Genomic DNA, 144,179 nt, shown 5'->3' on the forward strand with positions numbered 1-144,179 from the left:
CTAATCCACACCCCTTACTCCATAAGCTTTTCTGTCTGTTCCCTTCTTTTAGCCTCCTCTTCACACCTTTCCTCTTCCCGGTCCTTAGCTATATTAAAACTACTTCTCCTTTACAGCCAGTCTCCCAGTCTTCCCCCAGTGTCTGCTGCCTCCTGGTATTCACACCTTGTATAATCACCTCCCACACTGTACAGAGTGATAGAACACTGTAAAAATAATGGTACGTGACTTCCAAGATCAGGTTGCAAAGACATTGTGGCTTCTGTCTTTGTCAGTTCTTCTCTCTCTCTTAAATCTCTTGTTCTGGAGGAAGCCATGTCATGAGAAACCCTATAATAAGATCCATCTAGCAAGGAACCGAAGCTTCCTTCCTTCCACTCACACGTGAGCGAGCTCGGGAACAGACCCTCCAGACACAGGCAATCTTCAGGTGACTGTAGCTCTGGCTGACCCACAGCTAAGCTACTCCTGGATTTCTTCCCCAGAAACTATGAGATAATAAATGTTTGTTGTTTTAAGTCAGTAAGTTTTGGGTCACTTGTTATATAGCAGCAGAAAATTAATGCAGGCAAACTACATGTTGGGTTAAATCAGGTCAACTCCTCACAGAATCACCTCCATGTGCTATGCATGGATGTTCTGCCCCAACTTATATCAGAGATGGTTACAAGAAACAGCCATGTAAAATGTGCCACCAATTTTGCTGCACACTTGCTATTAAGCATACTGCTTACTGCTTCGTTAACTTTGTGTTTCTCTTTGTAAGGGGCCATATGAGAAAAACTTTAAAAGTTTAGTACAAGATTTGCCTTTATTCAAATATTCATACCTCAATCCCTACAGTTGCAAGTTTGCTAGGGAAGCAAAAGTCTCCATTTATAATATTAGCCCTCCCTCCTTGGCATTTCTCCCACATTCACCCTAGGGTCTATTCCTTCCTATCCCATAGAAGCTTTGCTGCTCTACCTCTCACTGGTTGACAGATGATCAATACACTGGGAATACAATGCAAACTGATTGCAAAGTATAATTGCAAATATTGCAGTGAAAGGGGGCAGAATTTCATAAAGTCCATGAAAGTGAAGTTGAAGAACTACTGACATCATGTGCAAAGGTTTGACAAATATGTATTTGGGAGCATTAGAGCAGTTAACAACTGAAGAGGGGAAAACAGCAAGGACGATGATACCATGAAGACTTTGAAAGAGATCAGTCTGAATATCAAAGGAATAAGAGAGGCTCTTGAGAAAATTGATAAAGTGCTCAAAGAGTTTTTGCAAAAATAACCCTTTTGATGATCGTGCTGCAAAAGTCAAACATGAATTTGAGAATGATATTTCATTCTATCATATACGTTTGTTGGGAAAATTCCACCGAAAAGGTCAGCCCATGCTTCACACTGTTCATTCAAAGAGCAGGTGGCTAGTTGCGTGTGCAACTTCAGTTCTGTTAAGTGTACAATAAAATAAACTTATTTTAATACTTTTTGTTTCACTTTTCAAGACGCAGTCTAGCAAAGCTCCTTTATAAATATTCACTGTGAAATTTCTGTCCCGTCTTTTAGAGCAATTTAAACAAGTCTTTTTCTACTTTCAAGAATACCAAGGTATCGAAGGCCAATGTCAGCAGAAGGAAAAAAAGTACACTTGCCCTGAATAACTGGCCTGTGACCCCCTTTCTGATTATCTCAACTTTGCAACTCCCATACTTGACCTTTTGCCTGGACTTCCAGGAAGCTAATTACAATTCTGCTCACAATTCCAGTATGGGGTTTTTCCCCACACCACCAAGCAATTCTCAGATATTAGCTGGGTGTCCCACTGTTCAACTGAATTCTGACACTGTCTACCTGGAGATCACTTCAGATCCCTCAGGCTAAGGGCTCAGTCCTATATAACTGCTCCCTGCTTCAGATGCCAATTGAAAATCCAGGTTATCAACTTGTGCTTCTGACTGACCGGCTAAAGATTGGAGGTTCCAGTGGCCCCACCCCTGGGTTCAATTAATTTGCCACAATGGCTCACAGAACTCAGAGAAATACTTTACTTACTAGGTTATTATAAAAGAATATAACTAAGGAACAGCCAGAAGGAAGAGATGCCCAGGGCAAGATACATGGGAAGGGCTGTGGAGCTTCCATGTCCTCTCTGGGTGTGCCATTCTCCCAGCACCTCCACCTGTTCACCAACTTGAAGTTCTACAAACCCCCACCTTTGGGGGTTTTTATTAAAGGCTCCAGTGCATAGGTATGATTGCTTAAATCATTGGCCATTAGTGATTAATGCAACCTCTAGCACCTACACACGCCCCCAGAGGTCACTGGGGGTAGGACCAAAATTTCCAGCCTTCTAATTGCATGGTTGGTTTCCCAGAACCAGCCCCCATCCTTAGATGCAGTCCCAAAGTCACCTCATTAACATAGTAAAGATCCTCTTTGCTATGGGGGAGGATCTGAGACCTCCCCAGCCTACATCAGCCTACCACAAACTAGATTCTCTTCTATCAAGAGACGCTCGGTTTGGGAATGTACTTTTTCACTTCTCCCAAGCTCCACTTTCCCTTTTAACTACATAATTAGATTTTTTTTTTAATCTATGGCCTCTTTCTAATCAGCCTCCTGCCTTGGCATTTGCCCACAGAGCTTATAAGCAATACGAAGCACTGGGCTAGGTTAGGCCTTCACACAAATGCAATTGCACTTTTATTGCTGCCATAATTTTGAGTTGCTGAGTAATGAGATTGATTTCTCAAAGAAGTGAAAGGCAAATATGTGGCCACTCAGCAGCCAACTCTTATTTCTTTGTAATTTGGTGCTACCAAGGGCTAGGTTTTGTTTTTCCTCATTTCTGGTCATGGAAACCTCAACAGTTAAGAATTTCTGGGTAGCATTCTACAAGCTACGCGTAGCCCTGTTTATTCTTTTGAAATTTTACATGGAGGGGCAGGACTTCCTGAAAGGTGTATAAGGAGCTTGGCACACTCCCTCTCCAGCAAAACCACTATTTAACTGGTGAAAATTATTTTTTAAAAAATCAATTACCATCTCTAGAAATTGTCCTGAGGACATACAGCAAAGGGAGAAGTATTCTTTGAAGAAAATTTACTAAATTTCAGTAAGAATGATGACAGGCTTTGGCATTTTAGCCACAACTCCTTCCTTGTCCCCTACCCCATACCCCCATTATTATAGGAGCTCTACTCCAAGTCAGTGTGGCCAAAAGGAAGACAGCTTCCTCTCCCATCAGCTCCCAGTCTGGAGCTACTGCTTCATCTTGGCAGGGGTAAGCTACCAGCCTTTCCCATCCCCCTCCCAGCCTCAGGTTGCAGAAGTCCCCTTTGGGTTGATGCTGCAGAGAGTACCAGTCTCCCTTCCCTCATTCTACCCTCACCCCTAGGGCCGAAGCTCCACTCTAGGCACAGTAGGCCAAGATTACTGGAATCTCAACTGCTCCATTTCATTTCTCTTGTGAGGAAGAGGATCCATGTTACTAGAGATAAGGGACATTTTATAACGAAAAAAAATCTCAACTCATGAGAAAGATATAACAATTATGAATATACATGCATCTAATAACGGGGACCCAAAATACATGCAGCAAAAGCTGAGACAACTGAAGGAAAAAATAGACAATTCAACAATAATCTTTGGAGACCTCAATACTTTTCTTTCAATAATGGATAGAACAACTAGAAAGATACTCAATTAAAAAAAAAAAAAAAAAAAGTAGGAGACCTTGACAACACTATAAACCAACTAGGCCTAAAAGACATTGATTGAACACACCACATAATGGAAATAGAATATACTTCTCACACACACGTGGAACATTCTCCAGCTATCATACTGGACCACAGAATAAACTTCCATAATGAATCAATAGCAGAAATCAATAACAGAAGGAAATTTGAGAACTTCACAAATATATGTAAATTAAACAACATATTCCTAAATAACTAATGGGACAAAGAAGAAATCACAAGGAAAACTAGGAAATACCTTGAAAAGGAAAATGAACACACAAAATGCCAAAATGCATAGAATGTAGCTAAAGTAGCACTCAGAGGAAAATTGATAGCTATAAACATATACTCAAAACTATAATAAAGTACTCAAATCAATAACCTAGTCTTCCACCTTAAGAAACTAGAAAAATAATGGGGCACCTGGGTGACTCAGTCAGTTAAGTGTCTAATTCTTGGTTTCATATCAAGTCATGATCTCATGGTTCATAGGTTCCAGCCCCATGTCAGGCTCCATGCTGGCAGCACAGAACCTGCTTGGGATTCTCTGTCTCCTTCTCTCTCTGCCCCTCTCCTGCTTGCACTCTCCCTCTCTCTCTCAAAAATGAATAAGTAGGCATTTAAAAAGAAAGAAAGAAACTAGAAAAATAAGAATAAACTAACCCAAAGGAAGCTGAAGAAAGGGAATAATAAAGACTAAGTGTGAAAGGTAAAAGAGAATAGGAAAAAACATAGAGAAAATGAAAAAAAATTGTTCTTTGAAAAGACTAATAAAATTGACAAAACTTTAGCTAGAGTGACCAAATGAAAAAAAGAGAGAAGACAAAATACCAAAATACTATATGGGGCGCCTGGGTGGCTCAGTAAGTTAAGAGTCTAACTCTTGATTTTGGCTCAGGTCATGATCTCACAGTTCGTGAGTTCAAGCCCCACATGGGGCTCTGCACTGACAGTGAAGAGCCTGCTTGGAATTTTCACTCCTGTCTGTCCACTTTCCCTGTCCCTCCCCTGCTCTCATGCTCTCTCTCTCTCTCTCAAAATAAACTTTAAAAAAGAAGAATATAAAGTACTAAAATACTAAAACCAGGATATCACTACTGACCTTATGGAAATAAAAATAATTATAAAGGAGACCTGTTAATAACTGCATGCCAACAAATCAGATAAATTAGAAGAAATGGGAAATCCCTGGAAAGATGAAAATTATCAGAATTGACCCAAGAAGAAATAGAAAATCTGTAACAAGTAAGAGACTGAGTTAGTAATATTAAAACTCCCCAAAAGGAAAGCCCATGCCCAGATGGCTTCACTGTGAACTCTACCAAATACCCAAAAGAGAATCAACACCAAATTTTGAAATTTTCCAAAACCAGAAAAATAAAACTTACCAACTCATTTTACAAGGCCAGTATTATCCTGATACCAAAACAAAACAAAACAAAACAAAAACATCACATAAAGAAAAAAAACCCTGCAGACCTCTTATGAATATACTTGCACAAATATTTCACAAAATACTAGCAAAATGATTCCAGCAACATATGAAAAGGATTATATACCATGACCAAGTGAAATTTATCCCAAGAATGTACATTGTTTTAATATCTGAAAATCATTTCATTTAATAAACCATATTAATAGAATAAAGAACAAAAAATTATTTCAAAAGATGCAGGAAAAGCATTTGATGGAGTCCAATTTCCTTTCATAATAAAAACATTCGAGAAATTGTGGATAGAAAAAATAAAAGAAATTGTGGAGAGAAGGAAACTTCTTCCACTTGATAAGCCACCTAAGAAAAACCCACAATTAGCACACATTTAATGGCGAACATCTGACTGCTTTTCTCGTAATATTAGGAATAAGACCGGGATGTCCTGTCTTGTTACTTCTATTCAATATAGAAGGGGCTTCTAAGGTTTTAGTCAATATGATTAGGCAAGAAAAGGAAATAAAAGTCATCCACATTGAAAAGGAAGAAGTCAAACTGTCTCTATTTTGGATGCCATGGCTTTGTATCTAGAAAATCCTAAGGAATCCACTAAAAAAAAACTTTTAGAATTAATAAAGTTCAGCACTGCATGATCAATTTATCAAAATAAGTTGTATTTATGTACACTGGCAATAAACAATTTGAAAAATGAATTTAAGGAAATAATTCCCTTTAGAACAGCATGAAAAACATAAAATAAGAATAAATTTAACAAAAGTTCAGGACTTACACATTGAAACTATAAAATATTGTTGAAATAAATTTAGAAAGATCTAAATAAATGGAAAGACATCCTATGTTAATGGACTGGAAGGCTTAATACTGTTAAGATGGTAATACTTGCCAAATCATCTACAGATTTAACAAAATTCCTATCAAAATCCCAACTTCCTTTTTTGAAGAAATGGAAAAGCTGATTTTCAAATTTATGAAGATGTCCAAGGGATTCAGAATAGCTAAAACAATCTTGAAAAAGAATAAATTTGGAAGAATTCACACTTCTTGATTTCACAACTTGCCACAAAATTACACTATAATCAAGTCAGTGTGGTGCTGGCATAAGGATAGCCATATAGCTCAATGGAATTGAACTGAGATACTAGAAATAAACCCTTATATTTATGGCCAATTGACTTTCAATAAAAGTGCCAAGACAATTCAATGGAAAAAGAACAATCTTTCAATAAATGGAGCTAGGACAACAGGATATCCACATGCATATAATGAATTTGAACCCCTACCTCAAGTATACACAAAAATTACTTCAAACTGGATCATAGGCTTAAATATGAGTGCTAACTTATAAAACTCTTAGACTAAAACATAGGATAAAATCTGTGACTTTAAGTTAAATAATGGTTTCTAAATCCCATAACAAAAGTAAAGCAACAAAAGAATAAAAAGATAAATTGGACTATACCAATATTAAAAACTTTTGTGCTGCAAATGATACCACCAAGAAAGTGAAAAGATAGCCCACAGAATAAAGTAAACTATTTGCAAATCATATGCCTAGTAAGAGATGTGTATTCAGAATATTTTTTCAAGGGAGGAGTTAAGATGGCAGAACAGCATGGAAGCTTTTTGTGTGTCTTGTGTCCATGAAATATAGCCAGACCAACACTAAACCATCCTACACACCTAGAAAACTGACTGGAGGATTAACACAACAATCTGCACAACCTGAACCACAGAATTCAGCAGGTACACGGCATGGAGAGCTGAACTTGGGGAGGGAGAAGCTGTGAAAGGTAGGGAACTGCTTTTGCAGGCAGAGAGAGGATGGAGACTGGGGAAGGGGGGAGAATACGGGAAAAGCACCCCTCCCCAAAAGCAGCTGGAGAGAAAGTGGAAAATTGGAAACAGCGCACAGACTAAACTAAAAAGGAAGAAAGGAGAAAGGAGAGGGTTTAAATTCCATTGAGACTGTAAACAAGGGGAGCACAAAGGCTGTACCTCCACAGCTCAATACCTGGTGGTGCTCTGGTGGGAAGGGGGAATCCCCAGGAACAGAGTGGAATCTGGGAGGTTCTTGGGCCACACGGGGAAAAGTGGTTCCACTGCTGGAAGGACATTTGGTACAGACTGTTGAATCCACCTGGTACCAGCAGACCCCAGAAGGCAGCCACATTCACTGGTGCTGGGGCAAGGTCATTAAGGGTGAAGCTTGGTGCCAGATGTGTGTTGTGATTTTCCATAATCCCTGAAACGCTGCTGCTACACTGTCTCAAACATTTTCTGGGGCGGGCTGGCTCCTGGCCGCAGTCTCGGGGCACCGGAAACAACAGGGTCCAGCGGGCATTCCTGGGTGCAGCTGATATTCAGCCATTGCTCATTCAGCCATTGCTCGGTGAGACCCTCCCACAAAGGGGCAGAACAGGTCAAAGCCGCAGTCCTTCAGAAGTAAGGGGCCAGGGCAAACAACCACATCTGAGACAAAACTTGGGAGAGAGGTACTTCCTGGGGCCTGGTCACAGAGAGTGAAAAACCTGAGAGTGGACAAGAGCTGAAGACAGAGGATGGGTGCACAATTGCTGATCCAGGAGAACAGACTAGGTAGCTGGGTGGTGCCATTTTCACTGCTCCCGCGCATGTGCATACGCACCTACGAGCACTGCAACAATCCACCCCTGTAGGCTAGCAGCGCCATCTAGTGGAGAGCAGAGCTGTTACACTAAGCCCCGCCCAACTGGGCCAACTTCGCTCTTCAAGAACACAAGTCTCACCACCGGCTTAATTTATGGACCATAAAGAGCTACATAGACTGACTTCTAGGGGAAAACGAAGCAATTTCAGTCCTACTTCAATCTGTTAGCAGGTTCATCTATTAAATATTCTTTCTCTTTTTTTGTTGTTTTTTTCTTTTTCCTTTTTCCTTTTACAATTCTTTTTCCTGAATACAGAGAGACAAAATGCATTTTTATTTTTAATTTTTATCAAAAATATCTTTCTTTAATTTTTATTACTGTATTTTTTACTTTTGTGTAATTTTTTCAAATTCTACTTTACTTCCATGATTTTATTTTAGCCTATTTTATACTGTATTCACTTTTTCAAATTTTCAAACGATTTTTTCTTTTTTATCTTTTTACTCTTTTTAGTTTCTTTTCTTTTTTCTTAAATACATAAAATGAAAAAATTCATATTTATTTTAATTTTTATTAAAAATATTTTTCTTCAATTTTTTCTACTATATTCTTTACTTTTGTGTATATTTTTTCAAATTCTAGTTTACCCCCATCATCTCATTTTAGTCTACTAAATGAATTTAGTCTACTAAATGAATTGAGAATTTTTCAAATTCTCAAACGATTTCCTTTATTTTTCTAACCCCCCTTTTTTTTCTAATCTGTCAAACCACTTTCAACACCCAGACTAAAACACACCTAGAAATAGCATCATCTATTCGATTTGTGTGTGTGTGTTTAATTTTTAATTTTAATATTTTTTATTTTAATTTTTTTAGTTTCAATTTTTCTACCTCATTAATTCCTTTTCTCCCTTCAAAATGATAAAATGAAGGAATTCACCCCAAAAGAAAGAGCATGAAGAAACGACAGCCAGGGATTTACCCAACATAGATACAAGGAAGATAGAATCACGATAGAACTTAGAATCACGATAATAAGAATACTAGCTGGAGTCGAAAATAGATTAGAATCCCTTTCTGCAGAGATGAAAGAAGTAAAAAATAGCCAGAATGAAATTTAAAATTCTATAACTGAGCTGCAATCACGCATGGATGCAGCGGTGGCAAGGATTGACGAGGCAGAACAGAGAATCAGCGATATAGAGGACAAACTTATAGAGAATAATGAAGCAGAAAAAAAGAGGGAGATTAAGGCAAAAGAGCACAATTTAAGAATTAGAGAAATCAGTGACTCATTAAAAAGGAACAACATCATAATCATAGGGGTCCCAAAAGAGGAAGAGGGAGAAATAGGGGTAGAAGGGTTATGTGAGCAAATCATAGCAGAAATTTTCCTAACCTGGGGAAAGACACAGACATCAAAATCCAGGAAGCACAGAGGACCCCCATTAGATTTAACAAAAACAGACCATCAACAAGGCATATCATAGTCAAATTCACAAAATACTCAGGCAAGGAGAGAATCATGAAAGGAGCAAGGGAAAAAGAAGTCCCTAACCTAAAAGGGAAGACAGATCAGGTTTGCAGCAGACCTATCCACAGAAACATGGCAGGCCAGAAAGGAGTGGCAGGATATATTCAGTGTGCTGAATCAGAAAAATCTGCAACCAAGAATTCTTTATCCAGCAAGGCTGTCATTCAAAATAGAAGGAGAGATAAAAAGTTTCCCAGACAAACAAAAATTAAAGGAGTTTGTGACCACTAAACCAGCCCTGCAAGAAATTTTAAGGGGGACTTTCTGAGGGGAAAAAAGATGAAAAAGTATATAATATATATATATATATATATATATATATATATATATATATATAAACAAAAGATTAGAAAGCACCAGAGAACACCACTAGAAACTCCAACTCTACAAGCATCATAATGGCAATAAATTCATATCTTTCAGTACTCACTCTAAATGTCAGTGGAGTCAATGCTCCAATCAAAAGACATAGGATAACAGAATGGATAAGAAAACAAGATCCATCTATATGCTGTTTACAAGAGACCCACTTTAGACCTAAAGACACCTTCAGATTGAAAATAAGGGGATGGAGAACCATCTATCATGCTAATGGTCAACAAAAGAAATCCAGAGTAGTCATACGTATATCAGACAATCTAGACTTTAAAATAAAGACTGTAACAAGAGATGAAGAAGGGCATTATAGCATAATTAAGGGGTCTACCTGCCAGGAAGACATAACAATTGTAAATACTTATGTGCCAAATGTGGCAGAACCCAAATATATAAATCAATTAATCACAAACATAAAGAAACTCATTGATAGTAATACCATAATAGTAAAAGACATCAACACCCCACTCACAGCAATGGACAGATCATCTAATTAAAAAAATCAATAAGGAAACAATGGCTTTGAATGACACACTGGACCAGATGGACTTAACAGATATATTCAGAACATGCCATCCTAAAGCAGCAGAATATACATTCTTCTCTAGTGCACATGGAACGTTCTCCAGAATAGACCATATACTGGGACACAAATCAGCTCTAAGTTAGTACAAAAAGATCAAGATCATACCGTGCATATTTTGAGACCACAGCGCTATGAAACTCGAAATCAACCACAAGAAAAAATTTGGAAAGGTAGCAAATACTTGGAGACTGAAGAACATCCTACTAAAGAATGAATGGGCTAACCAAACAGTTAAAGAGGAAATTAAAAAGTATATAGAAGTCAATGAAAATGATAACACCACAATCCAAAACTTGTGGGACGCAGGAAAGGCGGTCATAAGAGGAAAGTGTATAGCAATCCAGGCCTTCCTAAAGAAGGAGGAAAGATCCCAGATACACATTCTAGCTTACGCCTTAAGGAGCTGGAAGAAGAACAGCAAATAAAACCCAAGACCAGCAAGAGACAGGAAATAATAATGTTTAGAGCAGAAATTAATGCTATCAAAACAAAACAAAAAAAAAAAAAAAAAACAGTAGAACAGATCAATGAAACCAGAAGCTGGTTCTTTGAAAGAATTAACAAAATTGATAAACCACTAGCCAGTTTGATCAAAAAGAAAAAGGAAAGAACCCAAATAAATAAAATCAAGAATGAAAATGGAGAGATCACAACCAACACAACAGAAATAAAAACAATAATAAGAGTATATTATGAGCAATTATATGCCAATAAAATGGGCAATCTGGAAGAAATGGACAAATTCCTAGAAACATATACACTACCAAAACCGAAACAGGAAGAAATAGAAAATTTGAACAGACCCATAACCAGTAAGGAAATCCAATTAGTAATAAAAATGTGCCAAAAAACAAAGAGTCCAGGGCCAGATGGCTTTCCAGGGGAATTCTACCAAACATTTAAGGAAGACTTAACACCTATTTTCTTGAAGCTGTTCCAAAAAATAGAAATGGAAGGAAAACTTCCAAACTCTTTCTATGAAGCCAGCATTACCTTGATTCCAAAACCAGAGACCCCACTAAAAAGGAGAACTATAGACCAATTTCCCTGATGAACATGGATGCAAAAATCCTCAACAAGATATTAGCCAACCAGATCCAATAATACATTAAAAAAATTATTCACCACAACCAAGTGGGATTTATACCTGGGATGCAGGGCTGGTTCAATATCCACAAAACAATCGATGTGATTCATCACATCAGTAACAGAAAGGACAAGAACTATATGATCCTCTCAATAGATGCAAAAAAAAGCATTTCACAAAATACAGCATCGTTTCTTGGTAAAAACCCGCAAGAAAGTAGGGATAGAAGGATCATACCTTGAGATCGTAAAAGCCATATATGAACGACCCAAAGCTAATATCATCCTCAATGGGGAAAAACTGAGAACTTTCCCCCTAAGGTCAGGAACAAGACAGGGATGTCCACTCTTGCCACTGTTATTCAACATAGTATTGGAAGTCTTAGCCTCTGCAATCAGACAACACAAAGAAATAAAAGGCATCCCAATCGGCCAGGAGGAGGTCAAACTTTCACTTTTCGCAGATGACATGATACTCTATATGGAAAACCCAAAAGATTCCACCAAAAAACTGCTAGAATTGATTCATGAATTTAGCAAAGTTGCAGGATATAAAATCAATGCACAGAAATCAGTTGCATCCCTATACACCAACAATGAAGCAACAGAAAAAGAAATCAAGGAATAGATCCCATTTACAGTTGCACCAAAAACCATAAAATACCTAGGAATAAATGTAACCAAAGAGGTGAAAAATCTACACACTGAAAATGATAGAAAGCTTATGAAAAAAATTGAAGAAGACACAAAAAAATGGAAAAAGATTCCATGCTCCTGGATAGGAAGAACACATATTGTTAAAATGTAGATACTACCCAAAGCAATCTACATATTCAATGCAATCCCTATCAAAATAACACCAGCATTCTTCACAGAGCTAGACCAAATAATCCTAAAATTTGTATGGAACCAGGAAAGACCCTGAGTAGCCAAAGCAATCTTGAAAAAGAAAACCAAAGCAGGAGGCATCACAATCCCAGACTTCAAGCTATACTACAAAGCTGTAATCATCAAGACAGTATGGTACTGGCACAGGAACAGACACTCAGATCAATGGAACAGAATAGAGAACCCAGAAATGGACCCACAAACGTATGGCCAACTAATCTTTGACAAAGCAGGAAAGAATATCCAATGGAATAAAGACAGTCTCTTCAGCAAGTGGGGCTGGGAAAACTGGACAGCGACATGCAGAAGAATGAACTTGGACTACTTTCTTAAACCATACACAAAAATAAACTCAAAATGGATGAAAGACCTAAATGTAAGATGGGAAGCCATCAAAATCCTCGAGGAGAAAGCAGGCAAAAACCTCTTTGACCTTGCCCGCAGCAACTTCTTAGTCAACACATCTCTGGAGGCAAGGGAAACAAAAGCAAAAATGACCTATTGGGACCTCATCAAATTAAACACTTCTGCACAGTGAAGGAAACAATCAGCAAAACTAAAAGGCAACCGACAGAATGGGAGAAGATATTTGCAAATGACATATCAGATAAAGGATTAGTATCCAAAATCTATAAAGAACTCAAACTCAACACTGAGAAAACAAATAATCCAGTGAAGAAATGGGTGAAAGACATGAATAGACACTTCTCCAAGGAAGACATCCAGATGGCCAACCGACACATGAGAAAATGCTCAACATCACTCATCATCAGGGAAATACAAATCAAAACCACAATGAGATACCACTTTACACCTATCAGAATGGTTAACATTAACAACTCTGGCAACAACAGATGTTGGCGAGGATGCGGAGAAAGAGGATCTCTTTTGCATTGTTGGTGGGAATGCAAGCTGGTGCAGCCACTCTGGAAAACAGTATGGAGGTTCCTCAAAAAGTAAAAATAGAACTACCCTACAACCCAGCAATTGCACTACTAGGCATTTATCTACGGGATACAGGTGTGCTGTTTTGAAGGGACACATGCACCCCCATGTTTATAGCAGCACTATCAACAATAGCTAAAGTATGGAAAGAGCCCAAATGTCCATCGATGAATAAATGGATAAAGAAAATGTGGTATATATATACATACACACACACACACACACACACACACACACACACACACATATATATATATATATATATATATATATATATATATATATACAATGGAGTATTACTCGGCAATCAAAAAGAATGAAATCTTGCCATTTGCAACTACATGGGTGGAACTGGAGGGTATTATGCTAAGTGAAATTAGTCAGAGAAAGACAAAAATCATATGATTTCACTCATATGAGGACTTTAAGAGACAAAACAGATGAACATAAGGGAAGGGAAACAAAAATCATATAAAAACAGGGAGGGGGACAAAACAGAAGAGACTCATAAATACAGAGAACAAACTGAGGGTTGCTGGAGGGGTTGTGGGAGGGGGGAGGGGCTAAATGGGTAAGGGGCACTAAGGAATCTACTCCTGAAATCATTGTTGCACTATATGCTAATTTGGATGTAAATTTTTAAAAATAAAAAATTAAATAAAAAAAAGAATATTATTTTCAAATTCCTTCAGCCCAACAATAGAAAAAAACTCACATTTTTAAATGGGCAAGGGATCCAAATACACATTTCTCCAAGGAAGATACACAAATAGCCAATGAGTGCATAAAAAGACATTTAACATTATTAGTGACTAGGGAAATGCAAATCAAAACCACAACGAGATACCACTTCACACACACTAGGATGGCCATAATTAAAAAGACAAGCAATAACAAACGTTGGCAAGGATGTGGGGAATTAGAACCCTCATACACTGATGGTGGGATTTTAAAATGGTGCACCCACTTTGGAAAACAGTTTGGCTGTTCCTCAAATGTTAAATATAATGTTTCCATGTGACTCAGCAATTCTACTCCTAGACATACACCCAAGAGAAATGAAAACATGCATCCACACAAATATTTTACAGAAATCTTCATGGCAGCATTAGTCATAATAGCCCAAAAGTGGAGACAATCGTAATGTTTATCAACTGATGAATGGATAAATAAAAACTGATATATCTATACAATGAAATATTATTCCACAGTCAGAACAAGTAATGTACTGATAAATGCTACTACATGTGTGTGCGTGAAAGAAGCCAGTCACAGAGACCACATATTTATATAAAATATCCATTTTTGTAAAATGTCCAGAAATGTCCAGAATAGGGTAATCTGTATTTAGAGAAAGTATATTAGTGCTAGCCCAGGGCTGGAGTTAGGGGTAGGAGGAAACGGGGAGTGACTGCTAATGGGCATTAAGTTTATTTGAGGGACACAAAAAAAATCTCTAAAATTAGATGGTGGTAATAGTTATGACTCAATAAACCTGTTTTAAAATTATCATGGTTCATGGATAGGAAGACGCAATTTTGTTATCAGTTCTTCCCAACCTGAGCTATAGATTCAACACAATCCTAGTCAAAGTCCAAGCAAGTTATTTTGTGCCTTTCAATAAATTCATTCTGAAGTTTCTATGGAGAAGCAAAAGACAAAGGACAGCCAACATAGTATTGAAGGAGAAGAACAAAGTCAGAGAATGACACTACTTGCCTTAAAGACTTACTATATAAAGCTACAGTAATCAAGACTACGTGGTATTGGTGAGAGAATAGATAGACTAATAGAACAAAATAGAGAGACCAGAAATAGATCTACGCAAAAATAGCCAACTGATCTGTGACAAAAGAGCAAAGGCAGTTCAGTGGAGAAAGGACAGTCTTTTCAACAAATGGTGCTGGAAAAACTGGATATCCACATGCAAAAAAAAAAAAAATTTAGACACAGACTTAAATCGTTTGCAAAAATTGACTCAAAATGGATCATAGACATAAAAGTAAAGCACAAAACTACAAAACTCCTAGAAGATAGCAGGAGAAAACCCAGGTGTCCTTGCACTTGGAGATGACCTTTTAGATATAACACCAAAAGCATGCTCCATGAAGGAAAAAAAAAATGTATCACTGAGACTTCATTAAAATTAAAGATTTCTGCTGTACAAAAGACACTGTTAAGAGAATGAAAACACAAGCCAAATTTTGCGAAATATATACCTGATAAGTGATTTGTATCTGAAATATTCAAAGAACTCTTAAAATTCAACAATAAGTAAACAAACTACCCAATTTAAAAATGGATGAAAGACCTGAACAAACCTCACCAGATAAGCATATGAAAAGATGCTCAATATCACATGTCATTAGGGAATTGCAAATTGAAACAAGATACCAGGGCACACCTATTACAATGGGAAAAATCCAAAATACTGACAACACTAAATAATGACAAGGATGTAGAGCAATAGAAATGCTCATTGATGGTAGGAATGTAAAATGGCACAGCCACTTTGGAAGACAGTTTAGTAGTCTCTTTCCAGACTAAAGACACTCTTAACCTATGATCCAACAATTGTACTCCTTGGTGTTTACTCAAATGGGTTGAAAATGTATGCACACACAAATGTTTATAGGATCTTTATTCATAATTGCTGAAACAATAAAGATGCCTTTCAACAGGTGAATGGATAAACAAACTATGGTACAGCCAAACAATGGAATATTATTCAATGATAAAAAGAAATGAGATATGGGGTACCTGGCTGCCTCAGTTGATAGAACATGCGACTCTTTTTTTTTTTTTAGAACATGTGACTCTGGATCTTGCAATCGTAAGTTTGAGCCCCATGTTGGGTATAGAGATTACTTAAAACTAACGTCTTAAAAAAAGAAAAGAAAAGAGATATTAAGACATGAAAAAACATGGAAGGACCTTAATTCATGTTGCTAAGTGAAAGAAGCCAGTCTTTAAAAGTCTACATACTATCTGGTTCCAACTAAATGATATTCTGGAGAAGGCAAAACTATGGAGATAGTAAAAAGATCACGGGTTGCCAGGAGTTTGAGGAGAGGAAGGGATGAATAGGTAGAGCACAGGGGATTTTTAGGGCAGTGAAACTATTCTGTATGAAGCTATAATGGTGGATACATGCCATTATACATTTGTTGGAACCTGCAGACTAAACACAAAGAGTGAATCTTGATACAAATTATGGGCTTTAGTTTAAAATAATGTATAAATAATGGGTCATCAATTGTAACAAATGTATTGAACTAATGCAATACATTAATAATAGGGGAAACTGGAGATGGGGAAAGGGGATATACAGGAACTCTGTACTTTCTGCTCAATTTTTCTATAAACCAAATTAGTTCTAAAAAATAAAGTATATTAATTTTTTTTTAAAGTTACCCAGTTACTTGTGTGCAGTCCTGTTGCACATCACCAAGCACACAAAGATTCTTTATTCTTCAGAGCTAGCATTTGCTCATGTCACTTTCCATAAGGAAATAAGTAAATATATTATTTTTAAAAAATAAACTGTCATGTCATATTTGGTGCATCCAAAAAATACATATAACCAACATGTGAGTTATATACCATGTTAATCAGGTGACTACCCACTTAAAAATTAGAATATCATCAGTATTGTTGCATCCACAAATATGCTCCTCCCATATCCCATCTCCTTCCTTCCCTCAAAGAGAATAACCCTTTTCCTGCTCTGTGTTTGCCTTTCCTTTGCATCTTAAGAGACAGCAACTCTGGTTTTTGGAAGGCCGCTCTGGAGCCTCACTGCCTAGGTCACTGTTATTGTGACAGGCAGATTCTAAAATGTCACCCCCACCCAGTGGTGTCACCAGTGTCACCAGTGTCACTGGTGTCACCAGTGATTCTGGCCAGCTGGTATCTATGCCTTGTGTAATCTCCTTCCCTTGAGTGAGAACTGGATGTAAAAACTCGATTCTCTTCTGAAGGTTATGTAGTGATGGGATATCACTTCCAAGATTGGATTGCAGAAAGATTATAGCAGCTGTCTTGCTCACTCTTTCTTTTTCTCTTGAGCGCCCTCATAGAAGCCAAGAGCCATGTTTTAAGCTGTCCTCATGGAAAGGTCTACATGGCAAGAAACTGAAAGAGAACTTCAGTCCAACGAGACCAAGGACCTGAATCCTGCCAACAGGCCCATGAATGTGCTTGGAAATGGATCCTCCTCTAACTGAGCCTTGAGATAAGTTTCAGTTCTGGCAGACACCTTGACTGTAGCCTTATGAAAAACCCTGAGCCAGAGGACCTAGCCAAGCCACACCTAGATTTCTGACCCACAGAACACGTGAGATAAATTTTATTGCTTTAAGCTCAATTCAGGAATCATTTGGTATGCAACAATAAGCAAATGATATGGGCACCATATTAGCTGTGTGGTCTTGGGCTAATAACTTCTGTGCCTCAGTTTCACAGCTATGAAATAGGGATAATAATAATGATATATCCTGTGATATCTGGAGAGGATAATAGAAGTTAATACATAAAAGGATTAAAATAGTAAGTGCTCTGGGGCACCTGGGTGGCGCAGTTGGTTAAGCGTCCGACTTCAGCCAGGTCACGATCTCGCGGTCCGTGAGTTCGAGCCCCGCGTCAGGCTCTGGGCTGATGGCTCGGAGCCTGGAGCCTGTTTCCGATTCTGTGTCTCCCTCTCTCTCTGCCCCTCCCCCGTTCATGCTCTGTCTCTCTCTGTCCCAAAAATAAATAAAAAACGTTGAAAAAAAAAAATAGTAAGTGCTCAGTAAATGTTAGCTATCTCTTTTTGTTACATGATGTATGTATAGATTCTTCATCAAATATGTGTCCAAGACCCAATTTTTCCTCACTGAAGCACAATTACACACTGCTGATGCTGGAATACTAGAAAAGGAGCTATGAGTCTGCATTAGGTATGGCTGTTTATAGGAAGTCTTTTTTTTTTTTTTTTTTTTGGAGGTAGGGAGCTTTAGAACTGGCTTTAGAAACCAATCCCTCACTGACTCACTGACAAGATGCAACTTATTGGAGTTTGTCTAAACTGACTATATTTAATGTTCAGAGGGCTCCTGTGTCAAGAACTTGGTGAGTCTGCTAAGACATTTATGTTGCAGAGAGGGAGCCCATATTCCTGTTCAACCTCTTGTTTTCCTGACTGACAAACACAGGTCATTGTAACTTCTTATGGGCTAGATCAACCATTCTTCTGGGGGCATTTCTAGGTCATCTCAGAACAGAGATGACAAAAGCAATACACAGGGATCTGAGTGCAGACATGCAGAAGTTGAACAAGATATAGAGATGTGTATTTCCAAAACTTAATGATTTACTTATTCTTCAGTCATTGATTTATCCCTACTGATTTATGCCAGGCACTGTGCTAGTTCATTGGGTTCAATACCAAATTTAGGGGCATTGGTTAGGATTTGGGGATTCATACAGATCACTTAAGTGTAGGGGTCTAGAGTCCTATCTACTTGGGTTAACTATTCTTTCTTTCCCCAAGATTGGGTTTCCATTACTCCATTTTCCTGTATTTCTGCCTCTGTTAAGCTGGGATTCCTGGAAACCCACTCTCTCTTAGAATGGTGTTTCTAGGCTAGCTTGATGGTATGAGTCACATGGGTGCTTACCAAGTGCAGGTCCCCAGGTCTCATTCGAGACCTTTTGAATCCATGTCTCCTAGGGGAGAGTCTGAAATCTACTTTAACAAGCACCTCCAGGTAATTTTTATCATCAGTGAAATTTGGGAAACATTGTCTAAGAAAAGTTTACTTTCATCTTTCTGGGCTAGTGAATAACTGCCTGTGGCAGACATCACTAATTGATCACAGAGATTTTTTCATACTGAACCTGGCTAAGGCCTCAGAACCCTTAACAAACACTTGAGGCAGCTGCTATTCATCAGGTAGAATTACACTGGAGATGAAATGTAATTGCCAGCCCTGCCCTAGTTTATATGTATTCATGTGCTGTTGACATTTTCCTGATCTGTTGATGATAGAAATGCAAGAAGTGCAGGTGCAGAGACTAGGGAAGAACCCAGCTCCATCTGAGACTTTGTGCTCATGACTGGTTGACACCTCCACAAATACATGTCTTCAGAGAGAGGTCAAAGGTCCTTACCATGGGCATTTTCCTCCTGTTTCTCCAGATAATAGGCCCACCTGGCCATAGGGTATGGTAGACACATGGTGCTGTGAGTATATCTACTTGCTGTCCTGAGAGGAGAGTAGGAAAATGTGAGGTGGGGGAAGGTTTTGGAGGCTTTTAAAAACTTTTGTAAGTCTTGATCAAAATAGAGTCCTTTGAATGGAGCTTAGCTGCCTGTGATGGTGCAGGTCCATACAACTTCTCTGATTTCTGGGAATCACAGTGTCTCTATTGATGATGGAACTAGGCCAGACCAGGACCAGGTAACAGAATAAGAGCTTCTGCCCTCAAAAGACACTGAGGTTAGTGGAGGGGACAAATAAGCAGGAAATTATAATGTTGCAGAATGGGATGCCCATTAGGAACCACAGGGAACCATGAGGGCAGAAAGCACAGAGAGACTAACTCTGTCCTTGAGTGGGGAGCAGGGGAAGACAAAAGAAGTGTGGATACAAAAGAAGTGATCCTAACAGACTCTATTAGAGAAGTAGGAGTTTTCCCCACAGGGTAGCTGGGGAATGAGAAATGTGTTCCAGCAAAACATCTGCACAGAGGCCTATAACCACTCATTTCTGGGAGTCAGTAGAAAGAAGCAACATGGCTGCAGGGCCATGTGTACTTGGCTAGGGGAAAGAGTGGGGAGAGCAGGGTATGGCTACCCATGGGGCTGGAAAAAGTAGCTGACCTATCCAAGAGAAAAGACTTTATGGTAATGCCATTTATGTCTTCCTACTTGAACACCTGCAACCTATCAAGTCATTCTAGAGGAACGTGCCAGTGCATAAATCTACACAGATGGAGCCTCCATTGAGCCTTTGTTGCCTCCCTCTTAAATATGAATGGCAACAAAATTCACCATGTGTTTGAGGAACCACTCTATTGTGGGAGGAAAGACTAACATAAGCAAACAGGAAAAAATATCACAGGAAATAGCAACAATAGAGAAAGGGGGAAAATAACAATCCTATTAACTGATATTCTCAGAGATATGGGGGGGAATATTGTTTCCTTAAACAAGAATATATAATTATTTAAAGAAGAAATAATAAAAAGGGGATCTTAAAATTTTTAAATGTAACATAAATAAATAATTCAATGAAATGACTGTAAGAATAAATTAAGAGAACCTCCAAAGACAAGCACAGAACTCCAAACAATGGAAAATTGGAGAAAATGTAAGAAGTGATAACGTCTTGGAATGCAATCTGGTGCAGCCACTCTGGAAAACAGTGTGGCAGTTCCTCAAAAAACTAAAAATAATACTGCCCTACGACCCAGCAATTGCACTACTAGGCATTTATCCACGGGATACAGGTGTGCTGTTTTGAAGGGACACATGCACCCCCATGTTTATAGCAGCACTATCAACAATAGCCAAAGTATGGAAAGAGCCCAAATGTCCATCGATGAATAAATGGATAAAGAAAATGTGGTATATACATACAATGGAGTATTACTCGGCAATCAAAAAGAATGAAATCTTGCCATTTGCAACTATGTGGATGGAACTGGAGGGTATTATGCTAAGTGAAATTAGTCAGTCAGAGAAAAACTAAAATCATATGACTTCACTCATATGATGACTTTAAGAGACAGAACAGATGAACATAAGGGAAGGGAAACAAAAATCATATAAAAACAGGGAGGGGGACAAAACAGAAGAGACTCATAAATATGGAGAACAAACTGAGAGTTATTGGAGAGGTTGTGGGAGGGGGATGGGCTAAATGGGTAAGGGGCACTAAGGAATCTACTCCTGAAATCATTGTTTCACTATATGCTAACTAATTTGGATGTAAATTTTAAAAAATAAAAAAATTAAATTAAAGAATTAATTAATTAATTAAAAAGAAAAAAAAAGAAAACAATTATAGAACCTGAAAAAAAAAAGTGATAATGCCTAGGAGGAGAGCCAATATATGAATAGCAGAAGTTACAGAAAGAGAGAAACCAAGAGGGGAAGCTATTGAAGCAATAAATCCAGACATGAGTTTCCAGATCAAAAGGGCCACCAAGTTCCAGAACAAAGAATGAAAAACATCCCTCACTCACTGATATTCAACCAATCAGGAGGAAGAACAACATAAGTCTTCCCAACATCAGCACAGCAGGCTAGAAACAATGGTGAGATATGTTCAAAATCCTGAGGGGCAGGGAGATGGATGATTTCATTCTACACGTTTATATTCAGCCCAACGATTGATCAAGTATGAGGATAGAATAGAAAATCATCTCACACATACAAGATCTCAACAATATTGCCTCCCCTATGAACCCTTACTCAGAAAGCTACTGAAGGATGCTCTCCACAGAGACAAGGGAGTAAATCAAGAAAGATGAAGCCCAGGATCCAGAATTTAATACAGGAGAAAGCCAAAGAAATTCCCAATTCGATGATGAAGGGAAGTTCCAGGATGAAAGATGAATAGCAGAACAAGTTGGAGTGGGCAGACCAAGAAAAGAATTAAACCAATATGTAATTTTATATATGTCAACATATTTAAGAGAAAATCATAATTCTGCCAGAGAGCTCAAGGATGAAGTCCTGATAGATACATAGAAAACAAAGTAAATGACAATTCAGGGCAATTACAACCCAAGAGAACCAACAAAGTTGTATGAGAAAGAAAATATAATCATGGTACACTGTGTATCTCAGGCTGAGAATAATATCATAATAACATAAATACTGAATACTAATATTACACAAAAAATGATGATATAATCATTTTGGGAGGATGGAAGGAAATGTGTTTGTGGGAGATAAGAGAGCTAAATTGTCTTACATAAAAAGAAGTTAATAAATGATAAATATTTTTAAAAAACAGTAGAGTAAACATGCTATTTAGAATTATGGAGTTAATACTGAAAGAAAATAGCTAAAAGAGTTGCCCGGGAGAGAAAGAATCTGGAGAAAGGAAGAGTTCTTCCTTCACTCCAAAGCCTTACATAGATATCTATTCTTTTAAATTAAGTTCATGAAATTTAGATATGGACACCATGTTAGATGACAGCATTGAATGAAAGTGGCATCTCTTAGTCATAATAATGGTATTATGTTTATATAGGAGAACACCTTTAGTTCTCAGAAGATCCAGGACAGAGTATTTAGAGATAAAGCAGTACAATGTCTGCTTTTAAATCCTTCAAAAAGAAAATAAGATGATAGATTGATAAGAAAATAAAGAAATGTGTGGGAGCCTGGGTGGCTCAGTTGGTTGAGATGCCAACTCCTGATTTCTGCTCAGATCATGATCTTACTGTCATGGGATCGAGACCCATGTCGGGCTCCATGCTGAGCGAGGAGCCTGCTTAAGATTCTTTCTCTTTCCCTCTGCCCCTCTCCCCCACTTTCTCTCTCTCTCTCTCTCTCTCTCTCTCTCTCTCTCTCTCTGCCTCCAAAATAAATTTGAAAGAAAAAGAAAAGAAATGTGACAAAATGTAATTAGTGAATCTAGATAAAAGATATATAGATGTTCATTGTACTTTTCTTTCAACGTTTGTGTCATTTTAAAAAACTATCTCAAAATAAAATGTTTAGGGGAAAACTAGGTATCTGTGTTATTCTGATGAAAATTAAAAATTAAAAAAAAAACCCAGGCCCAATGCCTGATATATATAGGCATGGTAGCTATCATTACTATCCTATCATCATCATCATTTCTCACCAAGTGATTCAATTTAGTAGGTAAGATAGAGATTGACCACTGATCATTATACCTAATAATTATAAGAAAAAAAAATTACACGAAGACAATTTTCACTCAACTGTCCTATCCACCCAGCTTCCAGGGCCTAGGGCCTGAGTGTAGCCCTGAAAACATAATCAGACATGCTCCTCCTTCATTTATAATGCTCATGGGCACAGCTAGGGGATAGTACTGGTCACATCTCATTTGCAATGGTACAGAGAATGGCCAGTGGCCTGGTTAAAGAAATATAAAGGAAGCAGAATCACAAATCCTGAAAGGAGAAGTAGTTCAAGGTGCCTCTTAGGTGTGTAACTTGGAGGATTTGAGTGAGTCATGGGGGTGTTGTCTAGACCAAGTGTGGCCCCCTTGACCTTTACAGATATTGCACCAGAGTTTTGTAGGGGTCGCCACTGACTTCCCGCCCCCAAAGGCCATCCCAAGGCCTGGAACCTGTTGTTTTATAACTATTCATTCCTAAATGTGCTACATTCACATCTGGTCCTGCTTCATGTTACCATTTTCTATCCATCTAAGAAGAGTTGATGGTCGTGCCAGAGCCTAACCTACCAACTTCATGACTTAGCTCTTAATAATCTCCATAGGACTGCAGATTTAGAAGTATCTGTGTACCTCCCCAACCTGGGACGCTCACAGATGCTTCAAGAAACTCCTACAGAGATGATCTCAGAGGAACTCATCTTCATACGTCTCTGAAGTATCAGGTCATTTCTCTTTTTTAAGTTTATTTATTTATTTTGGAGAGAGAGAATGTGTGAGTTGGGGAGGGCAGAGAGAGAAAGAGAGAGAGAGAATCCTAATCAGGCTCCACGCTGTCAGCACAGAGCCCGATGCAGGACTCAAATCCACAAACCATGAGATCATGACCTGAGCCAAAGTCTGATGCCCAACCAACTGAGCCACCCAGGTGCCCCAGTACCAGGTCATTTCTCATCAGTGTTTTCTGCCTCTAGGCTGAGTCCTTAGCTTTAGAGTAACATATCAGTGTGTGTATGTGTGTGTGTGTGTGTGTGTGTGTGTGTACACAGATATACATGCAGGTGTATATACAGTCAACTCTCATTACACATGATTCCATGTTTGTGATTTCACCTGCTTGATAAAATTTATCTGTGACCCCGAAATCAATATTCTCTCAGTCATTGTGGGTAAGCCCGGAGCAGCAAAAACTTTGAGTGACCTGATGTACACATTCCCGGCTGAAGTGGAACCAGACCATGCTCTGCCGTTTTATTTCAGCTCTCGTACTGTAAACAAGTGTCCTTTTCACAGTATGTTTAGTTCCACTCTTTTTTTTTTTTTTTTTTGCATCTGTGTGCTTTTTGTTGGTGATTTCGCTGTTTAAACTGGCCCTTGAGGGTAGCACTGAAGAGCTGTCTAGTTCCTAAGCACAGGGAGGCTGGGATGAGCCTTAGGGAGAAAACATGTGTGGTAGATGAGCTTCATTCCTATGAGTTATGGTGCATTGGCCATGAGTTCAACGTTAGTGAATCACCAAATACATTAGATACGGTGTCTTTAAGCAGAAACATGCATAAAACAAGTTTATACATTGATCAGTTGACAGAAATGTTGTGACCTGAGGCTCACAGGGAATTAACCCTGCATTTGCCCTAGAAGCAGTGATTCAGTATTCACTAATTCAGAACTGGTGGCGACTCTGTAGGACACAACGACCATAAATAAAGAGAATCAACTGTATATGTGTGTTTGTGTGCATCTCTTTATGTAAGTTTCTATCTTTCCAATGGCTTTTTGAAAAAGCAATAGTGACAGTTCCTCCTTTGTTGATTTATGTTTTCAAAACAACCATCAAAAATGGACTTCCCCCAACGCAACAAAGTAAAATCTTAGGGTGTGGCTGAAAAGGGGTAGGAATGATGTAGAACAAGGGTGGAGTACTCATCCGGCTGACTGACTGAGGCAGAGTCATTTGGGCCTCCTCAGCTCTGAGCTGCACCTCTGAGAAACCAAAGCTCCAGTTCACAGTCATGGCACCCTACTGGGGTCTTTCATTCTGGCCCCTGAAGTGACCCAGCTCTGGAGGCGGGGGCCCTACAGACTGAGGGTGAAGATGGCTTCCCATGAGAAGAAAGGATGAAGGTGAGAGCCCTCCCAGCCCTTCTGGCCTCAGCCATGGAGGTCTCACAGAATGTACAAATAAACAAATAACTCTGGAGACTTCATCTCAAGCCCTGATCACCACTGCTAAGTATGATTATTTGTACTATACCTGGTACATAGTAGACAGTCAACAATTATGAACAAATAATCATCTTAACGTAAATAGTCATTCTTTCCCCCCTTGAAAATATGATTCTGAAAGATCTGGCCCATTTCTAATGATGGTTTTATTATTCTTAAGGACATTTTCTTTTCTTCGCATCAGGAAACACATCTTCAATTCTGCAAGAAACGTGATTTGATTCAGTGACCTTGATTTATTGAAATTGCTTGAGGAGAACATCAGTGCCATAAACAGCAGCATGTGCAGCGAGCAGCTGAGATGGGGTCCTGTCTCAATTGGCTCACTCTGGCACCCCTATTCTCACAGCTGGCACCCCAAGTGACACAGTTAGCTGGCACCCCAGTCAACACAGCTAAAACTGAGTTTACACAGCTGGCTGTTAATCTAGTTCCCACAGCTGGCCCAGTCTTCACACCTGGCGGGCACCCCAATGCACACAGCTGGCACTCAGGTCCATACAACTGGCTGGCACTTCAATCCTCACAGCTGACTGGTAATATAGTCCACACAGCTGGCACCCCAGCCCATGCAGATGGTGACCCAGTCCACACAGCTGGCTAGAGGCCAGGTCCTCACAGCTGGCACCCACTCTACACAACTGGTGTCCCCAGAATGGCTGTTACACCAGCTGGGAAGCTTTGCTCCTTGTTCCTTGCTCTTTATCATGGAGTCCATAACAGCTTCTGAACACACCTCAAATGACAATTCTGTTCTCACTAAACAAGACAAGCTTCAATTAGACTGGAAGGGAGTTGGGTAAGATACCTAGTAGACATGTCTAGCCTGAAGAGTTTAAGATACAACCACAAGGAATCTCTTTCTTTGAAGATTCCCATAAAGGAAAAACACAGGTTTCCCAGATGAAAGTTCTACTCAGGGGCTCCTTGGAACCCCTTTGACCTGGGTTGGGAAGGCTGTGGGTCCCTTCAAGGTGTCAGTGAGAATCCAGGCACAGCAAAGTCAAAAGCATGGTCCAGGCGTATATCAAAAACAAGAGCCCTGTGAAGTCAGGCTCTGACCCTCATGAAGATAGAGTGACAATGGTGTGGGGACTCCACATTGTCCAAAAACCCACTAGGCAAGCCTAGCAAAGATGAATACTGGAGTCAAATTGCAGGTTGAGAGGAGCATCACGGGAATCCAGGATGCTGGACCAGACAATGCACAATGGATTCAGCAGAATGTCAGAAACAGTGTTCTTCTGGGATGGAACATACTTTGAAGGGCACACGTGCACCCATACCTAACTCTGTGGTCTTAAGTTGGTCTCTGATTACTTTGAAAGAGACACTTAGATGCAGCATCTATTGGAAACAGTTGGGGAGAGAGATCTAGCAAGTGTACTCCCAAACCCAAGCCAGGGATGTCCCTAAGAGAATTTCCAGGGAGGGCAGCTCACTTGAGCTCATGGGTTTTGGTAATTTATGGCCCAGTGGCACTGCCACTCATTATCTGTGCTACCTTGGGCATCCATCTTCCCCTCAACCTTAGTTTTTTCATCTTGAAAATTGAGATGATGATGCTTCTCTTAAAGAAGCTCCTTCTACTGTTGCCTCAGCCTGAGATACCCCAATTTCAATTCTCTCTCTCAGGCATCTGAAAGTGAGATGGAGAGCCCGCATGAGTGGCTGTGGATATTCTCCACTTGGTCCTCCAGATCCACTCTCCATCCTTCTCTGCCTTGTTCTGTGTCCTGGGAGGCTGACCTCTGTCTGCAGATCTCATCAACTGTCTTCCCCAATCTCCTGTATTCCAATCCTATTTGACCAACATGAGGCACCAGCAGGAGATTGAAGAGGAGAGGGAGAAACAGGTAGGGGGATCTGATCCCACAGCTCCCTTTCTTTCAGGCTGTAGTTTGGCAGTGGCTGAATTTCTCCACCTGAGACCATGATTCTTGTCAGGCAGCCCTTCTCCCATTGCTACAGCCCTTTCCAGGTTCAGTAACACCACTCCCTCCCCTTAATCCTTCTCATCTACCAGCAGAAATGGTTTCCTACATTGTCATGTGCTTCAACGTCCCTTGTTGGTTTACCTTGAACCTTGCCCTAGCAAATGATACCTTCCTTAAACGTTCTTTGACACCCCTTTTGAGCACGTCATCTGTGTCTTGAGGGACCCCTGACAATATAGGGAGCCAACCAGAAAGGCCCAAAGTTGTAATGACTTGAGCTAACAACTTGGGGGCAGTTAGAATGGTCCTTGCAAAAGTGAGACCATGTGACTGTAGAGAGCACCAAAGGGACACAGCCTGATGATTTTCCAAGACCCACAGGGCCTAAGTGTGCATCCCACACAAGAACGCATGAGTTTTCTTGGCTGAGCTCACTTGAGTGGGCTTCTGATTCTTGTGCTCATTGACCTCTGATTGAAACATGGGCTTATCTTTATCCCCCTTCAGGAGAAATCCTACTGGTGAAAGGGTCTGTCAGTCCTTAGATACCAAGTGCTGGAGAGGCAGGTTCTGCTTCTGATCTCAAGCACACTGTTTCCTCAGTACCCAGCCTAGTACCTGGGCACTCAATACATCATATTTAATGAATAAAAACAAATCTCCAGACAAATGCATTTGTTGGTTGTACAGGCACAATATCATTAAAGAAAAGATGCTCCACTGAGAAGAATGGCTGGGCGTTTTGCTAATTAGCTGAATACACACCAGAGTCACTTTTCTCTTCCATCCAATGATTTCCAACTACCTTTGATTTATCAATGTTCTAAGAAGCCTGATGCCCATGGCCAACCAGGAATTCCTTCCCAGCCTCAAAAGGGTACTAGAGGAGAAGGAGCTTGTTTCTGGGTACACAAAATCTGAGCATTTTGCTTTCTGGTTTCCAAATACAAAGAGAAAAAATAAAATGTGAGAGAAAGAAATTTTGGCTGTATGTAGAGAATAAATATTTCTAAAACTATAGCTTCTCAGACTTGGAAGGAATGCTCAAGGTTGACATGTCTAATCTCCCACAATGGTAAAACAGCCTTCTGTAAAGGCTGGAGACCTCTCTTGGCCAGCTCAAGTGGTTCTGCGCCTCCTCCAAGGTCTCTGTCTCCCACCAAAGGCCTGGCAGTCCAAAGGAGGCAGGCAGATGTGTAGAGCTGCTGACACCATGGTGGTAGTGTCCTCACTCTGGGCTCCACAGGACACAGGCAGCACATAGAAGTGCCAGGGACAGGGGTCGGGGTGGACAGTTATGGTCAAGCTCTTCCAATGGCCCCGTGAGCATGGGATCTCCAGGCCAGGGGCTTTGGCCATGCAGACCCAGTCATGGATGTCTGCCCACAGCAGGGTCCTCCTTACAGAATCCAAGGGCTCACCAAACATTGCCACATCTGTTCTCTTGGCTTACAGTAGGTGGGTACCACCTCTGGAAACTGGGCTGGTGTTGCTGCTGCCAAGAACACATCATCTCCACCAGCACATCCACCCAGACTAAGCCTACAGGCCAGGCCCATCACACGGGAGGCCACTACTGCTGAGAACTGCTCTCTCAGAAGTGTGTGCTGTATTACATTACCTCCATTTTACAGATAAGGAAACTGAGGCCCCAAAGGGGTTAATTAACCTGTCCATGGCTAGGAAGAGGGGGAACAAAGATGTGAATCAAAGTTGGCTCAGAAGCACATGATCTTCCAGGAGTGACAGGTGTTTTAACAGAGAGTGAGGGAGGAAGGGGGGATGGAGAGACCAAATCTGCCTGGAGGACAAGAGAGACCTTGAGGAAAACATGGGCTGAGACTTTAGGTTTAGGCAGAGGTTCTCCTGGTGTCAGGGACACAGCATTCCAGTCAGGGGCACAAGAAACACAGGACATCCAGCTGGGCCAGAGAAACTGCAGTCACTCAATAAATGCTAGCCCCCACAATGGCAGCACCCATTCTGCATGGGACCCTGTGCCAGGCACTCTAAATTCATTGAGCAAGTGTTTATCAAGTACATTCTAGTGCCACACTCTGTTCTAGGAGTTGGGCATATAGCCTTCAACAAGACAGATGAAATTCCCTGCCCTGAAAGAGCTTACACCCTGGTGAAAAAGGCAAATAATAATTTAATCTGCAGTATGTTAGGTGAAAAAAGCTCTGCAGCAAAATAAAGCAAGGAAAGGAAATTAAGCAGGGAGTTCTGGAAGAATAAGATGTCCAGGGAAGTCTTCATAAGAAGGATATTTGAAGGAATGAGAGAGAGTGAGCCATTTGGATATGAGCATTCGAGGCAAAGGAAGCAGCATGTGCATTGACCCTGAGGCAGAGACATTCTGGGTGTTTGGGGAGCATCTAAGAGCCAGTTGAGGGAGTGGGAAGAAAGTAACGGCATTGAATGGACTCTAGTCACCTTACTGGGGACCTTTCTCAGTCTATTCATCTGTATAAGAAGGGGTGCACCCTCCCCAGGCACCCAGTGACCAGAACACTCCTTGCCTATGGTTTCCACTGCCCTCTCCCCAAGGGTCTATGTCTTGTTCTGTCTCAGTAAAGGGGATCTTAAGAAAAAGTCAAGGGGAAGCTGGCTGGGAAGCCAGAGCAGGGCAGCACAGGGAAAGGGCAGGACAGACAGAGAAGTGAGGGGGTAGAGTGTGATTTGGGGAGATTGGGGCATCAGACAATCCCGTGTTGTCTGGACAGGACCCACAGGCCAGGAGAAAGAAGTGAAAAAGAGTGTAGGAAGGAGGCCTAGCCAGCTTCTCAGTCCCCAAGGTGCCATCTCAGCCAGAGCAGAAGTCCTACTGGGAAAGCCAGTATCAGGAGGGGTTTATCCATGTAAAGTGAACACTCTTCCCCTCCTTAGGCCAAGACAGAAGATGGGAGCACAGACCCAAGAGAGTCTTTCAGAAACTCCAACTGAGCCCCCAAAACTCTGATTACACCTGCCTTTGTTCTACCCATGTCTATCCCGGGTCCCTCCCCGGCCTGTTCCCAAGCCACCAGGCCCCTCTCCCACCACCAGTGTGGGGCCTGGTTCACTAGACACAGCCCCACAGCCAGCCCTGGGATTGGAGAACAGACTGTCATTTCCAGCACCTGACCCTGTGGCTCTTAGAAGTGCCCCCGAGGGATGGAGCATTTCTAGAAGGGGAGGATGTCCCAACAAAGTGTGGGGTGGCGCGGTTTGAGTTATGCCCCGCTGTTTCCCCTCACTCCCCTTAGTCTCCTAACAGAGAAACTAAGAGACCCATGTCCTGCACAGAGAGGGGAGACATCTGGAGAAACAGGAAAGACAGACCATAAAGGTGGAAAACTAGCATGATAGATAGAATAAGAAAGAGCAAAGTGGGGACAGAAACCAAGGCAGGGGGTAGGAGGGACCCTGAGACAGAGAGAACGGAGCAGAAAATTGGTCCAGAGAGAGTGAGTGATGCAGAGATGGGGGAGATGGAAAATACAGAGACAGAGATAGGGACAGACAAACAGAGGGAAGGACAGAAGAAAAGTGGTAAGAAAGCAGTGAAACAGGGACAAGGACAGAGAGATGAAGAGGACAGACAAATTCAGCAGGAGAACCAATGACAGCTGTCCCTGCCATGGGGACACTTCATCTTTCTGTAGGGGCCACAGAAGACATAGGAGAAGTTTTCCCCACCCAGGGCTGCCAGCAGGTCCTCCAGAGAAAAATTCTCACCTAAAACTGGGGGGCTTTGGCCTCGCCCCAAATCCAGGTAGATCCCATCACCTGCCTCTCCCAAACCTTGCCCCAAGCACTCACACAGGCTCTGGGCTCACCACGTAGTGGGGCAGGGCAGTGGGGGCAGTCCACCCTGGCACAGTCGACATGGGCACGTGCTATCTGTATGGAATCTCCAAGCAGTAATGAAGCCAACAAAAAGTCTGTCTCTTTATGTCGCTATCAGGTATTGACAATCCTAAACATTGAAGTAATAAAATACCCTTCCCTCCAAAATTCTTGGTTGGTAAAAATGCTAATAATGGTTGTGGCTACTGTTGAGTTTAATATATATGATTAATATACATACTATATATTCAAATTAGCTATTTTTTAATGCTAATTTTTGAGAGACAGAGAGAGACAGCATGAGCAGGGGAGGGGCAGGGAGTGGGAGACACAGAATCAGAAGCAGGCTCCAGGCTCTGAGCTATTAGCACAGAGCCCGACATGGGGCTCGAACCCACGAGCCACAAGGCCATGACCTGAACCGAAGTCAGACACCTAACCAACTGAGCCACCCATGGGCCCCCAAATTAGCTCTTTTTTTTATTGTTTATCCTTTAGTGAACATCGTATTCTTCATGGAAGTTAACCCTGAGTCCCTTTGATCACACAGGTGGCCCCCGCACTTAGGACCTCAGCTACCTGTGTTCATTTCCAGAGTGTTCCAAGATTCTGGATCATTCAAGCTCACTTCAGGTGCACTTTATGTCTCCACTTCCCATGATACCATATAGACATGTTTAGACAGAAGCTTCTAAATAAACAACCACAGCACAGTGAAGGTAAAGATACTTTGAAAAACAAAGAAACTGAGCTTGAGTTACTTCCATTCTGTCCTTCTATGCACCCACTTGGAATTTTTATTTGTGTATAAATTTTTAAAACAGTGAAACAGAATGCAAACTGCAATGTGTACTATCTTTCATTTGGAAAAGTGCAAATTTTAGCTGCACTGAACTATCTTGCTGAGTTTAGATACTATCTTTAACATCAAAAAACAGAAATTATAATGTTATCATTTATTATTGCAACAGACCAATAAGTAGATATAAGCTTTTCCCCTTTTTTCGAGACATACTTTAATGTAACTAAAAAGCATTAATCTATTAGTTTCTAAAACTTTTGTACTGTAATGTTTTATTTATTTTTACTTTTTACTGGCATGATGATATATATGAAGTTCAATACCAGATAACATTTTACTGAGTTTCTTTTCTAGCCATTATTAGTATTGGTCTTGTTTCATGATTAGTACTGAAAATAATTTTATTGAATAGTGGAGGAGACTGTTTAAAGATTGATCTACTCCAGATGTCAGAATGCACCATTGGCCCTGACCAAACTTCAGTGGATTGGACCGACCTCCCCTGCACACCCCACCTGCATCCTCTCCCCTTCCCAGGTGCCCCCTCCACTTCCACTCTGCTACAGGCCTCCTTCCCTTAAGCTCCCTGGGCTCCAGGGCAGAGGAGTGGGAGCTCAGGAGGAGGTCTCCACCTTGCTTACCTCGGTTACCATCTCGAATGGGAATGCCTTCTGGGGGCTTGGCATTCTGCCCCTCCTCCCTGTGGCCACACCTGATCTCAAGGTCACACCTCTACTTCCTCAACTGGCCCTGGCTCAGGGTCTTCCTCTCTGCTCTGCCTCAGCCAGTCCAACCTCAACATGCCCATGTGGGCTCAACAATTCCCGTGACTTTCCAGCAACCTGGCAATCAGAAATCTTGGGAAGGTCTGCCTTCCATGGGATGCATCTCAGTGAATGGTGCCCCATTCACCCAGAAGCTCAAGACAAAACTCACATTCTCCCCCACATCTAATCCAGCAGCAAGGCCTGGTGGCTCTACTTTCAAATGCACCGCCAAAGCCAGCCCATCCATTCCATCTCCCCCAATGCCTCCCAGCCTGGTCACAACCCTCAATTCCTGCATTGCCTGGATTCCCTTCTTCCACTCTTGCCCCTTCCAGTCTATTCTCTGTATGGCAATGAGGGTGACCTTTAAAAACATTTATCAGATGAGGTCACTCCCCTGCTTAAAACCCACCAATAGTTTCTCATTACACTTAGAATAATTTCCAAGGGGGCGCCTGGGTGGCTCAGTTAGTTAAGCATCTGACTCTTTATTTCAGGTCAAGTCATGATCTCACAGTTCAGGGGAACCATCAGCATGAAACCTGCTTGGGATTCTCTCTCTCCTCTCTCTCTGCCTCTCCCTGCTCGCACACTCTCTCTGTCTCAAAATAAACAAATAAACCTTAAAAAAAAAAAAAAAAAAAAGAATGTCTAAGTTCCAAACATTGACCAATAAGGGCCAACCTGACCTCTCTGCCTATTTTCTCTAGATTTCTACAGGTATCCCTGCTACTTGCTTTGTTTCTGCTACACTAGCCTTCTTGCTCTTCCTTAAGCATCCCAAGCTTTTCCCACCTCAGGACCTTTGCACTCACTGTTTCCTCTTTCTGGAATGTTCTTCCCACAAATTTTGGTACGGTTGGCTTCATCTCATCTTGCAGGTCTTCATTCAAATGTTACCTGCATAAACCCCTTTCCTGACCACCCTGCCTAAAATGTACCCCATGCCCCCCTACTCTTTATCCCTCAACTTTGTTTTGTCACTTTTCATACTATCTGAACTATGGATTTTTTTTAAGCCTGTACAATTGTTTAATCTGACTCCTCTAGTTGAAAGCAAGGACTTTGTTTTATAGGCTAGGCCAACAGCCTATAAATAGTACCTGAAGCATAATAGAGGCTCAACAAAACTGTCCAATATCTTGAAATCTTAAATTCCAACATCTCAGAATCTGGCCATAGCCTTTGATTTTTCCAACTCTCTCCTACCCACTTCTGCCCTTACATGCACTCCTCCAAAGTTCCATTTTCAACCAACAGACTACAATTTGGTAGTTTCAAAAGTTAGACACCTGGGACTCATCATTGACCTCTCCCCACTTCACACCCTCTACTTCCAAACCTATTTCCACATCTGCCAATTCTACCCCATCCACAACATTTGAATTAATTTGCTTCTCTCCATGTCCACTTTACCACCGGGGCCCAAGGCAGCACTATCTCCAGGCTGGAAACCAGTAGCCCCCTAACTGGTCTCCATCCCTCCACGTTCTCTGTCCCAGCAATCTTTCTTTCCACTGATTCCAGGAAGAGCTTCTAAAGTGGAAATTTCATACAATGCTCCACTCTCAAATATTCAGTGTCTTTCCATAGTTCACAGAATGGAGACAAAATTCTTGAATAAAGTCTACACTGCTCTACAATGGCCTGGCCTTCAACAACCTGTCTCACTTTTTCTCCTGCCATCCTCCCTTTTACTCATTGAAGTCCAGCCACGCTAGCTTCCCTTCCATTCCTAAATATATCTTGCTCGTTTTAATTTAATCATTTAATATGTATTTGTGGAGGCAAACCTATACACTAAACACAGGTGGATCTACAGTGGTAAACAAAGGAGACAAAATCTCTGCCCTCATGGAGCTTATGTTGTAGTAAGAGAAAACAGATCATGAACAAATCATCATATGTTACAAAAGTAGGACTAAACAGTGTTGTGAAAAAGCATTAAATAGGGAAAGGGGATAACCAATGTCCAGGGATACTTTGCTAGCCAGAATGCTAGGGAAGCCCTCTCTGAAGAAGTCATCTTTGAGCAAAGAGTGAACCATCCAGTAATCTGGAGAAAAGAGCTTTCTAGGCAGAGAGAAGAACACATGCAAAAACCAGAGGCAGGAAGGTGCTGAAGATGTGTATCTGAAGAACAACAAGAAACCTGAGGCATTTGCAAGAGTCTAGAACCCTTTTCCCATCCCAAACTTTTCCTATTTCAATTCCCAAATGCCCTTCAGATGTCCAATCAAAGTTCATTTCCTCAAGCTGTTTTTCTGACCCCAAGCCTAAATTGAATCCACTAACCTAAACATTCATTGTTCCTTGTTCTCTTCCTCAATAGCCTTAAGCACCATTTACCATGTACATGTGGTAAATTGTTTAATTAATGTCTGTCTACGAGATTACCCAGCTCTCACTTAACATCATGCTACCCTGTGCTTTGGTCATTCTCCCCTGGCCACAGCAGAAGAGATGTTGCCATTTCTTGCTCTCTGATTGACCACTTTCTATCTCCTCCCTGCTGGTTAAAACATACTATTTTCAAACATGGTTCAATATAATTGATCTGACTATAACTCTCTTCACCGTAATCACATCATCCTGAGACTACTGCCTCATTCCCTTGATTGGACTTGGATGTTTTGTCATCACTCAGGGTAGGTCTCTACCTTCTCAAGATGCTGATTTATTCTGTCAAATGTTGAGTCTTCCTACTTTCACTCTAGGAGATTCTTCTGAATTTAGTAGCCTCCTTATTTGCCCTTATTTGGAAATTACTTCCAGAACTCTGCTGGCCACCTTCCATGTTTTATCTTACCAGACCATTTTTTTGACCCGTCATATTTAAGTGGGTTGGAGAGTGGACACCTGATCAAAGGTCAGAATCACCTTAGATCCAGAAGCAGCCACTGCTTTCAAGCCACATGGAGCCCAGCCCACTCTTCCTCCTGTCCTTGGATTGCCTTGAGAGTTTCCATCTCTCTATCTTCATTCTTAAAATCCATGAATAAGTCAGAAATTGTGTGGCCAGGCTTTAAAAAAAACTGAATTAATTTAATCTCCTTTCTTGAGACCATGTACCAAGAAAAACAGTTTACAAATTAGTAACTAAGGGAAATTTTGAAAACAAAACAAAAACATTGGGTGGGACAATGGCAAACCAAGGCCAAATGGGATAGAAAATTATAGGGAAAAAGAGGAAGCAGACACTATGTGGAGGTAGCTGATACATATCAGTGGCAGAGCAGAAGGATTCTGATGCTAAAGGAAGAATCCAGAACTACCTTAGATCCAAAAGCAGTCATTGTATCCCACCCTTCTGGAGCCCAGCCCAGCTACTTCTGTTCTTAGATTATCTTGAGAGTTCCCATCGCTTCATGTCTTAAAATAACCACCTCTGCTTAAACCAACTGAAGGAAGTCCTTGTTCATGCACTCAACAATATTTATCAAATGTCTACCACATGCAAGATACTGTTTTAGGTATTAGGGATATAGCAATGAACAACCCAGTCAAGATTCCTGCTCTTGTGGTACTTGCGTTTTAGTGAAGAAAGACATAGCAAAAACAAACAAATATGTAATACATTAGATGGCTCTTAAATGCTAGAAGGAAAAATAAAATTTTGTAAGCAAAGGGGTCAAGACAGTGAAAATGCTTCCACTTCTGGAACCATGGCCAGCAAGATACACTGTGGGGATCTTCTACTTGAAAACAATTATATGTTGCACAACACATAGTTTTTGCCACATTACTGAGCTCTTGGGAGATGGAATAAATCTCCAAAAGGTGGAAGAAGAAGGCCATGAACTATAAGCAATAGTGAGGCATGGGGTTGCAGTGAAAGAGCAATCTAGGGACTGAGTCTTGAGCCAGTGGCACAGCACAGTAGGAGAGCTGAGCCTGAGACTTGGATTTAGCCAAGAATATTGAAAGAGGCTAAAAAGATTTGTGGCTAATGGTAACCTCTGGTGCCCTGTACAAGTAAGTGTAAATCTTCTCTGGAGGAAAATATCCTCAACTCATTGATTATTGGCTAAGATCTACCACATGTAAGCTCACATTCAAAGAACACCAAGCACACAAGGAAACAAAGCACTATGAGTAAAAACAGGAACAACAAACACCAGAGTTAACCCCTCTGGGCAACGAGAGAAGTGCCGACAGAATAGATGGTTCCTGAGCTGTGCTGTGCAAACCAGCAGGAAAATGGGACGGAAAATCAAAGGAGATGAGAAGGTCAAGGCTGGCTTCTAGCAACCACAAAGGGACTTGACTTAAGTAGAGGGTAATTGATATCCAAACCCCAAGGTTCCCAGACTTAACAGCCTGCGTGCTAACTGCTGAGCTCTTAACCGACTTGTTGCTGACTTAGGTGGAGTGTGAACTCCGGGATTCGTCAAGCTCCCACTCTCCCATCTCACCTCTGCTGCTTGGGCCCCGAGAACTCCAGAGCTGCTGAAGTGGCTTGAAAATATAATGGAGTCAGGCTCTGCGGTTGAAATTAACAGCCAGCCCAGGCCCCACCCCTCCTTATCCTTTGTGATCCGGCCAGGGAAAACTCTGCTCGAAAGACCTGTGTAATTGATAAAGTGATGTCATGTGGGGAGACTGCTATCTGGGGAGAGGACTCATTTTATTATTTCATGGCTCTTACCAGCACCTCAGAGTAAAGGCAGAGGAGACCGGCTGTGAAGCAGCAAACACAATCTAAGCTACTCCCCGAAGGATCGACAAAGCAAAGGACCAGCCTCGAAATTTTCAGCAAATATTTGCAGTTGATAAAAACATCTGGCACTTGCTCTTACACAGACTGAGGAAAAGGGAAACAGAAGCAGGCCCAGGTTGAGCACCATGTGCGCGCTGGGCGCTTGGTCATCACTACACTGCATATTCTGCACACGTTTTGTCACTTAATTCCGGCCACCATGCCCCAAACTCTATGCCAAGGGCAGCATTATCCTCATCCTGCAGATGTGGCCCCTAAGTGAAGGGTTACCAGTAATAGGGGAGGTAAACAATGCAGGTACTGGGCTAAGACACGGTGTAGTGTCGTTAATTCACACAGCAGTTCCATCAGTTAAGTGCTATGATCTGCATTTTACAGATGAGGAAACAGGCACAAAGAGGCTTGCCTGCAGTCACACAGGGACAGAACGTGACTCAAGGAGACTCAGCATAGTACAAAGATTCCACGGCTCCTAAAGAGCAGAGTTTGGGGGTGCCTGGGTGGCTCAGTCGGTTAAGAGTCCAACTTCGGCTCAGGTCAGGATCTCACAGTTTGTGAGTTCGAGCCCTGCATCAGGCTCTGTGCTGACAGCTCGGAGCCTGGAGCCTGCTTCAGATTCTGTGTCTCCCTCTCTCTGCCCCTCCCCTGCTTGCTCTCTCTCTCTCTCTCTCTCTGTCTCTCCCAAAAATAAACCCAGACAGCTCTGGACTCTGAAACTCATGCCATTTCCCTGCATTGTGCCACTTCCTGCCATTTGTCCCTGCCCATCTGTGTTTTCCCACAACCTGACTCCCAAAAGGGCCAACACATGTGATGGCCAAGCATGTGGGCCAGTGCACATCAGAGCTCTTGAGCCCAGCATCCAGCAGGCCTGAATTCCATCTCCTGCTGCGGCTACAGGAGGGCAAGGGAGTCTGTGGCATCCCCAAGGAGCTGGAGAGAGCTCACTCTCCCAGGACCAGCAAGATGGTGCCCTGTGTCCCTATAGTTGCCCTCATCTTAGCTCCTTTGTATCCCCAAGCAGCACCCAGAACAACTCTCCAAGGCAAGAGAAGACTTTCTCAGGCTTCAGGAAATGACTTAGCAGAGCACACCTGACCTGTGGCCCTATGACTCATGGGAGGGGGGTATCCCAGGTGTACTGCTTGCTTGTTGTTCTTGGATGAATGGCTTCATCTCCAAGGTTAGCGTCTTTTTCTTTAATGAGGAAAACAGTCCCTATCTCCTAGATGTTCAGGTGGGATTATAAGGCCAGCCCCGAGCTCTTTACCTGGAATGTAGAAGGCATTCACAAGGTCTGTTATCCACCTCTTCCTCTCCCCATTTATCTCTCAAATTAGATTTGTTTTTCGCATGCCTCAGAAGGCTGCTGTGAACATGACAGGACATAATCCAGTCTGGCAAGATGTATGCACTCGGTAAATGTTCATTAAAATCCAACACCCTACGATGACTGACTTCATGTTGTTACCATAGGGCCTCAGCCTGTGCACAGTGAGCTGGAGCCACTCAGAGGAGAGGCTGGCCCATTCTGTGCGGCCCGCCTCACCCAGGCCTGTGATCTTGGGTCCTGGCTGGGCTTTGCTCTTTCACCACAGAGGCTCTAAAAGGGAAGGACTCACATGCACACTGAAGCCAGAGTGATCTTTCTAGAAGGCAAAGCTAAGCATGCCCTTCCCCCAAGCTAAAAACTCTTGGATGGCTCCCCATGGCCCTCAGCATCCAGTTCAAATCCTTGAACATATTTGACAAGGCTTTGTGAACTGATCTATGTCCGTTCCAGCCTTGCCTCTGTCACTCTATCCCTCCTCTGAAACTTCAAATAGGTCCTCAAGGGCTGTGTTCTTCCCCTTCTCAGACACCCCCAGAGCATCCCAAGTGTCTCTGTTTGTGACACCCATTTCATGTACCAGGCCTGTTTTATGTCTGTCTACATCATAAAAACATAGGCTCCAACCTGCCTGGCTCCAACAGGTTGTGATCTGTGCCTCCTTATTGATCACAACCTGTTGGCGCTCCTGGATGACTAAGTGTCCGACTCTGGATCTAAGCTCAGGTCACAGTCTCACGGTTCATGAGATTGAGCCCTGCGCTGTCAGCACAGAGCCTGCCCGGAATTCTCTCTCTCCCTCTCTCTCTGACCCTCCCTTGCTCTCTCTCTCTCTCTCTCTCTCTCTCTCAAAATAAATAAATAAACATTTAAAAAGTTAAGAACATAGGCTGCATGAGAGCAGAAGAGTCGAGTCCATGCCTGCTGTGCCCGTTGTTATATTCCCAGTACCCAGCACATAGTACCAATTGAGCATATTACCTTTACAAGCAGAAAAACATGTCATTATTCCTTAGATGGTAGAAGTGAATGAGAAATGTCACTTTCTGTATGTACCATCTTGCTCAGTCCAGTCAGCCAATGCAGAATTCTGGGCCTTACTTCCGCAGACGTAGCAATTCTGAACCCAGCCTGGTCTCATGACATGGGGAGGGCAGGGAGGCGGGGAGAGGAAAAGTGGGAGGGGTAAATACAGACGATGTTCCCAGAAGGCTTAGACAGCAGCTGTCTCCAGGGCCAGAGAGCACGTGGCACATATACATGCACATGAGTTCACTTACATGCACCCAGGTAACTCCTTGCCTGCATGTGAGAGTGCATACGTCTCAATGTAACATCTCTACTACAAGGGTGCATCTCTGCGTGTGCACATTTATAGGAGCAGCTCAACTGTTTTAAATCCCTCTTCAACATTTCCATCCTTTCCCTAAAGACTCTTCTCCATGGGTCCACCAATTGGCTCTTTCTTCTCTCCACTAGCCCCATTAACATCCCTCTCCCCGACTGTTCAGGGTAATCAGGTCTGTTCCCAGACTCACACGCCCCACTCAATCTCTTTGCTGAGCGAGACAAAAGTCCTGTGGTTAATCAGACCCACCCTCTTTAGAGGGCAGTTTAGCTCTAATCTGTTTTACTTGATGATAATACCAGAGGTCTCACCCAGTCCCCAACCCAAGTCATTCATCAAAGCAGCTCTACCACGCACATCTATCATGTGGTCCAAGAATCTTTCATTCCAGCTGCTCAGAGGATAACATGAAACACAACACCTCCTTTTTACAGTTATAAACCCATACATAAAATCAAGGTGGGGTTCTCTCTCACCCAGCAGTGCTACAGGTAATGAGGATCATGTGGGTCTGGGCAGGAAATTCATGCTGGGTGAGCACCTATGTCTGCCCTGCCTATTTCCTGACGATTTATGACACTGCTTAATTTCATCCTCCCAACATTATTCCTGGGTTTACATAAAGAGACTGGGGGTCGGAAAAGACAAGTAACTTGTCCACGATCCAGTGAGGGAAGGGCAGGACCAGGACCAGGACTCTCCAGCCCATACTCTTTCCACTACACCAGGATGCCTCCTCTCAGGATTTGGAAACACACTGAGGTCAACATTGTGATGAGGGGTCTGCAATGTGCATGTGCACAAAATAGGCAAGTCCTATTTGGAGAGGTAAAGTCTTAGGTTTGATCAATAAGAAGGCACAGATTACAACCTGTTGGAGCCAGGCAGGACCTCAGGCCATTTTGTCTAACCACCTCAGTTTATAGGTAGGGAAATGGAGGTCCAGAAAAAAATAATGACTTGCCCATGGCCACACAGTAAACTAGTGCCAACTCAGACTAGATCTCAGGCCGGGTAACAGCTTGGCCAAGGTTTCGACCACATCCACCTGCTGTCCTGCAAATAATTTACATCGTATTCTGATGTTGCTTTGCATAAAAGCCTCCAGTGTCTTCCAGAACTTGAGATCAAAAATTTGTCTGTCCCATCCAGGAAAACCTGCTGAAAGAGCTCTTCCCTGGCAGACCCCACATATCATATGCTGCCTCCTAAGAACATCCCTCAAGGACCGGAAGCCCCACCTGAAAAGCCACATCTGCTGCAGCCTCTGGATGGCCCAGCCGCTGAAGGTCACGGCTGATGCCACAGCTGCTAAGTCTTTGCCAGCATCCTGAGATGCGGGTACCACGTTTGGCTTTCCATTGGAAAAGGCTGGCATGTTGCCCACGCTCAAAGTCAAATCTTTTCCACCTTCATGGGGCAGATCTAAGGCTTGCTCATGGGAGGGTTGGTGATAAGACGGAGGTTTCTACTCTCACAGGCCAACTTTGGAACCAGCCCAGACCTCTCCATCTCTGGTGCAGTGCAGCACCCCTGAAAACCCAAGACTGAGTGCAGAGAGATATGCCTTTGGCTCAATATGTAAAAACTCTCCAGCAATAAATTTAAGCAATTCCATTTGGGGCTCTCACAATTTCCTCCACTCAGGCAAACTGCTTTTTATTTCAAACGTTCCTGAAGGAAATTGGCCAATTGCTTACTTCAACTGTCGATGCCATTATGCTGAGCCTGATGGCAAGACACAAATGCAACCTGGGAATTTCTCTGCACTGGATCTTCACAAAACTGGCCACTACAACAGGGGTCTGGCCCAGAAGGGCTGTGGGGTGTTGACCCTCTAGGAACTTCTCAGCACTCCCACAGAAGAGAACAAGGTGGCTGGGGCCAAGGCAGGGCTCTGAACGACTAGGAAGGAGAGAGTTTAACATTCAGCCTGGCCCTTTAGATTGACTTTACTGTCTTCAATCCAAGGGGGTGAGGTCAACTCCAGCCACTTTGAGATGGTGTCGGCAGTCGAGGAGACTGACTGGAGGAGGTAGAAGGCAGCATTAGTGCCCAAGGAGTCTGATATGATCAACAGCAGCTCAATTTACTGAGCGCTTCCATATGCCAGATGCTGTGCTAGGCATTTTACGTGCACAACTGCAGTAAATCCAAACTCCTTACCATGTTCTCTGGAACAGTGCCTGGTACCTGGTAAGTAGTATACAAGTGTTGACGAATGTCGTGGTCGTTAACAAGGGGCTCCTAATGAACCCCCAAGCCCACCCTCACTGGCTTGGGATAGACAAGCTGATTCTACAACTTCCTGTCACCTTAGCATCAGAGATGGAGTTGGTGGGAGGCACTGATCACTTGAACTGTGCTCAGTTTGGGCAAGGACCTGATTGGTCAGTTGTGTGTCCCCTGGCTTCCTAACCCTGACAGATGATGCATTAGGAGCATGTGTCTCCCTAGGAGCCCACACAGGCTGGCTCAGAAATGGTGCATGTGGGTCTGGTCACCTGCATGCATAGGGTTGCCTCCTCCACCTTCACCCCACAGCAAGAAAGGTTTCACCAGACACATCAAGAAAAAGGAAAAGGAGGAGTTTACTTTTTACGGCCAAAGTAGAGTTGTGGCAAGCAACTCCTGACTCCAGCATTGCCATGACAATCTTGGCTAAGAGCTGAGGTTTGTGAAGCTGAGTGGCTGTCTCAGGTGAACAAGGTCTGGCAAGGCTTCTCCAGGCCAGGGAGAAGGGAGCCACCAAGGGCTTCATGAATTAGTCACTCCCCTCCACAGGGTTGGCCTGAGGACCTAAAGGCAGGTCTCTTGGTGACCAATCCCTTTTGAAATGTGCTGTATATAGGGCTTCTGAGTCCCACTACCCCCACCCCCAGCCCAGAGGGCACCCACTGTTCCCTTCTCTCCATAGCCTTCAAGCTTTCAGAACAGGTCTTGGGCCCCTCCAATACCACTGTGACACCCCCCCCCCAATGCCAAAGCTGGATCAGTATCACAAGTATTACCGAGCATCTACTATTTTCTGGCACTAGCCAACATAACTAGGGACACAGTGATTTTAAAAAAGGGGGGGGGGGTGTGCCTGGGTGCCCCAGGAAGCAGAGCTTAAGGCCAAAACAAACACCAGTGACTCCATCAGTGTAAGCATCCAAGGAGAGAGTAGAGAAGAGAAAATGAACAGGGGGTGGGCCAATCAACTCTAGCCCAAAGCATTAAAGACATGGAGACAATGGTGGCTATGCAATGATAATGGAGAAAACTGTATTCACAGAATGCCTCTCAGGGAGAATATTCTCTGTGCTTAGCGATTTTGATAGATTTTGATACGCCAGTTGTGAGGTGGAGCCTCAAGGCACCTGTTTAAGATATAATAGGTGCCTTAGTGTCTTCAAAGGAGTCTGGGTCTGGTTAGCTGTGGCACTTTGGTGATGCTGGGTGGGGCTTCCCTGCTCAGGACAGGAGGGAGCAGAGCCACTCCTCCCCCACCCAGACCCCTGCCTCGTTATAGATTCTGAACAAGCACGGGAAGGGTGTTGATTTGAAGAGTACCATTTTTCACCCCACCTGGAGTACTCACAGTCTGACTCCATTATGGAGAGCTCCACCAACACTAGGAAACAAAGTGGCTATAAGGCAGATATATGAAAAGTAACGAGCTTTCCACTCCCTGGGGAGTGAGGTGGCCTGGAGCTGAACTAGGCCTTCTCAGATAGGCCATGCGGCCCACAATGCTTCAGATTTTAGCCTTGCCCAGCGGCAAAGCATGTAGGGTCTGCTCTGGGCCAAGGAGGCACCAACACCGAAGGAACCAACAGCAGTGACCAGAATTGCTGGACTTTCCAGCAAGGTGGCCTGCAGTCCAGCTCACAAAGCATCTACACTGTCTTCTCCATCCAGGGCACAGAGTGTGTAAAGTAAGGACTCCTCTGCCCCTGAGTTGCTCAGAATGATCGGGGAACGCAGCTATGCAAACAGAAAATTAACACAGCCATTAAGAGCTCTGGCCAGAGCACAGAGAAGCCCTTTTTGGAAGGCCAGGTAGTCTCAGGGAAAGCTTCTCAGAGGAGTCAAGGCTGTGGTAGAGGGAAGGGCACAGGGGAGGTGAGGGAAGGAGTGTCTGAGTGAGGATAAATCAGTCCCAAACAAAAGCAACGGGATGAGCAAGGAACAGGGGCATGAAATACCACAAACATACAAGGAACAAGTCATTCTGATGGAGCACAAATCCGTACCAGTGAGTGACAGAAGATGATTCTGCCAAGACAGGAAAGGCTGGGAAGACAGCAAGACTGGGCAGGGTCTTGGATGCTGTATGTTAGCTGAAGTTTTATTGTGAAAGATGATGGAGGCCACGGAAGGATTTTCAAGTTGGGAATGACACAGTCCCATTTCTGAATTTCTTGACCCTAATGCCCTGTTCCTTTTTTCCACATGCCTGCACCCTGGTTATTCTTCAGGGCTTCCCCGAAACCTCACCTCCCTCAGCATGTCCTCAGGACTTAACAGAAAGCTCACTGTTTTCCATTTGACCTTCACCCCAGTCACAGTGGACCCATTTTTGGACCTGGGCCCCTCACCAGACTGTAAAGATCCTAAAAGTCAGAGCTTTGTCATAATGATTCCTTGTGCCACCCGGAGAAATGCAAAACATTGCATAAATGTCTACTGCACTCACTACTATTAAGACGACTGTTATTTCTATCAGCATTATTTGCATTATTGGAGTTATTTAAATACTGAGTAATCACTTAGCTGTAAGGATGCAGTCTCTGCCAGTGAGCCTCATTAAAGTTGACTAACCTGAATGGAAAGAGTTCAGGATTTTTAGTCTGAGGAGGTGAATTAAAATCCTGGTTCTACCACTAACGGAATGAGGAGACCCCACATCACAAAATGTCTGTTGAAGGAGAACAGAGGGTTAAGAACGCTCTGGGAGTCAGATTTCCCAGGAGTAACACGTGGTAAAACCTGGCCCCTTATTCCAGCTGGTCAAGAGGATGTTTACACATCAGAGGCACTTTGGGCAGCCAGTCCCCAACCCCAGTGAAGTGGGACAGACTCTACCCCAGCACCTTACACACACTGTGTGTCTGCTCCAGTACACCCCTTTAGAGGTCCCAAAGCATGTAAAATGGATGCTATGGAAGACTAGCTGTGAGTTCCCAGAGATTAGGCTAAGACAGGTCAGGTCAGAAGTGTCCACAGGATCAGGAGAGGCCCAGACATCAAGGGGTCCCTGTGACCTGTGTCTTCTTCAGCCTCCCAGAGACTAAGCCCCTGGGAAAACCAAGACTTCACAGTGGAAGTGCTGACTCGTGAACCCTACAGGAGGAGGTACGGGATTGCTGATCAGTCATGCCTGCAGCTCCTAATCATCATCACAGGGCAGACCTGCCTGCAAGGATGGAAACTGTCTACAAACACCAACACAATCCTATGAAGCATCATCTGGCCACAGTCTGTGTCTACCTCCATTGACCATCAAAGTGGACACAGCTGAGCTGGCTGACCCACCAGTGACCTGCCCTCCTTCACCCTTCCAAAGATGTTAAGCCATCAGAATCTGAGGCTTATTCTAGTAGAAGAGGGTACCCATTACCCCATTAAGATGAAAACAAGTGCATGCAATATGGACTCAGGGTAAGGAGCATAGTAAGAGACAGAGAAGTCATGGCCATTCACATGACCCAGGGCCATGAGGAACATACCCACTCATGGCTCCTCCTCTTCACCATCATCTCCAGGCCTCCTTAATGAACACTTACTTAATTACAAGGGGCCTTATCAGACTGCCTATGAATTTGAGTACCATTCACATTTAATCTTTGCGTTGTTTTTTAGGTGAAGGGTCTCAGGAGAAGTCTAATTCTTTTTCTGAATTGAAGTGGTCCTGATTTGGTGTCTGATTCTCATACCTTCCCTGGTCTGGTTAATATTTTGGGGCTCAAGTTTGGCACAATGACCCAACTGCAAAGGAACCTGATGAACTGATCGGTGCCAACCTGGAGGGTGAGAGATTACGGGCCAGTATATGGAACATCTTTCTAAGCATCAGAAATTCCTGAAGAAAGAGCATGCTGACTCACAGATAGTGAGCTCCCTGTCGCTGGAAAGATCCAAGCAGAAGCTGGAAAACTACCTGGTGAAGAAGTTGTGGAGGAAAGGCATGAATCTGTAAAGGTCTGTGTCTCTTACAGCCTCTCTACTTAGAAAGGCTCCTCCTGCTGAAGTTATGCATGCCCTTGCCACTTTGAGGATCTATTTCCTTGGCAGAAAAAAAAAAACTGTGCCAAACGGCAGCAGAAGTCTGCCTTCTCTCTGTTTTCTTTTGCATGATGCCTCCCCAGAGACAGGCAACACCTCCCTTGTTCTTCCTGCTCTAAACACAACTAGAGTTTAGTCCAAGGAAAGGAGTTGTTTTTTTAAAGGCTTGTTATACTCCAAGAAATAAATAAAGATGATGTGAGTAAGCAGAAGAGGCAGGGATCCAGGTAATCTGCAGCTGTCCCCCAGGATTTTACTTCCTAGGGAGCTACCTCGTGGGATCACCCTAGGCTGTCCCTAAAGATGCACTGACCCACTCCTTTCAGTGGGTCCTGTGTCCCTGCCCTCTAACAAAGATAGGCCGACTGCTAAACAGAGAGTCTTTCCTGACAGAGAAAAGCAAGGATTCAGCCTGGATACCAGCTACCCAGCTTCCAACTCAGAAGTTACTGACTACATCCCATCACCAAAAGGGATTTAGACAATTTCAGAATGTGTGCAACTTTCAAAAGTTAGTTAGATTTATTATCTCCTCCCAGTTGCTGTTAGGAATTAGCAGTAAAACCCTTAAAATTTAAATGCCCTACTTGTTTTAAAGGACAGGAAGACTGTGTCCCACCAGAAGGCCAATCTTAGTGCAGAGAATCCCAAGGAATAGAGTGGCAGCTTAAAGACAAATGCTATGGAACGAATTCCAGGGCTCAAGACTCAGATGCCTAGCTGCAGCAGTTGAGAGGAGTGAACTCACAGACACCTGCTGGTGCATCCAGCAAGCTCTTCTTATCTTTGGACTGTTCCCTGGTACACTACAGTTGCCCTCGCGCAGCCAGGCCTGCGCTATGTGGCTCCACCCCCTGGCCATAAGTGATTGGATCATAGGAGGACACATGACTAAGATGGACCAATCCATTTTCCATTCAAAAATGTGACCTGGAGGACAGAGCGGCAAGCTGAGAGCTGAGTCAAGCTAGTAGCCATGCTCTTCAGTCAACCATGTGGTGGCATCACTTAGGAACGAAATGCAAATTCTTACGGCTGTTGGGGGAGAGAGGTTGGGTCCAGCAAGTCCACGAGCGGTGGTTCTACCATCTAAAGTTAGAGAAGCTTTGCCCCAGAGGGAAGGAAGTCTATGAATTCAAGTAGATTGTTCAATGTTTCTGTGACTTCTGTGAGACACTGGAATATACTTCTGGTAAATCAAATATATTTTGCCTTATACTACTTTGAATTGGTTTCTGTCACTTGCAAACAAGAGCACCTTAACTAATATGGCTGGTTGAGCCTGGGATGACAGAAGCAGACCTTCATTCCCCAAATCCTCACCACCGCCTCCCAATGCTGGCCCACAAAGGAAGGCATCCTTTCCCATCCCACCTCCTGTTCCTTCAGTGGGAATCCCCCTAATCCCACGTTCCTCACCTTTCTACCTGCAGTTCTTTGGATTTGCCATTTTGTGAACTTGTTTTTCAAGTCACTCACCGTCCCCCCCCCCCATCCTTTATTTACTATCTCAACTTAGAATCTAACATGTTACTATAACACCTTGAATTCTCTTCCTTTAGTCAATGCTATAAACGCTCCACCCAAATTGTCCCTCTATTCTCCAAAGCAGAGGCATCCCCCACTTCTTCCCAGGAATGCATTTCTTTTAGGAAATTGGAAGCTTCTTACAGTAGCACCCAGGGTCACACAAATAGTAAGGGACACATTCAGATACCAGACCAAGTCTGCCTGCCTGCAAAACTCGTGTTCATTCCACTGTATCACTGCTTTTCATCTGCAAACTGTCTCCTTAATCCTCCTTCCTTCCCCTGAGTGAGGAGCAGTAGCTGAACTGAGAGCCTCCCTTTCCCTCCCCCAACCTGAAGACTGTGCTCTGCAAAGCAACAGATTCTGCTCTTTATTTCTCTACCCTCCTTTATGTATACATGCACACCCATATGTATACAAGCACACACACATGTACACAAGTGTGTGCACATATGTGTGTTAGCAAAAATTTCAATTCCAGACAGCTGTTTGAAAGTCCATTTGTTTGCAAGTCCAAAGAACCTACTGAAGGTTAAGCTTATAATCCCCAGGTACATTTTCCACCAAATAGAAGAGTGAGTTGGTGCTTCGCATAATCTTCTGTTTTGCTCTGATAGGTGTTCTTTTTCCAAAATATCCCTAGTTCTCCCACTTTGAAAATCTGCTGAGACAGACAAACCCCTCCTTCAAGATTTCTCTGAGAGAAGTCCTTAGCAGCTACAGTACCAATATCACTTTGACCTTGTGTAGATGGTAGGGACCCTGAACCTGTGGAATCTTCATGGCTCACAACAGCTGTAGCACTTCTGCAATGGCCATGTTCTCAGACTCCTCAAGCATCTCCTGGGCTCACATAAGGCTATGGGGTATCCATTAATGATAGCAATTAATGATATTGCTCCTGTCTAGCCATATACCCAAAAATTTTCCTACTTTTTTGATTTTTCAATTGCTTCTCATCATATTTTGCTGACTCTTGTCAATGGCATGGGCACAGAATTTTTTACATGTTTCCTGATTCACTCTTGGTCCTTTACAATAACTCATTGTCAAAAAATTGTATCCCATTTTCACTTGCAACATCCATTTTCTCACCACTTCCAATTTCTGAAATTATTATGCCACTTTGGTTTCCATCGTAACCATATGTCTCTTCTAACTAGCATTTCCAACACGCTCGCTCCCTGTGTCTCCACTTATTGGTCATGATGATAACAACGTTTATAAAACACCTTCAGTCTGAGCACAAACACAGCAAACGTGCCCTAATAAATCAAGCGACAGCTATGCCAACCACAGCCGCCACCTGTTGGTGGCAGGAAGAATTGACATGCTTTTGCTGTGGAGCAGAAGTCGGCAAATTTTATTTGTAAATAAAGTTTTATTGGAACAAAACCATGCCTATTGTATATGTCAGCTCTCAAACTACAACAGCAGCATTGAATAGTTGTGACAGACATCATGTGGTCCTCAAAGCCTGAAGTAGTTATGATCTGGCCCTTTGCAGAAAATGTTTGCCCACGCCTGCTCTGAAGCATTTATGGAAATTAATAGCTTTAAAGTTTGTAAGTAGTGGAATAAACAGCTTGAGACCATGCATGACTCAGATAAATGACTCTCATGAAGCTCATTTGCATGACAGCTTTTGAGAGAATTCATCCTAAGGATGGAAGGGACCAAACTCAACTGGCCTGACCCAGTCAGAAAATTTTAGTCAATGCATAGAAGAAAATTTCTCATTACTGTATAGGGGCTATCACTCCAACCCATCCTTAGCTAATTTCCATAGATTCACGTCTGGATCTAGGAGGAAAGAGGGCTTACTTATATCAGACAGCTATAGTCTAAATGATGCTGCATAACAAACCATCTTAAAACTCAGTGGCACACAGCCATAAGCGTTCATTCCTCTCTCTAGCTTCTGCAGGTTGAGAAGGAAGGTTCTGCCTCAAGCCACAGGTCTGCTGTGTCTGGCTCTGCCCCCCATGACCCTCATTCTTCCAGGACAGCAGTCTACCCAAGAAGGGCTGTTCTTCCCCTTTTCACATTCGTCTCCTATCGATGGCAGATGCCTAAGAAGGCAAGTCCAATGGCACAAGCACATCCCAAGCCTGTGCTTGTTTTACATCTTCCAGCATCCCATTAGCCAAAGCACGTCACATGGCCAAGACCAACATTAATGGCTGGGAAATACACTCCTTTCATATAGGTTCAGGAGAAGGAAATTAATATTTGCTGAATGATAAGATACTTAAGTAAAGACTGAAAAGACTGTTTCATCAAGCTGTATAGAATTTTGGGATGTCTCCAAGACAGTGCCACACAAAAGAGAGAAAAGCTTCCTCCTTTTCTCTCCACCTTCACCACACGTATCATTCTGCTTGGGCACTTAGAACTACGTCCCTTGAGAGATAGCAGCAGTAATCCAGTGAAGCAACAATGAGGCAGTGGTGGGGCCTGGGGGACACTGCTGGACCTGGCAAAACAGCAGAGGAGCTCAGTCGGTTATACGGGAGTGCAGAGGGAGAGGCTGCAGTAGCCCAGCAGAGCAACACTGGAAGATTCCAGCACCTGCAGAGCAGCCGAGGTGTCTACAGGGGTCAGCCATGCCCAGTGGAGCAGCAGCACCCCCTAGAGGAGAACATGGTACTCAGTGAAACAGCAGCATACTTGTCCAGACCATTCAAACACATGTGAGGATTCTCAGGAAATCATGAGATTTTTCTTTTCTTTTTTTTTTTTTAAAGAGAGAGAGAGCAGGGTAAATGGACAAAAGGAGAGGGAGAGAATCCTAAGTAGGCTCCACACTCAACGTGGAGCCTGACACAAGGCTCAATCCAGGAGCCTGGGATCATGACCTGAGCCCAAATCAAGAGTTGGACGTTCAACCAGCTGAGCCACCCGGGCACCCCAGGAAATCATGAGCTTTTTCATAGGAGACTAAGGTGGGGATGCAAGGCAGTGAAATCTCTGAGTCAGCTCACTAATACCCACAGACTGATGGATCCTGGAAAAATGCAAATTGGGATCTCTGACTCCAAATAGCAGGCTCATCAGAGCAGAGATTCCCTTAAACACACATACATGCACGCGTGTCCACACACACACACACATACACAACACAAACACCCTTAGGTCCCACCCATTAGAAAGAAGCAGAGCATTAGACTCTCATAAGATTTCCTTCCTTCCTTCTATAGACTCATCAAACAGATTCCTACCAATTCTAACCAAGACAGGTCAGTGAACTGTAACCAATCCTGCACCCAGGGACTAAGCAGCCTCAATTCTGGAGTCTCTGGAGAAGTGCTTTGAAATGCCTCTTTGTAGGGGAAGCTCCTCCCTGCTCTCCATCTGTCCAGCCCCACCAGGCCCTGTAGCTGGTGATCATTAAGCAGTAAGTGCAGTCTTTTTTTTTTTTTTTTTTTTTTTTTTTTTCAACGTTTATTTATTTTTGGGACAGAGAGAGACAGAGCATGAACGGGGGAGGGGCAGAGAGAGAGGGAGGCACAGAATCGGAAACAGGCTCCAGGCTCTGAGCCATCAGCCCAGAGCCTGACGCGGGGCTCGAACTCACAGACCGCGAGATCGTGACCTGGCTGAAGTCGGACGCTTAACCGACTGCGCCACCCAGGCGCCCCAGTAAGTGCAGTCTTAATGGTGGCTAACGGTGGGCTTAAATACTCAATACTCGAAGGAACCCCAGAGGTTGACTCACTTACATGTATTGAGTGGTCCTGCAGACCCATGGAACGGCTCCTCTTAATGAGATCGACCAAACATTGAACTTGAGCCCAAGAAATGGCTGAGAAGAGGACGCGAGCCCTGCTAAGGCCCTATGTAAGAGGCCAGTGTGAGAGCACAGCCTCTTTGGCTATTTTCTCTGAGGGGTCTGTTGCAAGGGCCACCCTGCAGGGATTGAATAGCTAAGGTGTTGTTGTAGTTAATAGTTAAGGCTGCCTTGACCTCCACCTCTGCTCCACCTCCATCACCATTCCCACAACAACACCCTGTAGTTCATGTTCACCCAGAACTTCCAGGCCTCAGAATCCATTCTGCCTGCTCACACCACCTGCCCTCCAGCTCTCTCCCACCTGTCTCCTAACACCCTGACTTTCCTCTAACATTCTCTATTCTCACAATGACCACATGTTTCTCCCCAAGTGTGCAAGCCAGAGACCTAGTAGTCATTTGAAACACCTTCCTCAGGGGCGCCTGGGTGGCGCAGTCGGTTAAGCGTCCGACTTCAGCCAGGTCATGATCTCGCGGTCCGTGGGTTCGAGCCCCGTGTCGGGCTCTGGGCTGATGGCTCAGAGCCTGGAGCCTGTTTCCGATTCTGTGTCTCCCTCTCTCTCTGCCCCTCCCCCGTTCATGCTCTGTCTCTCTCTGTCCCAAAAATAAATAAACGTTGAAAAAAAAAATTTAAAAAAAAAAAAAAGAAACACCTTCCTCTCCCTGGATCACCTATATCAATCCATTCCAGGTCCTACTGACTTCCTCCTAAATGTCTCTTTAATCTGCCCACCCCTCTCCATTTTCTTTGTCTGACTTCCTATCATCTCTTGCTTGGATTGCTTCAGTGGACCCCATGGCAAGGACCCTGTAGTATCAATCTTTGTATCTCAAATGCTGCACCCAGGTCTGGCCCAAGATAAGAACTCAGAAAATGCTGGCTGAATGAATGGATAAAAGGGCCAAAACATATTTATGAGTAATTGTTCTCAGCCAGTATTGGCTGAATGTACTTGGACTAGTCACTTCTATGCTTTGAGCCTGTTCCCCCACCTGCTAAACGGGACACCTGCTAAATCCCAACAGGATTGTTGTAAAGATGATAGGAAATAATGCTAAAAGAATTATGTTCTGCTGCTAATAATAACCTGAGGAACAATGACCTAACCCAAGTGGTATTTTTTCTTTCTTTTCCTGTAAGAAGCCTGGAAGCTGCTGTTCCTAGCATTGGTCCAGAGGCTCAGGCACATCTAGGCCAAGATTTCTATGATATTCTTGGCCTTTACCTTATGATTAACTTATGTTTACAGAAGGGCTGTGATACCTCCAGCATCAGCCCACATTCCAAGTAGAAAGGGGGAAACACCAAGGGCAAAGAGCAAAAAGGGTGCATGCCAGCTGAGGTGGCTCCTTTTAAAGAGCTCCGCACATCTAATTTGATTAAAAAGTAAAGCTTTGGAGTGGATATCAAATATATCCTTGAATGACTGTCAGTCAATGTTCTTGGATGCAAGTATTGGAAATATCACTGGCCATATTTATTTTTAAAAAAGAATTTCTTGGAATAATATTGAAGGCTCACAAATTACTAGGAGACTGAGGGCTGGAAAATAAGCAAGAACCAAGGACTCTCCCGAGGGCCAAGCATAGGAAATGATCTATCCAGGAGGCTATGGCCACTACAGCAGGACACAATTGACTATCCACAGCTCCTATTGCCACTAGGCTACCACATGGTTGCCACTAGGTAACCATCATGGCTACCACAAATGAATTCCCAACCATGGTTCCCTTTTCCTTTCTTCCTTTCTTTCTTCCTTTCTTTCTTCCTCCCTTTCTTTCTTTCTTTCCCCTTCCTTCCTTCCTTCCTTCCTTCCTTCCTTCCTTCCTTTTCTCCTTCCTTTCTTTTACCATTTGCTCCAGAGTCAAACTCCTGGGCAGAGCCCAGTACGTCAGTAGGGATCTTGGCAAGGATTGAGTGACTTGAGAACTTAATAAAGGAGCTATTTATAAAGAGATGGGTAGGGTATGGGGAAACCACAAGAATGTCAGCATTCTGGGGTTTGTAACAGCAAGGTGCTGTGATTGACCTGAAGAGGCAAGAAAGAGAGTGGTTACTGAAGCCCGGGATATCACATTAACTCTAGGCCATTAGGTCCAGCTTTCTCTTTGCTAAACTAGTGCATCAGTACTTCTCAAAATGTGCTTCCCCCAGAGCAGCAGCACCCGTGAACTTGTCGGAAATGCAAACACTTAGGGCCCACCCCAGACCTCCTGAGACAGAAACTCTGGGGGTGGGTCAAGCAATCTGTGACTTTCAAAGCTCTTTAGGTGATTCTGATCCTAAAGTTTGAGAACCACTGTAGCATACCAAAGGTTGGCAAACTTTGTCTGTAAGGGACCGGATAGTAAATATTTTAGGCCTTGAAGGCCATACAGTTCCTTTCTTAACTACTCAACTCTGCCTCTGTGATGTAAATGCACTCTAGACAACACATAAGCACAGCTGTGTTCCAATAAAACTTTACTCACAGAAACTGCAATTTGAATTTCATATAATGTTCATGTATCACTCAATATTATTCTGCTTTTCAATTTTTTCAACCATTAAAAAATGTAAAAACCATTCTTAGCACCAGAGTTACATACAAACACACAGTGAGCTGGATGTGACCCACAGGCGCAGTTTGAGGACCCCTGGAGTAGACCGTTAACACCACCCACGGTGCTCAAAGCTGGAACTTTCCATTCTGAATCCCAGGGGAACACACCCACGGCAATGAATTGCAAGAAACTTGCCAACCTTATTCTCTTCCCTCCCTCTATCTCTTGCCAGTGGTCCCCAGTGGCTGAACTGCTTCCTGGGACACAGAGTAGGGTGGAAAGGTGGGAAGTAGATCTGCGGAGGTGGGGGTGGCATCTGGAAGATTCTATCACACACACTCAAGTCAGGAGCGAGAGAGAGGAGGGAGACTGCTCTCCTTCAATTCCCTAGAGGGGGCTCTGGCTCGGAAAGGAAGGGAATGGGATATTGCAAAAATATAATGCATCAACTATCCGCTACAATGGTATGTTTTCATCAAACGGGAATCTGTTGTCTTAGCGTCGTGTTGATACTGCCCAAATTTCACTCAGATTGGATCTAAAATACTCGGCAGCCACCACTTGAGTTAAGGTAGAAAGATAGGGGGCGCCTGGGTGCCTCTGTCTGTTGAGGGTCCAACTCTTGATTTCAGCTCCAGTCATGATCTCTCGGTTCGTGACTTCGAGCCCCACGTCCAGCTCTGCACTGACAGCGTGGAGGTTGCTTCGCATTCACTCTCTCTCCCTCTCTCTGTTCCTCCCCTGCTTGTACTCGCGCTCTCGTTCTCTCTCTCTCTCTCTCTCTCTCAACATAAATATATAAACTTAAAAAAAAAAGATAAAAAGATAGCCCAACCATGTGCCCAGGAAGGGTTCACAGAACACACATCTTCCCACAGAGAACCCCAGGGCCGTCAGCACTGCTGGCTAAGCAGACTCAGAACACTAAAGCATGGGTGTGCATGCATCCAACCTTCCACGTTGCCCAACCTCAGCCCAAGGGGCAGAACAGGGTTCGGCACAGGCAGCCAGGCACCTGGACAGTCTACACTGAAATCAACCATGTGCTTTCACACCAGGCCAGGGCGGCAGGGGGCTGTGCTCCTTCACGGCAGTTCGTTTTGGAGCATTAACCAGCCCTCGAAGCTCCTTTTAGTCCAAGGCCACAGTTGTAAACAACCTGTGGACACCTGTACATCATCAACTTTGTCCGTCTTAAAGGTCCCCCCAGACAGCATAGCACAAACAACACTACACATGCTCGTACACAAATCCAGACATGTGTATCTTTCCTTCAGAGAGAATTGTGCTGCAGAAAACACCATGAGCTATCTACTGAGAAAGCCCAGAGGCCTGTGTGGGAGGCAGGTCACAGACTGGGTGAGAGGAGGAAGCTTGAAACCAGACATAAATGGAGTGGAGGCAGGCAGGTTTATCCTTAAGTTGTTTTATGCCTCAAACAATAACTATTGACATCTCAGAAGTTAGGAAATGTGGAAGCAAGCATGTTACACTATCCACTTAATGGAGTTGCTATCTGGAAATGAGTTCTGAGAGAAAGAGAAAGAGGGGCAGAGGAGATAGACTAAGAAGGATCTCTCTGTAATGAAGACAGCCCCAATGCTAGAGACACCCAGATCTGAGTCCCCACTGCACTGATTAGCTGTGTGGCCTTGGGTAAGCTACCTCACCTCTCTGAGCTGTTTCCCAGGCTATAAGTAGGGTTACTGTGCAAGTTCAATGCGATGACCAATAAGAGTACTTGGCGTGGAGTAGGCATTCAGCAAATGCCATTTCTTTTTCTCCCCCTTCCTGTGGAGGGAAAGAAAGAGACATGAAACTCCTTCTCCAGGAAACACTGAGCCTTATCTGCCACACTCAGTCACCACATCCTGGCCGTTCTACCATAATTTCATTTCTGTTTCTAACTTGATCCACCCTGGAATGCTGGATCTGCTTTTGTCCCTGCTATTTTGGGTTCCCTGCCTAATATTTAGCTCCAATACTGGAATTTCATTTTCTGTCTGTGAGCCCCTTTTGCTGACTCTATGTCCTGACTCAAGTCCCCCTGCCTTTTTCCTGTTTGCTTCTCCCTCCCTCTCTTATTCCTTCTATCCTTCCTTCCTTCCTTTCCTCCTTCCCTCCCTCCTGACTTTGATAGCTATAGAGAATCCACAGCATGTCCAGTGCCACGTTAAGCATGCAGCCTAATGGGTTGTCCCAGAAACAAGACAAATGTGGTCTCTGATCTCAAGGGCCTTCAGTCAAGTAGGAGAGACATACAACGAACAAATATATAACAGGATGTTTAAATGAAAGTGTTAGCCAGGGCACCAAGAGACAATAGCTCTCATATTTCAAAGAAGGTGCTAGACTATATGTAGAATTTACAAAGGAGGTTGTCAAAGCCAGTTGCACATCAAGTGTATGTACAGGTCAAAAGATGGATTTGGGGCAAGTATTTCAGCAAAGAATTTCTTGGGATGAGCTGTGCAGTGAATCCCATGCCCTCCCGGGGAGGTGGGGGGGGTGGGGGGCTGTGGTAATCACTGCTCCTATTCACCAGTGTTTGGTTTTTCTCTATGTCTGGGCACCAGAGATCTTGTACCCTATCTACTCACCTTGAAATTAGAGATGACTATGGTGCCAATGAATTTCATGGCAGTGTGCAGCCCTCCAGCCCCCTCTTCCTTCACCGTGGCAATTGTAGAAGAATTTTTTCTTCTTATTAAATTCTATTGAAGCTCTTCAACTCATCAATGTTGATGCCAAGAGCTCAAAAGAGAAAATATTGACAATATCTGAATGCATATCTAACACCTAGTTAAGTTAACAATTATTTTCTCAAATGAAGCAAGAGTTAAGTTCACTAAAAATGCTTTTTTTCCCATGTAACATTTTTAAAATTGTGATGAAATATACATAACATAAAATTTTCCGTTCAAACCATTTGTAAGTGTTCAGTTCAGTGGCATTAAGTACGTTCACACTGCTGTGCAACTGTCCCCACCAACCATCTCTAGAACTTTTTTGTAGATGCATTTTTGATATAGAGATGCATGGAATGTCAAGTCAACACTTAGAGGACAACTGCCCACAAAGGGTTTCTGGAGCCACAGGGGACTGAGAACCAGAAATGAACTTGCGTGGTATTAAGCACTTTGGTTGGATGCTGTTAACTCAGTATAACCTAGCCTAGGCTGATGAATGCATAGATGCTACATCCTACCCCAGGGTGATAGGAGAGTGGCTTTGAGAGACCACTTGGAAAGCTGAAATGGGACCCCTATAGTCTCACTTGAGAAATCCAAATGTCAAGAGGCTGGCTGCAGCAGCCTGTAGCACAGAGGAGAGGGCTACAGTTTGGGAAGTAACTTTCTTTGAGAGTATATCAGAGCACAGGAATGACAAAGGTTTAACCAGACTCTGAAGTAAGTCAAGTGTAAGAGTAAGCCAGTGTGGAGGTCATGTAGGTCCTGTCAAAAAGAGAAAACAGTGACTGCTGGGTACCCAGGAAAAAGCAAATAGCCAAAATAAAGATGCATGTGCTCTAGACTGGCAACTGCAGGTGAAAGGTCCCCAAGGATGAGTTAGGCATCTCAAACACCCCACAAAAGCACCCAGCAGAGAAAGAGTTCACTTTTAACATCTGCCAAGTCCAAAGAGTGTTGAAGCTGGTCACCACCATGAAAAACAGTCAAGTGAGAATTCCCTGCTTCCCTTACCTCTTCTGGTACTCCTCCCCCCATCCTGGAGGTGTTATAAATATGGCTAGCAGGATGGCAGGGGAGTAGATGTACCTGGTGAAGAAAGGAGATGATACCAACCGTATATGCCCCTTTCCCCACAGCTTCCAGACTGCAGCAGTCCCCAGGGGAGGAGGGAAGATGATGTGCCTTTAAGGAAGATGGCAGTCAGTGTTCCATATTTTAATTACTAAGTTAGAAATAGAGTTGAAAGTTAAAGAATGCATAGGACTTTTTATTGCTTTGTAACAACCATAGCTTTTAGGGCACCTGGGTGGCTCAGTCAGTTGAGCATCCAATTCTTTTTTTTTTTTTTTAACGTTTATTTATTTTTGAGACAGAGACAGACAGAGCATGAGTGGGGGAGGGGCAGAGAGAGAAGGAGACACAGAATATGAAGCAGGCTCCAGGTTCTGAGCTGTCAGCACAGAGCCTGACGCGGGGCTCGAACTCACAAACTGCGAGATCATGACCGGAGCCGAAGTCGGACACTCAACCGACTGAGCCACCCAGGCGACCCTGGTTGAGCATCCAATTCTTGATTTCGGCTCAGGTCATGATCTCAGGATCATGGGATCAGGCCCCACATCAGGCCCTTCACTGAGCATGGAGTCTACTTAAGATTCTCTCTCTCCCGGGGCGCCTGGGTGACGCAGTCGGTTAAGCGTCTGACTTCAGCCAGGTCACGATCTCGCGGTCCGTGAGTTCGAGCCCCGCGTCGGGCTCTGGGCTGATGGCTCAGAGCCTGGAGCCTGTTTCCGATTCTGTGTCTCCCTCTCTCTCTGCCCCTCCCCCATTCATGCTCTGTCTCTCTCTGTCCCAAAAATAAATAAAAAACGTTGAAAAAAAAAAAAGATTCTCTCTCTCTCCCTCTGCCCCTCTCCCCTTCTTGAGTACTCTCTCTCTCTCTCTTTCTAAAATAAAAAAAATTTTTTTTAATTAAAAAAAAGAACAACCGTGGCTGCCAAGGGCCCAGCTGAGTTTTCTTCCAAGGGCAGAAGAACTAGCCACCACAGAATGGTTTAGACTGGGACAGCGGGAGACAAAAATAAAGTTGCTTTATGATTCCATCCCACAAGTCGTGCGTATCCAACATAATGATACAAATAAATCTACACATATTTTCCAAGATCAGCAAAGTCAGGTAAAAGATTTGATGGGAGTGTTATAGCTAAAGAAACTATTTGTGAGTAAAAATAGGAACTGGTCAGCCACAGTCACAGAACAAGAAGAGAACCACCAGAATGTCCATGCTAGCCCCGAGGGTTCAGATCACAGTATTCCATGGCCTTGATCTTTCAGTTTCCAATGGCCTATTTGTGGCAAAGGCAGAGTTTGATTCTTCAGGATGGCTTAACTTTACACTATTCAGCTTTCAAATCACATAATTAAATCATGTTATTTGAATTCCTCATGTGCCGGGCGTGATGGAAATGGTCATTTGACTTTCTGCATCCGTTCCCATCTCCTTCTACTGGCCATTCCTATTACCAGAAAGGTTGGGAAAAAATTTTTTTAACTTAAATTTCCCAGACTCCCTTGAAGGCTGGGTTCTGGGTAAAAAATAGGCTTCAGCAATCAGGTGTACTTAAGGGAGATACATATTTGTAGATGAAAGTAAAGAAGACACCAAGACACCATCGTCCTACTGACAAACAAGGGAATTGAGACACCAGTTGGCCTTTGTCAGACTATGTCTCAGTGTCAGGAAAAGTGGTGGCCGCAGCAGGCAGATACCGAGTCCTGGGTCATAGAGCTCTGTGCTCTTGGACTCAGTGATTTCAGGGTCAACCACCTGAGCTCCCAGAATCTAGGTTTATCAAAGGTAATAGCTCTTCTGACAGATCCCTGCTATAAGAAGTCACTCCTAGAGGCCGTGCTTAGAGTCTCTCCTCCAACCCTTCCAACAACTTGAGAAGCACCTAATTCCTCATAATAAATAAATCTCTTTCTTCTTAAAATATCCAGAGTTTCTATTTCCAGCACCGATCCCTGGCTTATGCACCTTCTGAATGTAATCTCACTTCTCATTTGGCATGGCCGCAAAGGGAAAGGGGTCTTGTCAGAACACCAGACTAACAATTCCCCTGAGTAGTAACGTTTCTCAGTGAGACCTAGTGTCATACAACAGAGTCTTATACAGTTCATTGACATAAGTCAGAATTCTTTTTCTTTAATTACTTTAATGTTTACTTATTTTTGAGAGAGAGAGACAGAGTGTGAGCAGGGCAGGGGCAGAGAGAGAGGGAGACACAGAATTTGAAGCAGGCTCCAGGCTCTGGGCTGTCAGCACAGAGCACAACACGGGACTCAAACTCATGAACCATGAGATCATCACCTGAGCTGAAGTCAGACACTTAACTGAGTCACCCAGGAGCCCTGCCATAAATCAGCATTCTTAAGTTTGGGTAATTCCAGGGCATGGACTAAACTGTGTTTCTGTATGTAAGATTTGGCCCAAGTCTGGACAGAGGTGAATTCACCAAGGCACATGCCACTTTGTAAGGTCTTGGGGGAACAGGACACTTAGCTTTCTCTGGTGGCACCTCAACTTGGTTCACACCTCAACATCCAAACATCCCAGAAGTCCTTGGTCCCTTCCATGTCTCCATATTGCCATTCCACTCCTGGTAAGACCGGCCCTACCAGGCTCTACTGCCCGTAGCAGATCTGGACCTGACCATGTTCTCCATCCTTCGTCCGCCTTCTCCTACTGTTGCTGTTTCCTCCTGTAACAAAATCACCACACAGCACAACAGCCCAGTTAGTGGCTCATCAGAAAATCCTATCCTTTTGGTTGGAAAAGCCCAGCTCTTGGGCATTTCCACCCAGGCATAACACAGCCAAGAAACAAAGCAAGTTGTGCTTCCCTCAACCACAACAGGGCGTCATGTATCAAAGTCAGTGAGCTAGCAGAGACCACCCCGACAATTTTCTCTTAACTGTTGCATTGCTGTTTTCCATTTGAGCTCCCTGAACAGTAGATAATTTTGAAAACAGAAACCGTCCCATTTGTCTTTACATTCCTAATACCCAGCTCTGAACCATGCAGAGAGCAGATGATGCTTCGTGACAGTTTGTTGAATGAATCAATGAATGACACTTCTATTTCTCTGCCTCTTTTCTTCCCACTCTCCTCTTGCACTTTACATACCAGCCACACAGGACAGCTTTCATTTCCTGCTCTCTCCCACCCTCTGTCTTTACATACTCTACACACATACCCACCTGCAAGTCACTGCTGACATCTCCCTTTCTCCAGGAACCTTCCCTGCCTTCTCAGACTAGTTTCTCCCTTTAGACATTCTCCTAGCTCCCTGTACTTCCTTCCTCACCGCACTCATCATCCCTGAGTGTAACTATTTGTCCCAGTGTCCGTCTTCCCCACTGTACAGTAAGCTGCAAGCAGGCAGTAGACCAGACGCTCTGTAAATACTTGTTGAATGGATCATAAATTTCTCTTTCAAATGCACGCTTTGAGAGTTAAAACCTTTCTCTCAAGTACCCTCAGCCAGATTCTCTAATGATAGAGCATAGAAGAATCTCTGCCCTTCTAGAAGATAGCCCACCTTGTCGCTGACCTGCTACTAGGTTTGTCATGCTTAACTCACCTGCCAGGTACCACTGATCCCTTGGGTACAGATATTTGTGCTGTCTTTTATGCTGTGCTGAAGACAGCAGTTTGCTTTGACTCTTTCTCTATTTCCCTTTTATTGTGCCATTTTTAGCCTATTTCATTCCTGTTTATTATGTTTTCTCCTGTTTTCCTCTTTTCTTTATTACTATTTAAGAAGAAATTCCACTGTAAGAAGGGATAGCTCTAAGCAGCTGACGTGTCCTAAATCATGAACACTAAATGTCACTCCTTGTCTCCTCCCAGCCCTCCCTAGCAGCTCATATTACAGAGCCATTACCCGTGTCCAAAGGAGATTTCCTGGTCCAGTCCTGGGAGAGTCCCTAGACTATAAAGACTTTTCAATAGGATAGTTAAAAGTTTCCCCTACACACGTCACTACATCTGATCACAAAGTTTAGAAGGCCAGGATTCTCCGGCCCAAGAACGTGAACAAGTGCAGCCTCCAACTACTACTCTATTGTCTGTGTAACCATCTGTGTTTCCCCACAGCCAGGCTCGGGAGCTTTCATCTCTAAAGTGTCAGAAAATCTCTAAAAAGTGGATAAATTAACATGAATTAATGAATGAGCAAATGAGTGAGGGAATGAATAGATAGATGCATGGATGGTAGACAGACAAATTAATGGGCAATTGAATAAATAAAGGAAATGAATGGATCAGTGAGTAAGTAAATGGATGAATAAATGGACAAGATGGGCAAAGATATGGATGGATGGATGGTTGGATGGATGAGTGGATGGATGGATGAGAAAGTGAATAAATGAATTAGCATATCAATGGTTAAATGAGTGAGCAGATGAATGAGAATGAAAGAGTAAATAATAAATGAGTCTGAGCCCTATAACTCAGGCATAAACCAGGAATGAGTTCCTAGCAGGAGCCATAAACCAGGCAGTTCCAGAAAATGGAACTGGGTACTAAAAATACAATAAAGAAATTAAAAACAAACAAACAAAAAAATATCCCAGTGTCAATACAGCTCTCATTGATCAGTGTCCGGAATCAATATTCTCATAAACAAGTCTCCTGCATGGCCTCTCAGCCCCACCCACTGACTGTCACCGGAGCTGTGGACGTTCCTGAAAAAAGGACTGAGAGATATAATGTGTGGGTGTTGAGAGGCTGTACACTTGATCAGGACCATGGTTCTTTACTTTAGTCGTGCTTTAGAGTCACAACTGGGGAGCTTTCAAAAAATGATAATGCCTGATCCTCACCTCCAAAGATTCTGATTTACCTGAATAGGGGGCAGAAGGAAAAAGGGAGGCAGACTGCTTTGTTTGTTTGTTTGTTTGTTTCAAGCTCCAACAAGATTCTAATGTGTGGCCAGGGATGACAACCACTGGTTCCCCGGTAAATGGAATTTTGATGTGAGCACTTAAAGAAACTCATTTTGATGCCACTGACATCTTCATGTCAAACAAAAAATTAGCCTTCATGCTGTTTTTTTAAAACCAAGCAAGACGTGAAACTTACATCTACACTCTCAAGACTTCTTTCCTTGCCCACCCTGCTCACACCCTCTGGGAGGAGCAGATACACTAAATGAGTCTTCCTTCCTCACCCAACACTTTTGGTTTTATAGGCGTGGATGTTCCAAGGTAGAGCTCAGATGAGATAAGAATCAGGAATGGAGCACAATTCCAGAAATGAGGAAGACAGGGTCAAAGAGACTCAAAGATGTCTGGTCATTAAAAATATATTTTTACATTTTGATGTACCCATTTTGACATAGTAGCATCATGACCAACACAAAATGTCTCCTCTGTCAAGATGTCTTGCTTAGGAGACAAGATGGCAGATGGGGTTTTTCCATGCAAGGAAACAGCAAAATCCCCAGCCAAAGGACAGGCAGGAAATCTGGTGGAAAGCAAGCCAACCACTCAGAAAATAAACACTGTTCTTGGTGCCTGGGAACCAGAGGTGTAGGGAGGTGCCTCTCTGCTTCAAAGAAGGGGCTTATGCTTGGGCCATTGGACAATTTCAACACTATAATTTCTGTTTCTTTCCTGTCTGGGCTGCCTTCATTTTTAGGAAAGTTCTTTCTGAAAGGCCATTCTACTATTTCCACCATGCCAAAGAAATGAAAGTAAAAGTATGGAGGAAAATGAGAACACAGAAAATCTCAAGATCTCTTGGGATGAACAGTAAGATCGCTGCAAGGTAGGAGTGGATCATGGGAAATTGCTCACCTAGCCCCAGGTACTAGTCCCAGGGAAAGATAAAGGAGTGGGGAGGGGAGGAATCTTGGAACTTGAAATTATCGGGATGTAAATTCAGGACCAATAAAAGGAAGGGCTCCTTCACACAGCAGGGAACAAGCTTACAGAACTCATCATCCCACGAGGAGATACAGCTGGAAAAATAAACAGGATCCCCAAACTTGCAGATATATATTGATTGGGTTATTGAAAGAGTGACATTGACATCTAGGGGAACAATCCTGTTCTTCTCTAATTTGCTTTTTAACATCCTGGACTAAGACAAGATCCTGGACTGTAGGCACCATGGAAATGACCTAGTGTGGTGATCCAATGATCTCACGTTTGACCTGGTGTTAGCAATTGCCTAGGAAACTAATTTCCTTTTTTCCTTCATCCTCCTGAAAAGTGCCAGTGACAGATTCCATCTGTTAAACACCTTCTATTTTCCAGAAACTATTACTTTACACCCACTGTTTAAATTTAAATCAAGCATCCCAAAGCACTTATTGAGTACTTTCTTGTGCTCACCACTCTACAAGGTACAATGGGTGGTAGAGGATGAAAAAGCTACATCTAGGTCTTTAAGGAGTCTATGATACCTGTGAGAAGGCAGAATAAATATGCATAATATATTACACAAATGACAGACAAAACCACTAGAAATGATTGATAGATACAGGAAACTACTAAGTATTTGAAGTGCGTAAGATAAGGAACCAGTGGGGGTGGTGGATTAGCCATTGTGTGTTTAACGGAGTTATAGCAAAGTAGTTCAGAGGAAGGTCATGGCTCCACGCTGGCTGATTTCAAATCCCAGCCCTTCCATTTACTGGCTGTGGAATTTGGGTGAGTTACTCAATCTGTCGGAACCCAGTTTCTTTATCTGTGAAATATGGATAACAATACCTTCCTCTGGGCACCTTGATGGCTCATTCAGTTAAGCGTCTGACCCTTGATTTCGGCTCAGGTCATGATCTCACAGTTCATAAACTTGAACCCTGCATTGGGCTCCGTGTGCTTACAGCAGGGAGCCTGCTTAAGGTTCTCTCTCTCCCTCTCTCTCTTTCTCTCTCTCTCTCTCTCTCTCTCTCTCTCTGCCCCTCCCCCCTCTCTTTCTCTGTCTCTCTCTCTCTCTCTCTCTCTCTCTCCTAAAATAAATAAATAAACTTAAAAAAACAAATAGCTTCCTCATGAAGTTGTTGCAGGATTAAATGAATCAATGCACCTGAATCCCTTAGAACAATGTCTGGACATAGTAGGTGCTCAGTAAATGTCGATTATCACTGTTTTTATCTCTAGTAAGGGCCACCACAAACAGAGTGGTGGCAGAAGTCAGGCCAAGGACTTCCTCAGCTGTCAGTTGTGGTCAAGATGAAACTCAGATTTCTTAAATAGCCTGTGAAATGCCAGATGCTGTGCCCCTGACCTACTCCTACATCTCCCCTGATACCCTCTCCCCTGCTCACCATGCCTGGGGCACACTGCCCTTCTCTGTCCCCTGCTCCTTGAGCCCAATGCCTTTCCACCCCTTTTCCACCTCCAGGTTTCACACACGACTTCCTTCAGCTGGGAGCCTCTCCTCCCCCCCCCCCAACCCCGCCATTCCTCACACGGCTGGCTCCCCTCATCCCACAAGTCTAGCTTAAATGTCACTTCCTCAGAAAGTCTTTCTGTTGCCATCTGTATCTGTCAGGGTGCTGGCGGGAAACAATGGCACGCTTGCATGAGGATAATTCAAGGAGGTTTGATAAAAGAACTATTTATAAAAAGCATGGAGCAAGACAAAGGGAGACCACAGGGACAGAGTAGAAACAACCCTAGGCTGGAAGGATGAAGGAGTAGGACAGTGGCCACAGCTGACCCAGGGTGATCCTGCACAGAGAATCTAGGAGAGGAAATACTCCAACCTCATCCCCCTCTCTGTCTCCTGCTAGAGATGCTCTTTGGCTAACCCTGCTGGAATACCTACTAGATACTGGGCACACCATCCCACCTGAAGCAGGTTTTCCTCACTGCCCTCAAAGTTAGAACCTTAATCTTTTTCTTAATCATAGTTAGAACAATTCATATTCATTCATTGTACTATTTTTCCTTCAGTTTAGACCAGGCAAAACTGAAGAGACTCAGTTATGCCCCAGAAACCCCAATCTCACCCATTTGTATCTAAATGAAGTCTGCATGATAGGGACATAGGAGGAGATGTGAACTCTCTCCAGATCGTGGAGCTCTGGAATAAATCCTCCTGACTGCCTTTCTTCTCCCTTTCTCCTTTCACACATCCCTGGCAAATTATGTCAGAAAAATCACGGTTAAGAATTGGGTGGGCCATTGGCAAGTTGTAAGGTCACATTATGGAAAAACATGGGCAAAGGTCTCAATTTATATTTATTTAAGATCCATCTCTCATGATTGCCATGAGCTCTAGTATCACATTGGCTTTGCTTACCACTGGGTATCCACTTGGAGACATCACGCTAGGGACACAGTATGTAACAGGTAAATGTTTGAATAAAATTGCTGCTACCCAAGAAGTGATGGCAAAAGATCCAAACTGTATTGTCCAAAGATGTGCAGCCATCCCAAGCTTGACCCAGACCAGTAGCCAAGAATATCAGTATACAAAAGATCCAATCAAGTGGACAGTGCCCCCATACAGGTAGAGACTTAACCTGGAGTGGTAGGATCCTGGTTCCATAGGCAGGGGGAGGGACAGTAAGACCAGGCAAGGCAGACCTCAGCTGGAGGTCAAACCCTGGGAAAACAGCATGTTTATGAGAAGAAGCAAGGCAGACTTTCTATCATAGCAATCAACAAACCAGCCTTCCTCCATTCTCCACACCAGAGCCAGTGTGATTTTTCTAAATTATAAATCTGAGCATGCCATTCCCCCACTGAAACACTCCCACTCACTTTCTCAACAAACATTTATTGCATGCCTGTGATATGCAAGCCCAACCTTCTTAACACAGTATATAAGTCCCTGCATTTCTCGCCCCTGCCTACCTCTCCAGCCACATCTCACACATCCACCTCCAATATGAGTGCACACGCCCATACACACACTCCCTCTCTCTCTACTCAGCTTTCTAATACACCATCCCCTCTTCTACTTCAGTATCCTCTCACATACAGTTCCCTCAACTGGAATGCTCTTTATTTATAATACCCTTTCACCTGGCTAAATTTTGCTTATTCTTTGAGTCTCAGCTTAGACCTTGTTTCCTCTGGGAATTCATCTTCCAAGGCAGAGTTAAGAGCTTCTCCTTTGGAGTTTTGGGTTATCTCAGCACTCTGGACCTTCCTCATCAGAACATTTGCCACTCTGTCATGGCTGTCTGTGTAAGTGTCATCTCCCACCTAGACCATGACTTTGTGAAGGTGGAACAGAGTCTGTCTTGTCCAGAATGGTACCCCCATCACCTAGCATAGTGCCTGGTACAAAATAAGCATTAAAAAGTATTGCTGAATAATTGAATAGATGGATGCATAGATGGGTGGATCGGGTGGGTAGATGGCATGTGGTTGATGCTAAGAGAAAGATGTATTCAAGCCAGTTTAGCAGAAACTCATCAAAGCATACTAAATACTGGGCCAAAGAGGAGCAGAAAGCACTTTTCACTCCAGGCCCAGCCATGGGGTCAGACGCTCTAAAGGGACACTGCTGAGATCCATCAGGTGAGGTTTCTATCACCTGCAAGTGAGCGAGGTCAGGGAAGACCAGGCCAATTTTACTCAGGAAACACCTCTCGAAAGAAGTGACTAGTGGCACTTGAAGGAAGTGATGCACAGGGGTAATAATACTGTCACAGCCTGTGCTGCAGAGCATTTATTTTAAGTCAGGCTCTCTGCTAAGAGCTTTATGTATTCGATTTCATGTAAGTGACAGAGACAGGATGTGAACCCAGAGAGTGTGATTCAAGGGCTACACACTTAATGAATACACTACAAAGCTTGGGCGGAGAAGAAATAGGAACATGTCTGAAGCAGGGAGAGCCAACAAAGACAAAGATGGCAATAACAAGCCTTGGACAAGATCTAGCAGAGAGTTAGCCCTCACAGGTGTAGAGAAGCAGAGGGTAGAAGACAAGAGAAACACTGATGCATAAGACTGAGTATCAGGCTAAGAGGACTTTAGAGTTGAGCCCATAAGCAACAGGATGTCGGATAGAATCGTAACTACCTGGTGCTTGAAACATAACTTTTGTGTGTGTGGTAGTGAGAGGCAGTGGGCTGCCCCATTCAGCCCTGTGATTCTGTTTTTACTCTCAATGTAAACTAAAGTACTAACTCAGTCTTGGCTCCTGCCCCAGACCCAAAAGTGGCTTCTGTTTCCATTTGTCAACTGTAGTGGAACAAAAGTCACCTACATTTGGTTAACTGCCTTGCTACTGCGTGGAGGGGTCTGTGGATCTCAAAGTCATGGGCCCAGTCTGCTTTCAGAGTCACTTACCTCCAGTCTCTCCAGGATACTAAAGGGTAATCTTAATTTAAGTGACCTGATTAAAAACAAACAATTTCTGTGACGACTTGCATGAAAATAGGCCACTAGCAGAGAGATCTTGGTGACAAATAAAAAGTCAAATGGCTGAAGAGCTTCAATAAACAACAGGTCCACCACTGTGAGCCTGATTTTCCCCTGTGGTTTGGCAGGCAACCAAGAGTGCCAACTCTCCTCCCAGGAGTGCCTCCTTGGCCAAGTGGAAACAGCCCACAGAGAAAGGGCAGAGCTTCCTGGAGATAAGTGGGAACATGAAAGAGAACACCCAAACCTTCCTCTGAGCTCCCTGTTAGAGTGGAGAGGACCAGCCCTTGCTCCAATACACAAGCCAGAAACTTGGGACACCCTCCTCTTCCTCACCCATCACACCCATCACTTGCCAAGTCCTGTCTATTCTAGCTCCTTATCATCTCTCAGAGCACCCACTCTTTTCCATCTGGACTACCATCTCTCCACTGGTTACTACCAAACAGCTTCCTACCCATATACTCTTAGACTGTGAGCTTCAGCCACAGTGTGTGGCTTTCACATGACTCCAGAGCACCCTCTATGCTCTATCCTTGAAACAGGGAGACCACATGTGCACTGGGCATCTGGACAACGGGGGCAGATGGAGCAGTGGTAGACGTCAGTGATGTCACATGTGACTTTGGAGCCTTGCATCCATTTCCTAGAGCTACTGGAACAAATTACCACAAACTTGGTGGCTTAAAACAATAGGCACTTATTTATAATAGCAAATAACATAACAATAGAAATGCATATCACAGTTCTGGAGGCCAGAAGTCACAGATCAAGGTGGTGGCAGGACCACGGACTTTCCAAAATCTGGAGAAGAGAGGCCTTCCTTACCCTTCCAGCCTCGGGGGGGGGGGGGGGGGTCTGTCAGCATTCCCTAGCTTGTGGCTGCATCTGTCTCTTCACAAGTCTTCACAAGGCTTCTCTTCTTCTCTCTCCATGTCTTCTCTTCTGTCTCTTATAAGGACATTTGTCATTGGATTTATGGCCTGTCCAGATAATCCAGGATGATCTCATCTTAAGATCCTTAATTACATCTGCAAAGATACTTTTTGCAAATAAGGTCACATTCACAGCTTCCAGGATTAGAACATGAGCGTATCTTTTGGGGACCTGGCCAGAGAAGGGCATGACAGTGGTAACTCTAGCACAGAAGAAATGCTGTAGACTGAACGTTTATGTCACCTCAATATGTTGAAACTTAATCCCCAGTGTGGTGGTATTTGGATTGGAGGGCCTTTGGGAAATAATTAGGTCACAAGGTGGAGCCCTCATGAATGGGATTAGTGCCCTTATAAAAGCAACCCCAGAGAGCTCCCTCACTCCTTCTGCCATGTGAGGACACAGTGAGAAGATAGCCATGTATGAACCAGGAAACAAGTTCTAACCAGATACCAAATCTGCTGGTGACTTGATCTTAGGATTTCCAGCCTCCAGAACTGTGAGAGATAAATTTCTGTTGATAACAAGACACCCAGTCTATGGAAATTTGTTATAGCAACCCAAATAGATGAAGACAAGGACCTTTCTGGATATATGAGCAGCAGAGAGGGTATGGCAGTATGACCCAGGGAGGTGACAGGAAGGGCAAAGGTATCAACCAATTTGTCCTTTAAAATGTACCCCAGTTTTGCACTGAAGCCCTGACCCCTCAGGGACCTTGGAAGGGAGCAGAGTGGATCAGAACCTACAGCCCAAGCCTGTCCCTGCTTCCTCTGGAATTGGGTTCCTGTGACACAGCCTGCCAGTCATCAGCCCTTGTCCTAAGGGCTCTGAGGCCCTGCGTCCTTAAGCCTACCTTTATGACCTTAAGGAAAGGAATGGTCAGAGGAGAAAGACCATAATCTTGAGAGTCTGCAGACTGGGTTTGAATCCTGGCTCGGACACTTCATAGTCGCTTCAGCTTCCTTTGCCATTGAAAAAGATAATGACAATTACCTCTCCGGGCTGATAGGGCATATGAAGTATGAGCACTGTGCCTGGCACATAATGGGGACTCTAAAAATGGTTAGTCTCCCCACCACCTTTAAAGATCACCCATTCCTTCTGTTGTTATCCAGGAAGGATGGTCCCACACCTCCCCAACCCTGCAGGCATCCCATCTGATGGGGAGGCTTAAAAAGATAGATAATCGATGAGAAAAGGGAGCTATAACAGACTCTCCATTTAAGCAGCACCAAGCAACCTTGGGAGAAACTCCTCCTTTGTTCTTTAGAATCAGACAATGCTTCAGCCCCTGCCATCCTGCATTAAGCATTGTTTCAACTCTCTGTCTTTCTTTATCTAATAAACAGGGCTACTGGGTGAAAGCCTGCACTCCCTTGGTACCTTAGCATGCTTTTCACTTCCCTCCTGGTTGTTATATAGGATATGGTTTCATTCACCTAATTCACATTTGCTGGACCAAGACAGAGCTGTTCAGGTCATACTCTTGGTGTCGAAAACGTCAAGCAAAAGCTCATATCCTTCAGGTATGACAGGAGCCAAAGATCCCAAGATCCCATAAGATACTTGTGAGCAAAGAGACAGAAAACGACCAGTGAGAACAAACATCACCAAATTGGGAATGAAGTCCTCTGGCATCCTAACACAACTTTACCAGCCCCATTCACTGCTATGCACTGGGAAATGTCACAGCATGGGAAGATGGCTGATATTAGAAAAGAGTGTGCAATGCTTGGCAGTGACTATAAAATGTTGCCTGGGGTGGGGGGCGGGGCAAGGGGGGCCAGCGTTCTGTGTCAGTCTTGGGGAGGATCATCCTTCCTTGGATTCAAAGCTTCACACTGCTTGCTTCCATGCAACTGGCTCTTTGGGCCCCCTCCAAGTCATCAAATTTCCCAAGTTACTGCAAGCTAGAGAGTTTTTGTCATCATTAAGCTACCCAAGTGCCCCACAATTCACAGTGACTGAAAGATATCCTGGTCTAGCTGACACAATACACCTTTATTAAAGAACACTCTAGGGGCGCCTGGGTGGCGCAGTCGGTTAAGCGTCCGACTTCAGCCAGGTCACGATCTCGCGGTCTGTGAGTTCGAGCCCCGCGTCGGGCTCTGGGCTGATGGCTCAGAGCCTGGAGCCTGTTTCCGATTCTGTGTCTCCCTCTCTCTCTGCCCCTCCCCCGTTCATGCTCTGTCTCTCTCTGTCCCAAAAATAAATAAACGTTGGAAAAAAAAAAAAAATTAAAAAAAAAAACACTCTAATCCAGAGCAGTGGTTCTCAAGTGAGGGCAATTTTGGTGACTTCTGTAGACGTTCTTGGTTTTCACAACAGGGGAGGTACTACTGGATCTAATGTGTAGAGGCCAGGGATGCTGCTAAATAACCTACATTACATAGGACAACCCCTCACCACAAAGAACTATCCAGCCCGATATCTGTAACCTGAGACAGTAGTCTGGACCCTTCGCCCAGAACCATGCAGAAATGCTTTTCTGAGTCGGACCCAACTCGCTCCAACAGCATGGGTCATGCCCTGGCAAGGCAAGCTTGTTGGGTGAGCTGGTTTCCCTACCAGCGCTGGGCCCACCCCACTCTCCCCACCCCCTGCAGTCCCACCCCCTCTGGGACAGCACTCATGTGGCTCAGATGAAAGACTGGTGCCGCAGGCCCCCATGCCAGCTCGCCACTTGATTGCTTTTAATTAATTCTGCTTGATTACAGCACATGGGAGTCGCATCGGAGAGATAAGACAGGCTCTTTATATTCTGTCTTCATTAAAAAGTTTGGATCTGGAAGCTTTTTCAAAGAGCTATGTGTCTCCTTTACTTTTGTGTCATTTTTAATTGAGGAGGGCACAGGGAGATAGTTGAGCTGTGCTGAGCAGAGATTTTGCAAACGAAAGAGAAAAAGTCTGCGACCCCTTTGGCGGAAAAGCAGCTAGGATTGGGATCGGGGTGACACAGTCAAGACACAGCCAGTCCACCATGGCTAAGAGAGGCATGGAAAGAGAAGCATCCCCAGTGGTGTGTTAGCCCAGATCTATGTGACAACATGGCTCAGATTCTCTGCAAGTTGCCGAGGACTCTAGGGAAGGAGTTGGGAAATTGCACAGTGGTGATAAGAGAAAAGGAACAAGGAGACTGGCTCACCACCAATTATCTGCACCCATCTTCTCTAGAGAGAAGACCATCCCCTCCCCAGGGAAACCTTGCCCAACTTCCCCATGCAGATTTAATCACTCCTGCCTCTGTATCCCTACAATACAGACTCATCTCTCCAGAAAAGCATCATGTTGTATTAGTTATCTATTAATTGCTGAGTAACAAATCAGGAAACGTTTGTTATCTCACCATTTCTGTGCATCAGGAATCTATACATCGTTTAGCTCAGTGCTTCTGCTTCACAGTATCTCAGGATGCCGTAATCAAGAGGAGTAGGACCCATTTCCAAGTTAACTCAAACAGCTGTTGGTAAGCCCCAGAAGATCCACTTCTGAGCTCATTCGTGAATGTGGCTGTTGATAAGTCTCAGGTCCTCACTGGCTATTGGCCAGTGATATTAGCTCCTTGCTATGTGAGCCTATCCATAGAGGAGCTCACAACATGGCAGCAGGCTTCCCTTAGAGCAAGTGAGCCAAGATAGAGAGGGCAGCCCAAGATGGAACCAGAGCCTTTTTGTAACCAGATTATATATTCCATCACTTTTCCTATATTTATTAAAAGTGAGTCACTAGGTCTAGCCCACGCATAAGGAGAAGGAAGTACATGTGGGCTTGAATACCAGGAGGCAGGGACCACTCAAGGCCATCTTAGAGGCTGCCTACCACATTTGTTGCACTGTAATAATCTGCCCCTTTTTCTAGGAAATTGCTCCTTGAAGCAGGGACCCCTGTTGACTTACTTATAGTCTCCAACACCTCATTCAGTGTCTAGGACGGGCCAGGTACCCAAAAGGTGTTTGGTAGAATGAACAAATGTATAAATGCACGCATGAATGAATGAATTACAGATAAATGAAATAATCTTTTCTTATACCTTATTTACACTCATCAAATCAGTCCTTGGAAAAGAAAACTTGTTTGTCTCCAAAACTATTGCAGCAGGAGCAGATATATCCAGGTCATCTAAAAACCCAGTTACTTAAATACAAATTTGAAATAACAGAGTGCAATCATATGTTATTCCATTTAACATAGGACCATTACCATCCTCTTTTGTTATGGTTTAGTCTGAGCCCACTCTTAAATATTTTCTCCCTGGGGACTAACGACTGATCGTAAATCAATAATGTTGAAAAGACAGAGCTTTCCATTATTTTAAGCTGCTATCTGGGTGACACTAAACAGTACAGAAATGATCAGGAGGGAAGCAGCTGTGTCCAGACCTAGTTAGTTTTCATGCAAGATCAATTAGCAGAGGAGCTAAAAACTCAGAAGCAGAAGTTTGAATGGGTCCAGGAGAGGCTGCATGCAGCCTGAAGACCTAGCACATCAACTGGGCTGAGGCCAAGGACAGAAGGTAAGCCCAGCTAAGCTGATTGAAATAAATCAACCCATGCCAGAGGTGGTCCAGGATCTAGAGAAGGGCTAGCAAGTAATCAACAGATGAACAGTTGTCCAAGCGAGTTCAGTACAAGAAGGTTTAGGAGACAGTGCGTTTTAAAAGTGAGTGAGGGGCGCCTGGGTGGCGCAGTCGGTTAAGCGTCCGACTTCAGCCAGGTCACGATCTCGCGGTCCGTGAGTTCGAGCCCCGCGTCAGGCTCTGGGCTGATGGCTCAGAGCCTGGAGCCTGTTTCTGATTCTGTGTCTAACCTCTCTCTCTGCCCCTCCCCCGTTCATGCTCTGTCTCTCTCTGTCCCAAAAATAAATAAACGTTGAAAATTTTAAAAAAATAAAAGTGAGTGAACAGGCAAATGCCAAGAAGGAAGGGAGTTTAGGGTTTCAGACTCTGGGCTCAGAAACAGAGAGTCCTAACCCATAAGGAAGATCTGAACCAGATAAGGTCCTAGCATTAGTAGGACTAAGATACAAAGCCAGAACATAAAGTGGGGAGGGAGGGACATGCAAAAGAAGACTCAGATACCAGAGGCACAAAGTAGGACTTCAGTTTCAGGGTTAAGCAGAGAGTTTGTCTCCAAGATTGGACTGAGTCCTTGAGATACTAAATGCTAAATGAGAGCTCCTTAAATTCTTCCTTCCCAAGAAATGAATTGGGCCCAGGGACTGGAGGGGATAGGAAGAGAGATACTGGGTTCTAGGAAGGATTAAAGAACCTGTACCTTCCTAACTGCCTGGTTCCTCACCTTCTGGAGGAAGGGCACTGCTCTACAGTGCTCAAATTCAGGACCAACATATTGGGACACAGTTCCACTGAATGGGGCTCCAACAAAGTCAAGCAAATATGGGTGTGGCCATTTTATGGATGTTCTCTCTTCTCCCAAAAGATTGAGGAAGAGGTGCTCAAAGAGAACTTCCTCATGGGAAGAAAGCCTTCGTCTGTGAATTAGGTGAACTCAGCTTTAAGAATTGAAGTAAATCAGGGACACCTGGGTGGCTCAGTCAGTTGAGCATTCAACCTCAGCTCAGGTCATGATCTCACAGTTTGTGGGTCCAAGCCCCATGTTGGGCTCTGTGCTGACAGCTCAGAGCCTGAAGCCTGCTTCGGATTCTGTGTCTCCAACTCTCTGCCCCTCCCCCACTCACATGCTGTCTCTGTCTCAAAAATAAACATTAAAAAAAATTTTTTTAAAGAATTGAGGTAAATCCTGTCTCAGTCCTTCTTCTGGTTCCACTCACCGACACTGAAGCTTTAGACTAATGTTTCATACCACTGAATTAGTAAGAGCTGAGATTGGGGTCCAAGCTTTAGAGTAGAAGAAGATGAACCAGATCAGACATTTCAGGACATTGATACCAATATAGCTAAGGTGAAGGTAGCCTCTCATGGCTAAGGCTAGCTGGCTCATGCACCTTACCAGGTTTGGAGCCAAGGCCCCCAGTGGTACAGCATTCTTGTGTGTAGAACACCTTTGGATTGTCCTGGGTTCATAGCCTATCACCATCACATTAGCATATAACAGCCACAATGCAACATTACTTCCAGGAGTCAATGAGCCCAAACTTCATGCTCAGGAATCAAGCTGAGACACAAGGGTGGGAGGCCAGGTGGGGAGTTGAGCCAGCCATTGCAGTTCAGGCTGGAGAGACCTGCACAAACAGTTTGTGGAGAAGACCAATGGTGTAGAACCTGGAGTGGCCATAATTTGGTGTAGAAAAAGGCGACGGCTTTTAAAAGATGGGAGAAACCACATATTGAATCCATCCTGTGGGAACTACTTCCGAGGAGTTAATTAGGATAAATCGTTCAGTGCGGGTTATTTATTTATTTATTTAACAACCCTTTATTGATGCCTGCCTGCGATGTGGCAGGCACTGTGGGGAATACAAACATGTTCCAGGTATGGTCTCTGGCCTCAAAGGAGCTTGTAATCTGGCGGGGAGACAGATGCCTACACAGTTAACACAAGGGAGGAAGGAAGGAGGGGAAGGGGGTGAGCCTGCAACTCATCAGCCTCCCAATTCCAATTAGAACCCTTGGGCTCAGATGCCGGGGACCAATTTAGAATTCCAACTCGGTAGCACAGTTGATAAGACAAAGCTCTCCCAGGTCTGGGGGTAGGGGAACACCCTGATTTACAATAGAGCTTGAAGGCAAAGTACCATGTGGTCCCAGTCTGAAATCTGATTGTTCCTCGTAGATTTCTAAGTCATGTTGTCTGGTTTTGTGTAGTGTGGCAAGGTCTCACCTCAGGCAAGAGAAGCTGTGGGTAAATTTAATTATTGAGCTGCTTTAAACACTGGATGTGGGGTAGGCATGCAGGAATAGGGAGCAAGGAAAAGGCTATTCATCTATTCATTCAAAAATTATTTCTTGTTTTGTGATATGAAAATGAGTTCTGGACACGGGTGGTGATGGTCCCATGGCAATGTAAATGCACTTAGTACCACTGAGCCATACACTTAAAACATGGTTCAAATGGCAAATTTTATGTTATATGTGTTTTACCACAATTTTTAAAATTGAAAAAAGATTCTTAATTAATATGTGTCAAGGGGCACCTGGGTGGCTCAGTCTGTTAAGCATCCAACTTCAGCTCAGGTCATGATCTTACAGTTTGTGAGTTCGAGCCCCATGTAGGGCTCTGTGCTGACAGCTCAGAGCCTAGAGCCTGCTTCAGACTCTCTCTCTCTCTCTCTCTCTCTCTCTCTCTCTCTCTCTCTCTCTTTCTCTCTCTCTCAAAAAGTAAATAAACATTTAAAAATTTTAATTAATGTGTCAAGCACTATGTTATATGCTGTCTCTGATGAAAATACAAATGACACAGAATCCCTTCCCTTAAGAAGCTCACAATCAGAGGTGGAAAGTCAAGAACTAGGTAAATCTCAGCTCAGACATCACCTCTCCCAGGATGCCTTCCCTGATTCTCCCACCCTGGGTTAGGTCTGCTTCTGGTTCTCCCTCAATAGTCTGTGCTGGTTTGTTTTATAATTATCTTCATTTATTCAGCAAACCTTTATTAAGCTAGTCATTAGGGATATAAAACCAAATGAGGCTTTCCATGTAAAGAAAGAAACAAACATGCAGATGAATCAGCACAAACACACACAACACACACACACTCACACACAACCATTACTGCACTTTTCTAATCCATAGAGCTTCTGAAGGTAGTGTTCAGTAAATGTTTACTGGATTGATGGATGGATGGATGGATGGATAGATGGACAGATGGACTAATGAGTATCTGTGGTATAGAGGAGTGAGTTATAAACTACGTGCCCAGGAATATGAATAGGGATCATCTAAACTGGATTTCAAAAATGAAAAGGAGTCTGCAAGGAGAAAGACAGGAAATGCACCCAGACAGGAGGGTGTATGTGGTAAGAGCCTGCAAATTTGGGAAGCAGCAGAGTTTAGTGCTTGGAGCCCAAGGAAGAGGCAGAGAGACCCTGATCAGGAAGGCCCACATAGGTCATTCTAAGGAGTGTGCAGTTTGTTGTGAAGATCATCAAAGACTATGAGAGGTTTTTAAGCAGAAGAACGTGGCCTAAATTTTTATTTCAGCTTGCTCACTCTGCCATGGTTTGCACAAAGTGAGAGTGGGTCTACAGAAGTAGGACCAGGGACCAAGTAAGGAATTATTATATTTACTTACATAGTAGAGATATAGACAGAAAAAGGTGGCTGAAATTAACATATGTTTAGAAAGTATGGAAGATGAATTTGGCAACAAATTGGACTATAAGTTTTATTCATTTATTCAACAAATATTTATGGAACATCTACTATGTAGTGGGCACCATTCTAGACACTGGGAATTTAACACTGGACCAGAGAGCATTGTCTTACCCCCATGAAATTTATGTTCTGGTGGGGTGGGAAAATAATAATAAAATAAAGAAACAGACAAAAGTAAACATGATAGAGATGTGTGAGCTTGGTCAACTCAATTTTTCCATGCCTCAGTTTCCTCATCTGCAAAATGGGGATTACCAATAGTATTGGCCCCATAGGGTGGTTGTGAGGATGTAATGAGTTAATACCTATAAAGGTCTTAGAACTGTGTCCAGCCCATAGTAAGCAGTATGTACTACTTATTATAATTACACAGGGGAATGCATTTAAGAGGGATTTGATAGGTAGAAGTAGGAGAGGACTGTTTTGCTTAGCAGGTTAAGGAAACCTTCTCTGGGTTGCTTACTCTTGAGCTGAGACCTTAAAGAATGATTGAAGGAGCCAAAATTCTCTAAAAGAGTGCTCCAGACAAAGGGGAAAAAAACTGTATCTGGAACGGGCTAGGAGCATCCAAGAAATAGCGAGTGGGCCAGTGTGTCCAGAGCACAGTGAAGGGTAAGGGTGAGTAGGGGTGAAGGATAAAATTAAAGAAGCTGACAGGGGGCCAGATCAAGAAGGACCTGCAGGGCCATGAATTTATATTTCAGTAGCAACAGGAAGGAAGCCATCACCGGGGTTTGCTAGGAGATGTCCTGTGATTCCTACTTTTAAAACATCACTCTGGCTGCTTATAATATGTGTTGCCGAAAATGGCTACAGTTCCCTGCAATCCCCATATACACATCCTCCAGGTGATATTGCCAGTCCCCCATCAAGAGGAGGAGTGTGTTTCCCCACCCACTTGCATGCAAGCTGGCCTGGGGACCCACTCTGATCAACAGAATGCACTGAAAGAGATTTTGGGGAGTTCCAAAGCTAAGCCTCAACATAGACACCATACAGCCTCCACATCTACCCTCTTGCTATCCTCTGTATTGATTATATTTTTACATAATTAATTTCTGGCATCTTTGGCGTGCCTTGCTGGCTGGGAGAGACTGCTCCTCCCAGGGCTAGCTAATTCCTAGAGACAGTAAACACCTCCTGAGTGGGCCTCCCTCTCATATACAAACCAAACAATCCCAAGCCCACACCCCCAACCACCTCCTTTGTCTCTCTCACACCAGGCCAATATTTCCCCTGCCCTAAATCAATCTGTCCAATGTCCCAGACCATTGGGACAGCCCCTATGCCTCAATGCCCTCCAGAACTATTCAAACTAGCCAAACCTGAGCTGTTTGGTCTGCCCTGCCTTGCTTCCCACAGAAACCCCAGTAAAGTCTGTGGCTTTTGCCTTCCCCTCATGCCTTTCTGCCTCCTGATTGACAGGGGTGCTTCCCCTTGTGGCCCTGCATCGAGCACAGTGGGTCTCATTTCAAGAAGAAATGCAAGTAACATGAAATTTTCTTCCCGTGTAGTCATCCGATCATCTTTATAAATTAAGACCCAGGCCCAAATCACCCTGCCATGTGAAGAAACCCAGGGTAGCCTACTGGAGCCTGAGAGCAAATAAAAGAGACAAGCCCTCCCAGCTAAAGCTCCCCTGATCTGCCAGCTGACCACATCAGAATGAGTGACCCTGGGTGAGACCAGCAGAAAAACCACCCAGCTGAGGCAGGCCCAAACTGCTGGCCCACAGAATCGTGAGCTAATAAAATGGGTCACTGTTTTATACCACTTAGGTTGGGGTGACTCGTTACACAGCAGTAGATAATGGATACACTGATCTATGGACAAAGGACTCTCTGCAGGACTATCGGTAGAAGCCAGTATTAGAAGGCATTGGTCCAGGCAATAATTGCCATGACTCTCCCTAGAATGGTAGCAGTGGAGATGGACAGAAGTGGCTGGAACCAAGATGCAATCTGGAGGCAACCAGCAACACTCACTGGCTCCGTGTGGGTGTGAGAAGAGGAGAGGACTCAAGAAAGAAGCCACATTTTTAGCCTGAGTAATTGGGCAAACAACTGTGGCATTTACTAGATGTGAAAACCCGAGGGAGGAGTGGATCTGGGTTAGATGTGGAGGGAGATCAGCAGTTTACTCCTGGATGGGTTTAGATAGAAGTTTCTATTGGCTGTCCCAGTGGGGATGCTGAGTTCCAAGTTGGACATGTACACCCAAACTCAAGGGAGAGATTTATGCTCGAGATACAAACGTGTGAGTCACTCAGCTTATAGAAGGTACTTGTAGAAGCCACGGTGTTCAAAGCCGAGTCTAGATCACCTGAAGAGAGTGTAGAAAGTGGGCGCAGAATTGCCAGGCTTTCAGTGTGGAGGAGAGGAGAGAGCGAGGAAGACTGAGAAGGAACAGTGAGTGGGTAGGGGGGAGGGCCAGGCCAGCGTGAGGGAACAGCGTGTCTCAAGGAGAAAGGAGTCAACAGCATTTTATGCTGCTGGGAGGTTGGGTAAGATGAGAAAAGAGAAAGAAGCATTGGTTGGACAGCGTGTAGGTTGTTGACAGCGATAAGAGCCATTTCAGTGGCATAGTGAGGACAGAAGCCAAGTGCAAGTACGTGGAGGAGTGACGGGGGCAGGGGGTGTGCAAGTGAGGACAGTGAATCCAAATTACTCCTTTGAGAAGTTTTGTCATGAGGGACAGTAGAAAAATGGGCAACACAGAGACAGGCTGTGGGGCCCAGGAGAGGAACTTTTGTCTTACTTTTTTGTTATTGTAAAACATATCAGACATCCAAAAGAATAACACAGCATCTATGTTCCGTTTGAAGGGACTTTGCTTTTTTTTTTTTTTTTAAGATGAGAGGTACTACAGCATTTTGTATGCTAATAGGACTGATCCAGTGGAGAAACTGATGATGCAGGAAAGAGAGAGGATATTTACAGTAACAAAGTCCTTGAGAAGGTGAGAAAGAACAGGATCCGTGGTGGAGCAGAGGGGTCGGCCGCTGTTAAGAGTAGGGACACGTCTTCCATTGTAGCAGGAGGGTGTTTGTCAATTTAGTGATGGGAAGACACAGGGGTTCTTGTGAAGTAAAAGGCAAGGTCATCAGCCAACGGGGAGGAAAGGAGAGGCAGGGCTGGGGGTGGAGGAGAGAGAGGCTGCCGCCTCAGGGTGGGGAAGGGGACATAGGGAGGCAGTGTCCTGGCACTGCTGGGCAGTGCCCAATGCCCATCTGAGGTTTGTGGTCATGAGTTCAAAGCAAGACTGACTGGTCAGCAGGTTTATACGGGTTTCTTCAGATTAGGTGCTGATTCGGGTAGGACCAATGAGCGGGGTTAGCCAGGATGGAGGTTTTGTTAGGAAGGCCATTAAGGACATTTATGATAAAATGATTATAATACATCTTGGGCAGGCTAAGGAGAGGGCAAGGGAGACGAAGGCAACTCCCAGGTTTTTGCAATGTACCTACAGTACCTACAGGTAGATACCATTTGCCAAGATGCTATTTGCATCTAGGAGGAAGCCCCGGTTTGAGGAAGGACTGACTCTGAACAGAGACAAAGACAGTTGTGTCTGAGGAGATCCCAGTGAACAGGACACCTCCTCCCCTTTGCTGGCTCCTCTCCCCTGCCCTTGGCCCCTGGCTGGGAAAGTGGAAATCCAGCTTGCCGGCCCGGCGCCCACTGCCCTGCCCAGACTGCCCCAGCTTCCTTCCTTCTTTAGGAACCTGTCAGGGCCTGTTTGCTGGTCTTTTCAGTTTAATACATTTTAATCAGAAAATTAATCAGGAAACACCAGTTCAGCAGATAATTGAACAATGAGAAGACACGATAATTGCTGTTTAGTCTAATTAACTTTGTTAAGTCTTTATTGGTAACAGAGACTTCCTGAGTGAAACTTATTAAACGTCCTTCCCTGGGAAACGATTCCTATTCAAAGGAAAAGTTGTACGGTCTGTCTTTGTCTGCATTATTTCCAGAAGAAGGACGTGAGTCCTGCAGCAGTTCCTGTGGGCAGAGGAGACCTGTAAATCTCTCTTCGGGCTGTGTCTGGCTTCCTTCTCCCTGGAACCGTGAGCAGCCTGGCTCACAGGGCAGGATGTGCCACGGGGTCCGTTTGGAGAACCGCATTCTGGGCCACCAGCTCTCTCCCAACCACATATGGCCTGCAACTGGTTAGTCCTGCTCTCCAATGCTTATGCTTTGGGGCTCTTCAGTAGGGCCACCCAGAGTCATGGGGAGAGCACCAGGCCCCCTCCAGCACCGCAGACCACCTGTGCAGCTCACCTATAGATACAAGCTGGCATACGTTATGCACCAACAGGCGTCTGGCCCCATGTTGTGCAAATGTAAGATGCTGGCCTGAATTTTCCAAATCAGTTGTTTTACCCCAGCAACCCCTTTGCGAAGGAGGCGATGCCTTCAAATGCTCCGAAGGTGTGCAAGGTGGTTGGTTTCTGCACTAAATGGTTTTCTTCTTGGGGTCTCTTCTTGCTTTCCTCTATGATCATTTCTTATGTAGGGCCTCTCAGAGGGGATTGGCTTCTAATCTGCTGCCTCACCTGGAACAGCCAGTTCCTGCCTGAGAGCAGCCCCCATTTCCCCCATGGAGAATGATCCCAGCACCAGCTCTGTCAGACACAGCGGGGTGTGTGGCTCACGGAAGCCCAAGAGATTTTACTGAAAGACCCACTGTGGGAACTAGAAAATAGGGATTCCCTGCCAAGCTCCAGAGTGGACATTCAGAGTATGCTTGGGTGCAAGAGAGAAAGCCACCTTCTCCCCATGCAGCTTTGCACCCTCACCTTTGGTGTCCATCCCTGTCACCACTAGGACAAGCCCCAGGAGGGCCACCTGCCATTGTGACCACAGTCCCAACATCAGGGATGCTTGTCCTTCTTCTTCCATCCTCGTGAACTTGTTATCTGTGACCTGCAGAACCTGTCCATACGTACTGAAGGGCTTGGGTTGCTTTGGACGGTCTGTCACAGTGGTATTATTTTAGTGCTCTCTGTCATGCCCCACATCAATAGGCCAGACAGATTTTAAATTTCCTTAGATCCCGCATGTCAGCCAGGGGAAAGGTGGCAGGGAACTAACTATTCCAAGACACAAGAAAGAACAGGTCATCACCAGATGGCTTTGTGTAACAGGCACAGAAGTGAAGGGTGAGGAGTGGCTGGTTTCACCTAATCAGGGAGAACATCCCCTAAACTGCTGTAAATTAACTCCTCAACCTGTCCTCTGGCTCTCCCTGAGTTTCCTAAGGCACAGCCTGGGGTGTTACAACATGAGCTGCTGCTGTGGTCTCCAGTGAGGTCACAAGGCTGCAGCACCAGCCAACCTACATACCACCAGATGTCCACCTCTGATGCCCCCACTCAGGATGTGGCTGTCCCTTCCGTGCAAAGGGTTGCCTCCTCCCCAAGTCTGCCACCCCTGATTGCCTACATCACTGCTACTGAAAAGCTAGAACCTTAGCAAAATGTAACTGAACATTTGGGACTAACTAAGGAAGTACACAGCATAAAGCATAATTTGGAGCTACTGTTATGAGGGGCCACACTTAGAACCTCCGGACCCAAACGTGATCTCCAAACCTTTTACCAGACTGGTTCCCTGGCCAGCCTTCCCTCTTGAAACACAAATCTGCCTCAAAGTCCTCAAATCTTATCCCAAAATGATAGTGTGGATTCCCACCCCGCCCCCCGGAAACTGACCCCCACCCACCCACAGGAGCACAGTCTGGCATCAGATCCCCAAGTCAAGATAACCTTGAAAGAATCCCACAGCACATCTCCCCAAGCCTGGGTCTCCCAAAGTCCAGCCCCCATCCCATTCTCCCCCTGTCCCCTGGGCAGTGACCCGAAGGCAGGCTGTGTGTCCCTCCTGTGTTCTCTGCCTTGCCAGCTCCTGCCTCCTTCCAACAACAGCTCAAAGAAAAAAAATCTCACCATCTTGGTACAAATGCGACAATTTACAGGCACGGGCAGTGTGAATCCAGAATTAGAAAGAAACATTTCTGTAAAGGAAACATCATTTGCAGAGGCAGGTTCCACTAAAATGCCCTCCTGATTTACATTACTAAGCAGCATACCTAGCATCTCAGGCTGAAGCAATTGCATTTAGGCCTTCTCCAGGAGTCAGGGTGAGCAAGGCTGGCTTCTCATTTACATAACTACGAGGGCCCACTCAAGAGGTTCTGCCAAGAACAAAGAGACAGTCTGCCCTAAAGGTAAATTCCAGTCTCCACCCTTAAAGACAGAAACTGTGTATAATTTTTAAAATAAGTTTTTCAGCTCCGAAAATTGTAAGGTCCCATCTTCCAGTGCCCCATTAGATAAGAAGCGGAAGGAGGAGGCTGAATTTGAGGACAGGGATGGTGTCATGTTTATCTCTAGTCATGCTAATGCCCAGCTCAAGACTCTGCACATGTAATAGGTTCTCATTAAAGAAGAGTCAAATGGGATAAAGCTGACAGAGGCAGATGTGATACCTAGGACTGGAACAGCTTGGAAATAAAGGCTAGAGAGACACGGCATGCCTATCTATGCAAACCAGAAGTAGCCAGAGGAGGTCTTCTCTGGCAGGAAGATGTGATAGGTTTAGTTCTTCCATCAAGGCTTAGCACGTGGGTCTTTGGCCTGATTACACCCTCAGCTGAGAGCACATGGCTCTGGGTCCATGGACTTTGGCTATGGCTTGTGTAATAATACTAATAGCCATGTAATAATAATACTAATAGCCAATGCAACATCATATGCATCAGCTCATTCAATTATCCCAACATTCTAACAGGAAGAAGGTACCATGAGAACTGTATCATTACCATCTCCAGTTAATAAATGGAAAAACAAGACACAGGGGAGGAGCCAAGATGGCAGAATAGCATGGACTTTTTTGTGTCTCGCATCCATGAAATACAACCAGATCAACACTAAACCATCCTGCACACCTAGGAAACTGACTTGAGGATTAACACAACAATCTGCACAACCTGAACCACAGAACTTAGCAGGTACACAGCACAGAGAGGTGAACTGGGGGAGAGAAGGCAGGGAGCTGTTTCTGCATATGGAGAGAGAACAAAGATGTGGGGGGGGGAGAGAATACGGGAAAAGCACTTCCAAAAGCAGCTGGAGAGAAAGTGGGAAAGTGGAAACAGCCACAGGGACTGAACTAAAAGCAGAGAAAGGAAAGGGTTTAAATTCCATTAAGACTATAAACAGGGGGAGCACAGAGTTTGCAACTCCGCAGCTGGATACCTGGCGGTGCTCTGGTGAGCAGGGAAAATCCCCAGGAGCAGAGTGAAGTCCAAGTGTCTTTGTGCCACATGGGAAGCAGCAGTTCCCCTGCTGGATGGACAGCTGGTAGAGGCAGTGTAGCTCCCCCAAAGGCAAAAGCCCCAGTGGCCCTGGGAGAACAACCACATTCACTGGTGCTGGAACAAGGTCGCTGGGGTGAAGTCTGGTGCCAGATGTGTGTTGTGATTTGCCATAATCCCTGACGTGCTGCTGCTACACAATCGTGTGAACTTTCTCTGGGGCAGGCTGGTCCCCAGCCACAGTCTCTGGTCATTGGCAGCAGCACGGTCCCACGAACGCTCCTGGGTGCAGCCAGCACCCGGCCATTGCTCAGTGAGACCCTCCCACAGAGGGGAGAAGCTGGTCAAAGCTGCAGTCACTCACAAGTAACGGGTTGGGAAACAGCCGCATCTGAGATAAAACTCAGGAGGGAGGTGCTGCCTGGGGCTTGGTCCCGGACAGTGTAAAAGTGGGAAGTGGAGGCAAGCCGAGGACAAAGGATGGGTGTGTGATTGCTGACCCGGGAGAACAGAGTTCCAATACTAGAGACTGGGTAGCTGGGTGATGCCATTTTCACCGCTTCCGCGCATGTGCATACGCACCTACAAGAGCCACAACAATCCACTCCAGTAAGCTCAGCAGCTCCATCTAGTGGAGAATGGGGCCATTACACTAACCATGCCCAATTGAGCCAACCTCGCTCTTCAGGAACACAAATCTCTCCGCCTGCTTAGTTTACCGACTATAAAGCACTGCATAGTTTGACTTCTAGGGGAAAACGAAGTAATTTCAATTGTATTTCAGTCTGTTCGCTGGTCCATCTACTCAATTTTCTTTTTTTTCCCTTTTTTCTTTTTCATTTTTTATTTTTCTTGGATACAGAAAGAGAAAAAATTTATTTTTATTTTCAATTTTTAGTAAAAATATTTTTCTGTAATTTTTTCCTACTATATTTTTTACATTTGTGTAAATTTTTTCAAATTCTATTTTACTCCCATCATTTCATTTTATTCTATGTCAGTGTATTTTTTCAAATTTGCAAATGATTTCCTTTTTTCTTTCTTTTCTTCTTTCCCTTTCTTACTCTATTCTATCAAGCCCCTTTCCACACCCAGATCAAAAAAACACCTAGGATCTAGCATCATTTATTTGATTTGTGTCTGTGTGTGTGTGTGTGTGTGTGTGTGTTTTAATTTTTTTATTTTAATTTTTTCAATTTTAATTTTTTTTATTTTTTTACCTCATTAATTCCTTTTCTCCCTTCAAAATGACAAAATGAAGGAATTCACCCCAAAAGAAGGAACAGAAAGAAACGACAGCCAGGGACTTAACTAACACAGATACAAGCAAGATGTCTGAACCAGAATTTAGAATCACAATAATAAGAATACTAGCTGGAGTTGAAAATAGATTAGAATCATTTTCTGCGGAGATAAAAGAAGCAAAAGTTAGCCAGGATGAAATAAAAAATGCTATAACTGAGCATCAATCTTGAATGGATGTCATGGCAGCAAGGATGGATGAGGCAGAGCAAAGAATCAGTGATATACAGGACAAACTTACTGAGAATAATGAAGCAGAAAAAAAAGAGGGAGGCTAAGGCAAAAGAGCACTATTTAAGAAAGAAAGAAATCAGTGACTTATTAAAAAGGAGTAACATCAGAATCATATGGGCCCCAGAAGATAAAGAGAGAGAAAAAGGGGTAGAAGTGTTACGTGAGCAAATCATAACAGAAAACTTTCCTAACCTGGGAAAAGACACAGACATCAAAATCCAGGAAGCACAGAGGATCCCCATTAGATTCAACAAAAAACGACCATCAACAAGGCATATCATAGTCAAATTCACAAAATACTTGGACAAGGAGAGAATCATGAAAGCAGCAAGGGAAAAAAAGTCCTTAACCTACAAGGGAAGACAGATCAGGTTTGCAGCAGACCTATCCACAGAAACTTGGCAAGCCAGAAAGGAGTGGCAGGATATATTCAATGTGCTGAATCAGAAAAATCTGCAGCCAAGAATTCTTTATCCAGCAAGGCTGTCATTCAAAATAGAAGGAGGGATTAAAAGTTTCCCAGACAAACAAAAATTAAAGGAGTTTGTGACCACTAAACCAGCCCTGCAAGAAATTTTAAGGGGAGAAAAAATTAAATAAATACATACATACCAGAAGCAACAAAGACTAGAAGGACCAGAGAACACCACCCAGAAACTCCAACTCTACAAGAAACATAATGGAAATAAATTCATATCTTTTAGTACTCACTCTAAATGTCAATTGACCTTCAGATTGAAAGTAAGGGGATAGAGAACCACTTATCATACTAATGGTCAACAAAAGAAAGCCAGAGTATCCAAACTTATATTGGACAATCTAGGTTTTAAAATAAAGACTGTAACAAGAGATGAAGAAGGGTATTATATCATAATTAAGGGGTCTATCAACCAAGAAGACCTAACAATTGTAAACATTTATGCTCCAGATGTGACAGCACCCAAATATATACATCAATTAATCACAAACATTAAAAAACTCATTGATAATAATACCATAATAGTAGGAGACTTCAACACCCCACTTACAGCAATGGGCAGATCATCTAATCAGAAAATCAACAAGGAAACAATGGCTTTGAATTACACCCTGGGCCAGATGGACTTAACAGATATATTCAGAACATTTCATCCTAAAGCAACAGAATATACATTCTTCTCCAGTGCACATGAAATGTTCTCCAGAGTAGACCACATACTAGGACACAAATCAGCCCTCAACAAGTACAAAAAGATTGAAATCATACCATGCATATTTTCAGACCACAATGCTATGAAACTCAAAATCAACCACGAGAAAAAATTTGGAAATGTAACAAATACTTGGAGACTAAAGAACATCCTACTAAGAAATGAATGGGCTTACCAAGAAGTTAAAAAGGAAATTAAAAAGTACATGGAAGCCAATGAAAATGATAACACCACAGCCCAAAACCTCTGGGATGCAGCAAAGGCAGTCATAAGAGTTAAGTATATAGTAATCCAGGCCTTCCCAAAAAAAGAAGAAAGGTCTCAGATACACAACCTAACATTACACCTTAAAGAGCTAGAAAAAGAACAGCAAATAAAACCCCAAACCAGCAGAAGACAGGAAATAATAAAGATTAGAGCAGAAATTAATGCTACCAAAACAAAACAAAAAAAAAAAAACCAGTAGAAGAGATCAATGAAACCAGAAGCTGGTCCTTTGAAAGAATTAACAAAATTGATAAACCACTAGCCAGTTTGATCAAAAAAAAAAAAAAAAAGGAATTGACCCAAATAAATAAAATCAAGAATGAAAGAGGAAAGATCACAACCAACACAGCAGAAATAAAAACAATAAAAAGAGAATATTATGAGCAATTATATGCCAATAAAATGGGCACTCTGGGAGAAACGGACAAATTGCTAGAAACATATACACTACCAAAACTTAAATAGGAAAAAATAGAAATTTGAACAGACCCATAACCAGTAAGTAAATTGAATTAGTAATCAAAAATCTCCCAAAAAACAAGAGTCCAGGGCCAGAGGGCTTTCTAGGGGAATTCTACCAAACATTTAAGGAAGAGTTAACACCTGTTCTCTTGAAGCTGTTCCAAAAAATAGAAATGGAAGGAAAACTTCCAAACTCTTTCTATTAATCCAGCATGATCTTGATTCCAAAACCGGACAAAGACTAGAAGAACTATAGACCAATTTCCCTGATGAGCATGGATTCAAAAATCCTCAACAAGATATTAGCCAATGGGATCCAACAATACACTAAAAAAATTATTCACCACAACCAAGTGGGATTTATCCCTGGGATGCAGGGCTGGTTCAATATCCACAAAACAATCAATGTGATTCATCACATCAATAAAAGAAAGGACAAGAAACATATGATCCTCTCAATAGATGCAGAGAAAGCATTTGACAAAATACAGCATCCTTGCTTGATAAAAAGAAAAAAACCCTCAAGAAAGTAGGGATAGAAGGATCATACCTTGAGATAACAAAATCCATATGTGAAAGACCCAACTCTAATATCATCCTCAATGGGGAAAAACTGAGAGCTTTCCCCCTAAGGTCAGTAACAAGACAGGGATGTCCACTCTCGCCACTGTTATTCAACATAGTATTGGAAGTCTTAGCCTCAGCAATCAGACAACACAAAGAAATAAAAGGCATCCAGATCGGCCAGGAGGAGGTCAAACTTACACTCTTCAGAGAAAAACAGGACACAGAGAAGTTAAAATGTTTGCCTTTTTCCATGGCAGACCAGATAGTAAATGTTTCCAATTTTGCAGGCCAGTCTCACTTACAGTGATGCAACTATACACTGTAGAGTAAAAGCAACCATAGACAATATGTAAATGGATGAGTGTGAGTGTGTCCCAATAAAACTTTAGAAAGTCAGGACAGATATGTCCCACAGGAGGTAGTTTGCCTATCCTCGAGCTAGGAGGTAATTAGACATTATAGTCCAAGTTCTTTTTTTTTAAGTTTATTTATTTATTCTGGGGGGGGGCATAAAGAGAGGGAGAGGGTGGGGGACAGAAAAAAAGGGAGCACTCTGTCAGCACAGAGCCAAGCACAGGGCTCAATCCCATGAACCATGAGATCATGACCTGAGCTGAGATCAAGAGTTGGTCGCTCAACCAATTGAGCCATGCAGACACCTCTAGAGTCCAAGTTTTTAACCATTACCCACATCCTTCTCTAGAGGCTGAGGCAAGCAAATCCCAGAAGACCATCAAAGATGCGGGAAGTAGACTTCACTTATCAGCCTGGACCTGCAGTGTGCACACCTGTTGATCCCAACCTTTGTCACACCATTCACTGATGATCATTTTCTGTCTTGGGATGGCAATTGAATCCACAGGTCAGTAAGTATGGAAGGCAGATGTTAGGATGGGAATTAATAGGATAGGAATCCTTAGGGCACAGGCAGAATATTGAGGCTAAAACATAGCATGAGATGGGGTTGGAGATTAGGAATTATGCTGGTGACAATGGTGATGATTTTCAGCATGCCCACTTCGTTCCCAGTACTAAATGTTTTGCATGCAATATTTGCATGCATTATGAGTTGAATTGTGTGCCCCACCCCCAAAATCCATAAGCTGAAGGCCTAACCCACAGTACCTCGGAATGCAACCTTATTTGGAGAGAGGGTCTTTGCTTATCTCTATCTAAATTAAAACTGAGGTCATTAGGGTGAGCCCTTATCCAATATGACTGGTGTCCTTATAAAAAGGGGAAATTTGGAAACAGACACATATACAGGGAGCATGAACATGAAGGCAAACGTGGACATATAGACGGCTACCTACAAGCCAGGGGGAAATGCCTGGGACAGATTCTCCCTCAGGGCCCTCAGAAGGAACCTACCCTGTTCCACCTTGATCTGGGACTTCCAGTCCCCAGAACTGTGAGACAATCCATTTCTCTGGTTTAAGGCACCCAGGCTGTGGTACTTTCTGAAGGCAGTCCTAGCCAATGAATACAATCTCCTCAACCATCACTATCATTCTGGGAGGTAAGCTCTGTTATTATCTCCATTTTACATAAACTAAACTTCACAGAGGTTGAGTAACTTGCCTCCAGGCACACAGAGAGGAAGAAGTGGAGTTAAAATTTGAACCCAGCCTTGCCAGATTCCAAACAGATAAAGGTTCATAACAGAATGTGTAACCCAGATTATGCCTCTTTGACCTAATGATTATTTTGAGTTGAAGCCAACTGAGGAAAAGCAGATACAAGAAAAGCTCTCTCCCATTTGCCTAAAATCAGGACATAAATTTACAAAGATGCCCCTCCTCCTCTCTTTATCAGGAAGGACAAATCCCTGGAGACAGCTTTAGGCTCTTGCCAGTGAAGAAGGCACCAACTTAAATCTGCATGACAAACCAGATTCTTGTTTACTGTGCTTTTCCTGCACCTCTCCCCTCCCACATAACTGACCTCCCCACACCTTGCTTTTGCCTTTATCTCAAGAAGGTATTTAAGCCTGAGTTCTAAACCATGTCTCAGAGTTACTCATTTTCCCCTCAAGATCTCCCATGTAGACAAGAGGTATATATGTTCATAAACTTCTGTTTGTTTTTCTCTTGTTAATCTGTCTTTTATTACTGGGTCTCAGCCAAGTACTCAGAAGAGCGGAGTGAAAATTATTTCCTCCACTATACATAGTTTACCACTAATCTATCCCACATTGCATGGGGTTCTGAGTGGGAGAGAGGGTTGAATGGCTTTTATCACCTCTCACATATATCTGCTACCCACACCCCTACCCTTGAAAGACAGACCTTGACCTTTCAAAACTCTTGAAACCCCACACTTGCCCTCCCCACTCTATTACCCATGCTCTGTCTTAGGGGACAGCTCTGCTCTGAACTCAGCAGAGTTGGTTCCAGAGAGTAGGGAGTTTGGTGATTATGCAGTGTGCTATGTCCCCACAGGAAGAAGGTAATTTCCCCTCCAGCACCAAGGGACCGGTGAGGTTGTCAGCCTGCCCAGGGAAGGACCCACCCAGTCCCCTTAGACACTCCCATTCCCCCAGCCAGCAGAAACTGAGGTTGGCCTGTCTCTTCTCTTTAGGCCTCAGGGTACAGGAAGCAGCGTAGTCAGTGGCTTGCTGTATAAGCTTCTGTCTGGACCGGGCTCCACTGTGGAAATGCTGTGGCTGCTGTCCCCAAGTCACCTTGTCTGCTCTGAAAGCCTTGGCCTCCCTAGCTAATTAGCCCAATACTGGTGCTGTCCAGAGGCCTTCTGCACAGAGACGGTCAAACGCTTTGCCATTCAGGGACAGGAGGGACCTGTTGAGGCTCTTTTTAAAAAACAGGATTGTCAGAGTCCAAGAGATAATTAGTATTTAAGAGACACAAGTTAGCAAGGTTAAAAGCTGAGAAATAAACACATACACACATACACACACACACACACACACACACACACACACACACAAACTTACACACAATTTCAAATGATTCTTAAAGCTAAATGGGAAGATATGGCCTCTGCCTGGGAAACTATTTTTAAAAGATAGGATTTCACACCAAGGAAGACCAGGGCCCTCTCAGGCACCACTGCCTGGGATAGCTCATCCAGGCACCCTCAGGCTGTAGAGCTCTCATCTTCCCTAAAACCTGTTCTTCCTCCACTTTCCTTACTTCTGCGAAGGGCTCCACTACCCTGTAGCACACAACTGACATCCTCAGAACCTCCCACCCTACTGTGCACTCAGCCCCCATATTGCAGTGATTTGCCCTTGGCAGTGTAGCTCACACCTGTGCCCCACTCCAGGCCTATGGACTCTGCCCTCACTGTGGCCTGGACCACCATGACTTTTCCTATGTGGTCACTCCACCACTGTCTCCATTCTCTGTAAAGAATCTTATCATGTCATCCTTCTACTTAATACTTTCATGGTGCCCCACTTCCAAGATGCCCCATGGGATAGTAATTAGTATTTAAAGGCACAAGTTAGCAAGGCTTGTCCTTGATCTTCAGCACTGGGTTTGATCTGAAGCTCTACCTAACTTCCATGTGGCCATGGGCACATCTCTCCCACTCAGCTACCCCATTTATAACACAGAGATAATCTTACTGAATTCAAAGATCCATCATGAAGGGTTAAAGTGATCAGCGCCTTGAAGATGATTATGACTCAAAAATAATGTGGCTTTTATGATTATCAACCCAGGAAGGAGAAGGAAGGAAGGGCTACCAGGTCAATTAGCAGCAAGTCCAAGTCTTCCAACCCCCATGATACTCCAAGCTCTCAACAACGATTTGTTGGGTGCATGATTGTCAATCAGTCAATCTCAGCCTCTTGTGCTCCCCATCTAGACATTAAGTCCTGTGTCTATTAAGGCTACTAAATCTATTACAATCCATGCAAGACAAAGATAAGGAAACCACTTCCTTTTTTGGCTCATGCTAATCTAGACTCAAGTGAGCCCCCTGGTGCTCATATCTGGGATTGTGTGAATAAACCCAAACTGGCTCAGACCTCCTAAGCCCGGTCCTGGCTCAGCTGGGCTTTTGGGACTGAGAAGATTCAGTCCCTCCAGTTTCCACATGAAGGTGATGTGTTCTGCATTGTAGCTCAGCAAAGATTTCCTGAGCTCCTGTAGCTGACCCAGGTGGGATGTTAGGTGGGCACAACTGGACCAGAACTACTAGCTACAATGGAATAAATCTATGTGTTGAGGGTGACAACCACTGAGCTCTTGAATGCAAGCAGTATCAGGAGCCAAGCCCAAGGGACTTCTTCGAGAGGTGTGGACGTCCAGAGCCTGGTGGAAACCAGGCCTCCACCCTGCCACAGTGAATTAGCCTCTACCCCCCACAGTCCTGCTGAAACCCTCAGCCTTTTGCTGTCTAGGCTAAAATCCTGAGCATCTTTCTTGACACCTTTCTCAACACCTCCCAACACCAAGTCTTGCCCATCCTATCTCCCAAATTTGTCCATTTCTCTCCAACACCACTGCCACCATCCTATTCTGAGTCAGCCTGGCTTCTCTCCTTGGATATTGTAACAGCCTCCTTCCTGCTCCCTGCTTCCAGTCCCACCCTATGCTACAACCAAAACCATCTTGCTGAAACCCAATTCCTACCTCACCACTCCCTCAGAAGCTGGCAAAGTCCAAATTCTTATTGCACCTGGGAGAAAGTCCAAAATCCTTAACTGGGTTGACAACATCTTAACTGTCTATCCTTTGCCTTTGGCCCTGTCTGACCAGACCCTTGACATGCCTGGTTTTTTTTGTTTGTTTGTTTTTGTTTTTGTTTTTGTTTTAATTTTTTTTTTCAACGTTTATTTATTTTTGGGACAGAGAGAGACAGAGCATGAACGGGGGAGGGGCAGAGAGAGAGGGAGACACAGAATCGGAAACAGGTTCCAGGCTCTGAGCCATCAGCCCAGAGCCCGACGCGGGGCTCGAACTCCCGGACCGCGAGATCGTGACCTGGCTGAAGTCGGACGCTTAACCGACTGCGCCACCCAGGCGCCCCAACATGCCTGTTTTGAGAGTGTCAGGTTCATTCTCTGCTCTGGATCTTGGCATGTGCTATTCTCTCTGCCTGAAACACCTTTCCCTCTCTTCTTCACTTGCTGAGTTTATTCAGTGAGTGTCTATAGAGTGCCAGGGATGTGTCAAGCACTGTCTTCACGAGGTTCAGAGTCTCATGAAGAGTCATAGATTAACCACACAGAGATATAATTTAAAACCGAGATCAGTGCAGTGAAGGAGACTGTCGCAGAGACCTAACCTTGCAATCTTGGAGGGCTTCCCTACAGAGGGGGTCTTTAGGCTGAGAGGTGCATAGTCATTCAGAAGCTGTCAGGATAGGAGCCTGGGGCTCTGAGTGGCCCCATTCCTCACTAAGTGGAAAAAGCTGGCCTGCCTAAAGGAAGCAAGCAGGTGGAGAGGAAAAGAGGGTCTTAAAGCTCATTGTGCCCCTGGTTCCTGGTCTGAATTTCCTGAAGCTTCTGCCTCTTATTTTTGGAGGCACCCCCATCTTTCTTTCATAGGCTAGTAATGAGCAAACCCTGACCAATAAAATGATGAGGTTCCAAACAGGTGTTGGCAGAGTCTCTGACATCACAGGGACACGGATTCAAATCCTGGAGCCTCCACTCTTCATTGCATCCCTGGGCTAGTTATTTCCCTGTGTGAGTTTCAGTCACCTTAGCTGTAAAATGGAACAATATTCTTCCCCTAGCAGGGTTTTCTTGAGGGTGAAATCAGATGGAAGCCATGTCCCCTTCTATAATGAGCTGCAGAGGGATCAGTGGGCTTGTGCAATTTGCAATCTGAGTAGGGGTAAAAGAGTGAGGGGTGTCTCGTGCTCTGGGCCAGAATCCAGTCACAAAACCTGGGTGGGTTCAAAGAGGTAAAACCAGAGAGCTTGAATTTCTCATCAGGGAGAGAAGCTGGCAACATCATTTAAATTGTTGATGTATTCCATTAAAATTGACTAACTTTCTGGTGGAGAAAAGTGTAATTGAATCCCTGGACCACTCAATATTAAATAGGTTCCCCAATTTCTGTCCCCCACCCCCACCCCCACCCCCACCCCTCCATCTATGAAGGAAAAACAGGCTGTATATAAATGTCTGCTACTTAGCACTTGATCATCCCTCCAAACTGATAAACCCTTGGCTCTGGGCCAGCAAATGGAGCAAGAGAGGAAGGTTGAAAAGGCCATGCACAATCTGGTCCCTTCCCTTAGGGCCCATAAGTGACAACCCTCTCTTATCCTGCCCTAGGGGGTCCAGAGAGTGTGCTGTTGGGGACTGCGCTCAGCCCAACGTTGGGCTTCCTAATTCCACCCTCAGCACCAAGCAACCTCACACAGCCGGCCACATGGAGCAGAACTGCAGGCTTCACCCCACAGAGGCAGAAGATCCCTTAAAGAGACAAAGAGAGTGGCTGAACCCAGTATATTCACTAATGAGAATAATTACTTGTGCTCTCTGGGAGGAGAGAGAAGGGGCAGAGAGAGGTCAGGAAACACCAAGAGTAAGAAATAAACACATCCCCCTAACATCATTAATCCCATTCTGTGCCTTGTCTACACTGGTCTTCCTTTGGCTCTATAAAAATGCCATGCTTCTTTCCACCCCAGGGCCTTTGTACATGCTTGTGTTTGGGGGTGAAGACATACTTGGAACACTGTCTTCTTTTCTCCCTTTGTCTGGTGGCCCCTTACTCATCTTCTAGGTTTTAGCTTAAGCATCACTTCCTGATCTCCCACACAAGGTCACATGCCCCTCTTATACGCTCTCCTGGCTTCTGGATTTCCTCTTTGCAGCATTTGTCATGATTTAAAGTCATAATTATTTATATGATTACCTGACTGATGTCAACTTTCTTGACAAGGCTCTGTGCACTAAGGGCAGAGACACATTTGTGAGGGTGTCCCCTGTATCTCCAGTGACAATTCCAGCACTGGCACACGGTAGGTGCTCAAAATATTGTTTTTACTATTTACTTATTTTAATATACTTTCATATTGTTTTGAGTTTAATTTTTAACAGCTTTATTGTGGTATCCTTGATACACAAAAATACCCTTAATTAAGGTAAACAATTTGATGAGTTTGGACATAGGCATACAACCATGAAACCATTACCACAATCAGTATGATAAACACATCCATTGCCTTCAAAAGTTTCCTCATTTCCCCTTGGGTTTTTTCAGGGTTTTCTGTTTTTGGTTTAAGAACACTTAACATGAAATCTACCCTCTTAAGTGTTTTTTTTAAGTGCACAACACAGTATGATTAACTATAGGCACTATGTTGTATAGCGGATCTCTACAATTTTTTCATCTTGCTAACTGAAATACTGCATCCAGTAAACAGCAAAGCCCAATTCCCTCCTCCCCAGCCCCTGGAAACCATCCTTCCACTCTCTGCTTCTATGAACTTGACTTTTTTTTAAGTTTATTTATTTTTGAGGGAGAGCACACAAGCGAAGGAGAGCAGAGAGAGAGGGAGACACAGAATTCGAAGCAGGCTCCAGGTTCTGAGCTGTCAGCACAGAGCCCGATGCAGGGCTCGAACCCACTAACCACGAGATCAAGACCTGTGCTGAAGTCGGACGCGTAACTGACTGAGCCACCCAGGCACTTCCAAGTTTATATATTTATTTTGAGAGTGAGAGAGAAAGAGAGAGTGGGGGAGGGGCAGAGACAGAGGGAGAGAGAGAGAATCCCAAGCAGGCTCCACACACTCAGCACAGAGCCCAATGCAGAGCTTGAACTCAGGAACTGTGAGATCATGACCTGAACCAAAGTCGGACGCTTAACCGACTGGGCCACCCAGGTACCCCTGAATTTGACTTTTTTAGACACCTCCCACAAATGGAATCATGCAGTATTTCACTTAGGATATACTGTGACTGGCTTATTTCACTTAGGATGATGTCCTCCGGGCTCATCAGTGTTGTAGCATATGGCAAGATTTCCTTCTTTTTTAAGGCTGAATGAGATTCTATTGTAAGTATACACCACATTTTCTTTATCCATTCCTCCATCAACGGACATTTAAGTTGTTTTCATTTTCTTGGCTATTGTGAATAATACTGCATTGAACATGGGAGGTGGGTAGCTCTTTGAGATCCTGATTTCAATTCTTTTGGGTAAATACCCAGAAGCAGGATTGCTGGGTCATGTAGTATTCCTATTTTTCATCCTCTGAGGAACCAGCTGCACCACTTTACATTCTGTGGGTGCTTAAAATATTAATGAAAGAAGTAATAATAGTTAACTCACAAAGTCATTTTTAAGTACTTTACACACATTAACTCCTGTAAGGTTTATAAGAACCCTGAGGTAGATAATTTCAGTACCTCCATTTTACAAGTGGAGAAGCAAAGGCACAGAAAGGTTAGAAACCTTGCTTAAGGTCACACAGCTGACAGCAGAGCTGGGATCGGAAAGCAGGCAGGCACACTCCGCCACAGGTATTCACAATGTGCTATGTCGCCTCTTGAGGAGGGGTGTGGAAGGTTCCGAGGACTGGAGGGGTGGAAGAGGACAGTGGTACGGAGACCAGCCAGAGGGAAACAAAGGCTGGAAGAAAGGTCAGAGAAGAACGTCCCAGCTGCCACAGTGAGGTGTTGAATCAGGGGACACCTGTGATCTGAGGGTGAAATGTGGGGGCACAGAGATCCCCACTTCTGCCTCTGGAATCTTAAGCTTAGCCATCAGTTTCCATCCTGGGAGTGGGTGCAGGGGCGTGTCAAGGCAACTGGCTCTCTCGGCCCCTCAGGGTGGTTCAGCTGTGGGCACCTCTGCCTCCCTGGGGTTCTCGGCATGCCTGAGGGATAACCCCTGCCTCGTACCAGGTATCAGGAGATGCTACACACAAAAACACTCCACACAGTGCCCCATACGGTAATCATTTGATAAATGTTCTTGAAACCTTTCAGAAGGGCCCACATGTGTGTCATAGCCTTCACCAAGTCCTAACAGATGCCACGGGGTGCCTCTCCCCAGAGGGGATCTCCCAGGGGACTAATTGTTAATTGACTCCACCACTAAAGTCCTGCGAAGAAGGAACGCGGCCACCTCCACCTGCCGCACCTGCGTGGTCAGCATCTGGCAGGCTCATTGTTTTAAGTGATGAGCAATTGTCATTTTCTGTCGCCTGCATGATAAATCACTTTAAGAACTCCCTTCTCTCGACAGCATAAGTAATTACAGCCCTGGTGTCTGGGGCCCTGGCACCGATTAGGAGGGAAGCAAACAACATTGGAGCTGATGCTGACTCATTTTTCTTTTTCACAAGGGCCTGGAGGCCACAGGGTCAGACCTGTTGGCTGGTCCCTTCCTGGGCTGGACAATACCCCCCGCCACGCATCCATTAGCACCTCCAGACCTAGAGCCTCGAGACAGAGCCCCTCACTAGCCACCCCTCAAAGCTCTTCACCCCCCTTTTCCCTAGCTGCTTTCGAATCGTGATTCCCAAGTGGGCCAGTGATTAGGAGGAAAATATATCGTATTATAATAGGGAGAAATAATTCAGCTAGATAATAAAGAAGGGAAGAGTACCTTGTAAGAGGTCCTGCGTGTGGTAGGTAATGCATGCTTGGGAAGATCTTATCTATTATGTTTCCTTGGTATGGAATCGGTAGAATTAGCAAACATCTTGGTCAGTGTGCATCTCAGTGACCCAGAAATGACAATGAGGAAAAGACTGAATGATCCTGACGTTCTTGTAACCTGAGATGGAAATCCCAGAACAGAATTTAGGAGCCATTGGTGCACAGGATAGAGAATTAAAGCACACAGGAAGCACGCTTGGGAAGCATGAATGATGTATGAAACCCAAACGTGCAAGAAGGTCTTGGGCGCGGTCTCTGCTAGCATTTCTCCTACCGCCATGATGCTACAAGCATAAATAACCCCAGAGACCCCACTCCATGCACCTGCATGCCTACCGCTGGCCAAGAGTTGGGGAAGGTCATTCTCCTGGCAGCCTCTGTGACTCTGCTTGGAGGCTAGCTATCGTGACAACCTCCTGTCTTGATGACTCTCCCAGCCCCTTATCAATAGCCAGAGAAGCATGAGCTTTCCCAGAAGTGATTAGCTGGAGAGTCAGCAAATAGTCCTGGGCAGTGATACCAAAAAAAAAAAAAAAAAAAAAAGGCTGGAGAAATGCACATGATTAAATAAGGTTGGGAAATGCTGCATACTGGTAACCTTCTCTAGGAAAGTCGCAATACATTAGCATTTTAAAAGCTCTGAGAAGTCCTGCAGTAAATAACCTGTTTAGCTTTTTTAACCCACTGTTTCCCAAGCTGCTTTGATTAGGGGACGTTTTTCATGGACATCTCTGAACATCCTGCAGAGCAGTCTTTGAGAAAAGGCTTCTTGGCAGATAAGAGAGGAGAGCTAGAGCCTGATTCACCCCTCGTGACCTGATCGGAGAGAAGATGCTGAAGCCGGCTGTGTTCACCTGAGTAGCTTACATTTGTTGGGCACTTATTTCGACCTCATGGGTTTCTGGGTGCAGAAACTGAGGCTTAGAAGAATCAAAGTCATGTACGCAGTGATATGTAGGCAGCGGTCAGGCCAGGATTAGACCTTGGCCTTCCTGAGTTGGTCATATCACATAAACCTTCTGGGCTTTAATTTCCTGATTTATAATACAGGGAAGATGACCACTGTATCTACCCTTATAAAGCCAAGATGAGGATTAAATGAGATAATAAAGGGCTTAATGCAAGGCTTAGCACATAGTAAGCTCTTAAGAAGTGTTAGCAGCACAACAGACTCCATACAAGCCTGTACTTACCCTCTCCAGTGATGGGGAGCTCATTGTCTTACAAAGCCCTTGACACTTTCAGGCAGTTCTAGCTATTAGAATAGTCACCCTGCTCTTAAGCTGAAAACCTGTCTCCCCTTCCCCTAAGTCCTGACTCTGCCCTAGAAGCAACCCCCAACCCTCCTCCCCTTGCAGCTCAGAGACCACTGACTAGTATGGCATCCCTGAGTCCCCTCACCTTCCCTCTCCCACACCCAACCCCACCCCCAGCACAGTGAGCTTGGAAGACAAGGTACTTTGCCATCAGGTCAGGACCTCTGAGACGTTCTCGCTCCCCCCTGCTCCTCTGGGCAAGAACCCTGGTTTCTCTATGTGGAAAGGCCGGCATCTGCCACAGAGCATTCAGCCCATGGAGGCTGAAGGAAGACAAGCACACCCAGCCCACCCGACTCACGTGGATGATCGGGATGGGGATGGGTCAGGCTCGCGCCCTACTCAGCTCCCCAAGAACCAAGGCAGGAGAAGGGATGCTGCCCAGGTCTCACTGTACATTTCAGGCTAATCAGGTCCACTTAACCATTGTCAAGGGCCCAAGGGAAGGTCCAGTCTGCCTGCTGAACCCGGAGCCAGTGGGCACAGGCTCAAGGAGGGTGATGGCAGGACAGGACGCACGTTCCCAGGCAGGACCCTGCAGGTGAGAGGTCCTCGGAGGCACAGAGAAGATGGTCAGCACGGTGATGCTTTCACCTTCAGGTGACACATGCCAGCACTGTTTCGTGTGCATTATGTATCCATTAACTCCTTTATCCTTCCAGGACCCTACCTGCTCCCAGTTGAGAGGTGAGCAAACCAGGCCAAAGAAAGATTAAGTAATTCACCCAAGACCACACAGCAAAGGAGCAACACAGCTGGTGTTTGAACCCAGGCTCTAAACCTGTGCCCTTAATCTCTGAACTACACCATCTTCCCGACGCTGTAAATCTGGCACAGTGTGGGGAAGAAAGAAACAGAGGAAGGGAGGTTAGAACAGAGACTAAAAGAGCGCAGATAATTCAAATATTTAGAGACAGAGAAAGGCCACTGTCCAGGGAACAGCAGGGGGACCATAGCGGGGATGGCAGGGGGACAGCAGGGTGATGGCCCAGCACATGCAGTGGGCAGACAGGATGTCAGCTGCCTGAAGCAGAGGCCAGGGGTGGGGAAAGGGTGATTTCACTGTCACAGAGGAGACAGGGCAGGGTGCACGGGAGGCAGAGTCCTCGCCACCCCGAAGAGCTCACGGTCTTGTAAATGAAGGCCACTGCAGGGGCCATAGCAATAGGACGGGCTTGAGAGGCCCCTCCACAGGCCTAGCATCTTCCCAGGAAGGGAGTCTGGTAGCTGCCGATCTTCATCCATAAAGCAAGTCAGGCTCCAGTGGGAAAGCTTCTGGAGTCCCATTAGTGCTGAAATGGCCCCACGCCACCCCCCTCCACCCTCGCAATGAATTAACTCCGTGGCGGAGATGGAGGAGATGCCAGAGTCCCCCCTCGTCTTCCCTAACCTTGGGACAAATTAAATCAAATTCCACTGCACGGCCTGAAGGCATAAACTTCGTTAGCTGCACCAATATATTCTGCCAGGCAGGCAGGCTCCTAGGTACTAATTACTTTATTCAGCAAGTTAAACAAATGATATGATATCTAAATTCGAAGGAGAGGCACCCAAGAGTTATGGAGCACATGCCTGTGGGATTTGCCAATGAACAAAGAAAAAGAGAATTGCTAAACCCGCAGCTCAAAGCATTTATCTGTGTATCCTTCAAGATGGAGTTCAAGGCTTCTGTTCACCCCTCCTCCAGGAAGCCCTCCTTATTTAGGCCATCTCTGTGAACATTTTCTCCCCAGAAGGCCATGTGGCCTGGTGGTTAGGGCACAGCTCTGGTCTTGGCTAGAGGGGGTTCTCGCATGGACTAGCTGTGCAACTTGGCTCATTGCTTAACACCCACCTCACTCTAACCTTCCGTTTCCTTAACTGTAATGTGGGGATAATAATAGCTCCCACCTCCTAAGGTGGTTGCCAGGGTTTCTAGGTAATCCGTGCAAGGATGTTAGCACACAGCACAATCTCCATAAATGGGGACTATTTTTATTATTATCCTTATTGTTGTTATGGCTATTTATGTTGTTAGTAGCATTTGCAGATGTGGGGTCTCCAAGAGGTCCCCAATAAGTAGCAGCCCTCTTGGCCTAGTCCTGAAAATAATTTTTATATGAAACAAATAGATGGATGGGCACCTGGGGGACCTTCAGTCAGTTGAGCGTCCAACTCTTGATTTCAGCTCAGGTCATGATCCCAGGGGTCATGGGATTGAGCCCCCTGCTGGGCTCTGTGCTGAGTGTGGATCTTGCTTAAGATTCTCTCTCTCCTTCTGCCCCTCCCCCTTCACACTGACTCTCTCTTTCTCTCTCCCAAAAATTAAAAAAAAAATAGATGGAGGTCAAAATATTGACATTATTACTGAGAGATGCTGAGTTTGAAAATGTAGCTTAATGTGGAAGAGAATGGGCCGGGCTGGGAGTGTATCCTGGGGTAGGAGTCAGGGCAGCGCTGACCAGGGCAAACTTCTGTGCTGGAGGCGACTCCATCAAGTCCTACATCAAAGCAGAGCCCTCAGGTTCTCCTCGGTGCCAGATCACTCCCAGGAGGCAGGAGGCACCCCCATTATTCTTCTTAAATTTACCGATCGGAAAGATGTCATCCCATCTCCCCAGGGTAGCAAAAATAAATGGGGTGGAAAGGGACGCAAAGCTACACTAATTGAACTCCCTTTACAGGAAGAACCTTCCAGAGCTTGGGGAAAGCCTTTCCCAATAACACATAGGAGACAATGAGAGGTGGTGGCTTTGAAGTCCAACAGGATGGATTTGAATTCATTCTTCCCTCACTTACATGTTATGTGATTCGAGGAAAGAACCTTAATCTCTTTGATTAAGGCCCCAATAAAATCTGGCTTTACTAGCACACAAATCATTAAAAAGAAGTTGCCTGCAATTCCCTGTACTTGATCCTTAGTCCTTTATTTCCAGAATCCAGACACTTCTATGACTCCTGAGCCTGGCATCACCTTGGGACTTTGTCTGTGTGATCTTCCTCCACTCATGTCCTCAGTGCTGACCCTGCTGTCCTATCCTACAGCTTCTAGAGCAGAGACAAAGTTCACACTTACCCATGCAGAGCAATGACAGAACCAGCCACCCCACATCCATGGATATCTTTCATGGTTGACCATGGCAGCATTAATTACAGCACATGACTTCCCTCACCCTCCTGGTTACAGTTGGTTGGATAGCAGTGAGCACATGACTCAACCTGAGCCAATCAGGTTTTCTCCTCCCAGTAATGTGTGGTATTCATACTTCACACTTCTGGGGAATTTGGAAATTGTGGGGCAACCATCTGATGCCAAAAGCATAGATAAAATTGAACCAGAGAGAGATTGGTTGGAAAGTGAAGCACAGTTCAGAGAAATGCACAGATAAAAGACCCTCCAGCTCCAGAGAGAGCAAGACATATAGACGAGGTGACGACTATGGTTCTTGGTGGCTTCCTAGTCGATGACCCTCTGTATTACTGCAAAAAAAAAATATCTATTTGTGTTTAAGGCAAACTGGTCTCTGATATTTGCAAATTAATGAATCTTAACTAAAATACTGTAAATGGTTAGGAGTCAAGCCACGGAGCCTAGAAAGCATACCAAACCCATCTAACCACCCATCTGCTCTCTCAGCTGGTTATGGAGAAGGTTCTGGAGGGACCTGGGGCCCCTTCCCCGGAGAGAGGAACAAAGTCTGAAAGCAAAGCTAGTGAGGAGGTTGACTCAAAGCCTACTCCCCATGTCCCAGACCTGTTAGAATCTGGAGTCCCCAACCAGGGGACAATCCCCTTCCATGACTCTTACTGTGGCACTTCTCCACTAGGGAAGATGGCGATTCTCAGCTCTACTGGGGGATTTTCTTCTAACTAGTTTTATTTGAGTTCTACCAATAGAGACACAATTCTGAACTTTTTGTCGGCATGCCTAAGACAATGAAGCACTCTTGCTCGCCCACACTGCTGGTCTGAAGTCCTTCTCATTAATGTACCAGAAAAAGAGGATCTCACCTTTTCCTTGACTGAATTTGGCATCTGGGTGCTTCCAGCAAGACGGCAATGGAGCCACTGGGTCACCTGCTCCCCAGGTGTGCACACCAAGAGTGGATGTTGGAGAGTGTACTCAGAGTTATTTGTGGAGGCAAGTCAGAGGCCATGGGAGGGTTCTGCCCCCGGGCAGGGGACCCAGAAATCCTGACCAGGCTCTGACACATGGTACTCAGTAAATGTTTGATCAATACGTTAATCCGTCAGTCACCCTGGCCCTCATCCCCCGTCAGCCCAATCCCCACCCACACTCACCCCCTAAATGTCCAGATCCTGTCTTGACTCCATAAGACTTGCCACTGCTCTTGACTCAATAGATCCTTAACCCTTCTACCAGACACTAGCAAATATAATTCTCCGGACTCCCTGTTAACCCATCTCTCTGCCCTGATCTAGCTTCTACGACAGTGGCTGCCCAGTAGTCTTCCTCAAAGATCCTTAACACTCCCCAGATTAGTAGCCTTCAGGAGTTCCCACCAAGGTCCCCAGAGACCTGCCCCTGCCTGGCTCTGAAGCCCCATCTCTTACCTCCCAGCTTGCACTGGAGAGGTGCTGGCTCCATGCCCTTGGGCAGGCAGCTTCCCTCACGTGGAGTGCCATATCTCCTCCTCTGTCTACCCTTTGCCAGTCCATCTTCTAACTCCTGCATGGCCTTCACGACTCACCCCGGCACACGTCTGACCCTGCTCCCCGCTGTTCTCAACCATGGGCCCATGTTCATCTCACTTGGTCCCCTCTCCAGCACTGCTCACTTCCTAAGGTAACTGATGGTGTACTTGCCTGTGTCCACCACGCAGCTGTGAGCACCTGGGGGGCAAAGACACTTCCTATGCCTCTTTGGTACCAAGAAGAAACAATGATTGTTCTTCAAAATAAGAACTAACTGTAGCTGCTTTTACGTCCTAGAGGAATGGCAAAATTCCTATCAGAGGAGATGGCTTTTTACTTAGGAAAATACATAGAGGCACTTCTTTGGAGTTAAATGTAATACTCCCCAAGGCCTGGTTGAGAAGGAACAGGTATATCAAAGTGGGAGGTAAATTGCATAACAAAGTAAAGAAACATTGAGTTCCAGGGACTGTTCAGGAAAGGAGGCAGGCAGCTCTTAGGAAAACAGAAGGAAATGTGTGAAAAGGAGAGGCCTGTGGGGCATCCTGATTGGATGGGGAGGCCACCAAATGTGGGATGCTCTGATTGGCTGGAGGGCAGTGAAAGAATTCACCCAAGGCAGAACAAAGGAGATAAAGGTTTATTGAATGCACCGCGAGGAATTGGGCAGGACAGCAAAGGAAAGACTGTCTGCCACCAGGCAGTGATGAGAGGCCACAGTTACAGGGCAGAGTAAGGGAGTATGGGGACATATGGAACTTTCCCTTTTTTGGTAATCTTCGGAACTGTGCCTGGCTGCAATTGGTCAGTTAGGGTCTGTGGTTATTTCAAGATGGGTGGCTTAATAACCTGTTTGCATTCAGCTCAGTGGTCACTGTGGGCCCTTTTGCCTTGACCAAGGTTCCATTGCTCAAGTTTGTGCCTAAAAGCTGCCTCTACAGGCTCCAGCAAGTAGGCTGAGGGCCTGAAGAGGAAAGGTAGACAGTGGACATCTCTTGGGCCCTGAGGGCTAAAGGGACTTAGAGAAACAAGATGTGGAATATTGAGGTTTAAAGTATTTCTGATAGATTTGAAGGGGTACATGCACCCCCAATGTTTTTAATAGCGTTTTCAAAAATAGCCAAACTATGGTGAGAGCCCAAATGTCCATAGACTGATGAGTGGATAAAGATGTGGTATATATATATATATATATATATATATATATATATATATATAATGGAATATTACTCAGCCATCAAAAAGAATGAAATCTTGCCATTTACAATGACAGGGATGGAGCTACACTGTATTATGCTAAGTGAAATAATCAGAGAAAGACAAATACCATATGATTTCACTTGTATGTGGAACTTAAGAAACAAAAGAGAAGGACATATGGGAAGGGGGTGGAAGCAAAGAGAAGAGAGGGAAATGAACCACCAGAGACTCAATGACAGAGAACAAACTGAGGGTTGATGGAGGGAGATGGGTGGGAGATGGGCTAGATGGGTGATGAGCACTGTGTGTTGTATGTAAGTGATGAATCACTGAATTCTACTCCTGAAACCAATATTGCACTGTATGTTAACTAAAATTTAAATTAAAACATTTTTTTTAATGTTTGTTTATCTCTGAAAGAGAGACACAGAGCATGAGCAGGGGAGGGGCAGAGAGAGGGGGAGACACAGAATCTGAAGCAGGCTCCAGGTTCCGAGCTGTCAGCAGAACCCGCTGTAGGGCTTGAACCCAGGAACTGTGAGATCGTGACCTGAGCCGAAGTCTGACGCTTAACTGACTAAGCCACCCAAGCGGCCCAAATTAAAAAAAAAAAAAAAAAAATTAAGAGATACAAACAGGAATAATAAAATAAAGTATTTCTGATGTCGTGCTGCCCTGTGCTGCCACCTCTCCCCCCACTACTCCAAACCTTCAGGAAAAGTCCAACGGTCATGGCAGCCATGTGGCGACAGTGCTTTGAGAGGAGGAAGGAAAAGAGACCTTGTCCAGCCGTGGGGAGAGGCGATGCACAGAGGGGCAGCTGCAGAGGGGAGCTGTGAGTGCGTGACTCTGAAGGCAGGGGGAGCACAGAATCAGAATTCAAAGGGAACCTTGAGGACAAAAACCACATCAAGAATCTGCAGAAAGCTTGGAGAAGGCATTGAAAGAGAGGGCTTGCCATTTTCTTTAGATTAAAGGTTTTCTGCTCAACACACGCTCAAATGAATTGAATCGAAACTCTCTGGTCAGTGTGGGGACGCCTGAGACTGGCCTGTGTGCATTTGGGGCAGCCCTCTTCCATGACACGTGGGAAAGAAGAGGAACGTCCAAAATGCTTAGCCAAGACTGTTTCCCACATTGTAACGAGGGTGGAAGAGGTGGGAGGCTTCTGAGAGAGCTCAGCCCTGACAAGGCTTCTCACCAACAAGGGCTGGTGGGAATGGACAAGGAAACGCCGTCTTCAAATGCCTGAGCAAGAGGCATTTGGTCCTCAGATGGTAAGCAAGTCCAAAATAAATGCCACCTCTGATCGAATGGTAGTGGCTGTTGAGAGCACTGCCTAAGGAAGAATTGGAAGGCTCTGCCTGAAGTCAGCAAGAAAGAATTCACTGATCAATGGATACTGTCTGCCACGGGTACGGGAAGGGGAACGAGAGCATGTGAGCCATCTCTAACCTCGCCCAGCTTCTATAGATGGACAAAAAGAGACACTTTCCCAAAGGCACATAGTTAGTGGCTAGAGTCAAGTCGGTGTCGAATTCTCTGGGCTCTTCTCTGCCCAGCACCAAGACCAGGAACCGGAAGGGACCCTCTGAAGGACTGATTTTTGCTCCTTCTCCCACTTCTATTCTTGCTAGGACCTGCACCCCCACCCTACACACACCTCATCGAACAGGGAGCACATGTCCTCCTTATAAAGGTCGAGGAGCTAATGACTTCTTTGGAGTCTTCCACACAATAGTTAACGTCTGAGGAGTGAGCAGGCAGGGTCATCATGTATGTTTTCCAGACCACTGACTCACCACGGCCCCTGGCTCCAGGGTGTAAGTGACTTATAGTGATGAGGGAGCATAAGGCAAGCTGAAGACAAAGGACAAGCCAGCACACAGCTCCCCTCCCCCCCCGTCCCCACGTGGGATATATGTGTGCTATTTCTTAGATACTCCAGGCTGCCCAAGAACAGGGGAAAGGAAAGAACGCAAATGGTTGACTGATAGAGATCACAGTCATGCAGCACAGGCATCTCCTTCAGTTTACTGAGAACTTAGTAAACTGCAAGAAAACAGCAATCTTATCCATAGCCTCATCTCCAGAAACCTATAGACTCCGTTTCCTGGAGCCTTAACATCACCCTCATCAAGATGTAAGGGGGTTTAAGTGCTTGCCAATGTGATGTGGGAAACTAAGGCAAATGAAAGATTAAATTCCCTTACTGCCGGGGCGCCTGGGTGGCGCAGTCGGTTAAGCGTCCGACTTCAGCCAGGTCACGATCTCGCACTCCGTGAGTTCGAGCCCCGCGTCGGGCTCTGGGCTGATGGCTCAGAGCCTGGAGCCTGTTTCCGATTCTGTGTCTCCCTCTCTCTCTGCCCCTCCCCCGTTCATGCTCTGTCTCTCTCTGTCCCAAAAATAAATAAACGTTGAAAAAAAAAATTTTAAATTCCCTTACTGCCTATAGCCCATTGGCGAGTCCTTGAGACAGGCAGAGTGACCTCCCTGTAGAAGCTCAGCTGCCTCCATGATGACACTGTGCTAGGGCAAAAGGGAATCTTGGCTTAACATTATCCTGACCCCCACCCCCCACCATGATCCTGCCAGTCTCCTTAAACACATAAAAATTCCTTTGCAAACCTCCTTTACCTTTAAACCCCAAATATATGTTGGCAATTATACTCCAAGCATAATGGCCCCTGATATACATCTGAAGGGTCTCATGACTGAGGTTTTACTAAACAGTTATAAATGACGTTTTTGTAACAACAGCTAGCCCCTCAAGTTCCTGAAAACCTTGCTTCCAAAATTTCTTAGAGACTTATACTGTCCCTAACCCCCTCCCAACCTGAAAGTATATAATCAGTCACTCTTCACAACCCCAGTGCAGCTTTTTCTGCCCATGCGTCCTGTTCCCGTGCTTTAATAAAATCACCTTTTTGCAACAAAAACGTCTTCAAGAATTCTTTCTTGGCTATTGGTTCCAAACCCACACCATCACCCCAAAACCTCAACACTAGGACACCTAAACACTTGTCTTTGTTATTTTTTATAATTTTTTAAGTTTATTAATTTATTTTGAGAGAGATAGAGTGAGTGTGTGTGTGTGTGTGTGTGTGTGTGTGTGTGTGTGTATGTACATAAGCAGGGGAGGGGCAGAGAGAAGGAGAGACAGAATCCCAAGCAGACTCTATACCATCAGCACAGAGCCAGATGCAGGGCTCGAACCCAGCAACCCATGAACTGTGAGATCACGACCTGAGTTGATTGTCAAGAGTTGGACATTTAACCGACTGAGCCACCCAGGCGCCCCACCACTTGTCTTCGTTTTAACCTTTTCCTGGATCCCTGAGAAGACACATATAACAGACCATAATCCTCAGTGAAAACCCCAGGCCCCAAGCAAAGATGAAGCTACTCTCCTTTCCTTTCTGAGTCTCCCCGATGTTCTGTCTGCATCTGCACTCTACGTCCTCAGTAACCTCTGCTCTCACCTCCTCTCTGCTCAAATTTAATTTCTATCCTGCACGAAGTCAAGGGCCCCCTTGGCTGGTCCCGCAGGACCCCCTCTGGGTCCTTGGCCCCAGCCAGTCTGCATCAGTACCACCACCCTCTACACAAAACACAAGACAAGGAAGCGGGAAGGTTATTATCTTAGCTAACCAGTGCAAAACTAACCAGGGCAGACGGTGCCAGAGGAAAGTGGAAAGGGAAACTATTTGGTTTCTATCAGGAACAGGTTTTGGCCACTCTCTTCATTCACTTTGAGATCACTCAGCTACAGGAAGCATCAGAAAAGCTACCGTTCGGGTTAACATAGCAGCATGACTGGGACTCAAGCTCAAGATATGGGGATAGAAATCCTCATCCTCGACAGGAAAGAAGACAGCTTGACCTGGATAGCCCTGGGCAGTGTCTTCTTTATAATCTTATTTATTTATTCAACAAATTCTTTCTTGAGCACATTGGAACAAATTAGTGAACTAGGATCTGGGGCTATAGCTTTTGAGGCATTTACATCCAGGAGAGGGTGGAGATAAGCATGGAACAGCTCATTATGCAATTAGTTGTTTAATTATAAACGGTGATAAATGCCATGGAGAGGGACGGGGAGCTCTGACAGCAAACAACCCAAGGATCTGATGTAATCTGGAGAAGGAGGGAAAGCTTTCCCCAGGAAGTGACATTTAAACTAAGATTTGAAGAATTAAAAGAGGACTGAGTGATGGATCGGGAGGGGTGTGTATAGAGAGAGGCAGCAAAGGAAGACAGAAGACAAAGGGCAGACAGAAGAACCTGTTCAAAGGGCCTGAGGAGTGAAGAAACATGACATGTTTGAGGAATGGAAAGACCAAAAGGCCAGAAGGGCTGGAACACAATATATGCGTGGTTTTTTGTTTGTTTTTTTTTTGTTTTTGTTTTTTTTCAGGTTAGGAACCAACAAAGGAAGAAGCTGTAACAAAACGGGACTTAGGACTCGGCAGAAATGGCCACGCCTCCCCCACCCCCAACCTGCAGCCCAGGTGCAGCAACCTTGGCATGAGTCTTTTTTTTTTTTTTTTAATTTTAATGTTTACTTATTTTTGAGACAGAGAGAGACACAGAGTGTGAGCAGGGAGAGGAGCAGAGAGAGGTGGAAACACAGAATCCAAAGCAGGCTCCAGGCTCTGAGCTGTCAGCACAGAGCCCGCCCTGGAGCTCGAACCCACGAACTCTGAGATCATGACCTGAGCTGAAGTCTGACGCTTAATCTTAACTGACTGAGCCACTCTGGCTCCCCAGCATGAATCTTTAGAAGGCACTCCTGGACTGACAGCTGGGGCACACAACCGGATGAATAGAGCCCAGGCTGGCTTTCAGCCACCCCACCCCCCACCCCATCCCCTCAGCCAGACACAGTCTGGCTAAGCAGACACAGGGCAGTGTGCGTGCCCACCTCCCTCAACCCAGCCCTCGCACAGCAAGTAGGCCAGAGCAGGGCCTCAAAGGAATCCCCTAGAGATCCAGATAAAATGCAGAGGCTGATTCAGTAGCATGGGGCCTGCAGTTTTGCATTTCTACCACACTCCCCATTGCTCTGGCTGGTGATCTCTACACCACATGTCGAATAGCAAAGAACTGGCAGATGAGGTGCGGAGGACTGGGCAGGAACATCCCAGGGTAAACAGGGAAGAAAAGAAACCCATGGAAAATGATTCTGTTTGATGAAATGAAACCCTTTCAGACTATTTCCCACTGTGGGCCAGTCCTTTTCCTGCTGGAGACAGACAGACATGATGCAGACCTTGTCCACAGGAGAAGGCACCCAGAACCTGGTGGGACAGAGAAGTGTGCCTGCCACACCCAGGGCAAAAGAGCCCTGGAGCCCAGAAGGAATAACTAGAGCTAAATAAGCAAATCAGGGAGGACTACTTGGGAGAAGTGACATTTGCAGAATCAACAGTATTTCGACAGGTGGAGGGCAGGAAAGCTAAGCAAAAGAACCAAGGTATACCTCAAATCATCGAGCATTAGGTTATTCTGGGCCTTGAATGCCAGGCTAAAAGAAGAGAAATTTACCAAAAATGAGAAAGCAAAATCTCATCAGGCAGTCAGGGCCCAGCCTCGCGAGCTCCAGTTCTGTGAGGCCCCCCATCAAGGTGCCCAGGCCTGACAAGTCCCATGCAGTTGGTGGGGCCTGGGAGCGATCAATACAGAACAGCTTTCCAGTGTCTGGGCTTGTGTCATCTACACGGGAAGGTCAGGACGACAATGCGGGAGGGCAGACATCTAACTCCACCTGTGGGGAAAACAGGCAGGGGAAGCGCTAGAGAGAAAAGGTATTCAGCCACAGAAAAGGAGACCTGTGAAAAGGGCTCACTGAGAAGACATGAAACATAAAGCCCAAGCCCCTCAAAAAGAAACGCGTCAAGTGTTTGCAAGATTGAAGCCCATTGGAGCCGCTGAAGAGAAATGGATGGCTGGAGAGAGAGCAGTGAGAGAGAGCTCTTTAAGGAAATAAATGAGCCAGCCCAGGAGCCGAACCCTCTCCTCAAGCTCCCTGCGCCTTCCGAGAACCTCCACCTCACCGCAGCCCCGCCAGAGCCAAGGTCATGTGGCCCACATCTACATGCCAGCCAGGCAGCTCTGGACCCCATGTTACAGTCCTGTCCCAACTCTGGCCCCGTGCCCCCTTCTGCCAATGGCCTCAGCCTTGCCCCAGAGATGAAACCTCTCTACCTTACATTCTAGATCGCTTGACTTGAGTTCTGACATGGTGGCCTGCCCAGGTCTTCCCAGGCTGAGACCCCACTGAGCTCTCCTTCCTTCTGGGAGTCCTCACCCCAAACCACCCGGGCTCCCCTTACCTATGGTTATTCCCTCCTGCCTGACGTGTGACAAGAACGACCTGAGCCATGTGAACCAGTCCTTCCTGAGTCCAAATACTGAAAGGGGCCAAGGATTTGTTCTCAAGGCAAAGAAATCAGACTGGACTTAGAGCTAGAGCCATAGAAATGTGGTCTGCCCGCATCCTTGGGTGTTTCTTGTGCCGTTCTATTCCTCAGATGCTTGCTCAGAGTCGACCTTCAAGCTGAGGGTTCAGCGGTGGTGCAGGTGTGGTCCTGGAAAAAACTTCATAAGAACATGAACATCATAGTCTCCTCGGTTCGCGACTCCAGGCATATCCTTTTCTGCCTTCTGGGTGGCACCGCTCTGCAGGGTGCACTCTCTCCCAGAGCAGCAGCCAGGCTCCTGGTGGGTGGCAGTGCTAGCCCTGTGGCCCATCCCTGCCATGAGGCCACAGCAGGAAGCATTAAGGGAGAACCAGCAGGCGGATGGCCCACTACAGTCAGCTCTGTGCAGGAGCGAGCTTGAACGCTTCCCCCAACGTGACTCCTGCTGCTGAGTCTTACACGGTCCCGTATTTGTTCACCCCTCATTGCCGAGAGGCCTCTGAGCTTCCTGAGCACCCTCAGTGGTAGCAGACCTTGCTCCCAGACTGCTTCCCCCCTGAGTCAAAGGTAAAGTGTCAGGCCCTCGAGTCAGGTGTCAGGACTAGCTTACAGAGGTCACATTGTGTTGTTGCAGACTCCCAAGTTGGGTGTAAGTAAGGTTCCCCATGCCCATTCACAGCCACAGTCATTTCTAGCAGCTTAAACTGCATGCCCTGACAATTTCTATCCCGACAGGCTGGACTGCAGCCCCAGCCCATGCAGAGACTGCAGCCCGTTCATATCACAGCTGCTAACGTGCTGTTGGGCATGCAAAGGAGGGAGGCTGGAATGAACCCTGATGTGTTGGAGGTATCAGGGTGACCCCAGAGTTTGCAATATGCAGATAGAAATATGAATATAGAAGTGGAGAGAGGGGCTCCTGGGCGGCTCAGTTGGTTAAGTGTCTGATTTCGGCTCAGGTCATGATCTCATGGTTTGTGAGTTGGAGCCCCGCATCAAACTGTCTGCTGTCAGCACTGGCCTGCTTCAGATCCTCTGTCCCTCACTCTCTATCTGCCCCTCCCTCGCTCATGCTCTCTCTCTCTCTCTCTCTCAAAAATAAATAAACATTAAGGGGAAAAAAAGAAGTGGATGGAGACGTGTGTGGATACCTATACATGCAAGTATTTGTATATAAAAACACCTCATCCCCAGCTCTGTCTGCTAAGACAGCCTAGAAGCAAAGAAACCACCGTAGCACATAACTGCACACCGTAGCACCTAGATCTTGGTTCCTAAATACCATTCTCCATCAAAAGAAGGACTGAGAACAACCTAAGAGTAGACGGGGGCATGGGGGAGAGCGGAAAGTGGGTGATGGGCAGGGAGGAGGGCACTCGTTGGGATGAGCACCGGGTGTTGTATGGAAACCAATTTGACAAAAAATTATATTAAAAACAAAAACCAAAGTTATTTAAAGAAACGGCCATCCCAGGACTGGGCAGGGAAAACACAAGCTGAGCCTGGGACACCTTGTCTTTGCCCGGGCTGTCCCCTCCTCCTGGGCTGCTCTTCCACACGCCCTCCTGCGACGTCCCATCAGATCAACAGTGCACCCAGTCTGCCAATGCTCAATCTTCTGTCGCTGATCAGGGATTTGGCAAAGTACCACGGGCCAGTGAAGCCCCTTGGAAAATCCAACGCACCTCATGCAAAGCCGGGCTCTGTCTGGTTACTAACTTAACCCGTATGAGACTCAGTTTCTCCATGCAACAGGGATACTGAGACCTGCCCCCTGGGGTACGGGGGAGCCTCAGACAGGTGACCCAAGCTGAGCCACGAGGCTGAGTGCTTACCCAGCAAACACTAAATGGCAGTATTTTATTCACAGTGATGTGTTCACCTGCTCTGTGAGATCCTGAGCTCTGCCTCATCTGTTCTTCCCATCCCCCACCACCCAGCACTGCCTGCCACCCCAGGAGTGGTCAGTCTGTGTTTCTTGGATTGTTTCATGGAATTACTAGCTGATATTTACTGACAGGCCTTTATTGACTGGAATGTACAGACCGGTGCCATCCTGCTGACACTGGAGTGCATCTATACTTATTGATTGAACATTTCCTACCAATGCCCACTGACTGACACCTACCTGGGACCGTCCCTCATAGCACCTGCCGGGGCCCCCAACCTCCTGAATAAAAGGAAGGAAAGCTCTCTGACACTCCCTCCGCCTGCCTCTTTTTCATGTCCTGACACGCCCATTTCTCTGCATCTCTGTCCCACCTCTTTCTCTGTCCCGATTCCTTGTCAGCATCACCGTGTCTGGTTTTCTCCTTGTCTCTGTGATCCTGTTCTGCCACCGGCTCTCTCCCTGCTTCCACGGGCCCTGCTTTATGGTTTTTCCCCTGCCACCATCTTTCCGTCCCACAGGAGAGTCGTCTCCCCTCACCCCAAACCGATGACCCTCATCGTCCACACTCAAGGACATGGCACTTGATAGCACAGGTGCATATTTATTGTTACATCTTTATTGTTCTCCTGGCAACAGACCATCTTCTCTAGTCTTCGGGGATCAGATGCAGATGGTTTTCTTTATCTGCACCATCTGGGACGCCCGTCCTCCCCATCCCTCCCACTTCCCCCAATCTTAGAACCCCCAGAAGAGGCATCATCTGGAAATGTCAGAAGCAGCCTGAGGATTCCCCAGCTAGCACGTGTGGGGAGGGAAGGATGAGGTGACACGTGCCACACACATGGGAGGATGTGCTCCAGGAGAAGAAACACATGGTCAGACTCCAAAGTCGTCATGGACAGTTCATACATCATGTGTCCAGGCCAATTATTTGAGGGCGCAATGGACCCAGCCTGAGCAGGGCATATGCAGACGCTATGCGAGTTGGAGGACGTGGTGTTTGAGGGCGCAGATGTGAATTCTGGGGGGAAAGGAGCACATACATAGAATTAAGCCCTTTGCTCCGATGAAGCCATGTGACATGCACCACTTTGGAACGAAAGCTCCTCCTGCTGTCCCGTTGTTCTGCCCTTGCTCTTTCTCTCTGCCCTGCCTAGACAGGGGCTGCTCCTTCAGCCCTGCTGCCAAAATGAAGAAGACACGCTGAGCACAGGCATGGCCTCTGACCTGCGGATGGTAGGTAAAGGGAGGGGAATAGAAACACGTTGTCATTTATGAACCACTGAAGTTTAGGGGGTGTTTGTTACTGCCACACAACCTAATGAAAGTTGGGGAAAACATCTCGTATAGTGCCGTGGCTTTAAATACTACTCCTGCGCTGATGGCTCTCGTCCGTACATCACCAGGCAGACACTCTTCTCTGAGCTTCCGACAGGTACATCCAACTGCATATTCCAGTCTCCACTTGGGTATCTCACAGGCATATCAACTATAACATCCACAATGTAGCCAAACAAAAATTTGAGAACATCTGCTTTTCCGCTTGCTGCCGTATACAGCAAGCCCTGTGCCATCATTTAAAACGTACTATGTGACATTATAGATGCCTGTTGTCAACTCAGTATCACCCCCACATACATCATGCCGCATGCAGTTATATCAAAGTGGACCTATCTTTTCATTTTACTTTCAGGTTTTTTATAGGATACTTTTCAAATTACAAAAGTAACACACTGAACAATTGAAATGTACAACAGAGCAGTTGAAATGTACAATAGAAAGGTTACAAGTATGAGCAAGGCAAGGTATGAAAATACATTCCTGGTTTTCATCTACCAGCTAATGAATCTCCAGATGTTGCCTGGGTCTCCAACAAGGAAGAACGCCAGAGTTGACTGGCGCCACGCATGTTAAGTGGATGGGCAAATGGATGTTAAGTGGATGGGCAGACCCTGCCTCTACGAGGGACACCCACGGTGAGCGTGGGGGCTATAGTTGTGGGGTGGAGCAAGCTTCGCATGTGGGAGGTTGTGAGCAGAGTTCAAGTACCTGGATGTCCAGTCTATGTTTGCAGATGACAGAGTCTGGTGATCAAGATCATGCAGCAGGCAAACCTGGGTCTAAATCCCACTCAGCCATTTTCTTTTTTTTTTTTTTTTTAATTTTTTAATGTTTATTTTATTTTTGAGAGAGAGAGAGAGAGAGAGAGAGCGTGTGAGTGGGGGATGGTCAGAGAGCGAGGGAGACACAGAATTCAAAGCAGTCTCCAGGCTCTGAGCTGTCAGCACAGAGCCTGACACGGGGCTCAAACTCACAAACTGCGAGATCATGACCCAACCAACTGAGCCACCCAGGCGCCCCAACTCAGCCATTTTCTATGTGCACTTGGGCAATTCGCCTCTGTAAACCTCAGTTTACGCATCTGAAAAACAGAAATAATAAAACTTATGTATTGGTCAGGGTCCAATCAAAAACCACAGAAGACATTCTGTGTGTTCCAAGTAGAAAGGGCCTTAATGTAGGGAATTAGAAGCTTCCACAACTGTCAGAAGGGCTGGGTAAACACCCACTGAGGAAGCCACAACCCTCCAACTGCTACTTCCCTGGGACATTCCCAGTGACCCTCTTAGGATGCAGGAATGCAGCGTGTGAAGCTCAGAAAGCTTGTCTGGAAGATGCTTCAGATCTCATGTCTATGTATCTGCCTGCAACTGCTTCTGGAGAATAATGGCCTCACCGTCTTCTCCCCTTTCCAAATCTCCCATGAACATCTGTTTTGGCCAATGCAAACCAGAAACCATATGAGGAAGGGCTTTGTGGGAAAGGTAGGTCCCAGCTTCTCCTCCGCAATGCAAAAGACACCTAATGACAGGTGACAGTCAGATGCCAGGCAGACAATACACAACCCAGCACAACCTGCCATCTAAGATTCTTACAAGATTAAATGAAACAATGCAGATAAATTCTTAGCTTCACATATAGTTAATGCACAGTAAGTGGCAATTATTACAATTATTTTTATAATTTTGATCCTGGAACTGGTGGTTCTCCACCCAGCCCAACACACTCACTCCCTTTCGTGTTAGAGAAAACCCTAAGCATTTGGGTTCCTGTCAAAAGATACATTCCCCGTTGCCTCACATCACTCAGCAGGTTCTATTATTCCTTTTTCAGATCCGATTATAGTGGCAACATTTGTAAATTGCTGATCCTTTAATGCCCCATAAGCACACATTCTGGCTAAACGTATTCAAATCAATTACACTGAGAGACATGAACTAAATTCTCTACTTCTGTGTCTCCCGGTTTTGTATTCCATGGCAATTGTACTCAAAATCACCACCAAAAAAAAAAAAGAGAGAGAGAGTATTATGCTACAGGTGTGTCTTCTCTATCATCCACCCATCGAGGCATGAAAATACCCAATAATAACCCCTGTTATGAAGGAAGAAGTTCTAGCCTCACAATTGCTATCGCCAAACAAATACATTTCAGGATGATGAAATGTTTCCAATCGAAATTAATTTTAAAAACCCAAACCGCATGCAAACTTACTTCCATGAAACTTAAATTCAAACCATTCCATGGGTAACAAAATTATACTTATAAAGAACTCAGAATGATTGGATCTCAAAATTCAAAATCCAATTGTAGAAAATAAAATCTGTTATATATAAACCTCCAGGGCCTTTGCCAAGCCATCCTCTGCTCTGAAGCACAATCCAAACATCACATGGTCACAGGTCAGTGATTCCTGCAGAGAAATCCATTTTACAAACAAACCTAGGGTAATAGCACCCAGATCTGTAAATGCCTTTTCCTGATTAATGATGGGCCCACACACTGTCAAGTCCACGGCAACCAAGAGTAAAGCTAACATTCTTAGGGGCAGCATTACCCTTAAAATTGCAATAATCTCCAGGGAAAGTGACCCAGTTTAAACTTACTCTCTCTTTAGCTTGAATTTGTTTAGCTCTTTTGAACTTGTTCTATGCTGTCACCTGTGTCCTTCAAAGACATGCCCCTTGTTATTCCCTGTAACTCGCCCATTCAATCAGATGTCTCCGATGATTTTTTTAAGTTTATTTTTTTTTAGTAATCTCTATCTCCAACATGGGGCTCGAACTCACGACCCAGAGATCAAGAATCGTATGCTCTCCTGACTGAGGCAGTCAGGCACCCCAGAAGTCTCTGATGATTTTAAAAGCAATTTAACTCCCAGTTTACCATGATACTATTAAAGGGCAAGTCAGTGACACAAGCTAATTAATTCAATTTACAGCTGGCTTTTTTTTAAAACCCATATGTACAAATATCCATTCAGTCTGTCTAGGTGTTGGGTGAATGAGTCAGGAAAAGTCCCCAACCTCGGGGAGCTTACATTCTAGTCAGGATAGACAGATAAATGATTAAACAAACAAGACCACTTCATAATGTGTAAGTAAGATTCTGAGAGTCTCTTTGCTTCACTTGTCTGGGCTGAGGTGAGACCAAACCCATGGAGAGCAAAGGAAATACAATTCTTGGCAGACGTTATAGCAAGTGCAAAGGGCCTGTGGCTGAGAAGAGTTTGCCACACTCAGGAACTAGAAGCACACTGCCGAACAGAAACACACACACAACACATATGTCAACACACACCAAAGACTTTCTAAAATGTATTATTAAACTTAGTTGAGGATGCCTGGGTAACTCAGTCAGTTTAAGAGCCCAACTTCAGCTCAGATTATGATCTCACATTTCATGGGTTCAAGCCCCAAGTCAGGCTCTGTCATGACAGCTCAGAGCCTGGAGCCTACTTCAGATTCTGTGTCTCCCTCTCTCTCTGCCCCTGCCCTGCTCATGCTCTGTCTCTGACTCTCAAAAATAAATAAATGTTGAAAAAGGAGGGGTTCTCTTTTAAAAATATATGCCTACCATATAAAGAATAACAATAAAGGATCACTCATGTATCCCACTATCCAATTTAAGAAATGAAACATGACCATTGAATTTGAAATCTCTGTGTGTTCCTCTTTGACCCCATTCTCTTTCCACTTACCCAGAGGAAACTTAATCTGAAGTCTGTGTAATTCTCCCACATTTTTTTCTTTGTGAGTTTCTCTATGAGTTCCAAATATTCCAGCAATATGTTAATACATTTTGATCTTTAAAAAGAAACATGCAGTTATTTATGATTCTATGACTTCTTTTTTCTTTATAGCCAAGTCAAAACTCTTGTTTTTTTTTTTTATTTGAGAGTAGGAGTTAAACTTTTAATTGAAAATTTTATTGAAGTGATTGTAAATTCACACACAGTTGAAACAAATAACACAGATAGATTCTGTGTACCCACCCTTTACCCAGTTTCCCCAGTGGTTACAGTTTCAAAACTATAGTACAATAGCACATGCAGGATATTGACATGAGACAACTTACCAATCTTATCCAGACTTGCCTAGTCAAGTCATTTGTATGTGGATATTTAAACTCATTTGTATGTGGATATTTAAATCTATGATTGTTATCACATGTGTAGGCTTGTGAATCCACCACCACTGTCAATGTACCGGATAATTTCATTACCGTAAGGATCCGGGAGGCAGTCTCCCTCCAGTCCCACAACATTTCTAACCCCCAATAACCATTAATCTGTTCAACATTTCTAATATTTTATCATTTCAAAAATATTATATAAATGGAATCATATAGTATGTAACCTTTATTGACATATTTCACTCATAATAATTCACTAAAGATTAACCTAAGTTGTGTGTCTCAATAGCTTGTTCCTTTTCATTGCTGACTAGTATTCCACAGTATGGGTACACCTGTTGGCTTAAGAAGGCATCTGCTGAAGGGCATCTGGGCTGATTGTAGTCTTTGACCAATATTACAAATTAAGCTACTATGAATATCTGGCTATTACAAATAAAGCTTCCCAGGCTTTTCTGTGGACATAAATTTTTACTTCTCTGGGATAAATGCCTAAGAGTGTAATTGCAGAGTCATATGCATGCTTAGTGTGATAAGAAAACTTCTAGACTAGCTCCAACATTTTACATCCCATCAGCAATTTAGGAGTGAGCCAATTTCTCCACATCCTTGCCAACGGTTGTCACTAATTTTTTTATTTTAGCAATTCTGATCAATGTAGTGATATATCATCATGACTTGAAGTTTCTCAACGCATTTCTCAAGCTGCCTGGGTGACTCAGTCGGTTAAGCATCCAACTCTTGATCTTGGCTCAGGCCATGACCTTGAGCTTCATGAGTTAGACCCCCACTTATGGCTCTGTGCTGACAACACAGAGCCTGCTTGAGATTCCCCTTCTCCCTCTTTCTCTGCCCCTCCACCCCAACAAAACAATAAATGAATAAACATTTAAAAAATTATAAAGTTGCATTTCTCTGATGGCTAGTGATGTTGAACGTATTTTCAATGTGCTGATTTGCCATCTAAATAGTCTCTTCAGCAAACTATCCATTCCTGTCTTTGCCCATTGTTTGGATTTGTTACCATTGTCCTGAGACATTTTCATACTAGTTCTTTGTCAGATTTGTGGTTTGAAAATATTTTCTCTCACTCTGTAACTTATCTTATGGCCTGCTTTTCTACTCAGAATTATCATCCTCAGCTTCATCAGTGCTGATGGATTTTTTTTAATTTTCATTGCTGTATAGTATTTCATTGGATCAGTTGCATCCATTCTACTATCGATGAACATTGTTCATTGTTTTTCTTTCACAGTGTTACTAAGGGCGTTTCTTTTTTTTTTTTTTTATATGAAATTTATTGTCAAATTGGTTTCCATACAACACCCAGTGCTCATCCCAAAAGGTGCCCTCCTCAGTACCCATCACCCACCCTCTCCTCCCTCCCACCCCCCATCAACCCTTAGTTTGTTCTCAGTTCTCAACAGTCTCTTATGCTTTGGCTCTCTCCCACTCTAACCTCTTTTTTTTTTTTTTTTTGTTCCCCTCCCCCATGGGTTTCTCTTAAGTTTCTCAGGATCCACATAAGAGTGAAACCATATGGTATCTGTCTTTCTCTGTATGGCTTATTTCACTTAGCATCACACTCTCCAGTTCCATCCACGTTGCTACAAAAGGCCATATTTCATTTTTTCTCATTGCCACGTAGTACTCCATTGTGTATATAAACCACAATTTCTTTATCCATTCATCAGTTGATGGACATTTAGGCTCTTTCCATAATTTGGCTATTGTTGAGAGTGCTGCTATGAACATTGGGGTACAAGTACCCCTATGCATCAGTACTCCTGTGTCCCTTGGATAAATTCCTAGCAGTGCTATTGCTGGGTCATAGGGTAGGTCTATTTTTAATTTTCTGAGGAACCTCCACACTGCTTTCCAGAGCGGCTGCACCAATTTGCATTCCCACCAACAGTGCAAGAGGGTTCCCGTTTCTCCACATCCTCTCCAGCATCTATAGTCTCCTGATTTGTTCATTTTGGCCACTCTGACTGGTGTGAGGTGATATCTGAGTGTGGTTTTGATTTGTATTTCCCTGATAAGGAGCGACGCTGAACATCTTTTCATGTGCCTGTTGGCCATCCGGATGTCTTCTTTAGAGAAGTGTCTATTCATGTTTTCTGCCCATGTCTTCACTGGGTTATTTGCTTTTCGGGTGTGGAGTTTGGTGAGCTCTTTATAGATTTTGGATACTAGCCCTTTGTCCGATATGTCATTTGCAAATATCTTTTCCCATTCCGTTGGTTGCCTTTTAGTTTTGTTGGTTGTTTCCTTTGCTGTGCAGAAGCTTTTTATCTTCATAAGGTCCCAGGAATTCACTTTTGCTTTTAATTCCCTTGCCTTTGGGGATGTGTCAAGTAAGAGATTGCTACGGCTGAGGTCAGAGAGGTCTTTTCCTGCTTTCTCCTCTAAGGTTTTGATGGTTTCCTGTCTCACATTCAGGTCCTTTATCCATTTTGAGTTTATTTTTGTGAATGGTGTGAGAAAGTGGTCTAGTTTCAACCTTCTGCATGTTGCTGTCCAGTTCTCCCAGCGCCATTTGTTAAAGAGACTGTCTTTTTTCCATTGGATGTTCTTTCCTGCTTTGTCAAAGATGAGTTGGCCATACGTTTGTGGGTCGAGTTCTGGGGTTTCTATTCTATTCCATTGGTCTATGTGTCTGTTTTTCTGCCAATACCATGCTGTCTTGATGATGACAGCTTTGTAGTAGAGGCTAAAGTCTGGGATTGTGATGCCTCCTGCTTTGGTCTTCTTCTTCAAAATTACTTTGGCTATTCGGGGCCTTTTGTGGTTCCATATGAATTTTAGGATTGCTTGTTCTAGTTTCGAGAAGAATGCTGGTGCAATTTTGATTGGGATTGCATTGAATGTGTAGATAGCTTTGGGTAGTATTGACATTTTGGTAATATTTATTCTTCCAATCCATGAGCAGGGAATGTCTTTCCATTTCTTTAAATCTTCTTCAATTACCTTCAAAAGCTTTCTATAGTTTTCAGCATACAGATCCTTTACATCTTTGGTTAGATTTATTCCTAGGTATTTTATGCTTCTTGGTGCAATTGTGAATGGGATCAGTTTCTTTATTTGTCTTTCTGTTGCTTCATTGTTAGTGTATAAGAATGCAACTGATTTCTGTACATTGATTTTGTATCCTGCAACTTTGCTGAATTCATGTATCAGTTCTAGCAGACTTTTGGTGGAGTCTATCGGATTTTCCATGTATAATATCATGTCATCTGCAAAGAGCGAAAGCTTGACTTCATCTTTGCCAATTTTGACGCCTTTGATTTCCTTTTGTTGTCTGATTGCTGTTGCTAGAACTTCCAGCACTATGTTAAATAACAGCGGTGAGAGTGGGCATCCCTGTCGTGTTCCTGATCTCAGGGAAAAAGCTCTCAGTTTTTCCCCGTTGAGGATGATGTTAGCTGTGGGCTTTTCATAAATGGCTTTTATGATCTTTAAGTATGTTCCTTCTATCCCGACTTTCTCAAGAGTTTTTATTAAGAAAGGGTGCTGGATTTTGTCGAAGGCCTTTTCTGCATCGATTGACAGGATCATATGGTTTTTCTCCTTTTTTTTGTTAATGTGATGTATCACGTTGATTGATTTGCGAATGTTGAACCAGCCCTGCATCCCAGGAATGAATCCCACTTGATCATGGTGAATAATTCTTTTTATATGCCGTTGAATTCGATTTGCTAGTATCTTATTGAGAATTTTTGCATCCATATTCATCAGGGATATTGGCCTGTAGTTCTCTTTTTTTACTGGGTCTCTGTCTGGTTTAGGAATCAAAGTAATACTGGCTTCATAGAATGAGTCTGGAAGTTTTCCTTCCCTTTCTATTTCTTGGAATAGCTTGAGAAGGATAGGTATTATCTCTGCTTTAAACGTCTGGTAGAACTCCCCTGGGAAGCCATCTGGTCCTGGACTCTTATTTGTTGGGAGATTTTTGATAACCGATTCAATTTCTTCGCTGGTGATGGGTCTGTTCAAGCTTTCTATTTCCTCCTGATTGAGTTTTGGAAGAGTGTGGGTGTTCAGGAATTTGTCCATTTCTTCCAGGTTGTCCAATTTGTTGGCATATAATTTTTCATAGTATTCCCTGATAATTGTTTGTATCTCTGAGGGATTGGTTGTAATCATTCCATTTTCATTCATGATTTTATTTATTTGGGTCATCTCCCTTTTCTTTTTGAGAAGCCTGGCTAGAGGTTTGTCAATTTTGTTTATTTTTTCAAAAAACCAACTCTTGGTTTCGTTGATCTGCTCTACAGTTTTTTTAGATTCTATATTGTTTATTTCTGCTCTGATCTTTATTATTTCTCTTCTTCTGCTGGGTTTAGGCTGCCTTTGCTGTTCTGCTTCTATTTCCTTTAGGTGTGCTGTTAGATTTTGTATTTGGGATTTTTCTTGTTTCTTGAGATAGGCCTGGATTGCAATGTATTTTCCTCTCAGGACTGCCTTCGCTGCATCCCAAAGCGTTTGGATTGTTGTATTTTCATTTTCGTTTGTTTCCATATATTTTTTAATTTCTTCTCTAATTGCCTGGTTGACCCACTCATTCGTTAGTAGGGTGTTCTTTAACCTCCATGCTTTTGGAGGTTTTCCAGACTTTTTTCTGTGGTTGATTTCAAGCTTCATAGCATTGTGGTCTGAAAGTATGCATGGTATGATTTCAATTCTTGTAAACTTATGAAGGGCTGTTTTGTGACCCAGTATATGATCTATCTTGGAGAATGTTCCATGTGCACTCGAGAAGAAAGTATATTCTGTTGCTTTGGGATGCAGAGTTCTAAATATATCTGTCAAGTCCATCTGATCCAATGTCTCATTCAGGGCCCTTGTTTCTTTATTGACCGTGTGTCTAGTTGATCTATCCATTTCTGTAAGTGGGGTGTTAAAGTCCCCTGCAATTACCACATTCTTATCAATAAGGTTGCTTATGTTTATGAGTAATTGTTTTATATATTTGGGCGCTCCGGTATTCAGTGCATAGACATTTATAATTGTTAGCTCTTCCTGATGGATAGACCCTGTCACTATTATATAATGTCCTTCTTCATCTCTTGTTACAGCCTTTAATTTAAAGTCTAGTTTGTCTGATATAAGGATGGCTACTCCAGCTTTCTTTTGGCTTCCAGTAGCATGATAAATAGATCTCCATCCCCTCACTCTCAATCTAAAGGTGTCCTCAGGTCTAAAATGAGTCTCTTGTAGACAGCAAATAGATGGGTCTTGTTTTTTTATCCATTCTGATACCCTAAGTCTTTTGGTTGGCGCATTTAATCCATTTACATTCAGTGTTATTATAGAAAGGTATAGGTTTAGAGTCATTGTGATGTCTGTATGTTTTATGCTTGTAGTGATGTCTCTGGTACTTTGTCTCACAGGGTCCCCCTTAGGATCTCTTGTAGGGCTGGTTTAGTGGTGACAAATTCCTTCAGTTTTTGTTTGTTTGGGAAGACCTTTATCTCTCCTTCGATTCTAAATGACAGACTTGCTGGATAAAGGATTCTCGGCTGCATATTTTTTCTGTCTAGCACACTGAAAATCTCGTGCCAATTCTTTCTGGCCTGCCAAGTTTCAAAAGAGAGATCAGTCACGAGTCTTATAGGTCTCCCTTTATATGTGAGGGCACGTTTACCCCTTGCTGCTTTCAGAATTTTCTCTTTATCCTTGTATTTTGCCAGTTTCACTATGATATGTCGTGCAGAAGATCGATTCAAGTTACATCTGAAGGGAGTTCTCTGTGCCTCTTGGATTTCAATGCCTTTTTCCTTCCCCAGTTCAGGGAAGTTCTCAGCTATTATTTCTTCAAGTACCCCTTCAGCACCTTTCCCTCTCTCTTCCTCCTCTGGGATACCAATAATGCGTATATTATTTCTTTTTAGTGTATCACTTAGTTCTCTAATTTTCCCCTCGTACTCCTGGATTTTTTTATCTCTCTTTTTCTCAGCTTCCTCTTTTTCCATAACTTTATCTTCTAGTTCACCTATTCTCTCCTCTGCCTCTTCAATCCGAGCTGTGGTGGTTTCCATTTTGTTATGCATTTCGTTTAAAGCGTTTTTCAGCTCCTCGTGACTGTTCCTTAGTCCCTTGATCTCTGTAGCAAGAGATTCTCTGCTGTCCGCTATACTGTTTTCAAGCCCAGCGATTAATTTTATGACTATTATTCTAAATTCACTTTCTGTTATATTGTTTAAATCCTTTTTGATCAGCTCATTAGCTGTTGTTATTTCCTGGAGATTCTTCTGAGGGGAATTCTTCCGCTTGGTCATTTTGGATAGTCCCTGGCGTGGTGAGGACCTGCAGGGCACTTCCCCTGTGCTGTGGTGTATAACTGGAGTTCGTGGGCGGAGCCGCAGTCAGACCTGATGTCTGCCCCCAGCCCACAGCTGTGTCCACAGTCAGACTGGTGCGTGCCTTCTCTTCCCCTCTCCTATGGGCGGGATTCACTGTGGGGTGGGGTGGCCTGTCTGGGCAACTTGCACACTGCCAGGCTTGTGATGCTGGGGATCTGGCGTCTTAGCTGGGGTGGGTAGGCAAGGTGCACAGGGGCAGGAGGGGCAGGCTTAGCTTGCTTCTCCTTAGGTGATCCTCTTCAGGAGGGGCCCTGTGGCAGCAGGAGGGAGTCAGATCCGCTGCCGGAGGTTTGGCTCCGCAGAAGCGCAGAGTTGGGTGTTTGCGCGCGGAGCGAGCAAGTTCCCTGGCAGGAACTGGTTCTCTTTGGGATTTTGGCTGGGGGATGGGCGGGGGAGATGGCGCTGGCGAGCGCCTTTGTTCCCCACCAAACTGAGCTCTGTCGTCCGGGGGCTCAGCAGCTCTCCTTCCCTTTGTCCTCCAGCCTTCCCGCTTTCTGAGCAGAGCTGTTAACTTATGACCTCCCAGACGCTAAGTCGCGCTTGCTGTCGGAACACAGTCCGTCAGGCCCCTCCGCTTTTTGCAAGCCAGACTCGGGGGCTCTGCTTGGCCGGCGAGCCGCCCCTCCGCCCTGGCTCCCTCCCGCCAGTCCGTGGAGCGCGCACCGCCTCGCCGCCCTTCCTACCCTCTTCCGTGGGCCTCTCGTCTGCGCTTGGCTCCGGCGACTCCGTTCTGCTAATCCTCTGGTGGTTTTCTGGGTTATTTAGGCAGGTGTAGGTGGAATCTAAGTGATCAGCAGGACGCGCGGTGAGCCCAGCGTCCTCCTACGCCGCCATCTTCCCTCTCCTACTAAGGGCGTTTCTTGAGGTGTCTCTTGGTGCACCAGTACAAGTTTCTCTCAGGTATAGACTTGAAGTAAAATTTCTGGGTCATTGGATATGTGCATTATTAGCTTTACTAGACAAAGCTAAATGTATTTCCAACTTCCACCAGCAATTTAGAACTTTGTTACTCCACGCCTTTGCCAACACTTGATGTTATCAGATTTTCTTCATTTTTGCAAATCTGATAGGTGTATAATAGTATCTTGTTTTATTTGTACGTCTCTGATCACCAGTGAGACTGAGCATTCAGTCTGGACATTTGGGTTTCATTTTCGATTAAATGCCTATTTGATTTCTTTTGCCCATTTTTCTATCAGGTTGTCATTTTTTTTTTAATTTTTTTTTCAACGTTTATTTATTTTTGGGACAGAGAGAGACAGAGCATGAACGGGGGAGGGGCAGAGAGAGAGGGAGACACAGAATTGGAAACAGGCTCCAGGCTCTGAGCCATCAGCCCAGAGCCTGGCGCGGGGCTCGAACTCACAGACCGCGAGATCATGACCTGGCTGAAGTCAGACACTTAACCGACTGCGCCACCCAGGCGCCCCTATCGGGTTGTCATTTTATAATGGATTTGTAGGAGTATTTTTCACATATTCTCAATACTAATCTTTTGCCACATATGGATGTTGTGGGTCATTTCTTCCAATGTTCAGCTTATCTTTCTACTTCCGTTAGGGTGTCTTTTGATAAACAAAAGTTCTTAGTTTAAATGTTGTCAAATTTTTCAATCTTTTTGTTATGATTGCAAATTTGGGGTTTTAAGAAATCCTTCCCCACCCTGAAGTCATAAAGATATCTCCTATACTGCTTCTGTATTAACAGTATTTAATAAGTACACAGGCTCCCAAGCCAAACTGCCGTGGTTTAAACCCTGGTGATGAAACCCTGAGCAAATTACTTAACCTCCTGTGCCTCAATATACTCATCTAAAAAATGGAAATGATCTTAATACCTATATCACATAGTTCTTCTATAGACTAAATAAGTTAATATTCAAAAAGCAGTTAGAACACTGTCTGGCACATGGTAAGTATTATATGCCAGCTATCATCGCCATCACCGTTATCATCACCATCATCATCACCATCGTCACCATCGTCACCATCATCACCAACATCATCATCACCACCATCATCAACATCACCATCATTACCATCATCACCATCATCACAGCATCAGCAGCAGCATCACAATCATCACCATCATCACCAACATCATCATCACCATAGTCATCACCTTCATCATCAACATCACCATCATCACCACCATCATCACCAACATCATCATCACCATCATCATCACCATCATCGCCATCATCACCATAGTCATCACCTTCATCATCAACATCACCATCATCACCACCATCATCATCACCATCATCATAACCTTCATCACCATCGTCACCATCGGCATCACCATCATCACCATCGTCATCATGACTAAGAAGTTTTATAATATTGTCTTTAAAATTTAAATCTATAATTAACCTGAAATTTTTATATATGATGTGAGGTATTGGTCCAAATTTTTTATGTGAATAATCAATTTACCCAGCAAAATATTTTAATTGACTCTTTCCTTACTGAACTATAATATCAATGTTGTCATACCTCAGGTTTCCATTTGTGTCTGGGGTCTGATCTGAGATTTCTGTTCTCTTCCATTGCTCTGTCTATTCCTAACCCAATGCCACTCTGTCTTAATTACTATGTTGTTATAAAGATATTTGATAAGACTACTTCTCCACTTTACTATTCTTTGGTGGTATTTTTGGCTATTTTTGAGCCTTTATTCTTCCACATACACTTCAGAATCTGTTCATTACAATCCTTGAAAAAGAAACTTATTGGATTTTTATTGGAATTGCATTGAATCTACAGATCAGTTTGAGAGAACTGATATTTTTACCTTTTTGTTTCCAAATCCATGAACTTAGTATGCTATTACTTATTTTTAAGTTGACTTAAATCAATATATTGATTTCCAATTTTCTGCATAAAGATTCTGCATATATTTTTTAGATTTATTCCCAGGTATTTAATTTTCTTGGAGGTATTATAAATGGTATCTATTTTTAAGTACAATATTTACTGCTTATTGTTGATGTAGAAAATGCAATTAACTTTTCGTACTACTTTTATATCCAGTGACCTTGATAAATTCTTTTACTTATTCTAATAATGTACCTGCATATTCTTTGGGGGCTTCTATGTTATAATTATATCATCTCAAAATAATAACAGCATGATTTTTCTTCCCAATCCTTATGTCTTATTTTTTAAATCTTTTTTTCCCTTGCTTCACTGGCTAGGGCCTTTGGTATATTGTTGAAGAGATATGGCAATACCAGGCACCCTGGTTCTTTTTTTTTTCTCATATTAATAGGGCAATGTTTTCAATGTTTCACCTCTAAATATGATACTTGGTATAGGTTTCTTATAGGTTCCCTTTATCAAGTGAGGACATTTCATTCTATTTCTGGTTTGCAAAGACTTTTTTTAAGAAAACCATAAAAGGGTATTGAATTTTATTAAATTTTCACATCTCTTAAAATGATTCTATCACTGTTCTTCTTTGTTTTGTTAATGTAGGGAATCACATTAATTTTTTATGCTTTAATGTTTACCCAGTCTTACATACCTTGAATAAACTAGGTCATGGCATATTACCATTTTTCTATGTTGCAAAATTTGCTTACCCATATTTTGTTTAAAATTCTGTGTCTGTGTTCTTGAGTGAGATTAGCCTATTATTTTCTTTTTTCAGACTTCCCTTGTCAAGATATGGTATAGTATCAAGATTATGCCAGAATGGGTTGGGGCATGTTTCCTCTTTTTCTAGATTACGAAATAGGCTGTATAAGGTTGGAAAGATCTATTTCTTGAATGTTTGGTGGAACTCAACAGTAAAACCACTTGGGAGGTTCTGGTGTTTTCTTTAGGGTATATTATTAAACTAATAATTTAGTTTATTTAATAATTATAGGACTGTTCAGTTTTGACATTCGTCTTGAGTTAGTTCTCACACTTTATATTTCACTAGAAATGTTTTCATTTTGCCTAAGTTTTCCAAAGTATTAGCATAAAGTTGCTCATTACACCTTTCTCATTCTTCACATCTCTGCTGAATCTATAAATATGTCCCAGTTTTCACTCCTTCCTTTCATTGCTTTGTCTGTCTTCTCTCTTTTTTCTTTGATCAATCTCACCAGAGATTTTTCAATTTTATTGGTTTTCTCAAAGAAACAACTTCTGGCTGTGTTGGCCTGTACTGTACATTTCATTTCTGTTTCATAAATGTTTGATTCTGTTTTTTATATTTCCTATCTTCTATGTTTTTGGATAATTTTCATATGATTCGCTTGTAAATCCTTAGGTTGGATATTTAGTTCAGGGCTTCTCAACCAGGGACAATTCTGCCCCATAGGGGACATTTAGCAATATCTGGAGATTTCTTTTGGTTGTTTTGACATCAAGGAGGTAGCATCCAGGGATGCTACAATGCACAGAGCAGCCCCCCCCCCCCCCCCCCCCCCCCCCCCGCAACAAAAAATTTCCAGGCCCAAATGTCAACACTAATGAGGTTGAGAAAACCTGTTCTAGCCCATTAATCTTCAGCTTTTCTTCCTATCTAATAAGAGCACCTAATGCTAAAGATTTCCTGCTGGGTACCGCAGGTCAGCTGTGTTGCATTAACAGTTTTTTTAATTTAAATACAGTGAAACTGACTTTCTCTTCGGTGTACAGGTCTATGAGCTTCAACATGTGTATTGGCTCTTGTAACAACCACCACAATCAGGGTACAGAACAGTTTCATCACCCCAGAAAATGCCTTCACACTGCCCCTCGGTAGTCCAGCTTTCCTCCTCCTATTGGCAACCACTGATCCACCCTCTGTAAGTATAGTCTTTCCAGGATGTCACATAAATAGAATCATACAGTATATAGCTTTCTGAAAATGGTTTCTTTCACCCAGCATAATGTCTTTGGTATTCATCCATACTATTGCATGAATCAATAGTCCATTCATGTTTATTGCTGAGTAGTATTCCACCGTATGGATGTACCACAGTCTTCTTGTCCCTTCACACATTGGAGAACTATTGGGTTGTTTCCATTCTTTTGACAGTTATGAATGTCGCTGCCGTCTGTGTGCAGATTTTTGTGTGAACATAAGTTTTCCTTTCTCTAAATAGCCCAGAATGGGATAGTTGGATCATACAGTAAGTGTATATTGAATTTTATAAGAAACAATGTATGAGAGCTCCAGTTGCTCCACATACTGTTAGATGTTGTCCAACATTTGATGTTGTCAGATTTGGTGTTTCATTTTTGTTACAGTCATTCTAATAGGTGTGTAGTAATTTTGGTTGTAATTTGCATTTCCTTAAGGGCTAATGATGTTGACATCTTTTCTTGTATTTATACACCATTTATATAGCTTCTATAGTGAGCTGTCTGTTCAAATATTTGTCCATTTTTTATTAAATAATTTGTTTCCTTGGGGCACCTGGGTGGCTCAGTTGGTTGAGTGTCCAGCTCAGTCACGATCCTAGGGTCATGGGATCAAGCCCCGCATCAGGCTCTGTACTGACTGTGGAGCCTGCTTAAGAGTCTCTCTCCCTCCCTCTGACCCTTTCCCCCACTTGCACTCTCCCTCGCTCTCTCTAAAAATAAAAAAAATTAAAAATAAAATGATTTGTTTCTTTGTTGTTGAGGTTTTTTATTGAGGTCTAACTGATATACACTAAATTGCAGATATTTAAAAATTTACAGTTTGGTAAGTTTTGCCCTATATATACAATCATGAAACTATTATCAAAAGCAATATAGTAAACAAAGCCATTTTTCCCCAAAATTTCTTTCGAATCCCTCCTTCTCTTCTTCCCTCCTTCAATTCCCGGGAAACCATTTATATGCTTTCTGTCACTACGGATAAGCTTCCATTTTCTAGAAATTTGTAAAAATAAATTCATGTGGTATGTACTCTTTTTGTTTTGTTTCCTTCATTTAGTAAAATTATTTCTGAGATTCATCCAAGTAGTGTGTGTAGTTCATTCCCTTTTATTGCTTAGTATTATTATTCCACTGTATGGATTTACCATAATTTACTTATCCCTTCACTTGTCTATGGACATTTGGGTTTTTCTACTTTGGGACTGTTATTTAAAAACAAAAACTGTTCGGGGTGCCTGCATGGCTCAATCGGTTAAGCATCTAACTTTTGATTTCAGCTCAGGTCATGATCTCACGGTTCGTGAGATCGAGCCCCACATCGGGATCTGCGCTGACAGCACGCAGCCTGCTTGGGATTCTCTCTCTCCACTTCTCTCTCCCTCTCTCTGTCCCTCCCCACCTCAAAATAAATAAATAAACATTTTTTAAAAAGCTGCTAGCTGGCATGAACATTCTTGTACAAATATTTTTATGAACACACTTTCTTTTCTCTTGGATAAACACTCAGAAGTGAAATGCGAGATTATACGGTAGATGCTTGCTTAATGTTTTTAAGAAACTGCCACTGTTCTCCAACGTGGCTCACCATTTTACACTGCTGCTTGACATCTATGACAGTTCTAGTTCCTTCACATCCTTGCCACACTTGAGATGGCTGGTCTTTTTAGTTTTAGAAGCGGTATCTCACTGTGGTTTTAATTAATATTTTCCTAATGATTAATGATGCTGTGCGCTGTTTGTGTGCTTATTTGCATACCGTATATCTTCTTTGGTGAAATGTCTGTTTAAATCTTTAGCCAATTTTTAATTGGGCTATTTGTTTTCTTATTGTGTTTTCAGAGTTCTTTATATCTTCTGGACACAAGCCCTTTATCAGATATATCCTGTGCAAATATTTTCTCCCAGTTTGTGACTTGTCTTTTCATTCACTTAACAGTGTCTCTTGAAGACCAGAGGTTTTTAATTTTGATGAGTCCGATTTGTCAATTTGTTCTTTTATCGATGTGCTTTTGGTGTCTTCTTTAGGTATCTTTGCCGAATCCAAGGGCACAAAAATTTGCTCTTGTTTTCTTCTGGAAATTCCAGAGCTTGTGAGATTTTACATTTGCTTCAGTGATCAATCTGGAGTAAAATTTTTATATGGTGTGAGATATGGATCGAAGTTGTTTTATGTTGTTTTGTTTTGTTTTGTTTGTAGATGGGTGATCAAAGAACAGCCTTTCTCCCTTTGATCTGCAATGCTCCTGCCTGTAAGACGACAGTGTGAACACTTGTTTCTTCCTACTTCACATGGTTTGAATGAAGACAAAATGTTATGATGGTGGTCATGAGATGAATAGCTCTCCAGGGGAATGTCTGAGGCACACTGCCCAGCAGTTAGATGTGTGAGCCCTTGAGTGGGTCAGACCTGGTTCCAATTCTGGTTTCAACATCACACTGCATGAGTCGTTATCTTACCCCACCACTCCTACTATTTAATTGTATTCTCAGATCTTGGGGAAGTTGTTAAGTCTTCCTGTACCTCAGTTTCTCATCTGAAAAATAGGTCTAATAGATCCTTCCCTGAAGGAGTTGCTGGAAAATTGAATGTGATAAGATATGTAAAAAGCTAAAAACTGTCTTGGGATATGCAAAGTACAAATAATAGCATCCACGTTAATTTTTCACTGTTGCACCCTCATTGCTTAGCATAGTGCTCAGTAAATATGATTTAAATAATAAAACCTGTCTCTGGAAGCATTTGTAACATGTAACCAACCCCCAGACCTGGTTCCAATTCTGGTTTCAGAGCCACACTGCATGAGTGTTTATCTTACACCACTGATACTATTTAATTACATTCAGGAGTCCAGAGTGTTGCTATTGCCATTTCTGTTGTTCCACTAACACTATAACCTCTCCCATGACCCTCACCACACCTGTGCTCCCATTTTCAAGGTGTCTGTCATCAGACAGGTGCTGATCTGTTTATAATTTGCCTCTTCCCCATAGTATGAGCTCCTTCAGGGAAAGGACCTGCTGGGCTTTGTTCATCTCTGTATCCTCCACTTGTAACACAGTTCCAGACACACAGTACCCCTCGAAACACGTTGGGAGAGGTGCCTGGGTGGCTCAGTCAGTTAAGCATTTGACTCTTGATTTCGGCTCAGGTCATGATCCCAGGGTCATGGAATCGAGCTCCATGACAGGCTCCACACTGTGCATGGAGCCTGCTTGGGATTCTCTCTCTCTCTCTCTCTCTCTCTCTCTCTCTCTTCTCTGACCCTCTCCCCTCTCTAAAATAAAATAAAATAAAATATTTTAAAAACATGTTGAAATGAAGGAATAAGTCTGGGAGGAAGGAGGGAGAAAAAGGATTCTAATTTTTTGCCAAATGCCTAAGCAAATGTGAAGCAATTTTCCAAGCCCAAGCCAAGTAAAATATAGGAAACTTCAAAGCTCTGATAATTCCATGAGGTCTAATTTTTACCTGTATCCTTCTCTTCATCATATTTATCTGCAGAGCATCGGTGCCAGGTCAGGCACACAGCAGCGCTTCTCGGGGACAAGACTTTGCCAACCCTTGAGCCTGACACCTAGTGGCCAAAGTAGGGAATGCAGGCTACGTTTTAAAACCTCTCCTAGGCAAAGGGTCCCAAAATATTTTCTCATACCCTCTCATACCCTCTTAGCTGAGGCAAAAGACCCACGACTCTCCTCCCTACCTGTTACCACTTTCCAGAGGGGGGAGGGAGTTTGGCAGGCCCTTTGATATCAAAAAAATTGGAGAAAAGTAATGTTCTTTTATGTGTGTGAATATACTAAAAAAACATTGCATAGCACACTTTAAGTGGGTGAATTGTGTGGTGTGTGGACTGTAGCTCAATAAAGCTTTAAAAAAAAATTCTTTTAAGTAAAAGGACCAAGAAGTTTACAGGGCTCCATCACTAAACAAATAAATAATTTTTTAAATGTTGATTCTGATAACCTTTAATAACTCAGTAAGCAAACTTAATGCTACACAAAAAACCTAGGGCTCCTGGGTGGCTCAGTCAGTTAAGCATCCAACTTCAGCTCAGGTCATGATCTCACAGTTCGTGGATTCTAGTCCCAAGTCAGGCTCTGTGCCGATAGCTCAGAGCCTTGAACCAGCTTCAGATTCTATGTCTCTTTCTCTCTCTCTCTGCCTCTCTCCCGCTCACATTCTATTTCTCTCTCTCTCTTTCAAAAATAAATAAACATTACAAAAAATTTTAATGCTATACAAAAAACAAAAGTCAGTAGACTTTTTGTCTCTTTTTTTAAGAAAGTCAAAACAAAAAAACCCACAAGATTTTGGGTTTTTAGAGCAGTCTGCAGCCACAGGAGGCCCTGTGTGGGCCGAGGACCACACCAGGAGAATTGTCAGTCCAAGCCCCTGAAAAGATTCTAAGTGTCTCTAGGTACACAGAAAGGGTGGGTTGGGTGTCCAAGTGCTTGGAAAGAGTTTGAATGTCACACAGCAACACATGACCTCAGACCCAGCTTCTCACATGGAGAACATCACTCTGAGAAGATAAGGAAAGTTGCTATAAATTGCTATTTAAAATCTCCTACTAATCAGAAAGGAAAAGACAAAGGACTCTGCTTGGAGCCTTACACATACCATCTCATTTAATTCTTGTGACACCATCACGTCCTGGGCATTATTATTATTTCTTCTTTCCCATCAAGGAAACTGAGGCTTGGAGAGGTTTATTTGCCCAGGGGCACAGCCAGTCGTGGCACAGGTGGTATTTGTCTCTCCTCGGTACCATTCTGCCTCCCAACACATCCATTTTATATCCAGTTTATGGCGTATTTGAGGTGTCTTTTACTTCATGCACACATTATAGTACAGAAGGGTCTGTTCTATAATTAATGTACATGCGCTCATTTTCTAGAACTCAGCACTTGTATTCTTGTTTTAAAATCATTGTTGAAGTTTATGGTTATTGCATCTTTACTTTATGTTCAGTGTGGGTTATATGTGTGATTCTCCAACGGTCCCACGGAGGGGACTGCTTCTCTTTAAAGACAGCTCATCACAAAAGAGGCTGTACCTCATGAGAACAAGCATCAGGGAGGGGGCTGAGCCATGCTCGGCTCTGCCGGGCGAAGAGGGATGCTGGAGAAAGCTTTGGCTTGGAACAACAGAAATGCAGGGAGAAGGGGTGCAAGCAAAACCGGGTCAGGCAGGAAAGGCTTTCTATGACCGGCCAATGAGTCAGGAGTCACTACTTTACAGGCAAGGATGCTTTCACAGAGGGGAGTGTCATTATCACATCTGTGTTTTAAAAGCACCCATGTTGGGAGACACCTAGGTGGCTCAGTCGCTTGGGTGTCCAACTCTTGATTTTGGCTCAGGTCACGATCTCAAGTTTCATGGGTTCAAGCCCCATATCGGGCTCTGTGCTGACAGCGTGGAGCCTGCTTGGGATTCTCTCTCTCTGCTCCTCCCCTGCTCACACTCTAAATCTCTCTCTCTCTCTCTCCCCTCCCCCATGGCCAAAATAAATTAATTAACATTTTAACAAATAAAAGCACTCATTTTGGGGCTCCTGGATGGCTTAGTCGGTTGAGCATCCAACTCTTGATTTCAGCTTAGGTCATGAGCTCATGGTTTGTGAGTTCAAGCCCCAGGTCTGGCTCTGTGCTGGCAGCACACAGCCTGCTTGGGATTCTCTCTCTCTCTCTCTCTCTCTCTCCCTCTCTCATGCTTGCACACTCTCTCTCAAAATAAATAAATAAACCTTAATAAATAAACAAATAAAATACCCATTTTGCTTTGGACAGGCCAGGAGCCACCCTGAAGAGGGGTCCCTCTGGGTGCTGGCATCTGGATAAAATATGACTAAAGCCAGACTTAGATGTATCTCTGACCTAGCACTGTCTAGGGCCTCTTCCCTCTTGCTCACATCCTGCTTCTCCAGCTGATTGTCCTCTGTATCCCATGCCCGTCCACACTGAGATAGCCCAGGAAATGAATCCTGGCGGTGACGCTCACCCGCTGTGCACCTGTGGTCCTGTTTCCTCCGTGCCTCCAATTCCCCATCCGTAAAAGGGGAGAATGAACGGTAGAACTCACCTGGTGTGAATGTGAGCAAACATACACGAAGCCCTTAGGAGGGAGCCTGGAGCTAAGTAAGCTTTATGCAAGCTTTTGCTCTGATCCCTATTGCTCAGACTGAACAGCCTTGAATGGGGCCTGACAGAAATTCTCAAGCTCTCGACCACCTCTTTTTTTTTTTTTTAACGTTTTATTTATTTTTGAGACAGAGAGAGACAGAGCATGAACAGGGGAGGGGCAGAGAGAGAGGGAGGCACAGAATCCGAAACAGGCTCCAGGCTCTGAGCTGTCAGCACAGAGCCCGACGCTGGGCTCGAACTCACGGACCGTGAGATCATGACCTGAGCCGAAGTCGGACGCTTAACCGACCGAGCCACCCAGGCGCCCCTCTCGAGCACCTCTTGATCGAAAGGTTGGACTTTCGGAGGAAGGCTGCACCCCTGGTATTTCCGTAGCCCTATGTCCTTTTTTCTTCCCGCCACTAAAAGGTGTTCATGTAAATGCCGGGGCTGTGCTTCTGCTCAGAATTCTGTGCGTGAACCTGCACAGCTGTCTAGAAACTCTTGGGGGTACCTTGGTCTGACTTTTTCTCTCTTTATGCTGCGGAAGGAGAGGACTTGGAAGACTTCTGAGCTCTTAGTGGAAAGAGAACTTTTTTTCTAACCAAGGGGCTTCTCAGAAGCCAGCCATTCCAGACTGTTTCCCGTGTATCTGTAATCCCTCCCAAGACCTTGGCAGATTCATAAAAAGAAGGAAAAAGCCTGTCCCTGCACAGCTTCACTGGGTGGCTGCTTTTCAACTGTTTCCTGCCCTCTCGTGGGTGAGTCACAACAGGCCTTCCCCGCGGCTCCCTTCTCGGTGTTCAGGCTCCTTCCAATAGGAAGGCGGTTGCCAAGGGAACCTCAGGTAGGCCCCCAATCAAGGCATAATCTACATTGAAAGAAATTTTCCATTCCAAGAGCTCAGCAGATTTCAACAGTTTACAACCCGCTTCAACTCTGGTGGCAGTCACTTCTTCCTTAAAGTGGCCGGCCTTCCTCCACAGTAGGTAGAGTCCACTGTTTTGCCCAAAACGTTCGTGGTGCTACTGAGATTTGCTTAGAGGATTAATTCGGTTAAGTGATTCCCTACTGAGATGTGAATGATACGGTAGAGAAGCAATAAACCTGTTCGGCGGAGTCGTTGCAGGAACTGAATGAGACAATGCAGGTAAAGGGGTTGGCACACAGTAGGGTCTCCAAAACACAAGCCTTTCTGAGGGTGAGTGCCCAGGGTGCAGGGTGCACTTACCGTGGGGAAGGTGTACGGGAGCAGAGGAGGTATCTGGGAACTCAGCTGGAGGATGCAGAATGCACCATTTGGAGGCCTCCCTGCAAGAAGGGTCCCCCCATCCTCCGACCCTTCTTCAGAGTTCGGACTTTCTACAATTATCTGGTTTCCAAGTGGGGAAAAAGAACGGGTCACCGAGTTGCAGATGCCTTTCTAGAACCTGGAAATGGTGTGGTGTCTAATTTATAACTGGATTCAACAAGGTCTTCAAAAGTGTCCCCCCCCCGCCCCCCACCCCATGTTACCACCAGCCCCAGGCTGCTGCCTCACTCCTATAGCCCCTGTCTGTAGAGATACAGCTGCTTCCTCTCCACCCCAAAACTCCAGGAGGCTGGGCTGTCATACTCTCTTGCATAGTGACTGAAGTCTTTGAGAGCAGGTATCGCTACAAGCCAGGCAGAAGCTTTATCACCTTCCTTGGTGTAGAGGCAGCTCTCAGGCAACCCGCTTGGGCAATGGAAACCCGAGGAAGGTAAAAGGGCCCACAGTGACCCCCAGCACTGAAGGCAAACTGGCCCATTAGGCAACCTACCCTACAGGCCCTAGCTGACCAGTGGGTTACTTACAACGGGGCACAGGTACCAAAAAAGGAAAATTCCATACGTTCCCAGCTCCTTTGCTGTCTTGCCCACTGCTCCCTTACAGTGTATTCAATAAACTTCTACCTCCTTTGTTCTGCCTTGGGTGAATTCTTTCCCGCCAGCAGGCAGCACCACGGCCTCCACCCAATCAGGTCGCCCCACACAGGGCCTAGCCTCAGAAGTCACCTGGCGTCACTTCTGCTATATCCTATTTGTCCAAACAGCCACAAAAGCCACCTAGTTTCAAGGGGAGGGGACACAGACCACACCTGTTAATGATAGTGTTGTGAAGATAAACTGTATTCGTTTCCCAGGGTCACATAACAAAATACCACAGACCGGGTGGTTCAAACAGCAGGAATGTACTGTCTCACAACTTAGGAGCTAAAGTCAAGATCCTGGGGAGTCAGCAGGATTGGTTCTTTCTTGGGGTGGTGAGGGGGAACCTGTCCTGTGCCACTCTCCTAGCTTCCGGCGGTTTGGTGTTCTTTGGCAAACAGCAGCACTGCCCAGTCTCTGTCCTCATCTTCCCATGGTGTTCTCTTTCTGTGTCCAAATTCCACATTTTATAAGGACACCAGTCATATTGAAGCAGGGGCCCATCTATTCCCGTACGGCCTCATCTTAACTAACTTTATCTGCAATGACACTATTTCCAAACAAGGTCACATTCTGAGGTACAGGGGGTTATGACTTCAGCACATCAATTTGGAGGACACAATTAAAACCATACCAGCCACATCATAAGAAGAACAGGAGGGATTGGAGACACCAGATCCATCTTTGGGAAATACAATATGCCACAGGCATCCACCTCAATGGCCAATTAATTTCCACGCCTTGTAGGAAAACTCTAATCACACAGAGAAGTCATTGCAAGTGGTAGAAATTTCTCGACAGCTTTCTTACCATCTCAGGATTCTCTTTAATTAAACAGAGATGTCAGGACCCCTCCCATTCTAAAATCTGCACGATCTGTACAATCAGCATGTTAATTTGAGATACGTTTGAGTGGGTGTGCTCATAGGCACTTTTAAATAATGAAATGAAATCCAAATCAGTCATTTGCAGAACTCCTGAGGCACCTGCTGAATGATCTGGGAGCCCCAGATCTGTGTCGGCAGGATACCCAGAAACACCTGTGCAACCACACAGTCATTGATCAGAAGTAGATGCTAAGTCCAGTCTCCCAGAGAGCCCCTGGGCCTACCCCAGCCAGGACTCCCCACCACCCCATCTTCTGTCCTGGAAACGGTGGGCTCCTTTATCTACAAAGCAGCCACCACAGCCCCACCTGCCCTCATTCCTGCTGACAAAACAAACATAAAGTGGGGGTAAAGATTGGGGTATTGTATGGATCCCTTTATATGAGGGACCTAGACCAGGCAAATTCATAGAGACAGAGAGTAGAGGAGTGGTTACCCCAATAAAGGGACCAGAGTTGGGGAGCAGGAAATGAGGAGTTCATGTTTCATGGGCACAGAGTTTCTGTTTGGGATGATAAAGAGGTTCCAGAAATAGGTCAACATTTTGAATGGACTCAATGCCACTGAACTGTGTACTTAAAGAGGTTTAAAATGATCAATTCTGTGTTATGTATATTTTACTGCAATTTAAAAAAAAAGAAAAAACGATCTCATTTAGGACAGGTGGTGAGCTATGAAATTCCAAGACAAACAAAATTGCTAGGATCCATCAACGACCAAAGCACTTTTGTATCTCTTCACTTATTGAATCCTTTTTTAAGACCCTAGAAATTGGGTGTGAATGTTGCCATTCTACAGGTGAGAAAATAGAGGCCTGGAGAGGTGAACTGCTCAAGATCACAGGCTGAGTTAATGGCAGGACCAGGTCTGTCTCTAAAATGCAGGCAAAGGAGTCCCTGTAGGTGGCTGGCCCTCCGAGGGATGGGAGTGTTTTCACTTCACAGACTCCCTGGACATCAGCACTGGAGGGACTCAGGCCTCAGAGGCCCGGTTTAACGCCTGCAGAGAAGGAGAAATCTGCATTCCTGGCTGGTCTGCTCTGAGACCCTGGCCCGAGGCTCTGCAAGCCTTTCAGGCGTCTGCTCTCTTTGTCTCCCCTTCTTGAGGGGTGGTTGGTAGGTTGTTACGTGGGCAGGTTTTGCTCTTCTCCCACGTCCCACCCGTGTGACCTTGAGTATGTCACTTAACTTCATACCACATCTACTCGATGGGCACGGTCAAACAGGACCCGCCTGAAGAGGACCGGCCAGTGGAAGAATTAAGCCACGTAAAGTATCCAGCACCGAATCGGCTGCTCTTGTTGTTCAGCCTGGACAGACATACAGCCAGCCCCGCTCTGTAGTGCACAGCTGCAAATTCAACAGTAGATAAATAAAAGCTCTAGAGACAGACTGCCAGCTGGGTTTGAGGGGTGGAGGGGAAGGTGGTTATTATTATTAACAGCTTTATTGAGGCATAAATGACATATAAAAAACTGCATGTTTCAAGTGCACCATTGATACAGATGGACATATGTATATACCCTTGAAATCATCACACAATCAAGATAATGAACATCTCCACCCCCTGTACCATTTCCTTGTGTCCCTTGTAATGCCCACTCCAGGCGCTCCCCATGCCCCATCCCCCCATCTCCAGGCAACCACTGATCTGATTCCTGTCACTAGAGATTAGCTTGTATTTTCCAGAATGTTATATAAATGGAATCATACAGTATGCATTCTTTTATATCTGGCTTCTTTCACTTGGCATAATTGGTTTGAGATGCATCTATGTGGCTGCACATATCGATGGTTCATTTCTTTTTATTGCTTTGTATTATTCCATTGTATGGGTTGGCAACTATTTGTTACCAATTCACCTGTTGACTGACATTTAGGTTATTTCCAGCTATTACAAATAAAGCAGCTAAGAGCATTCATGTGCAAGTCTTTGTGTGGATATACGCTGTCTTTTCCCTAGGGTAAACACCCAGGAGCGGAATGGCAGTGACTATGATAGGTGTACGTTTAACTTTTTAAGAAACCGCCAGGGGCGCCTGGGTGGCTCAGTCAGTTAAGCGTCCAACTCTTGATTTTGACACAGGTCTTGATCTCACACTTTGTGAGATCAAGCCCTGCATCAGGCTCTGCACTAACAGCAAGAAGTCTGTTTGGGATTCTCTCTCTCTCAAAATAAATAAATAAACATTAAAAAGAAGATGAAGAAACTGCCAAATTGTTTTTTCGAGTGGCTGCCTCATTTCACATTCCCACCAGCACTGCAGGAGAGTTCCAGTCCCTCTACATCCTTGCCAACACTGTCTATGGTCAGCTCTTTTTTACGTTAGCCATCTTAGCCAGTAGGTGTGCAGTGGTATCTCACAGTGGCTGGAACCTGCGTTTCCCTGATGACTAATAATGCTGAGCAGTTTTTCAAGTGCTTATTTGCTGTCCTTATATCCTTTGGTGACATGTCTGTTCAAATCTCATCCGTGTCACTTACCAACTACATAACTGCAAACAAGTGACTTAATTTCTCTGTGCCTTTGGTTCTGTAAAACAGAAGAGAGTGACAATCCACACCTCACGGGTTGTTGTGAGAGTCCCTCCCACCCCCGTGCACCATCTGCCTGTCCCCTCCCTTACTCCATGGAGCCTGACACCAGGCAGGAGCTCTACGTCTGCTCCCTAGCTCCCTCCCCTACCAAATTCAGCTCTCACCACTTGTGCATACACTCACATCCCATGATCCTGTTCCCCTTCCAGCTGTAGAGACAAGAGACAGGCATCAGGAGCAGAGGTATATTGGTCTAGGTATCCAAGGACTACATTTGACAGTCTGTCTCTCTGGCCCTTTAAAGCATTACCAAAAGACACTTGATACATAAAGATGTTTTTCTCTCTGCTTAGAATTCCCACCTGTCTGTCTCCCAGGTAAAGGCTGTCTATGCAAGGCAGGGGGAGAGGGGGAGCCACTGAGCTCTGCAGAGGCCATTTGAATCCCCGAGTAGGCACACCAAGCCCCCCAAGCTCCACACCAGCTCTTAAATTTTTTTCTTAATGTTTATTTATTTTTGAGACAGAGAGAGACAGTGTGAGTGGGGGGAGGGGCAGAGAGAGAGAGGGAGACACAGGCTCCAGGCCCTAAGCCGTCAGCACAGAGCCTGATGCAGGCCTTGAACTCAGTGATCACAAGATCAGGACCTGAGCTGAAGCCGGATGCTTAACTGACTGAGCCACCCAGGTGCCCCTCCACACCAGCTCTTAGAAGGAAGAAACAGGTGGAGCCAACGCCCTCCAGTCCCTCTAGCTTCAGGGCCCTGCTTCCCTCTTCCTCCAGCCGGTCAGGTCTCAGCAGCACTGCCATAGCCCAAGCCACAGACGGCGTGAAGGCCCCTACAAGGAAGAGAGGAGAGCCCAAGACCAGACAGGGCTGGGGAGCTGCTGGCCAGGATGACAGGACAAGCCCTCTAGAAGCCAGGCTGAGAGGATGACAAATCAAGTCCTATGCAGCCTGGATCTTTGGCAGCGGAAGGATCACACAGCAGAGCACGGCACGTGACTTGGGGACACCAGCCAGATTATCTAGCAACTTAGATCAGCCTAGCACAGTGCTTCTCAACTGTGGTCCTCAGAGAAGCTACTCTGGTTACCTGAGAACTAGTCAAAAATGCAAATTCTCAGGTCCCACCTGGGGACTCGGGGTGAGGCCCAGCTCTCTGCTTTAACAACCCTCCAGGTGACTGGTACAGCTCAAGTGTAAGATCCTCGGGCTTTGCAGGGGAAAGTTCTAGGCCAAAGGATGGATCTAAGAACCCATCGGTCTTTTCTAAGGACAAAGTTAGAAGCCACAGTGGTCACAAGCCAAGCAGAGGTTAGAGAGAGGGAGGAATACTGCAGTTCCTAGCTGCACGACCTTGAGCCTTTCTAAGCTTTGCTATATTCCTCCATAAAGCCTGGACAAGGACTTTATACAGTCGTTTGAGGATTTAAAGAGGTGATATGCATTTAAAAAAAAAAGGGGGGGGGGGCCTGGGTGGCTCAGTCAGTTAAGCGTCCGACTTCAGCTCAGGTCATGATCTCACAGTCCGTGAGTTCGAGCCTCGCATCAGGCTCTATGCTGACAGCTCAGAGCCTGGAGCCTGCTTCAGATTCTGTGTCTCCCTCTCTCTCTGCCCCTCCCCTGCTCATGCTCTGTCTCTCTCTGTCTCAAAAATAAATAAAAACATTTTAAAAAAATAAAATAAATAAATAAAATAAATAAAGAGGTGATATGCATGGAGGGCAGGACATGTATTAAACACTCAAAAAAGAGCAGCTGTATAGACCCACCACAAGCCCAGATGGTGGCTCTGGGCATATTAGACCAAGCAGTCCCTTCCTCATGCATCTTTATGGCCATCTGTGGGCAAAGAATCATACTACCTTGTCAAATCTAAGAGAACAACTTTGAGAAGGGCACCTACTACACAAAGCCTGCCCTGGAGATGTGCAAAATATAACCATAAGTGGCCCTGGCTGTGTTTATCATCATGAAGTGCTCACCCTTTAAGGTCCAGAAGTGGGATACAAAGCACTGGTAGGACACGGCACCACCACCTGCTGGAGCCAGTTCCCCAGAAGGCAATGC

This window comes from Puma concolor, chromosome C1 (genome assembly GCF_028749965.1).
Source record: "Puma concolor isolate L17-30 chromosome C1, mPumCon1.1.hap2, whole genome shotgun sequence".
In the NCBI taxonomy this organism is placed as follows: domain Eukaryota; kingdom Metazoa; phylum Chordata; class Mammalia; order Carnivora; family Felidae; genus Puma; species Puma concolor.